We start from the raw sequence: 144,179 nt of genomic DNA, 5'->3' as shown, positions 1-144,179 counted from the left end.
TAGGGGGTTCCTGAAAGGGACAGCTGGAATGGGTTTGATCAGGAGAAACCCAGTCTGAAGAGGAGGCAGGGTGAGAGGTTTGAGGAGGAGAAGTAGAGAGAAGAGATGGAGGGGGTGTTAAAGAGTCAGGTGAAGGTGTAGAAGGGGTACATGGAGGAAGAGGAGAAGGTACAGAGTGTAGATCATCCAAATTCTGGGAATATGGAGGAGGAAGGGAAGTAGGTGTAAGCAAGAGCATGCAACAGGTGACATAGAGATGAGGATGACAAGAGTTTAAAAAAGGCTTGAATGTAACAAACCTCAGACCATTTCTCAAGATACTCTCAGACCTTGACAGTACAGGTCAAGTTGGAGGGTAGTACCAGAGTAAGAGATCCATTCATGGGCCAGACTTCCTGGCCACCCATTTTGTACTAGGGCCAGGCCATATTTCAACAGAAAATCAAGTGCTTGGACTTGAGGTCAGTAAGTCTCAGAGCCTTCAAGCTCTTAAGCAAATATCCCAATGGGGAGTCTTTGGGTGGGGTAGATTGATTGTTGCCCATGGTAAGAACTACCAAAAAAAAAAAAAAGAAGAAAGGATATCTCAGGGATGAGAATAACTGGCAGGGGGAAGGTTTGAGGAGGGCATTCCCAGCTCAAACGACCTAGAGAACTGCCTTCGGAGTTGAGTGTCCTTAAGCCCAAGGGAAGACTGAGGCCATGAAGATCTGTCCCGTAGTCAGGCATCCCTGAGTATGAAAGCAGACTGAACACAGCAAAGAAATGTTTAGGAGGCATTCCTTATGGCTGAAACCCTGGGCAATAGAGCAGGTGCCAAGGTTTATGACAATGACATGGGGGAGGGGGACAGTTAAGCTATCACTTTTGACAAAGTGAATGTTTTTGTCCTGGGATTCAGAGAGACTTACCCATTGCCAGCCAGGTAAAAGGGTGAGGAGGAGGCTGTCTGCAGAGTGCAGAGAGACAGAAAAGGATTAGAATCCTCTCTCCAAACCTCACAGAGACATGGTTAGAAGGTAGGCCTGGGATGAACTTCTGCTGCCTACTGCTCTCTTAGTCACAAGTCTCAGGAGGTGGAAGAGAGGGAGAAAGAGAGAATGTACCCATACAAGCCACCAAAATGTTAAGGTGGCTGGTGATGCAAGCTGTGAAATAATTCACAATGAGAAGAAAATGCAGAAAGCAAAGTTTTATTCACTTTCCAAGGGAGGAAAGGGACTTAAGTGTAGAGAGATACACCAGCACCAAAAGGTTGGGACTGTGGGCTCGTATTGGATTATGGGGTGGGGTGGGGTGCTGTTGTGTGGCCGCTGGCCATTTAGGGATGTTGCAACACAGGAAATTTCAGCTGGTTTTGCATAAGCTGCAGTTTGCTCCAGTGGTATCTTTCATCTGCAGCTGTGGGGAGTGGTTAGTCATGTTCTGATCTTGCTTTTCCAGTAGTTTCAGTCCTGGGGATATAAGCTCAGAGGAATAAAATGCCAGTCATCTTTAACAAAGTCATAACGTGCTCAGTAAATGGCACAATGATAGCAAATAGTACCGGCTTTTTTCGTCATTCCTCAAAGCAGCCCTTTTAATAATAATTGCTTACCAAAATTACTTAGACATTTATTTGTACTTCAGGCTTCTATTTGGGTGTCTTATTTCTTAATATGATCTTGTCCTTACTACCTAAGATTGGCGTATGATTTTTCTGAGCAGCTGGGCCATGGGTGGAATGTCTAAAATTTCTCCAGATATCAGTTTTCACAGCTAGAAAGACAGCTTGGTAATTGTAACCAGAGAAGCTGAGTTGGAGATTTGGAGTAAATTCCTAATAGATGTAAGACTATGAACAAGTCACTTACCATCTTGGCATCCCTGTTTCTTCATACATAATTTGGGAATAATAAAAATATTAGCTTAAACACATTTATAACTTTGTTGTGAAAGCAATGAGGACAATGGATATAAAATGCTTTTAAAAAGAGAAGTCTATATAAACCTTTTTGTTAAATTTATTAAGTAGTTTAGTCTTTTTGCTAGTATTTTTAATGAAATTCTTTTGTTTTTTTCTAAACGTAAACTTTAATAAGCCAGGCAGTCAAAGACAAATGCCATATGATCTCACCTATAAGCGGAATCTAATCAACAAAACAAACAAATGAGCAAAATAGAACCAGAGACATGGAAATAGGGAACAAACTGATATTGACCAGAGGGGAGGGGGTGGAGGGTAACAGGAGAAAAAGGGGAAGGGGGAAGCAAAGGCACATGAATAGAGGACTTATGGGAACAGACAATGAGGGAGGATTGACTGTAGGGGTGGGGGAGGACAAGGTAAGGGTGAACAATGGGGGAAAATGCAGCACAACTGTAACTGAACAATAATGAAAAAACCTACAGGTTAAAAAAAAAACAATAGTATAGCAGACCCTTCCTTTGCCCAGCTTTGTATACACAGTCAACATGAGTATTAAATAATACTGTAATAAATGGAAAGAATTTTAGGGTTGAAAATCCAAGCATTTGCCAGAGTTTTTTTTTAATGATTGCTTATACCACAGATAAATCTTATGAAAAAATATTAATTAAAAAATCTTTTGGTTAATATTAATGTAATTTAAAAGGATTACAGATTTCAAATAATAATTTTATGTAATACTGTTTCATTCTAATGAACATAGTTAAATGATTACTTAAGAAGAATGGGTATTTTACTCAAGGGGCACCAAAATTTTTTTTGCTTTATTTTTATAGAATTCCCATGCTAAATTTTTTAAGGAATTTTCCCAGGGTACCTTAACCAAATTACAAAGCCAGCACTGCAACATACAGGGCAGTAAAACCAAAAAGGCCAAGGAGAGGCCCAGATGTGCAGAGGCAGTATAGTTTTACCTCACAAAGTAAAACAGGAAGTCACAGAGTCTATTGTTTGACTGAAGTAGAAAACTTGAGTCACTAGAATGTTAGACTATGCAATAATAATTTTGTGTGCCATATTTAATGAATTTATTGTTTCATTACTACTCCTGCAAAGTGGCTGTAAGATAGTAAATAAACTTTAATTTTAATATACATAAAAAATGCAGACTTTTAACAACTGATTTCACTGCCAGATTAAGTTGTGCAGTTACAAGGTAGTTAGAAATCTGTAAAAGCGTATTATTTTTTTAAAAAAAGAGAACAGCTCATTCTTACATATATACTATCTAGCACTTCATTGGGACACTATATTCAAAAGGCCCTAGCAAAATGTAACACTCAGCTCTGGGTTGTTTTCCAAACACTGTTAGTGAAACTGTGTGTAGAATGTGAGGTGCCTGAAAGAGGACACAAAGTGGAAGTGAGTTGGGCCATTCCTGGCCATGCTCAGAGCCATCAGCCAGACTGCAAAGAGGGAGCCCAAGTGGTTTTTCCTGGGACACTCTATTTGAATTATTGCTCAATCAGCCAACACGATAGATTATCAAAGGAAAAGAACAATTGATTAACATGATGATGAGGTTACTGCATTCTCTGGACTATCTATCATAATTGTGGCTAGTAAATTTTGTTTGTCTTCACAAAAATAGTCTCCATCATTTGCTATTCAATGATATGTATGAAGATAACAATTTTCCATTGGGCTTTTGCTTTGTTAGACAATTACTATCAAAATGCTACAAATGATACTGTTGAAATTATTAATCGTATATCCTGTAACCTAACTGAAGTCATCTATTAGCTGCAATTTTTAATGGATTACTTAGAATTTTCTAGAGCCTGGCAAATATTGTTTATAAGAGCAATAGAAGCCTGGTCTTATATAGGATAGGTCTCAGTTTCCTCTTCTAGTGCTAATTGCTAGACAAGTTTTAAGTTTTTGCAGTCAATTCTTTTCTGAAAGTTGAACCAATGTTCTGTACCCTCTAGGTCATTTTGAGTGTGGTATAAATGTCTGATAAAACATCAAAGACTTAAAAGGAAAGAACACAAATTTACATCAGGATCTAAGTGATATAGGTGGCCAAAGAAATAAGTCACAACAACACTGATTGTATTTAAAATCTAAGGAAAAGATAGAGCATTCCCTCAAGGAGGAGGAGGTGGAGAAGGGTGGAGAAGAGAAAAAGAGAAGAGGAGGAAGTAATGAGAGAAAACATAAACCAAGTGTTTCGCATTAGGGCACCCCAATGCCTGAACATAACTCTAGGACTTTAGATGACAGAGTGCTCTAGTGACCCCTAAAAACCAAGAAACAAATATAAAACCTAACTGTCCAAATAGACAAAGTCAGAGAAAGTCCCCAAAACAAGTTCAGAAAATTCAATAAATCTTGCCTAGTCTCAAAATAAAATTGTCTATTTACCCCAGGAGAGGCTGGAGCAAACTTCCCTTCCTGGCCATTCAGCCTGGTCCTGAGAAGAGATACCACTTCTGATTCAGGTTCCTGAAGTACATTCATAGTAGCAGCAAAATTACTGTCCAATCAGGGTTGCCAAATGCTACCAATATGTTTGGTTCCTTGTCTCCTAATATAAAAGAATTTATATCAGGGACACTGATAGAAAGCAAAGGCAGATTTTTCAAGGCTCTACAGAGGATGACAACACTGAGATAGGGCCTCAACTTCTGTACCCCAAACATGGGGCTTAGGGGCTTTTATGGGTTGGGAACATGGAATTTGCTGGGGTTAACCATTCAAGGAGTAGGTTAGCAGGCCTTTACTTTTGGGGGAATGCTGATGTCTGGGTTTATGTCAGCAAAGCAAAGCATTCTGGGATTGTGTAGCATTTATTTACAGGATGCAGAAAGGGACTTTCCTAACCAGGTATTGAATTTGTCTCTGTGATTTGTGGCTTGGATTTATATCTGAAAACAAACTTAAAAGAAATCAGGCTGGTTTCTGGACCATTGTTTTATAGCCACTTACTGATAACTTCCATAGTTCTGATAGGGCTTCACTAAGTGGAGCAATATTTGGGAACATTTTATTCTATCTGTTTCACTCCTACAAGATCCTTCTGCTATAGAATCAACCTGTAAAAAGTTTTACTGAAGCTCCAGGGATCCTCTGAGTAAAGTATGCTGTGTTCAAGGTCAAATGTTTAATCAGCAAGTCACTTATTCTTTCTGTAGGCCAGGGTAGCAGCCAACCACACTCATTTTGGTTCACCTTTACAATTTCTGCCATTTCCAAACAGTGCATGAACTTACTTTTTTATATCAATGTTTTTTTCAAATTAACTCACTTTTTTCCTTGATCATATTAATTTTGAAAGTGTTTCTTCTGGAGAGGCAGCATAGCACAGAGGTTAAGAACAGTCTAGAGCCAAATTGCCAGGGTTTCAACACTAATTCCACTTCCTTCTAACTTAATTTAACCCCTCATGCCTCAGTTTTCTCATCTATGAAAGCAAATAATTAAAGTTTTGTCATAGAGGTTTATAATTTGGTTACGAGAATAATAGAAATTTCTCTTTGTAAAGTATTTCAAACAGGCCTTCCACAGAGTGTTTGCTAAGGAAACACCTCTAATGTAAATGGAAAACCAGAATTACTTGCCATAAAAATCTTAAAACAGCCCTGACTGGTGTGGCTCAGTGGATTGAGTGCTGGCCTATGAACCAAAGGGCTGCCAGTTTGATTCCCAGTCAGGGCATGTGCCTGGGTTGCAGGCCAGGTCCCCAGTAGGGGGTGTGGGAGAGACAACCACACATTGATGTTTCTCTCTCTTTCTCCCTCCCTTCCCTTCTGTAAAAATAAATGAATAAAATTTTTTTTAGATCTTAAAACAAATAAAGTGTTAGGTAAAAACAAAATGGTGTTGTGGACAAAAACAGAGCCACATAGGAAACCTGACAAGCTCAGGGGAGGCTTACATGGTGGACTTACAAATTCAGAGACTGAAAAACCATGTAGGATGGTCTGAAATTAAACGTTCTAACTAAAAGCAGCTCTTGGCAGGTAATCATGTCCTAAGGCAGCATTTTTCCCTAACAAAGGTCAATCTTCACTCTATCTGAGCCTTAAAAGACCTTTGTCTTTTTTTTTTTTTTGCATCTATGGTAATATACCCGATAACATACCTCTGGAATATCAAAGTAATTTCCTTTCTTCCAGACTCCTCAAGGCACAACCACTGCACCAGAGCAAAGACCACCAATCCCTTCATTGTTATTATTATCATGCTGTTCACTATCCTATATCCACAGAAGAAGTATATGTCTATTTGTTTTACTTTTTATCCAATCTTAAAAATTTCCCCAATTTTCTTTCTCCCACTTTCCTAATTTAGCACCAATGAATTTCATGTAACCACCCTATGCTTTGATTGGAATGTATAAAATAAGTGGTAAAACTGTTGTTCTCTGGAGCATTTTCTTAATCAGTTTAGATTTTGCGTCCTGGAAATTATCAGCAGTTTGTCTCAAATAGTCTTATAAAAATTCTTACAGGTTTGGATGTTCCTTACATTGACAGTTATTAATACTAACTACATATTTACCTGCTAAAATGCTTAGTGTGGTAGCCCTGGTCTCTCTTTAAAAATGTAAAACAGAGAGGAGTGAATGAGGCTAAGGAAATCCTAAGGACAGGGCAATGCCTAGCTGAGGCCATCTCTTCCAATCAGCCTGAAGACCTGGAAGAGAACTGACACAAACTGCTCACTGTGCTCCCACCTAGAAACACCCCCAGGCCCAGTGAGAGTATAGGCTTCGGAAAGCTCCACAAAGTCTATTAAGATGTAAAAAGGTAGAAAAGTGAGAGGTGTTCTGAGCAGCACATATAAATGAAAAATGAAACCAGACCTTTCTGTGCCAATCTGTCATAGGCATCCCTGAGTTGAGAGTGAAATATCTCACACTCATAGGTTGCTGCCGATGCAGAGAATCTGTTTGCATTTTGAACTGAAGTTTCATTGTACAAGGTGCTGCTGGTAAGACTGTCACTCACCAAACTTCCCCTCTGTTGTTCATCTCAGGGTGACTCCGCACTTCCCAATAGGTGATTCCAGGTAACAGCCTACAGCCCACTTGGATTCTGCTCTCTTTCACAGGCAGAGCTGGCTTAATTTTCACATATTTATTCATTTTTAACCAGTATTTTAACCTGAGACAGATAGCCAAAGAGGTTTGCAGTAGACTTGGGATCTTGGTGCTGTGAACCTCCTGTTCTGTGTGGCCAGGTTGCAAGTGTCCCTGTAAAGTGTCTTTCTCCGCAGAACTTGAGGGACGGGGTAAGCACTCTGGTCCAGTGTCCCTCTATGAGAGGACTAAGGGTAAATGTTGAGAAGACAGAGTTCCAGCCCTCCGGGGTACAGATACCACAGACACATTAGTGCACAGCTCTTCATTATCAGCTCAACAGCAGAACAACAAAAATGGGAAATATTTTTAAAATATTTCAAAGTTCATAGTAAGGAAAGATGTATGATGAAATGAAGCATAGGGTGAAAGCATGAATCTCAGAATGACAAAATACTCATTTCACTCTTAAAAGCTCAAGGCTGAGGTAGGAAACAATATTCTTGCCCTTGGGAGAATTCCCCTAAGTTGCTCAGAAAGAGTTAATAATTTCTGCTTCTGAGGTTCCCTTTGTGGATGAGCACTCATAGATTGGCACCCATGCAGACACAGGCAATGTGAGAGCAGGCCACCTTAGGTGAGAGTCAGGAATAATTAAGTATGACATATGCATTGACCATGGCCCTCATAGACCCCCTCCAAACCAAGGAAATCTTTCCCCAGGGTCCTTTTTGGAAGGTCCTGGGTCCCTGAGAGATGCTAGTGACCATCTCCCTCAAGGCTTCAGGCTGGATGCCAGTGGTGGAACAAGAGTGACATTGTACCATATTAGTTATCCTTTGTTGTATAACAAGTTATCTCCAAAGTTAGCTTCAAACAATAAACACTTATTATCTCACAGTTTCTGCAAGGTAGGAACCCAGGAGCAGCTTAAGTAAGGGTCTTGTTTAGGGTCTCTCATGAGGTTGTTTTCAGACATCAGCTAGAGCTACAGCCTTCCCTGAGGCTCCTCTGGGGCTGAAAGGTCCATGTGCCATTGGCAGCCTCAGTTCCTCACAGACCGTGGACTGAGGATCTCAGTTGCTCATAGCGCAGGCCTTTCCACAGGGCTGGCTACATGTCTTTGAGAACTGGCAGCTTACTCCCACCAGAGCCAGTGATAAGAGAGAGAAAACCTAAGATGGAAGCCACAGTCTTGTAACCTAATCTTGGCATGATAGTCCTCCTAGTGCAGCCAGAAGGACCCCAAATAGGGATTTGTAATGGGGTCCAGGACTCAGGGTGTCCAGAAAATATAAAAAATATATATAGGATGTCCTCACACCCACAGGTCTGAATTGGGGAATGGGACACATGAAACAGGGCCATTGAAAGTTGTTTTGCATAGTAGCAGTTTTGCAAATAACCTCAGTCATGGTTCTTTAACATATCTATAACCTTTACCTGGTTTCATAGATATGTTAAATAGCTGTGGCCCTGCTTTGAGCCAGAGGGATGGGAGTGACTTCCACCCAGGATGTAACTGGGAGGCAACTCCCCCTGCTTACAGCACCTGCATGAGAGCTTGGAGATGATTGGCTCCAAGCCATGGGACCATGCCTGCCTAGACTTACTATGGCAGTCAAGAAAGACCGGAAAAATGTGGGAATGCTGGCAAGTGTAACTGATTGTGGGAGTGTAACAGGGTGCAGTCAAGTGGGGGGGGGGGCAAAAAAAGATTTGGAATGGTGTCCAGAATTCAAAGTGTATAGGAACATCCAGGAAATATTATTAAGATGTATCACCCCCCCCCCACCCCCAGGTGTCAGTTGGGGAAAGGGACAAATGGAGCAGGGCCATTGAGAGTTGTTTTGCATAGCAACAGTTTCGCAGCTAACTTCTGGAATGGTCATTTAACATATCTATAACCTTTAACTGGTTTCATAGATATGTTAAATAGCTGTGGCCATGCTCTGAGCCAGGGAGAAGTGAGTGGCTTCTACCCAGGATGTAAGGGGTGGGGGGCTGATCCTCTGAGAGAGTGCCTGCAAGAGAGCCATGTGGCTTTAGCAGAGTGAGGACCCCCTCTTGGCCAGGTGAAAGGGAAAGCCACGCGGCTTTGCCAGAATGGAGATCCCTGCCGCCAGGTGAAGAAGAAAGACACGCGCTTTTGGTGGAGTGCAGACCCCCACAGCTTTGGTAGAAGAAGCCCACACAGGTTTGGGGTGCTCCCTTTGGCCGAGTGTCCTGGAAAGCAGGAGAGACTTTGACTGGAACTTGGTACAAAGAACTCTTGCCAGTGGAAGGTGCTGCATGACTTTGGATTAATTGGAGATCCTGCCTGGACAGGCGACACAGCTGACGATACCAGCGGACTGAAAACATGGACGTGTGCTCTTTTCCTGATTTACGGTATCTGGAGTTGGGACAGTGGGAGAAGGGAGCTCTGTGGGTGTCTGTGGTTATCCTAAAGTACTTTGATATTTTTATGGAGACATTGGGTCACTACTTTAAGGCTGTACAGCTTTAAATAAACATTTCATTTCCTTTTCACAAATTTCTGGCATTGAGAGATATCTTTCCAATTGGCCACAGACAGAAGAGCCCAGTAGGTATTAGTATACTGTCCTTGGGAGGGGCCCCTGTTGTTCTGTAGCAGTTTTTTGGCATCCCTCAGTGGGCCAGATATTGACCCCTGACCTTGGACCTCTGTTTGGTTATAGGAAGAGTCAGAAATGGGGCTGCAGAGGAAGACTGGTGCTGGGATTTAAACCCAGGCACAGCAGCCATGCTGGATGGTTGGGACCATGGGGCTTTGGTGAGAGACAGGACCATGTGGCTTTGGGGTGCTCCCTTTTGTCACATGGCTTAGGATGCAGGAGAGACCTTGCTGGGACGGAAAGGGGTGAAAGGACTTTTCTGGTGGGCCACGAGAAGGTGCTACATGGTTTTGGATTAACAGCGGCAACACAGCTGATGATGCTGGAACCGAGGGCTGCCTGAACCATGGACTTCTACTTCTTTTCCTCAGCTATGGCACCCCAGACTGGGCAGAGGGAGAAGGAAGGACTGTGTGCTTTTTGGGTATTCTAAAGGACTTTAGTATTTTAATAAAGACATTAAGTCATTGCTCTAAGTCTGTATAACTTTTTAAATAAATAATTCCTTTTCATTAATCTCTGGCATTGAGAGACGTCTTTCCCTAGCACTGGGCAAGGCAAACCCAGTATGGTGGGAGGCGGGATCCCTGGAGCACAAAGGGGGTCCATTTGGTAATAGTGTATTGTTCACCCCCCACCCCCAGGTCTGTTCTGTAACAACAGTGCTGTCACTTCTGCTGATACTATTAGTCGTAGGCCAACCATCTAACAGTGTGAAAAGGGACTACATAAGCATGAGAATACTAGGAGGTGGAGGTTGGGGGCAGTCTTAGAGGTGGGTGACCATGGGCATTGACCTTGCCTGGACAGTGTCTGGAGGAATGTCACCACTAGAGTTTGGGAGTATGGGGGAGCCTGTAAGAGGATCAAAGAGGATTATAAAAAGTCCTGGGCTGCCCTGGCTGGTGTGGCTCAGTGGAGTGAGTGCCTACCTGCAAACCAAAGGGTCACTGGTTGATTCCCAGTCAAGATATATGCCTGGGTTGTGGGCCAGGTCCCTGGTAGGGGCATGTGAGAGGCAACCACACATTGATGTTTCTCTCCCTCTTCTCCCTCCCTTCCCCTCTCTCTAAAACTAAATGAATAAAATCTTTTTGAAAAAAGTCTTGGACTGCAGATGGAAATCCTGGTCCTGAAGGGAAAATACTCTGCCTGTGGGATTTGACCCACTCTCTTCACACTGGGTACCAGTCACATGCATTGCACCCACAGCACACATTCCCACAGAGAAAGGTAATGAAGAGTTGAGGAAGCAGGGATGCAGGAAAGGTGAAACATTAAAGGGAGAAAACACAAAGTGAATGTACACTTTTGATTGTGTCACCATTTGCACTCTATTTCAAACAAACCCAGTGTTAGAAAATTTGAATTCCCCAGTTAGAGCTGTAAAGGGCTCTAGAACTTCTGTAATTCATCTCCTTTGTCTTACAAATAAGGAATATAAGGCCTGAGTAATACCTTAGTTTTACAAAAAGATTTCTTGAACTCTTTATATAAAATAATATTTTATAGAAAAGTTCTCAAAATTGAGTAAGACCCTTTCAAAATAAAAACATTCTTAAGGATTCCAGTGATGGTTAGATTTTTTTTATTATGGGTAAATCTAAGGATCAACTTGTTTTATAACTATAAAATTAAAACATGATTATAAGTTAAATAAAATTACAAATAAAGACAAAAACAAAGAGCAGCATTGTTACTGAACAGTAATATGGGGTCCTACTGCCCACTGCCTAAGGGCAAATTTCCAGAAGCAGAGATCTGGTGAAAAAGGAAATAAGTCATTTATTCAAAAGCTACACAGTTTTGGAAGAATGGCAGGCTTCTGCATCAGAGCCCGTCCCCTCTAAAACCTCTGAAGAAAAATAATCCTGCCACCCTCTGCCATGCCAGACCAGTCAAAGGCTACACCAGATCCTTCTCTCATTTAAAAATGCCCTTCTTTGGGATACGCAGTATGATCATCCAGGTGGATCCCAGAGGAAGGGAAGAGAGCGAGTCTCTGCCCTTCCTCCATTTAAATCTTCCAGCCCATAATTCCATACACTCTGGAAATATCCAGCTTCCCAGTCAATCAGGTCCTAGCCTGGCAAATCTTCACCTCCCCTTGCCATCATGTTTCAGAAGGGAGTAGGAAGGTTTTTTCCTCTGTCAATCACACTCACCCACCTTTGTGGTAGGGAGATCTGTCATGGTCCACAACAGCTTGTTTTCTGTTGCCTCAGGCAAGCTCCTCTTATGGCCCCTCCTCTCATGGCCTCTGGCATCATGCTGATATCAGCATGGGCACGGGGAGGACAAGGAGGTAAGGGGTTAGCATTCAGGAGCTTCGGTTGGCCTACTCTGTCCTCCCATTCCCTGATTTATGTAAAGTGTTCTTGCCTGACCCCGGTGCTGCAATCCCTTCTCCCTGGGAATGGAGCCAGGCTTATATTAGTTTCACTTTCTCCTCCCTCTGTCCTTGCACTCCTTCCTTACTTTCTATTCTCCTCTTTCACTTCTCCTTGACCTGTTTCTATTTTACAATCTAGAAGAATGAGATTTGAGAATTTTCCCAACTCTCAATGCCCTAGTGTTAAATCCAAAAATCAGAAATTAGGCTTTGACAAAAGGACTGAATCTTGGAAACTGAGACTTCCTGAAGAGTCCAGAAGACATGCCCAGAATGACTGGATAAGGAAATGGCCACAGACACCCAGGAGCACAACTCAAACATTCAGAGTGGGCTTTCTGGTAAAATCAGCTTTTCTCCTGCTTACTCCTGATATAAAAAATGGTTTCAGATGTCTTGCACACTCTTCCTTTAAGCCACAACTGATAGAAGAGATCAAGTTAAAGATTTTAGCCTCAGTTGGTAGGCTTAAGTGATTAATGTGTTTGGAAGCTGTTAATTCAGGAACTGGAATGCAGGACTCCAGGAGGTCAACAAGCAATTCAATCTTTGTACCCAGTGGTCTGTAAGCCCTGGAAACAGTATCTGAGCCACTGTGCACCAGGGAGGGAATGCCCAGTGATGTAGATAACAAAGTATAGGTGAACAGATAAAGAAGTACTAGGAAAATCACTGCTGCACTAAAACTCCTATTCAATTAATTTTTCTTCCAAACCCCTTACATACCGTTTCTTCTCCATGAAAGTGCCAGCTTGTAATGAGATGTTAAGACAGTTTTTGAGGGTATGTAACCCTCTGTCTTCTCAGATCACTGGCCATATGAATAAAGTGCCCATAAAGATTCAATCTTGTCTCTACTTATTGGTTCTGGTAGTGACAGGACGCATGAAAACTTACTTTTCCAGTTTCCTATTCTAGTGACTCTGGTGGGATACCTTCAGGACCCTCTATTAAGTCTGGGAACTTGGCAGGGAGTCTCATTGCTGCCTGGACTGGGAGGCCTTGGAGTGCAGATTTGGAGACTCCCTAGCAGCTGCCAAGTGATTTCACTTGGGGACTTTCCTTCTCCAATTGTCAGCACTCCCTAATGCTTTCACTTTCAATTGAATCACTGACCTTTCTGGTTCAGGATTGCAGTCCTGGATTTAAAAATGTGCCTTCAACAGGTTTCCAGGGCACTGTCTACTATATTATAGATCTCTGTCTGGTAAAAGGGTATCTTCTGTTTTAATTAAGGTGTCTTCTGGTTTACAGAGCTCTGTCAGGGGAGTTGGGGAAGACTTTGTTCTGAGAAATAGCCCTTTTGGGTGAATTCCTTCCAGTTTGTGTGTTATTACAGAGCTCTGTCTGGTAGAATGGCGGGGGAGCCTCTATTCTGGGAAATAACCCTTTGGGGTGAATTCTGGCTGATTTGTCAACCTATGCTCGTGATGTTAAAAAATGTTTCCTTTTTTTGTTTTTTTTGTAATACTGTTTGGCTTATGTATAATCTTGACTCAGGAAAATGTTGGCTACTGAATGTGTCTTTATTTTTTTTAAATATATTTTATTGATTATACCATTACAGTTGTTCTATTCCCCCCCTTCATTCCCCTCCACCCTGCACACCCCCCACCATTCTCCCCCCTTAGTTTATAACCATGTGTCTCAAGTTCTTTAGATTCTATATTTCCCCCACTATTCTTGCCCTCCCCCCTATCTATTTTCTACCTACTGTCTATGCTATTTTCTGTACCTTCTCCCCCCTTCTCCTCCTCCCACTCCCCTGTTGCTAACCCTCCATGTGTTCTTCATTTCTATGGTTCCACTCCTGATCTAGCTGTCCTCTTGGTTTGCTTTTGTTTTAGGTGTGGTTGTTAATAACTGTGTGTTTGCTGTCCTTTCACTGTTCATATTTTTCATCTTCTTTTTCTTATATAAGTCCCTTTAGCATTTCATATAATAAGGGCTTGGTGATGATGAACTCCTTGAACTTGACCTTATCTGAGAAGCACTTTATCTGTCCTTCCATTCTAAATGAAAGTTTTGCTGGATAAAGCAATCTTGGCTGTAGGTCTTTGGATTTCATGACTTGGAATACTTCTTTCCAGCCCCTTCTTGCCTGTAAGGTCTCTTTTGAGAAATCCGCTGACAGTCTGATGGGTACTCCTTTGTAGGTGACTGTCCCCTTATCCCTTGCTGCTTCTAGGATTCTCTCCTTCATTTTGGTCTTGGCTAATGTAATTATGATGTGCCTTGGTGTGTTCCTTCTTGGGTCCAACTTCTTTGGCACTCTCTGAGCTTCCTGGATTTCCTGGAAGTCTATTTCCTTTGCCAGACTGGGGAAGTTCTCTTTTATTATTTGTTCAAATAAGTTTTCCACTCGTGGCTGTTTCTTTCCCCCTTCTGGTACCCCTATAATCCAGATGTTGGAACATTTAAAGATGTCTTGGAGGTTCCTAAGCCTCTCCTCATTTTTTTGAATTCTCATTTCTTCATTCCTTTCTGGTGGGATGTTTTGTTCTTCTTTCTGGTCCATTCCATTGATTTGAGTCCCAGTTTCCTTTCCATCGCTATTGGTTTCCTATGCATCTCCCTTCATTTCAATTAGTTTAGCCTGCATGTGTTCCTCTAATTTGTGACTATAATCTACCAGTTCTGTTAGCATCCTGATAAACAGTGTCTTGAATTGTGCTTCTGAGAGGCTGGCAATTTCTCGGTCCTCAGAGTTATTGGCTCTGGGACTTTGAGTTCTTCTTGCACCATCTTTTGGGCTGTTTGTGCCTGTTACGTAGCAGGATCAGAGCCCTAAGGTGTTCACTAGCGCAGGGCAACTAAGTCGCTGGGTTGTGACACTGTATGTGGGGGCAGGGTCAAAGAGGAACGATGGTGTCCCGTCTGCCGCCTGCCGCCGCGGCCCCCACCAGTGCTGCAGCCTCTGCCGTCACTGGGCCCACGCGTTTCGTCCCACTGCACACAAGTGTGCCACCGCCGTCAGCCCTCACCCCCTGGGGCCTGCGTGATCCATCTCACTGTGCGCGAATGTGCGACCGCGGTCAGTCTGCCCCACACCCCGACTGGGTCTGGGCCACTTGCACGCCTAGGTCGGGGGACCTGTCCTGCCCAACCCTGCTTGCTGCTGGCTCCGCCCCTCTTACCGTCCCCGTTGAATGGTTAGATGTAGTCGGACTTCCATATAATTCATTTTTCTGTCCTTTGGCTGTGTCTTTGTTTCTCCAAACCTTTGTTGTATTCAAACTTGGTTGTGGGAGAAGGCACAGTGTTTCCACCTATGCCTCCATCTTGGCAGAAGTCTCTGAATGTGTCTTTAAACTACTGTACTATACTGCAATTAGAGTTGCTTTGTCAAAGATCAGGGAAGTGAGAAGATGGTCTGGAAAAAAAAGGGGAATTTGCCTGTGGCATAAAGCAAAAGCTCAGAAGAGAGAAAACAGGAAAATCAGTATGGTTGCTGACCATACAGCCAGGTTTGCCAAGGCCTCTCAAGCCCTGGGAATGCTCCTTATTTGGCTGAGGGAGCCCAAGGAGGTGAGCCTGAACTGATCTCTCTATCCCAAACCCATCAGGGAACCAAATTTGGTGGCAGAAAAGCTCCTGTTCGAGACAGGGCAATCATATTGCAAGGCAAAGGGACACTGGAAAAATGAGTGCTCCAAGTGAGGGAAAAGGAGGTCAGAGTCTAATAAGTAAGAAAAACTAACAGTGGGAGGTAAATTGTAGGCCTTTTTGATTGATACCAGAGTGCCACATTCTGTGGTCAATAGACCACTAAGTGAATTGTAACTGGAATTTCTGGAAGCCCTGAAAGTCATTTTTTCTGGAAGCCATTAGAATGTCCTGTGGGAGATAGGGTTTTCCTCTTCTGAGAAGGCATTTGTTGACAGGACCATCCTGTAAAAGAGGCAGACTGGACTCTGTATGTGGGTGGAAGCAGTTATACAGACAAAGGAAACAGAAAGGCTGCATATGCAATTATGACTCTTGAAGGATTAGTACAGACCAAGTCCTTACCACCAGGAACCTCTGCTCAGAAAGCTAAACTGACTGCATTGACGAGGGCACTGTAATTGTCACATGAAAAGACAGTGAGTGTATATACTGACTTGAGGTATGCTTCTCTAATTTTGCATGCACATATTTTGATCTGGAAGGAAAGAGGACTGGTAATCATTAAAAAAAGAAATTAGGCATTCAACAGAGATTTATTTTTTTAGTATATTTTATTGATTATACTATTACAGTTGTCCCATTTGTTTCTCCCTTTTCCCCCTGTGCCCTCCACCTCCCCTCCCACCAGCATTCCCTGCCACGCACCTTAGCTCATGTCTGTGGGTCATACATGTAAGTTCTTTGGCTTCTCTATTTTCTATACTATTCTTCCCCTCTCCCTGTCTATTTTGTATCTACTAATTATGCTTCTTATTCCCTGTATCTTTTCCCCCATTCTCCCCTCTCCCCCTTCCAACTGATAATCCTCCATATGATCTCCATTTCTGTGATTCTATTCCTGTTCTACTTTTTTGCTCTTTTTTTTTTTAGGTTCAGATGCTGAGAGTTGTGATTTTACTGTTGTCATTTTTAGTTGTCATTTTACTGTTCATAGTTTTGATCTTCTTCTTTGTCTTAGATAAATCCCTTTAACATTTCATGTAATAAGAGTTTGGTGATGATGAACTGCTTTAACTCGATCTTATCTGAGAAGCATTTTATTTGCCCTTCCATTCTAAATGAAAGCTTTGCTGGATAGAGTAATCTTGCATGTAGGTCCTTGCCTTTCATGACTTCAAATACTTCTTTCCAACCCCTTCTTGCCTGCAAGATTTCCTTTGAGAAATCAGCTAATAGGCTTATGGGAACTCCTTATCAGGTAACTGCCTCCTTTTCCCTTTCTTTTTTTAAAATTCTCTCCTTATCTTTCATCTTGGGTAATGTAAGCCCCATCTTGGGATGATGTGCTTTAGTGTGTTCCTCCTTAGGTCCAATTTCTTTGGGACTCTCTGAGCTTCCTGGACTTCCTGGAAGTCTATTTTCTTTGCCAGATTGGGGAAGTTCACCTTCATTATTTTTTCAAATAAGTTTTCAATTTGTTGCTCTTCCTTTTCTCCTTCTGGCACCCCTATAATTCAGAAGTTGGAATGTTTGAAGTTTTCCCAGAGGTGCCTAAGCTTCTCCTCATTTTTTTGAATTCTTGTTTCTTCATTCTGTTCTGGTTGAATGTTTTTTTTCTGCCTTCTGTTTAAAATCATTGATTTGAGTCCTGATTTCCTTCCCTTCACTGTTGGTCCCCTGTATATTTTTCTATATTTCACTTTTCATAGCCTTCACTTTTTCATCTATTTTGTGATCATACTCAACCAATCCTGTGAGCATTCTGACTACCAGTGTTTTGAACTCTGCACCTGATAGGTTGGCTATCTCTTCATCACTTAGTTCTATTTTTGGAGTTTTGCTTTGTTCTTTCATTTTGGCAATATTTCTTTATCTTGGTGCACCTATCACATTGTAAGGGGCAGAGCCTTAGGTATTCACCAGGGTGGTTGGGTTATGACACTGTATGTGGGGGAGGGTGTGAGAGGGAACAATGCCACTTGCTCAGCTCTCCACCACTTTCAGACACTTCCCCCACTACCTACAAGCAAATTGGGTCTTTCTGGTGCTCATTCCTGGGTGGATGTGTTTGTATATGTTCTAGGACCCTGTGGGTCTCTCCAATGAACTCTTCTGTGAGGGTGGGGATTTCTCCCGCTGCTACAACCCTCACAGGTTTTTACAGCCAGAGGTTTTATTTTCCCTGGTGGGATCCCTGGGTTGTGTGGTCTATCTTGCTCCCCAGTTGCTCCTCCCACTTTATCCACAGGCAAATGTGGGACTGCCTGATCTGCCAGCCACCATCTTGCCTGCCCCAGTCCTCCAGGCACCACCTTGGTGTGAGTCCTCTCCACCCTGGCTTCTCTCTCTGCTCCTCCTACCAGTCTGGATGAATGTTTTTTCTTTTACTCCTTGGTTGTCAGACTTCTATAGAGTTGGGTTTTCTAGCAGTTCTGGTTGTTTTTTGCTATCACTCAAGCTGAGTACTCAAGGGGTACCCTTCATGTGGGCTGATTACACCCTCCTCATAGTTGAGCCTTGTTTGCTGTTGGCAGATCAATGAGAGAGATTTACCCAATCCAGTCAGCTGCAAGGACTGGCTGTGACCAATGGCCACCAACCTCTGCCCTCCATGGAGGAATAGCTGTCCAAGGGCAGGGTAGTGAGGCTCCAACGTGGTCTGTAGCTGTCCACCGAGTACACAGGCTTTGGGGTTTCCTGGGTGGTGCAGGCCATGCGGCCACCCTCTATGAGCAATAAAGCAATCTGAGATGGCTGCTACTTGTTCTGAAGATTCCCCTGTGAAATCAAGTTGTGAATCCAGGCTGGCTGCTGCTAGTGCCAGGCCTGGGGCCAATTCGCAAGAAGTGCATGGGCTGAGGGTTATTGAGAGAGTGCACCAGGCTGGGGCTTATTCTTTGAGAGGATTAAGGAAGTTGTGAAACAGGAGCCAAGACCAGCTATTCATATGAAAAAGCCACTGTTAACAGCTAAAAGTAGGGTGGGGCAGAGACTCAGGGGATCTCCGGGGAAGGGTAAACTGTTGGCCAAGTTGATAGAGTCTCAGATGTGGCACATACCTTCCAGCTCTGTGGCTCTGTGTGGGGAGGGTTCAGAACAGGGAAAGTGGTCTCTGGCCACCTTTCTGTCTGGTAGAAAGCTGTTCCCCAGCTCCCACCTTAATGCCAGACACTTCAATTTCTCCCTATATGTCTCTGGTGCCTTTTAAACTGCTGTCCTGGTGCTGGAGCTCAGAGGGAGTGAGTCTGAGTAAGTACATTTGTGGGTTCGTTAAGTAGAACTGCTTGGGATCCAGCCATTTCTTCCACTGACTCAATCCCCACTGGTTTTTGCAGCCAGAAGTTGTGGGGACTTATCTTCCTGGCACTGGAACTCTGGGCTGGGGTGTCTGGTATGGGGCTGGGTCTCCTCACTCCTGAGATATCCCTCTTAAAGTTTTATCCACCACATGTAGATATGGGACCATGGCTAGGCAGGTGTCCCCTTCTTCCTTCATCAATCCATGTGTGTCCCTCCTGAAGCGTGGTGCTCAATCAAAGAGGATGACCTTCCCAACTAGAGGAGAGGACCAGTCTTCAGTTGAGGGCATATGAGTAGCTTCACTCCCCTGCTAGAACCTCCAAATGAGCTCTCAAGGTCCATTCAAAGTGCAGGTCTTGAGTAGAGTGGGCATGCTGGCCAGCTCAGGGCTAGCAATTGCTCTCTGAAGTCAGCCCACCTCCCTGGAACACAGACACCTGCTGGTGGTAGAACCTATAGGCCTCCATCCCCTCCAGCCTCAGGGAATCACTTCAGTCCCCTAGTCTTTCCTATTTTCCCCTCCACCTCAAGCCATCTAGCAAAATCTGTGTGACCAATTAAGACTTTCAGGAAAGACTGAAATAATTCTCCTCCAAGCTGCTTCTGCTTTGAACTCTTCAAGCAACCCTGGACTAGAGCCCAACTACCTTGGAATGAGAGGAGAAAACAATGCAGAGAACCACACACTAATTCCTGTCCCAGTAAACTACTCTGTCCCCTTGGCCTGGAGACCCTAAGGCAGGCCAGTTACCAGGATCTTTGCACAACAGGTCCCAACACATTTCTATCAAATATGGGAGACCTAAGACCATAGAATGCTCACTAGGTCATGGAAATCCCATTCAGCCTGGGGCTGCGGGAATTTGGAACAGGGAAAGCTGGAAGGGCTCGAAATAGATCATACCTCAACAAGGTCTTCCTAGGGGTCTCCTCTGTCTTCCAGTTTCCATGTTTCATCTTACACATGACCAAGTCTCTCCTCCACATCTTAGTCTGAAAGTGTCTACCAGCTATGCTGCATGCATCAAAAAGCTGAGTGGCATTGACAGTGGGGTTGAAGTTAGACACTAACAGAGTCTCCAAAGCTATAAAGAGACCCTGCCACCTCAGACCTACTCTTAGGTATTGCTCTTAGCACCAACTCAACCCTCAGCCAGACAGAGCCGAACCACAAACAGAGCCCACAAAAGCAGCTCTGCACCATGGCGAACTGGCGTTTCATTCTGTTCACTACCTTAAAGTGGTATTTTGTAATATTTAAAGTAATCTAGAAACAAACACAGGAATTTTTAAAAAGTACTCCAAGGGTTAAGGGTATCGCCTAATCACATGTGAGAACATCCAGCCTTTGAAAGGGAGGTGAGACACTACCTTGCGTCAGTAATCCCTGCATCCCTGAGGTGGGGGTCACTCTGCTGCCACAGTTCCGGGTACTGCATTCAGGTTCCCCTTTCCACATGCAAAAGATAGTCTCCAAGCCCTTCCACTCAGCAAAGAGCATTCACTAATACCATTGGTTGGGAAGGAATTTGTTTAAGCATTTCACCTCTGCTTGGAAGCCTTTAACAATTAAAACTTGCCTGCCACCTTTCGATCCTTAACTTTAAGAAAATAATTCTCAACAAATAAGCAGGAGCATTTTCCAAAGCATTAACATATTTTTGGCATTCATTTCAAAAGTAAGTTAATATTATAGAGGTCTAAGTATCCAAAGTTTTAGATACTGGCTTTGAAATTATTAGGCTTTTGAAATAATTAGGCTTTTGAAACAAATACAAATTTTAGGCAGCAGCAATCACATGATCACTTTTGAACGTAAGTATAACATTCCATACCATATACAGGCAGGAGGCTTTTACTTTGAGCTAAAGGATTGTAAGGCCCATTTGACAGGTGGATGAACCTACTACCCACTAAAATACTAACAGGTCTGCTCTCTCAGCCCTCACATCTTAAGGCCCAGGCAGCCTCTGCTGACACCTGGTGGCAGACAGCATGCAGCAGAACCACGTTCAGAGCAGATTAACCTCGACTTGACCTGCTACCTGGACTTCTAGTCTGTGTAATGAATATTGATTAGAACAGCAGGAAAGGTGTTATTCTGGAGGAAGAGCTGCTTGACAAGATCTACAGACTAATGGCCAGGCATTAATCAGCAAAACAACAACAACAACAACAAAAAAAACCAGAAAAATGAAAACAAAACCCGGGTAGGTATCTGGAAAATTAAAATTGCAAAACCTGCCTTTGCAAGATTTTTCTTCCCCCAAACTGGATTTGTTTAAACAGCCACCTCTGTATCCATTTACTTTACCATCCCCACCCTACTCCTGTTTTAAGCAAGTTACACCCAGAGAATAGTAAAAAGGATGCCATTATTCTTACAAAAAGGAATTTTAATTGTTCTGTTGTTAATTAACTCAGTCCTAATTAGGAACAATTCCAACCAGAAGAAAGGCAATATGTATAAGGAACATCTGACAGGTAATATCCTGAGGATTGGTTGCATCCAAGGGCAAGCCCCTCAGGAAAGTGAAAGGAGAGGAAGAATTCTTAAAGAATAAAAAATGAGTCTGGCCCTGACAGGGGTGGTGGCTCGGTTGGTTGGGTGTTGTCTCACAAAGCGAAGAGTCACCAGTTTGATTCCCAGTCAGTCCATGTATCTGTTTTTTTGACTTGGTCCCCAGTTGATGTTTCTCTTTTGCATCAATGTTTCTTTTCCTCTTTTTCTCCCTCCCTTCCCTTCTCTAAACATAAGTACATAAATTCTCTTTAGGAAAATGAGTCTGTCCCTGGGTTGTGCTATTGAAGCTTATGGATTGGGAAGAAAGAATCACCAAGCAGCAGGAAGTACCTACTTTGTAGGAAAAGATCTGGCTCCTCTGTCCAAAGTCTGATGGGGGAAAACACTTGTTCTGTGACTAAACCCTCTGTGAAATAGCAATGTGACAGTTGTCCCCAAAAAAGAATATGTGTGTGCCAGGCACCAAACTCCGTCATCTTACTGAAGCCTCAAAGTAGTTCTATGAGGTCAGTATGATTATCCCCATGTAACAGGAGAAGAAACTGAGGCCTAGCGAGATTAGTTGCTAGCCCAAGGTCACACTTCTAAGCTAGTCACGTGCCTGCGTCTTTCCAACCCAGAGACATCGGACTGCAAAGCCAATTTTCTTTATTCCTCATCACATTTGCCTAAAGTAAACACTGAAGAACAAATAATTCCAGTACATGCAAAAATGCACCATTTGCCTTTTTCAGTTTGTGTGATTTTAAATGTCACCACAAGTTTACTTCTAGGTCACTTTTAAAACAAGCAACTTTGCTTTAAGGCGAGTGGGGAAAATACCCTGCTGTAATTTGTGCAGTTGCAGAATCCATTGTTCAGTTTTCTACTCAGCTTTCCAGGGACAGTTCAAACAGAACAAATGACGATTCTAGGACACTACCCTCCCTACTGTGAATAACACCACAGGGTTTTTCCCCACTGGTAAGAAAGCAGAGCAGGAAGTTCAGGGTCGCCCCAGGCACACGGGGAACTGCAGGGCAGAAAAGAACTGTCAGCTACATGAATATGCAGGTACCGTGGCAACCAGATTCAGACCAATGAAAGCAAACTACTAACAAGATTCTTGATCTCATTTACTCAATTCCATTTGAAATGCTAACCAATTACTCCAGAGCCCAGTCTACATCAGTGCATAAATCTGGATGAATGTTTCAAGTGAAAAGACTTCTAAAATTTATACAATCTACACGGATCTACTTTGCTATGAGATTCAAGAATCTGTAAAGTTTTGCTTCAAAATTCAAATGCAATCTTAAAGCCATTCACTCATTCAAGAAATATTTATGCTGGCCTATTTTTTAATCAATTAAGAAATATTTATTTTTAGAGAGAGGGGAAGAAAGGGAGAAAGGAGAGAAACATCGATGTGTGAAAGAAACATTGATCAGTTGCCTCTCCCACACCCCTAATTGGGGACCTGGCCTGCAACCCAGGCAATGTGCCCTGACCAGAAATTGAACTGCCAGTTTTTCACATTGAAGGGACAACGCCCAAGCAACTGAGCCACACTGATCTGGGCTACACTGGCCTACTAAGTGCCAGGCACAGTTCTATATACTGAGGACATTCTAATAGCAGAAGACAGGCCAAAAAAAGATTTTTAAAAAAATTAGAGTCAGGGGAACAGGGAGTGCTTCACGGGGCAGCCATCTTCTATTTTATATGGGATGAGTATGGAAGTCTTCTTTAATGGCATTTGGGCAGAACCTGATAGAAATGATGGGACAACCTATGGAAATAACTGGGAGAAAAGGAATCCAAGCAGAGGGAAGAGCAAGTGCAAAGGCCCTGAACTGTTGAGTATACTTGGTGTGCACCAGGAAGAGAACAAAGGCCCGGGTGGCTATTGCAGAGTGAGGGGAGTTGCTAGATGATGTCACAGAGGTGGTAGGGCTGATCACATAGAACCTGATAACTAAGCCTCATCAGGAAACTGGCTTTTTCTCTGAGGTAAGATTTCAAGCATGGCAAGATCTGACTTGTATTCTGGAAGCATCATGGTTACTGCTGGTAGAGAAATGAAGTGGGATATGAGTGAAAGCAGGGAGCCCCTTAAAAAGTGAGGGATGGTGGTGACTTGGACCAGATGGCAGTAATGAATAAAATTAGAAGAGGCTGGATAAAGGATATGCTTTGAAGGTAGATCAAACAATTGATCCAAACAATTGATGGACTGGATGTTGGGGATAGCAGGAAAGAGAGAAATGAGTCCAAGGTTTTTTGGCCTGAACAAATGAATAACTAGAATTCTTTCCTTTAGTGGAGGAGACTAAGGAAGGTCCAGGTTTGGGAAGAAACCCCAGAAGCTCAGTTTCTGACCTGAGATATCTATTAGTTGATACCTATTAGCCACTTTAATGAAGATGTGGTGTAGCCAGGTGGACAAACAAGTGTGTGACTCATGGAAGAGATCTGGGCTGGGTATAAAATTGGGAGTGTGCAGCATCTAGTTATTTAAAATAGTGAAATACATGAGACAAAGCAGTGATGTAATTAGAGAAGGCAGAGGACCGAGTCCTGGGTGCTCTAACGTTTAAATGTTAAGGAGATGAGGAAGGACTAGCAAAAGACAAGCAGAGCACAGGAAGCCAAATGAAAATGTTTGCAGGAAGGAGTGTGTCAATTTGTTCTCTGCATCAAATGCTTGCAATGGGTTAAATAACTTGAAGACAGAGAATTATACTCCTTTGGCAACAGGGGAACCACTAGTGACCCTGACCAGAGAGCTATTTCAGTAGCACAATGAAAACAGATACCCAAATGAAAAGTTCAGAGAAAAATGAGGGGAGAGAAAATGGAAATAAGAGGGCACAGATGACTCTGTTAATTTGATGACTCTGTTAACTTTCTCTATAAAAGGAAAATAGAACAACTGTTGTTGGGGGGGGTGTCAAGAAGGGAGACATTACAGCATGTTTGTGTGCTGGTGAGAACAGTTTGCTGGGGAGAGAAGATGGGCTGAGGCAGGAGAGGTGCTCATGGTACTCAAGGGGCAGTGGGATGGATGCTCAAGCAGGTTTAGAAAGGGACACTACTAGTCACCACAGTCACAAGGAGGGGACATGGTGGCGAAGCATGAGCAAGCTGTCTTCTGATGATCCCTATTTTCTCAGTGAAACAGGAAGCAAGGATGGCAGCTCAGAGTGAGGAGAGGAGGTGTTAGGACTGAGGGCCAAGAAGAACCTGGGAGACTGTAAGGGATATGTGGAGTCGCAGGGTGGTGTTAGGAACTTACATGAGTATAGTAGTCATGAACTAAAGCTTTCTTGGCATGATTGTATCCAGGTGTGGAGAAGGCAGAGCGTGGAGAAGGCAGAGTGGAGTTAAACCCAGGGACATGGGGATGGTAAGGGAAGTGAGGGTCTGTACAGAAGAACGATGGAGGACCAGAGAACCTCAATTAGGTTAAAAGATGGGTGTGGGCGGACTCCGCCCACAGAACTCCCCTGGCCCCTGAAAATGAGAATAAGTCTACCAAGGCATGATCTGCTTGGGGAGGAAAGGCTGACCAGTCTCTTCAGAGGAGAAAGGTGTTTAGGCTCTCTCTCAGGGGGCTTTTATTGAGTTTAGCTTGTATAGGGATGCACATCAAAGAAAGAAGGCGTGGTTTACATTTCTGGGATCGCGGGGGGGGGGGTCCTTTTGAATCAGGGTCTGGTAGACAGGGTGACACCAATCGGATGCAAAACCTTGGGGAACAAACTGATTTTGTTCTTGGACCCTTAACATTTAAATTGAGGACATTCTTAGCAAAGCAGGTTTCACAGGACTTTGTGCATTCTTTCTCAGGCCTGATCATCTCCCACTGGGAACCACCCTTTCCGGCACAGGGCTGCACTACCGGTCGGCGTTGTTCAGGCCTCAGTCCGGTAGGGGGTGCAGGCAGCCAAGAGATTAGGAGACTTTTTACCGATGAAATGAGGATTCAGGCTACGATAAAGCCAAGCAGTGAGGGTCTTTTGTCTCTTCTCCACAATCCTTTAAGTCCTTCCCTGATGGCCCCCTCACAACTGTGCCTGTCTGGGTTGTTCCTTCCTTGAGGCATCTTATCCATCACTGACTATCCAGCCATCCTCCAGGGGCCTAGCAGGGTGACATAAAGGGGGCAGAGGCTGTGCCCCTGCTGGGAGGGTAAGTTTTGTTTCTTTAGTGGCTTATGGTCCCAAGGTCCCCTAGCCATGGGGCTTTTCACATGTGGGGTTACAGCTCCTGAAATCAGGCAAGACAGTTCCCAATAAAGGAGCAGTGAAAAGATGGTAGGACCAATGACCTGTAGTTGTGGTGAGGTTGAAGGACTGCCGCTGGGGGCAGCAGAGGGAGAGAAATGGAAAGACAGGAGCAGTGCTGAGAAAATGCCGGGGCATGACATTGAGATTATGCTATGGACTAGGGTGTGATTACTGATCACGACTAAGGGTAAAGTGTGACTGTGGGAGCAGGTGGCTGAGACAGAGTTGATGATAAGAATGTCTCAGTCAAGATGATAAGAATGTCTCAGTCAAGCTGGACAATAACCTGAGAGGCCCCATGGTACTGGAAGGTCTGTCTATACTGAACTAGGACAAGAAGTCGTATTGGAGAGAGCAGCAATGAGCCAAATGCAAGGTTGGAGGCACAGGGACCAGCAGGCATCTGTAAGAAGTCGATGTGGAGGCAAGCAACGTTAGCATGATGGCAGAAAGCACAAAGCTGGGCATTATGGGAGGAGGAAGGGGCAATGACCAGGAAATTAAATGAGATTTGGGGGATTTGCTTAACAGAATTTAACACTGAAAGAAGTGAAAATGGCAGCTCTTGATCTTTTTGGCTCTCATGTCCCAACAAATAAGAAGTGAAGGAAAGAAGCTACAAAGATTCTCAACCTTACACTTGCCTTACTCCTGTTAAAGACTCAGAGCACTCTGGTCACTGCTTTGATTGACCCCAAGAATATCATTATTGGTGGAGGCATTTTCCTGTGTCTTAGACTTTCTAGAGATGAGGCTGAAACCAAACACTAGAGTCTCTAGTCAGCATTCCCAAAAAGATCTTCCTTCACTTATTTCAATTGTTGTATGACATCATCTGGGACCTGAAACAGATTTTCTCCACCTTAAGACTCCCTGCTTTAGAATGACATTACTTACTGAATACTCAGGTAAGTGTCAGAAGCACAAAATAGAGTCACTGATGTCTAAAAAGAAAAGCACATTGTAGGGTAGCATGACACATATCCTGTATGTTTCTTTTAAATCATTACACATTATATGATCATCTCACTGACTAACAATCGAAAAATGAGCCTCCACAGGCCATTATCCAAAGTCGAACACTAGTATTATAAACCAAAATGCACACTGGGGATAGGGGAAGTAGTCTCAGTCTCATTCACTGAATAAATCTCTCTTTTGATGGAAAGAAATGACAAAAGCTGCACTCTCCCCTGCCCCATCCTCACCTCCCATTAAGCACTGGATGTGCTGAGTGAAAGGTCAAGAGTGGCAATGAGTTTTATGCTGTGGGTTCAACATGAGATAGTACTTTCCCAGCCCACAGAGACCCAAGACCCAATGTTTTGATGGTACAGATCAAAACATTAATCTAAAACCAATTAAGTGATTATTCCCCTTACTCCAATTACCCTTGCTCATCTAATTAATCATGAGATTTTTAAGGGTAAAATGAAGGGAAACTGCCAATCACCAATAATCAGAGCCCTTATCCCAACACATATACATGCACACACAATGAAAAAAAGATAACAAGAGTCTGGGTTCTCAGACACTGACATATTTAGACTTCTCTGCCCATGAGACATATGTGTCATTGAGCAAGCACAGACAGCCCCCTCCCTCCAAGTAGGAAATGGGTAAGCTTCACTCTTCCCTCCCCTCCTCTCCTTAGCAATCAGCAGCAGGTTTCTAGGGAGACCCAGGCCAGACCACCTCTCTGCATGTCCCAAATGGGCACAAGCATCATGTCCTCTCCAGCATGTGTCTGAAAGAAGAAAAGAGAAGGGAAATAAAACACTTTTGCTGTGGCAAAAAAAGTTCCTCAAACTCATATCAAACTAGGCTTGGAAACTAGACCAGAAGAAGCCAGCTCATTATCAGATTTTAGACCTGGGCAAAAGGCTTAATATCTGACAGCATTAGGGTTCTTCACTCCAAAAGGAAGTTGATATTGCACTGCTCATGTAGTCATCAAAAGACATTTCATGTGCAGTTACTTCATGCTAGGCACTGTTTATTGAGTGCCCTGTAGTCTTGTCTCACTTGGTCCCCCAAATTCTGTGAGGTGGGCATTGTCCTTTCCATGTCACAGATGGGGTTACTCATAGTGCCCCCCAAATGCAAGACGTAAATGAGAGGATATAGAAAATACAGGCACTGTCTGGCACGGAGTGATGATTGAAAATCAGAATGAGACTTCTCCACCATGTTTAAGAGAATGATGTTTTAAAGTACGTAACATGAAAATTTTAAATGTATGTTAAAATAATGATACATGTGCAGAAAAACCCTGAAAGGATAAACACCAAGCCATACAAAAGAGAGAACTTTGAAGGGAATTTTTACTTTTTTACCTTAGAGTTCATTGTTTTTAACACACAAATATTACTTGTATAACTTAAAACTCACCAAAAAGATCAGAGACACTGAAAAATATACACAGAAAAAGCATTCTAGATGGAATATGCCAAAATGCTCATGGCAATGCCTCCTGGGTTTCCTCTTGTTTCTTTTAATTTCCACATGTGTATTAGTTTTTACAAATACATTTTCATTGTAAAGCTAAACATTACACATAAGGCTTTTTACCACCTACACCTACCAATTCCAGTCGTCTCCCCAGAGGTAACCAATGTTATCAACTTGGTGTATATTCTTTGGTTTATATATGTGTTTACAATGTTTATATTCATGTACATATATATCAATTATATATTATCACTTTGTGCTTTTTTAAAACAAATGACATCAGTTTCTGAGTCCCTCTGCAATTTCATCCATCAAGATGTCTCAAAGATCGTCCATCAGTAAATAACACGGATGCCCCTCATTGCTTTAAAATAAATAGTGGTCCAGAATGTAGATATACCATGGACGATTTAGCTACTCTCCTATTGACATCATTTAGGTTGTTTATAGTGCTTTTCTATTAGAACACTGCAGTGAATTCACTTACAAATGCTTCCTTCTGCAGCCAAGAGTTTCTTTGGGACAGGTTCTAAGAAGTGGAACCACAATGTCAATAGAATATGACCATTTGTTATTTTAATAGATGTCACACCAAATTGCTTGCTTAAATGACTGTACATAAATTTATATTCCAACTGGCAGTGTAGGCACACATCACTACCAATGCTTATTACCAATCCTTCACTTTTTACCAACTTTATATAGTACCTGGTTTTTTAAAGTATATTTTATTATGCTATTACAGTTGTCCCAATTTTTCCCTTTGCTTCCCTCCACCCAGAACTCCTCTTCCCTCTAGCAACCCCTGCCCTCTTAGTTCAAGTCCATGGGTCATACATATAAGTTCTTTGGCGTCTCCATTTCCTATACTATTCTTAACCTCCCCTGTTTTGTACCTACCATTTATGCTTCTTATTCCCTGTACCTTTTCCCCCATTCACCCCTCTTCCTGTCCCTGCTAGTAACCCTCCATGCGGTCTCCATTTCTGTGTTTCTGTTCCTATTCTAGTTGTTTGCTCAGTTTGTTTTCATTTTTTAGATTCAGTTGTTGGTATTTGTGAGTGTGTTGTCATTTTAATGTTCATAGTTTTGATCTTCTCTTTTTCTTAGATAAGTCCCTTTGACATTTCATATAATGAGGGCTTGCTGATGATGAACTCCTTTAGCTTTACCTTGTCTGGGAAGCACTTTATCTGCCCTTCCATTCTAAATGATAGCTTTGCAGGATAGAGTAATCTTGGTTGTAAGTCCTTGCCTTTCATCACTTTGAAAACATCTCTTCAGCCCCTTCTTGCCTGCAAAGTTTCTTTTGGGAAATACGCTGACAGTCTTATGGGAACTCCTTTGTAGGTAACTGCCTCCTTTTCTCTTCCTGCTTTTAAGATTCTCTTTTTAAACTTGGCATTTTAATTATGATGTGTCTTGGTGTGGTTTTCTTTGGGTCCAACTTGTTTGGGACTCTGTGCTCCTGGACTTGCATGTCTATTTTCTTTGCCAAATCAAGGGAGTTTTCTTTCATTACCTTTTCAAATAAGTTTTCAATTCCTTGCTCTTCCTCCTGGCATCCCTATGATTCGGATGTTGGTATTATTGGAGATGTCCCACAGTCTTATACACTCATTTTTAAAAGTTCTTGTTTCTTCACTCTATTCTGGTTCAATGTTTTTTTCTTCCTTATGTTTCAAATCATCAATTCGAACCCTGGTTTCCTTACTCTCTCTGTTGGTTCCTTGTGGATTTTTCTTTATTGCACTTAGTGTAGCCTTCATTTCTTACTTTATGCTTTTGTTGTATTCAATGAGTTCTCTAGGCATCCGGATCACCAGTGTTTTGAACTTTGTATCTGATAGGTTAACTATCTCTGTTTTGTTTAGTTCTTTTTCTTGGGTTTTGTTCTGTTCTTTCATTTGGGCTATATTTCTTTGTTTCCTCAATTTGGTAGCCCACCTGTGTTTGTTTCTGTGTATTAGGTAAAGCTGCTTCAACTCCTTATCTTAGCACACCTGTAAGTTGTAAGGGGCACTATCTTAGTTATTCGCTAGGGTGGGGCAACCCACTTCACTGCTTTGTGGCTGTGTGTGTGTGTGTGTGTGTGAGAGAGAGAGAGAGAGAGAGAGAGAGAGAGAGGTCAGAGAGGGAACAATGCTCCTCCCTGGCTGCTGGAGGCTTGCCTAGCACTCACTCCACTTGTAGTTACTTCACCCACTTTGCATACGCTACTGGTACCCTCCCAGCTATTGTCCTGGTGGTGGTTCCCAGAGTGCGTGGGTTTCCATACAGTCAAGAACTGTTTGGACCTTTCAAATGGACTGCCTTGAGGGACTGGTAGTTTATTCCACTGCCCCAAGACCCACTGATTTTTACAGCCAGACGTTATGAGGCTTTATTTTCCCAGCGCTGGAACACTGGGCTGCATGGTCTGGCCTGGGCCTGGGATTGTTTGCTCCCGAAGTATCCATCCAGAGTTTTATATACCACATGAGTGTGAGGACTATCCATTCTGCCAGCTGCTGCTGCTGCTTCTGCCACCTCTCCAGTGCTACACTGAATCCTCTCCACCCCAGCTGCTTGGCTCCACCCCTCATACCTGTCTGGATGAATGTGGCTTCTTTAAACCCTTAGTTGTCATACTGCCACACAGTTCGATTTTCTGGCAGTTCTGAGTGCTTTTTGTTTTGAGGTTAGTTGTGAACCTTGTGGTTGTTCAAGGAGGCGAACTGTACTTATGTCTCCATTTCACCAGAAGTTAGTACCTGGATATTTTAATCTGAATTTCCATGAATAACAAGATACACATCTTTTCACATTTATAAGACATATTTTTAAATGATTTTTTAAATAAAATGTGTCCATTTTTCTGTTGTATGTTTCTCCTTTTCTCATGGACTTACAATAGTTCTTCATATATTCTGGAAATGAATCCTTTGCCTTTACCACACCAAAGCTTCCATCTACAAACATGTGATATCTTCATTTAGGTCTTTTATATTCTTTAGTAACATTTTTTGTGTCTTTTATGCACTTTATTTTAGGTTCATTACCAAGCACTCCTGAAGTCTCTTAACAGTTCTCATAACTTGTCAGTTGATTCTCTTGCAATCATGTTTTCAGCAAATAAATGTTTGTCTCCTCCTGTTCTATATGTGTGGTTTTTCTGACTTTCTTTTCTTATTGTATCTACTACAATCAGACCTGCAGAAAAATTCTGAATAGTCCTGGTGATAGTGGTCATTTTTGTCTTAGTCTTATCTAATAGGTTTGCTTAAACATTTCTTCATTAAGTATTTTTTTTGCAGGGAACATTTATCAAAATGAGGGCATTCTGTTCTAAGTGTTTACTCATTTATGGGGTTGCATATCACCAAATCCATCTATTGAGATAAGCATTATTTCTTCTTTAATCTATATATTTTGTGAATTATACCAACAGGTTTTCTATAGTTTTAAAACGATCTTTCAATCCTGGTAAAAGCCCTTTATAGTCATAATATATTTCAATTACTGATTTTTACATCTGTGTTTATAAGTAAAAAAAGCCTATATGTAACTTTCTAATAAGAAAAATACACACCAAAATAAAAGAGTATATGTACATAATTTTTCATTGTTCATTACAAAGAAAATGTAGTGGTAAAGATATGCTTAATTTTTCTTTAAAAACTTGTGTGTAAATTGAATGTTTATAAAATGAACAAATGGGAAAAATAAAAACACAAAATGAGCAAATGAAATATGCTTTAACTTGTTCTGCTACCTTGACTTCCAAATTGCTAATTTGATCCTCTGCTTCATCTAACCTACTGTTTATTCCTTCCAGTGTATTATTTTTTAAAAATCCTCACTCAAGCCCTGGCTGGCGTAGCTCAGTGGATTGAGCGCGGGCCTGCGAACCAGACGATCGCGGTTCGATTCCCAGTCAGGGCACATTCCTGGGTTGCAAACTGGTTCCTTGCAGGCTAACTACCAGCAGGGGATGCACAAAAGGCAACCATACATTGATGTTTCTCTCCCTCTCTCCTTCCCCTCTAAAAATAAATAAATAAAATCTTTAAAAAAAAAAAAAAAAAAAAAAAAAAAAAAAAAAAATCCTCACTCAAGGACATGCTTATTGATTTTACAGAGACGGAGAGAAGGAGAGGAGAGAAACATTGATGTGAGAAACATTAATCAACTGCATTTTGTATGCACCCTAACTGGGGACTGAACCCACAACCCAGGCATAAGCCCTGACCAGGAATTGAACCCATGACCTTTCATTTTGCAGGATGACGCCCAACCAAGTGAGCCACACCCACCAGGGCTGGAGCATGTTTGTTCCCCCCACTTTGGCTGCCTCTCTGTTTGTTTCTATGTATTACATCTGCTATGACTCCCAGTCTTTGTGGGGTGGCCTGATGTAGCAGGTGTCCTATGGAACTTCATGGCACTGTATCCTTGATGACCTGTGCTGGGTGCTCCAGGGATGTCCCTGGTGTGGGTTATACAGTACCTCCCATTGTAATGGAGACTTGATTGCTATTGGCCCATTTGTGTGTAGGGCCTACCCTCAGGCTGGCTAACTGTGAAGATCAACCCTGACCACAGTGTAAGAGCTGTTGTGTAGGTGCTGACCACTCAGAATGGAATTTACCTCAGCAGGGTGGTACCTGCCAAGATCTCTCTTCAGATATACTGCATGTGAAGCTAACTGGATCCTGCTCTGATGTTGTCTGAAGCTGGCCATTGGGTGTGCTGGTTCTGGGGCCTCTAGAATGGGTATCTGGTGCAGTTCCATATCAGACACTGCCTGTTACTAGCCCTGGGCAATATGTTCAGAGCTACATCATGAAACACAGTTTGAGGGTGCCTCTGCTGGGCCTGGGTATGCATGAGAATGTCCAAGCAGAGCACCAAAGTCCACTTTTACCAGCACTAGACCCAGGGGCAGGTCAGCAAAAGTCCTTAGGAACCCTGCAGTCCACCTCCACCTGTCTGCTGTCTCTTAAGACGCAGTCACTGGAAGAACCTCTCAAGATATTCTAAGTGGCATAAGGTAGGTTGTCAGAGAGAGAGGTGTTCTCCAGATCTACACAGGTTCATCACGGTGCCAGTGCTGGGTCTGAGGACATTTAGCAAATGTCCCAAGGTATACTAAGTTAAGCTGCCACCTGCTGCATGCTTGCATACCTTTGGGGTGGGAATCTCAGGGATTTGTCAAGATGAGACCAGCAGAGTTTATTGGGCCTAAACATACCAAGATTTTGTAGCATGAAGGGAAGGCTCTGCATTGGTTGAGTAAGGGAAAATTTTCCCATTCTAGAGCCACACAACTTACTCTGTCTCAGATTCTGCCAGAAACCCAATCTCAGCAGGAAAGGGCCAATGGGAGTCAGAAGAGATGCCAGTCAGGTCTAGTGAAAGTTGGAGGATGGGGCTCCTGCCCCAGAGCCACATAACTAAGACTGTCCCAGATTCTGCCCAAACCACAACAGGGTGGAGCCACCAAGAGTCAAGGGGGTGGGGCTACTGGGAGCTTAGAGAGTGGAGCTAGTGGATCTACTGTGAGGGCGAGGTGTCAGTCAGGATCACAATAAAGGAAGAATGGCCCCAGCTCCTATGCCACTAATTCAGTCACTAACAACCTGTGAGTCTGCCCAAAATGCTACACCCTGGCCCAGAACATTGACTCCTTAGCAGGGCAGAAGCTCTGCAAGATGGGTTGACAGGAAAACCAGAGGGACAGGCAATTGTTTTCCCCCAGGCTGAGGTTGCACAAAGGGGCATGGTCCACCCATGAAAGATGGCATCTGTGGTTCAGTAAAGTGACTCAGCACAGGATCTCAGGGGTTTTCCCCTCAAATCTCAACCCAGAGCCACAAACCCAGTCTCTCCTCACATGACTCTAGTCTGCCCCATCCTCCCTCCACCAGAGACCAGGGTGAATGGATGCAAAAGAAATTGTGTGCTGGCCCTTTAAGAAGGCACCTGTATTTCTAGGAGACTCCTGTCTCTCCCTGGTGTACAGAAACCCCACTACTTTCACAGCCAGATGTTATGTGGATGCTTCTTCCAGGTTCTGGTGCATTGTATTGGGGAGGTCGGCTTGGGCTTGAAACTCCACATTTCTCAGGGGCAACCCTCCTCAGCTGAGATATCCCTCTGGAACCTCAGCTGCTGCCTGTGGGAGTAAGGCCAGACCTTTTCACATCTCACTTCCTATCAGTCTTGATATAGCTTCCTCTGTAAGTCCTTGGTTATAACAGCTAGTCTTCAGTTGGTTATTCAGGTTGATTGTTCTACATTTTAGTTGTGACTCCAATTGGTTCTGGGAGGAGGTGAGTGAAGCTTCTACCTACTCTGCTGCCATCTTGTAATCTCTTACTTTATTCTTTGTTAGTTCTCCAGAAGCCTAGAACGTTTGTGCATTCAGTAGTTTAATGAATGAAACACAAAATAAAATTTCCTTTTAAAATAGGCTCTATTAAATCTTTCAACAAAGTTTTCTGATTATGTTAACCAGACTTTCAAAGTTGAGTTTTTTTTTTAATGAGTTTTCTCGAGGTAGCCTCTACCATCATGAAACCAATTTGCCCTGATGACAATTTGATGGGTTCATGAGTAATTCTAGAGCCAACCAACCTCTCTAGGACTTCTGATTAGATATGTGCTGCGTAGAGGTCCCTTTTAGATCACTACTCCTCAGGTGCTGGCAGGCAATCATTCTTAGGAACTGAAAGTATTGTTGCAGAACAGGGCCAAAAAGGGGTATGATATACTATTACCGAAAGGACCCCCTACTAGGTTTGTTTGTCTGCCACAAGAGGAAAAACACCTCTCAATGCCAGAGATTTGTGAAAAGGAAAGGAAGTATTCATTTAAAGCTATACAGACTTAAAGTAGTGACTTAATGTTTTCATCAAAATATCAAAGTCCTTTAGGATACCACAGATGCACATAGTGCTTCCTTCTCCCTCTGCCCTATGGGGTACCATATCTCAGGAAAAGTAGATGTCCGTGATTCAGGTTGCCAGCACCATCAGCTGTGTTGCTGTTCAGGATCTTCAGCTAATCCAAAGCTATCTGGCACCTTCTCATGGCCTACTGGCAAGGGCCTTCTCATGGCCTACTGGCAAGGGCCTTCTAGGCTCTCATGGCCTTCTTTCACCTTTCTTCTAGGCAAAGTCTCTCCTGCTTCCTAGAACACATGGCCAAAGGGAGCACCCCAAAGTTGCATGGTCCTCTTCTATCAAAGCTGCGGGGGTCCCCACTCTGGCAAAGCCACGTGGTTCTCCTCCCAGTGGCTGCTGTGTCTGGGTTTAAATCCCTGTGCCAATTTTCCTCTGTACCCCCATTTCCAACTCCTCCTACAATCAGTCACACCTGCCAGCATTCCTGTATTATTCCAAGTTTACTGGGCTGCCATTGTGAGTCTGGGCAGGTGTGGCCCCATGTGATGGAGCCAATCTTGTCCAACTTCTCACGCAGGTGCTGTAACCTGGGGTACCTGCCCCCAGTTACATCTTGGGTGGAAGTCCCTTCTATCCCCTGGCTCAGAGCATGACCAGAGCTATTTAACATATCTATGCAACCAGTTAAAAGTTACAGATACGTTAAATAACCATGCCAGAGGTTAGCTGCAAAACTGTGGCTGTACAAAACAGCCCTGTATGATCCTGCTCCATGTGTCCCTTCCCCCAACTCACACCTGTGGGGGGAGGGGTGAAGACATCCTTTATATCTTTCTAATATTCCCTGGACACCCTGAGTTCTGGACCCCACTCCAAATCCCTATTTGGGGTTCCCCTCTTGGCTGCACACTGTTTCAGTATCATTTTGGAAGAAAGTGTCTTCCACGACTTAGACCTGTTCTCAATAAAGTCCAAATATCCTGTTGCTTTCTCTCTCTCCAAACAAATTAGTTTGAGTCCATTATAGTTTGCTTCATAAGTCAGAAAACAGCTTCGATTAAAAAAATTTCAGCAATGTTATTTGTGTAGGCTAAAATACTAAAAGAAAAGAAGAAATCCTCTTACATCAGAAAACCTTCCTAAAATATACACAATTCAATTTCATGTATGGTGGTGTGTATCACCATCAGCGAAAAGATGGCACTGATAAGCATAAGAGACTTATGCTTATCAGTCTCTTTGGCAATCTCTCCTAGCCAAAGATAGTAACAGTGGTTCTAATTAGAAACTATGAAAAAAATACAAAATAAACAGAATCACTTTAGTCTTATACTCTTTTTTAAAAGAACCTAACATGCAGGTCACCAAAATAACCCCTAATTTCAGAAAAACACATTATGACTAAAGACCAATATTTCATGATGATTTTTTGAAAAACTATTTCACTATAAAAAACCCAAAATCTCTCTGACAAATAAATATATTATTTTACAACAACCAAACAAAGAAAAATGAGACCTGCAGAGAGAAAACAGCACAGATTTTTAACTCAAATAGCAGAGCCTGGATTAATTTTTAAAGTTTAATTCTCAATTTCAAAACTCACTAGTGGAATAAAGAGCTTAATATAGGTATGCAAAAAGGAAGCCCTCAGGAGGTTTCACCAGGATGAAAGGGGATTAGCTTTGTAGTTCTTATAATCTTCTTCACAGAAGAATGCAACTTCAGTTTCATTGGCTGAAAAAAAGAAAAACAGAAAATGGAAAATAATTTTACTATGAAATTGGATTTTAAACAAGTATAAGAAACACACATTATTTTGATTCAGTGCTATAGATACCTAAAGTGAGAAAGATGAGTTATTTCTTCGGTTCCACATTTCACCAAATCAACAAGAAGTATAAATTGAAGTTATAAGAATCTAGAATTCACATAATTTAATGTAAAAAGAAAAAATACACAAAAAAATCAAAAACAAGAATTAAGAATCTGGCTTTCAGGAAACCATAAATTTGCTCATTTATAGTCCTCTTAAGAGTCCTAGAAAATAACAAACCTTTGTGTTTTTTTTTAATTTGCTACTCAATTACTGAAGAAGGAGGAACTCTTTTTTCTTCTGAAATTAGCCTGTAGGTATAATAATTTAATACTCAGAGGATCAGTGGAATATTTTACAGATCACTTTACATTCTCCCTCATGACCCATCAAAATATGTGTCTGAAGAAGTTAATTTTTTGCCTGCTTATGATTAATTCATAAGGCTTCAACAATATGCAAAGTGAAAGACACAAATTGGCTTCTACCGTAATACCTTCAAATACCTCTAATTATTCACAGGGGATATGGCACAGCTAAAGGACCCACAAGGGTTCAGAGCAGTCACAATTCTTTCAACCTAGCAGGTCAAGGACTCTGTCTTCTAAAACAATAAGTCAGCAACATTATTAATTCAGACTGGAGACAAAGCTGATGGAAAGCCTTCCAATTATTAAACATGCAATTCTTTAAGGTGTTGTGCCAACAAGTTTCACATTCGTTTTTTAAATTAAATCAGAAGTTAATTCAGTCTGCTTAGCTTTTACAAAAAGAGCAAAAGGGCCTTCAGAATGTATAAAACAGACAAGATTATTTGTAATGAATACTGATCACTCAATTAACATATCCTCTAAAATCAGAGAAGTAAAACTCTTCAAGCCAGATAAATAGGATAATAAGAAGGGACGCCAAGGATTAATATCAGGTTTACAACTCTCATCTCATTATTAGAATTTGCCACAAGAGAAGAAAATAAAAAACTTAGCATGATATTTCATTAAAATGTTTTCACTGGTTTTAAGAATATCAAATTTATGCATCTCAATTGTAAGTTACCCATTCTCATGACAGAAATGTTGAAAGAAGGAAATAAAGTCACCCAGAGTCCAGTCCACCACACGCTACATGAAGATCAATCTTGATGAAAATCAGATTGCAAACTCTCATCACAGCATGCCTTGGAGAGCAAGGGGGAGGGTATAGCAGAGAAAAACTGGAAACCAGTGGGGAGGGGTACATTTAGTTAAACTTTACCAAAAAAAAAAGCGCATTTAAAAGAATGAGTAAGAGGCTCCACACTTGGAATTAGTAAAATGTTGAAAAGACGCTTCAAAAAAATCCAATATTCAAAGATAAGATATTGAGACCTATCCTTCATATAACAAAGCTCTTCTGAAGTTTACTTTTTGAAGGGAAGCAAACCCAAAAGTAGACTTATATAACTTGCAAGTGATTCTAACCGTCCTTCTAATGGAGAATGAGCAAAAGCACCCTGTTCTTAACCATCACAATACAAGGTTTTATCTATGACATGCTATTTACGCACAGAACTTTACACAGTGCTTTGCTCACACGGCACTTCACTCAACACACGTTAACTGTAATCACAACATTCCCCCACTGTAGTTCACATTTGTCTGTACCCCTTTCGAGAAACTGATATATCATACAGCTGTTCAGTACAGTTCTAACAGGTTCAGAGTAAGCTACATAAAAAAGGGACAAAGCATTTTTGTTCTGACAGTAGGTTCTTGTGGGTATAATTACCTTATAGATCAATCCATTATTCATATAAAGTATTTATGACATCTCTCATAATACAGGCTCAAAATAAGATCATCTAAGATAAACATTTTACTTTCAGATGAATGCTTTTATTTTTTCAGGGAAACTAGATTGATAAGTGAATTAAACTAAAATACTTCAGGTTGATAAAAAAAAATTTATCCCCAATAAATTGAAAAACAACATAAATTAAAAGTTACTATGAATTTTCAAAAGTAGAAAAAGGATTTTAAATTTTAGAAATGTCCTCAAACAGAAATAGAATATAATGTTTTTAAAAACCTGTAAAACTGTTGAAAATGAGAGAATAATTTCATGTACTTATACTGCAAATTTAGTTGTCCATTAAAGTAAAAATGAACTACAAAAGACTTTCAAAATTCTACATAATCACCCTTTCCACCATCTTCCCTTAAATTCTTGCTTCCCAAATTCTATCTAAAATGGCTGGGAAAGCACCCTCAGGAAGCCTGCTGTACGCTGGTCCCCCAGGGCACCTGCCTTCAAATTAAAAGTGCTGCAGGCAGCAGTGCATTCAGTGCCTTAGCGTGTGAATCTGAAATGAACATACAATCTAAAAATCCAATAAACAGACTGCCAGTTCATCCCTTTGTCTTACTATTAAATGAAATGAAGTAAGAGCCCTCCAAATACACTTGTGGATTATTTTAACTCTGACTTTCAAGTTTAATGGCATGAACACAAGGCAAAACATTCAAACTCTGGCTATGAAATCATTTTATGTTTCCAAACAGGTCAGACACACACACATACATATTTAACAGTAAATAATAATGGTTTTAAATAAAATAATATATGAAAAACCAATTTTAAATGTAAAACCTCCAGGAAAATTAAATGCAATATACTTAAAACTCAAACAGCACCTCAAAAAACTGGTCAACTGACTAGGGTTCACTGCCTGGTTTCTAAGACTGAACCTCGTACTAGTCAGCACCAGAGTAGCATGAGGCACAGTCACTGCTGTCTGAGAAGAAACAGACATATCTACACTGACTTTGTGGTACAGATCATTAACGATCAGGGCAGACTGTAATGTGAAAATAACTGCAGATTACTTACTGGCAAAAAAAAAAAAAAATGCAGGAAGAGGTGGGTGTGGTTTCTGCAACATTTGAGACCCAAAAGACAAAGTTCACCCTCTCTCCTGTTCCAGGAATATATCCCATCCTTCCAAGTTTCATAAAAGCCTAATCTAAAAATCATTCAAAACTGCTGGCTGCGGAGTTACATTTATAAATTGTCACTGAAGGTCAACAATCTAGCAACAAGGTTCCCAAATACCGTGGTTTTTTGTTCCATATTTGCTCAAGTGTCCATTTTAGATCAGCTGATAGAGATTTCAAACTCCAGTCTGCAGTAAACAAATAGTGAAACAAATCTGACCTTTGACAGACAGAACCCATGCCCGCGGTTTCCACAATGGCAAGGGGAGGGTTAAAAACAAAGAATAATCTATTGGAGGCTCACAGTGGCCCCTGCTCTGCAACCCCCAATACCCTGACCCCACTGCCTCCTTTACTGAGTCCCAGACTACAGCTGTTACCATGTGGAACAGCCACCTTAATGCGCTGGAAATACAAATCGAACACGATCCTGATAAAGATATGGGAGGCAAGGCACCCTACATTGTTTGCTGTACACAGGAGACAACCAAAGGCACCAGGCACAAAGGGCTCTGGCTGTGGGCAGACAACAGCAGTGACACACAAAATGAAACCAAAGCACAAGGGATTTTTGGAATTATTACAGGATCTGGCTTGACATGAACTCTTCCCCCAGATCAGCACTTATAGTATGGCCCACTATGTCTTATTTCAAAATTTTCCAATAAAATACAACCTGCTTTAAAAGAGTTTCCCTGACACAATTTCTTTTCTAAACCAGAGAGGATTCAAAAGATGTAATAGTTGTAGAATATAACAAAACAAAAGATGAAATATCACCGGAAAAACCTTACAGGCAAATTTATTACTTAGGGGAATTAATCCATAAAATTACAACTGTGAAAAAACAGGTTAAAATTCTTTAAATTCTAAGTAACAATTCTAGGTAAAGCCTTCTTCCTCCTTCCACAAAGCAAATCTTTTTACTTATGCATTTTAGCACTAAGTCCACAAACAAAAACTTCCTCAGTAGTCAGCCAGAATATACAACTGGGATCTGCAATGCAGATTAAAGGCGAGAGTAGGAACTGGAGAATTTATCTGCGATAAAAGAAACCTTCAAACAAGTTTGTCCCCTTAACTTTCCCCCTCACAGTCTTTCTTTTTCCTTTCATGAATTCTGCAGAGAAGTCATAGTGATAAATTTGTTACACTGGCATTATTCCCATGGCAACTGGCAGTGACAGCAGAGTGCAGCTCCACAGCAAGGTCAAGTGGTAGTAGGGAAGAGGGTGACAAATTGGAATTTTTCTCTCAAGCCTCTTAGAAACCCAACCAGACACGGCACCAAGGGAGGGCAAATTCCCTGGGAAAAATCACACAATTCAAGGATCATCTTTACAACTCTACTCCCACTTAGAATTTCCTGCAGCTCCTTCCCCTGCATAAGTGTGGCTGGGTCTCTGGGGGACACCAACCCTGCTCTAAGTGACAGAGAGGACTGTGCAGAAGAGAGAATCGTCCGGGCACTGACTGAAGCTGCCCCCACCAGGGCTGCGGGCTTGCCAGGCAGGAGGGCAGTGGGAGCTCTTGTGCTGCCCTGAAACTAGTGGAGAACTCATGAAAGGGGTCTGATTCTGACCAAAGGCCTATCGCCTGGAAACAAGAAAGACAAAAAAGATGGATTTGTTCTCACCTTTACGAGTGGTCAAGTACATAAATATGAAATTAATAACAAAGCAACAACTCAATATTTAAATTTATTCAAAACATTTGTCAACTGCCTTCTCCAAAAAGGTTTTTAAATAAAGGATGTTGGAGGGCCTTTACATGCATTCCTCCAGATGCTTTTATTCTTCTACTCATCCCTCAAACAACCCTCTCAAGTCAGATTAATTATTTCTGTTTTGTTTCACAGAAGTCTAAGTTTAGAGAGGTTGAATGGCTTACCGGGAGGTCACAAAGCAAGTAAAATGCAGAGCCTTCATTCAAATAAATTTTCTCCTATTTTAGGACTTTATTCTTTACAAGTAAAATATTTAATGTATATGTAAACTATACAAAAATTTAATTTATAAGAACAATTAAGTAATATGGAGAAGAAAGAAAAAATCAATGTTTAGCAATGCCACCTCCCAGAGAAACTATTTCTATAATGTTGGCAAATGATCTTTCTTCCATTTACACATACAGACCTGTCAATATACACATTTTTAAACAATAAAGGTATCACACAATGTATTCTACTTCCCCTCAATAACTAAAGTTGTACATCAGTGATTCATACACACAGGGAAGGTGAGAGAAGACACTGTCACCTCTCTGAAGACACATCACCACCTCGCAGGAGTTACAGAGCTTGAGGAAGCAGCTTCTGTTGGCTCGGTAATAGACACGACAGCACTTTAAGTTTGAGGCCGTCTTATTGGTCAAACTGACCAACAGAAAGTTACAGGTAATGCACACTCCCAACAACAGTTTGGAAGAGTATCCATTTCCCAACATTACCACATTCTTCATGTCTGCAAGTCATAATTATTGCTGGTCAAGGTCACTCAGACAGTAAGTGGCAGATCAGGTGGTGAACACAAGCACTCTGGCTCCAGGCTCTAATTCCTAACCACTAGACTGGTATACTACAGCATACTACATACAGAATCATTATGGTACAAATACTTTGTCATAGTTTATTGCTTCTCCTTTGACTCTGTTCATATTGTTTTTAAATATCGTCAAATCTTTCATTTCTCCCCACTTCATGGGAGCCCTTCATGGGGCTCTGACTTCACAGTTATACTTAGAGAACTCTTCTGCTCCTCAAGATTATAAAATTATTGGGCTACATTTTTAACTTTACATTAAAACACTTAATTCATCTAGAATTTATTTTGGAATAAAGACTGAGATAAAAAATTTTAATTTTATTTTCTCAAATGCTTTGACGATGAGCCTGACACCATATTCTGGCTAATTTATTCTTTCCCCACTTATGTGAGTTGCCAAAAATTGATCAAACTGTAAAATCTTACTTGTTTTAGTTTGTTTTTGAATTTTCCAGTCTTTTCCATAGATCTGTCAGTTCCTACATCAACACTAGTCTGCTATATTCTTTATAGCTTTATGCTCTTAGAGGCCATCTGCCTCTATAACACAGGTGCCATCTGCTATAATAACATAATAGCATTTGAAGAAATAAATGCTAAGGTAAAAATTGTTTCTTCAAATAATAGCAATCAATCTTATATATATGGTCATTCTTGTGTATTCATAACATGGAAAGACACTAATCTAGGAAATACTGTAGACATAGAAAACAAGTCTAAGATTTCATAACATGCTATTTAAAAATCCTATTTACGATCGCGATTTGATACCCAGTCAGGGCACATGCTTGGGTTGCAGGCCAGTTTCCGGCAGGGGCCAGTTCCCTGCAGGGGATGCACGAGAAGCAACCATACATTGATGTTCCCTTCCCCTCTCCTTCCCTTCCCCTCTCAAGATAAATAAATAAAATGTTTAAAAATAAATAAAAAAATAAATAAATGAAATAAAATAAAAATCCTATTTAAATTGTAAGATGCATTGGGAACTCACTTTAGCCACATATACCACTCAAAAGTGAGTAACTGACATTAATGACTAAAATAACCCAACATCTGTCAAAAAATGTAAGTCTTCCTCACATGGACCTCACTGAGAGTGGTCCTTAACCAGAGCATGTAAATAATCATGAAGTGTGACTCATGATGTTTCTTTAGAGTCACTGACCACAAAGCTCTGTCAGAGGCACAATGCCTTCACTGGCTCACACCTCTTAAAATCTTCACTTGTATGGCCAAATAATCTTTAAGTATACATATCAGTAGAATTAGAGTGACCTCTAATGGTCACGAAATATGTAACATAGTATTCTTTAAACTAGAACTACATGCCTTTGTCAGGGTGAAATGCTAAATCAGTCCATTTTTCAACTTCCCACACTGGGCTCCTATATGAAATCCCATGGCTTGGTTGGCCCTGAGTGACTCCAACTATCAGAAACCATGCTGCATCTTCTACAAACAACACCTCACTTCATCATTCCACATCAGTTCTACTGGGTCTCTCAAACCATCAGTTCAATGATGCTGATAAGAGTAAATAAGCAGGTTATTGAGTAATAACCTCCCAACTGCCCTCAGTCAAATGGTCTGAATGTACATCATCCTCGTCCTCCTCCTCTGAATAATTATCAAGGAGTATAAAGGGCACCAAGGGTAGCATTTACTTTGTGGTGAGTTATCCAAATCTAATCAGACAGGCGATCCCACACGGCCCGGCACCTTGTGGGCATTGCACAGCACTTGTTCTCACCGACTCCAGCTGCTTTCAGAGTACTGTCTTCTTTCAATAAGAGTCTGTCATCATCTTCCAAACTCATCACAATTTCATTTGTCTAGAAAGAAAGAAAATCTGCACTTTATCAGTACTTCTATGTGCTCCATATTTGGTACGATTTCTCAAAGGCACAGATTTGTTACTTCAGGTCATAGCAATGATCAAGCCTTATTCTACTCACATCATTTTAAGGAGAGAAGTGAACAGATAGTAAGTATCTATAAAGCGCACACACTGTGGAAAGCACTAGGGGGACAGTGCTGTAGCACAGAGCTTTGGAGCTCAAGCTGGGTTAAGATTCAGGCCCCACCAATGTCCAGATGTATGCTCTCAACAAACTACATAGCCTCTCTTAGACTCAGTTTCCTTATCTGTAAAACAGGGGGAGAAGAAAACATCTTCTCTATTACTTTGTGGTGAGGATGAAATGAGATGGAGTATCAGTCACGTAGCAAGAACTCTGGGAATGTCTGGCCAAGATGGAGGTGGAGGTAGATATATTCTGCCTCCTCGCACAACCAAAAGCAGGAAAACAAAAAATTAAAAAACAAAAAACAGCCACAACTGCCAGAAAACCAACTGTATGGAAGTCTGACAACCAAAGAATTAAAGCAGAAACATTCATTAAGACTGGTAGGAGGGGCAAAGATGGGCAGCTGGGGCAGAGAGGTTGAGTGCTGAGGCAGCAACGGGTGGACGGGGAAGTCCCACATTTGCGTGTGGATAAACTAGTGTGGAACAACTGGAGAGCAAGACAGACCGCAAAACCCAGGGTTCCAGCATGGGGAAATAGAGCCTCCAAACCTCTGGTTATAAAAATCTGTGGGGATTGCAGTGGCTGAATAAACTCCCAGCCTCACAGGAGAGTTTGTTGGAGAGGCCCACAGGATCCTAGAATATACACAAGCCCACATACCCAGGAATCAGCACCAGAGAAGCCAAATTTGCTTATGGGAAGTGGGGGAAGTGACTGAAAGCCAGGCAAGAGCTGAGCAAGTGGCACTGTTCCCTTTCAGAACCCTCCCCAATATACAGTACCACAATGGTGGAAGTGGGCTGCACCACTCTGGTGAATACCTAAGGCTCCACCCCTTACAACATGACAGGAGCACCAAGACAAAGAAATATCGCCTAAATGAAAAAACAAGTCAAAGCTCCAGAAAAAATACAACTAAACAATGAAGAGACAGCCAACCTATCAGATGCACACTTCGAAACACTGGTAATCAGGATGCTCACAGAAATGACTGAGTACAAACACAAAATAGAGGAAAAAGTGAAGGCAATGAAAAGTGAAATAAAGGAAAATGTATAGGGAACCAACAGTGATGGGAAGGAAAATGGGACTCAAATCAACATTTGGAGAGGGCAGAAATAAACATTCAACCAGAACAGAATGAAAAAAACAAGAATTTAAAAAAAAATGAGGAGAGGTTTAGGAATCCCCAGGACAACTTTAAACATTTCAACATCCAAATCATAGGGATTACAGAAAGAGAAGAGGAAGAGCAAGAAACTGAAAACTTTTTTGAAAAAACAATGAAGGAGAACTTCCCCAATCTGGCAAAGGAAATAAATTTCCAGGAAATCCAGGAAACTCAGAGAGTCCCAAAGAAGGTGGACCCAAGGAGAAACATACCAAGGAACATCATAATTACATTAGCCAAGATGAAAGAGAAGGAGAGAATCTTAAAAGCAGCAAGAGAAAAGGAGACAGTTACCTACAAAGGAGTTCCCATAACTCTCAGCTGATTTCTCAAAAGAAACCTTGCAGCCAAGAACGGGCTGGAAAGAAGTATTCCAAGTAATGAAAAGCAAGGACCTACATCCAAGATTGTTCTATCCAGCAAAGCTATCCTTTAGAATGAAAGGGCAGACAAAGTGCTTTTCAGATGAGGTCAAGTTCAAGGAGTTCATCATCACCAAGCCCCTATTATATGAAATGTTAAAGGGACTTATCTAAGAAAAAGAAGAGGATCAAAACTATGAACAGTAAAATGACAACAAACACAAAACTATCAACAACTGAACCAAAAAAATAAATAAAAACAAATTAAGCAAACAAGTACAACAGGAACAGAATCACAGAAATGGAGATCACATGGAGGGTTATCAGTGGGGAGGTGGAGGAGAATGGGGGAAAAGGTGCAGGGAATAAGAAGCATAAATGGTAGGTACAAAATAGGGGGAGGTTAAGAATAGTATAGGAAATGGAGACGCCAAAGAACTTATATATATGACCCATGGACATGAACTAAGGGAAGGGGGGTAATGTTGGGGGGCACAGTGCAGGGTGGAGGGGAATAAAGGGGAGAAAAAAATGGGACAACTATAATAGCATAATCAATAAACTATATTTAAAAAAGGAACTCTGTTAGCTCTTACGTGTTTTCTTGCTGCCACTCCTGCTGCCATCATCATCATCATCTCATTCTCACTCTCACAATATTCCAGGACAAATCAGATAGGCTGAGAAACAGGCTGAGAGTACATGGCTGGTCAGCCATGGAACCAAGGTCTGAGCTCTGATGAGTCTGACTTTTGAGAGAAACAACTTTACCCCAATGGCCAAAGCTATCAAGGTAATTAAACCTTAGCTAATAAAACACTTGATCCCCTCCAAGGAGGACATACTGAGGATCCAGAGACACATGAAAAGATGCTCAATATCACTAGCTATCAGAGAGATGCAAAGTAAAACCACAATGAGATACCACTTTACACCAGTCAGAATGGCCATCATAAACAAAGCAACAAACAACAAATATTGGAGAGGTTGTAGGGAAAAGGGGACCCTATTTCACTGTTGCTGGGATTGCAGACTGGTACAACCACTATGGAAAACAGTATGGAATTTTCTAAGAAAACTAAAAATGAATATGCCTTTTGACCCAGCAATTCCACTGCTAGGATTATATCCCAAGAATCCTGAAACACCAATCCAAAAGAACCTAAGCATCCCAATGTTCATAGCAGCATAATTTACAGTAGCCAAGAGTTGGAAGCAACCTAGGTGCCCATCACTAAATGAATGGATAAAAAAAACTATGGTACATTTACACAATGGAATTCTATGCTGCAGAAAGAAAAAAAGAGCTCCTACCCTTTGCAATAGCATGGATGGAACTGGAAAGCATTATGCTGAGTGAAATAAGCCAGGTGGTGAAAGACAAATACCATATGATCTCACCCTTAACAGGAAGCTAAACAACAAAACAAACAAGCAAGCAAAATATGACCAAAGACACTGAAATGGAGAAAAGGCTGAAAGGGACCAGAGGGGAGAGGGGAGGGAATTTCAGGGGAAAAGGGGAAGAATTCACAGGAACAAGTATAAAGGACACATGGACAAAAACTATCAGGGATGGAAATGGGAGGGAGGTGGGGAGCACTGGGGAGGGTGGGCTGGGATGGGAGTAAAAGACAGAAAACTGTACTCGAACAATAATTAAATTTAAAAAATAGAAAATAAATAAAATAAAATAAACACTTGATCCCAAGTCATATTAACTGTCACATTTCTCTATGTGATTTGGGGTGGTGGGGGATGAGTCTGGTCTCCAATAATATTTACAAATCCAATTTTAAGTTGTAAATATAGGAGAAAATTTTGAGTCGACATGTGCCCCTAAAAAGCACACAGAGGTCACCACTAGTTGTGCACACAGTATCCCTTGTCAGCCAGAATGCAGCTGTGCTGCAACATATTCTATTTCTAGAAGGTGGCTGAGAGGCAGCATCGACAGAAGGCCTCTCAGCAGACAAAGAAAAGCTAGAAGCCATGCTCCACAGGTCACAACCTCCCTCACGAGAGAGCACAGAGGCTTGACCTCCAGAACACACAGATCAAAAGAAAGAAAAAAACTTTATTAAAAATGATTTTAGAATAGGTAATACATACCCATGATACAATTCTCTAAGTACATATGGACAGAGAGTGAAAGTAAGTCTCCTCTCAACCCCTATCCACCAGCTCTGTAGCACTTCTCCATAGAGCTAGTACTAATTCCTGTGTGCCACACAGAGACTGTCTAGCATGTAGGCACAGATGTATGTGCATGTAAATGTCCTCAAACATATACTAGCATATCACATGCTGTGTTCTCACACTTTACTTTTTTCTCCTAAAATATAGCTTAAAACCTTCCAAAATCCGTGTAAGAGCTACCTCATAATTTATCAAGACTGCAGCACATTCCACTGAAGGGACACACAGACACACACACAGAGTCCCCATTGATGGCATTTAGGTTACCAATCTCGTTACCACAAACAAACCTGCAACAAATATCCTTGTGCATATATGTACACATTTTATCTGTAAGATCAATCCTGGAAGTAGAACTGTTGAGTCAAAGAGTACTGGCAACTTTTATTTTGAAAATTTTTATTTTGACAAACTTTAATTTGTTAAGTTACTCTCCAGAGAACTGGTACCAATTTACATTAACACTACCACATCCTTGCTGACACATTGTATTATCAAAACCTTCTGATCTTTGCCAACTTAATAGATATAAATTAAATGTAGTCTTAATTTGTATTTATTTTATTATGGGTAAAGTTTGAATATTTTCTGTTTTTTAATGAACTTGTAGGATATTTTTTAAATAGGATTGTAGAAAATCATTATATACTATATTATATTTAGTACCATTATATATTAAAAAAATTAGGCCTTTTCTGTAAGTCAGAAAATTTCCCCTCAGTTTTCCTTTGTTCTTTTATTTTTTTCTGTAGCATTTTTAAATAGAAGTGCTGAATCTTTTTTGAGTAAATAATTAATAAAATAAAATTACTCTTATGGTTTTTGAGTTTTCTATCATACTTAGAAAGACCTTCACTCAAAGATTACTTTTAAAATTTCATGTTTGCTTCAAGTATTTTAGTTAATTTAATTCTTTAAATTTTTAATTATGAGAAATTTCAAACATACAATGTAGAGAACAGTACGATGAACCCTCCATGCACCCATCATCGGGCCGGAACAAATTACCCACTCATGTTCCATCTGTTTCATCTCTGTCCACATGTATGGGTTTCATTTTCCATTTAAGCCATTAATCCAATGGGTATTTATTTTAGTATAAAGAAAAGTATTTGGATTAAACTTAACCATTTTCTAGATGTCTTACACAGTTGTCCCAATAACATTTATTAAATCCTCCATAGATTTGAAATGCCATATTTACTCTAAACTAATTTCCCATATATATTTGGGTCCATCTTTGGACTTTCAATTTTATGCTATGGAACTAACAGTTTGTGTGACAGTATCACACTGTTTTAATTATTATAGTTTTATAATATGTCTAATTTATGCTATAGCCACTCATTTCTCTCATTTTCCTAACTAGTCTTCATTATTTATATTTTACATATTAGTTTTATAATCAGTTTAATGTATATTCATATATTTAATATATGTGAATATTCATATATATGAAACTATTGTTAGGATTTTATTGGGGTGGCATTAAATTTGTTAATGAATAAAGACCTAATAGCTTCACACTGCATCTTCACCCCCAAAATATCCTAAGCATTTCTATTTAAGTCTTATTTTGGACCCCTCTTCACATGTCGTACTTTAAAAAAAATTAAATTGGGGTAAAATTTCACATAAATAAAATGTAGATATCTTCAGGTGTTCAGTTCAATGAGTCTAGACAACTAAATACCATTACTGACATCTCAAGGTTTTCTTCTTAAAGATCTCGTGCATTTCATATAAAGTTTATTTCAGGGTTCTTCCCTTCATAAACTTTTAACAAGTATAACTATCCGGTTTTTAAACTCACAAAATATAAGATAGAAATTAGAGTTTTTATTTTAAATCTTTTTTAACAGGAATTATTCTGACTTTACAAATAGCCTACTGATTATAATCCATAATATACATACAAATATATTTTCTTGATGACTATAAATGATATTATGATAATTATTTGTACTGTATTGATTTATTCATTCAAGGAATATTGAGCTCACAATCCAAATGGAAGGTTCTGGTAGGACAGTATCCAGACAGCCTTTTTATTGTGGTGATGGGAAGAAATTTCTGTACATACCTGGTAATTGTAATTAAGAAAGTTATTCTAAACTTAGAAAGTTAGGGGAATGGGGAAAATTACCTTTGTGAACAAATTCATTAAGATATAGGAGCTATTTAGAAGCCCTTTCCTTTGGGTGAAGAAGGAGACTAAAATTATAGCTGGGTTGGAAAGCTGATAGGCTGGACTCAGAGATGCTCAAGGTCCTGCAAGTGGGGAATAAACACTGGGTGACGCAACACAGGGCTGGCAGCTGATTAAGGCACACATGGGGACATGTAGGAGAAGTTACTCTAAAGTTGTAAAACTGTTTCTGTAAAAATATATTGATCCCTTACTTAATGGAACTTGAAGAGGAAACTTGAAGAATCGTCCCCAGGTATCTACTTAACTAAATTTGTTATAATTTGGATAAAAGTTTATTAATTCTGATTCCAGAAACAGTCTAAGTAACTTAATTTGTTTTGAGAATCCCTCTTTAAATAAATACATTGTTCAACTGGAAAAAGAAGCCCTAATTATACAACTCTAACCTGCCAGGAATAAACACATTTAAATATATGAAACAACTCTAATATATTTCCAACTACAAGAAGAAAATTTCCTGGTTTTTAAGCAAATGTCACAATATTGATTATTTGAATATATTGAACTAGGTCTTCATTAGGATAAAAAATTTATTTATTTATTAATTATCATTTTTAAGAAACATAAGCAAATGAACAAGCTTAATGAAGTAAAAATGGGGAATAATGGTATGACATACTCTACAACCATTGCTTCCTTTCTTTTTCTTTTCTATTTCTTTCTTTCCCTCCCTCTTTCTCTCTCTCTCTCTTTGCTTTGCTTTGTGATACTTAGCTCATTGTTGTTAACTTACGTTGGTAAGTTTGTTATGTATAGTTAACTTTTTTTATTTTTAAAAATTCTAGATTACTTGCAGGGCACGATTTAAATGAGATCATGGTCATGAGGTACTCTGCTTGAACCCAGATATCCTGGAGGGCCTTTTCAAAGAGCATATTGTTTAGTTTTAACTACACATACACACACACACACCCCCTCTACAATAAAACCAAGCTTCCTATTCTCCACAGTTTAGAGATGATGTTGTAAACATTTCTGGCCTGAAGAAGAGAAAATGGCTGGAGTTTGTGGCCAGGTACAGTGGAGAGAAGTTCTAGCATCCATACAAAGTACAGATTCCAAACCACAGCCCCAGACATACGTGAGCATAAAATTTTAAAACATCTGACAATGGATTCTGTTAAAATATGCAATTCTTGGTGTATATATATAAAAAACATAAAGTTATTATAAAGGACCATCCCTGCTAATACCTTGATTTTTAGCTCACTAAAACTGATTTCAGACTTCTGGCCTCCAGAACTATGACTTCTGGCCTCCAGAACTATAAGAGACTAAATGTGTTGTTTCAAATTACAGGGGAAAAAATTACAGGGAAAAGTCTTTTTTAAGTTACAAGTTCATAGTCAAGACACATACCCTCATGCTATTTTCTTTATAATCTCTGGTATATATTCATTTGAAAGCTGATTAATTTACGGAGGACCAGAGAAGGGAATGACGTAAGTGAATTCATTAATAAATACTTCATTCAAAAGTTGTTATGGAAACATTCCTATGAATGAGACACTGTACTAAGTGTTGGTGCTATGAAGAATAATAAGACCTGCTTCCCTGTCCTTGAGTAGTTTGTGTAAGAGTAAGATTACCACTACAATTAGGAGTGAATGTAAGGGTCATTGACATTCAAGAAAAAGGATCACTCTGGTCTGCCTGTGTAAGAAGCAAACCTTTGATTGTGACTTCATAAAAAAATTACTCTGCAAAAGTAATGAAACATAAATGTAAACACACAGTACACACATAAATAAACAGCTCTCTCTGGGGCAGGTAAGACAACGTTCATTAGGGTTGCAGGCCACATCTTCTGTGGCGCTAGAAGGTTGTGCTCCCCAGAGCCACAGTCCTGGGCCTTCTCTTATGCAACATGAGAGTCAAGTCAGAAAAAGCAGATTATTTTTATTCGCTTTTGGCTCCTTTCTCTCCGTATAGGATTAAGAAAATGAAAGAGACTGGTTTGCCAGGTAAGTGGCTCCTTTTATATGTCACCAGAATTTACAAAGTTTGAAGCTTATTTTATGTTACACATTTGCTTGATATATTACATGTATCCTTTTAAAAAAATTAACACTTTTTAAAGGATCTACTAAACAGGGTTATGACTTAGAATTTTCTTTAATGAAAAAGTAAAGCTGCAGAAAGGACATTTCCAAAATAAAAAAATGTTATGATGATGAAAATATTTTAGAAGTAAATGTATTCATTTATTCACTAAGTCAACCAACATTATGTGCTATGTGCCAGACACTCACTGTACATATGAAACATACCTTTGATTTATGTGCTTGATGAATAATCTTTAATTTATCTGAAAGAAAAAAACAATTTGCCTTTTTACAAAGATTATTCTAAAACTTCATTTCAGATTTTTAAAGTGATATGAGAGAAAGGTGGCTATGAAATTGACGAATTAAATCCTTAACTTATGACCAGGTTCTTTTAAAAATCAAGTATATAGTAAAAAAAAATTAATTTGCATACTATTAAAATTTAAAATCACAATATAAAGATATTTTAAAACTGTGTTCTTTGACACACACAACTGTGTGCGTGCTATAACCTTAAGTCAACTAAGCACATTTCCCTTAGAAGAGTGAACCACATTACTCTATCCTGATTTTTGAAGTCACTAAATGCTAATAATAGCAAACAATATAAAAGTATTGTATTAAATTAAAATAGATATTAACAAAAACAGTTTCAAAATATCTACTAATCTCTCAGAATAGATATAGTGAAGGAAGGCGCGGGGGGGAGGTATGTGGGTCAAATGATTACTCTGACAAGTCATTACCATTCCAAGAACTGAAACACTATCAAACATCATTGGTAATCTGAAAAAGCTGCTAATGCACAAAGAATAACAATATCAGCCTCCTGGTTTTCTACCATTTCACAGGCTTACACCATTAACCTGCTACAATCCCTCCTTCACTCCTTAGTTTTTTAATCTTTTTTAAATATTGAATTTATTGGGGTGACACCGGTACACTAAATCTTATAGGATTCCAGTGTACAACTCAACCAAACATCATCTGTAAACTTCCTCATGTGTCCACCACCCTAAACTATGTCTCTTTCCATCTCCATTTCCCCCCACCCAAGTTTGCCTACCTCCACCTATCCCACCAGCCCTTTCCTTCTGGATATCACCACATTGTTGTGTGTGTCTATTTTATATCTCTGTGTATAAATGTACTACTGCTTTTTTTATCCACTCCTGTACTGATGGGCACTTGGGCTCTTTCCAGATCTTGGCTATTTTAAATAACACCACTATCAACATAGGGGTGCACACATTCTTTTGAATTAGTGTTTTAGGTCTCTTCAGGTATATTCCCAGAAGTGTGATTGCTGTGTCAAAAGGCAGTTCCATTTTTAATTTTTTTGAGAAAACTCCATACTGTTTTCCACAGCGGATGCAACAGTCTGCATTCTCACCAGTAATAGTTCAAAGGGAACCAGTAGAATAGGATTCCCTTTTCTCTACATTTTGCCTGAACTTTGTTTGTTAATGATGGCCATTCTGACAGGTGTGAGGCGGTATCTCATTGTGGCTTTAATTTGTATTTCTCTGATGATTAGTGACACTGAGCATCCTTTCTTATGTCTATTGGCTATGTGTATGTCCTCTTTGGAGAAGTGTCTATTCAGATCCTTTGCCCATTTTTAAAATATATATTTTATTGATTATACCATTACAGTTGTTCTATTCCCCCCTTCCTTCCCCTCCACCCTGCACACCCCTTCCCCGACCCTTCCCCCCTTTAGTTTATGACGTGTTTCAAGTTCTTTAGATTCTGTATTTCCCCTACTATTCTTGCCCTCCCCCCATCTATTTTTTACCTATCATCTATGCTACTTATTCTCTGTATCTTCTCCCCCCTTCTCCTCCTCCCACTCCTAACCCTCCATGTGTTCTTCATTTCTATGGTTCCGCTCCTGATCTAGCTGTCCTCTTGGTTTGCTTTTGTTTTAGGTGTGGTTGTTGATAACTGTGAGTTTGCTGTCCTTTCACTGTTCATATTTTTTTCTTCTTTTTCTTAGATAAGTTTCTTTAACATTTCATATAATAAGGGCTTGTTGATGATGAACTCCTTGAATTTGACCTTATCTCAGAGGTATTTTATCTGCCCTTCTATTCTAAATGAAAGCTTTGCTGGATAGAGCAGTCTTGGATGTAAGTCTTTGGGTTTCAAAAGAAAAAAAAAGGTTGCCTATTGCTTAATTGGCTTTTTGTCTTGTTGGTGTTGAGTAGGGTAAGTTCTTTATATATTTTGGAAATTAACCCCTTATCAGATATATCATTAGCAAATATGTTCTCCCATACAGTGGGATCCCTTTTCATTTCATTGATGGTGTCTCTTGCTGTGCAAAAACTTTTTAGCTTGACGTAGTCCTTTTTGTTTAATTTTTCCTTTGCTTCTCTTGCCAGAGGAGATATATCTGCAAAAATATTGCTACAAGAAACGTCTGAAATTTTAGTCTATGTTTTCATCTAGGATTTTATGGTTTTGCAACTTACAGTTAAGTATTCTATCCATTTTGAGTTTATTCTTGTGTATGGCATAAATTGGTGTTCTAGTTTGTTTTTGCATCTATCTGTCCAATTTTCCCAACATAATTTATTGAAAAGGTTGTCTTTATCCCACTGTATGTTCTTGTCTCCTTTGTCCAATATTAATTGACTATGAAGACATGGGTTTATTTCTGTGCTCTCTAATCTGGTCCATTGATCTTTATGCCTGTTCTAGTGCCAGTACAAGGCTGTTTTGATTATTATGGCCTTGTAGTATAGTTTGGTATCAGGTAGTGTGATACCCCCAACTCTGTTCTTCTTTCTTAAGATTTCTGAAATTATTCAGGATCTTTTGTGGCTCCATATAAATTTTTGGAATATTTGTTCTAGATCTGTGGGACATGCCACTGGTATTTTAATAGGAATTCTGTTGAATCTATAGACTGTTTAGGACAATATGGGTATTTTAATGATGTTAATTTTTCCTCTCCAAAAACACAGTATATGCTTCCATTTATTTGTATCTTCTTCAACATTTTTTTCTTCAGTGTATTATAATTTTCTTAGTATAGATCTCTTAACTCCTTGGTTAAACGTATTCCTGGGTACCTTATGTTTTTTGTTGCAATAATAAATGGGATTGTTTTCTTAACTCACTTTCTGATAATTCATTATTGGTCTATAGAAATGGCACTGATTTCTGAATGTTAATTTTGTATCCTGAAATATTAGGGTTTTCTGTATATGATATTATGTTGTCTGCAAATAATGACAGTTTTACTTCCTCCTTTCCAATTTGGATGCTTCTTATTTAGTCTTGTTTCATTGTCGTGGCTAGAACTTCCTGTACTATGTTAAATAAGAGTGGTAAAAGCAGATATCCCTGTCTTGTTCCTATTCTTAAGGAAAATGTTTTTAGTTATTGCCCATTGAATATGATGTTGGCTGTGGGTTAGTCATATATGGCTTTTATTATGTTGAGGTATGACCCTTCTAGTCCCATGTTGATGAGGTTTTTATCATAAATGAGTGCTGGATTTTATCAAGTGCTTTTTGTGAATTGATTGATATGCTCATGTGACTTTTATCCTTCTTTGTGTTTATATGATGTATCACATTTAATGATTTGCTAATATTGTACTAACTTTTCATCCCAGGAATAAATCCCAATTTGATCATGGTGTATGTACTACTGGATCCAGTTTGCTAATATTTTGTTGAAGATTTTAGCATTTGAAAAAGCTTAGCATTCTAAAAATTTTATCATCTATGTTTACCGGGGATATTGGCCTACAATTTTCTTTCTTTGTAGTGTCTGTACCTGATTATGAAATTAGGATAATGCTGGCCTTATGAAATGAGCTTAGAGTCTTCTCTTGAATTTCTTGAAATAGTTTGAGAAGAATAGGCATTATTTTTTCTTTGAATGTTTAATAAAATTAACCTGTGAAGCCATTCAGTCAAGGACTTCTGTTGGCTAGGAGTTTTTCGATTACTGCTTCAATTTCATTAGTTGTAATTGGTCTATTCAGGTTTTCTGATTCTTCCTGATTCAGTTTTGGAAGATTGTGTGTTTCTAGGAATTTATCCATTTCAGCCAAATTGTTCAATTTGTTGGCATATAATTGTTCACAGTATTTTCTTACAATCCTTTGCTTCATATTTCTGTAATGTCAGTTTTTAGTTCTCTTTCTTTTGTAAAAAATTATTTTATTAATGTTGCTATTACAGTTAATCCAATTTTCCTCCTCCACTCAGCACCCCTGGATCTCTTATAAACAGTGTGTGTGTGTGTGTGTGTGTGTGTGTGTGTATGTATATATATATATATATATATATATATATATATATATATATATGGGTCATGTGTTCTTATCCATTCAGCTATCCTATGTCTTTTGATTGGAGAATTTAGTCCATTTACAATTAAATTTATCATTGATAGGTATTTATTTGTTCCTCTCTATTTTTGTTCTTTCTTCTTCAAGTAGGCCTTTTAACATTTGTTGCATTACCGGTTTGGTGGTAGTAAACTCCTTTAATGTTTTTTGTCTGGGGAGTTCTTTATTTTTCCTTCAAATTTAAATGTTAGCCTTGCTGCGTAAAGTAGTCTTGGCTCTAGGTCCTTGCTTTTTATTACTTTGAATATTCCATGCCCACTCCTTCTGGCTTGAAGTGTATCTGTTGAGAAATCAGCTGACAGCCTTATGGGAGCTCCATTATATGTAGATCCATAAAAGATCTGAGGTTCCCTGAGGTCCACCTCCACCTGTCAGCTACACTGCCTCCCCTAGAAGTTGTCTGGTCTAGAAAGACATTCCACATGTCATGAGCTCAGCAGAACAGAATAAACAGGATCAGGAGGATGGGGCTACTGAGTCCTCTACTTGGGCTGTGTGGTCAGGCACTCAATGAGGGGAAAGTGGCCCCCACTCCAGAGCTCTAGAGCCAAACCATTCAGTCTCTGTCAGAGTCCTCCAACTCTAGCTCCCCTAGGAGTAGTATGCTCCAGGTTCATGTTGGGTGCAGCCAGCTGTCCCCTCTGCAGGAGCAAGCTGAACAAGGTAGAGCCACTGAAGCTCAGGAGGATAGATCAAGAATCTCCCATTGTGAGTGGTGCCAGCTGAGCCTGCAGGAGGGGGCCAAGCACTTCGCCCTGGACCCAGACAGTAGCCTCTGAGAAAGGCATATTCCAAATGTTCCAGCTCAGAGCACCACAGCCTTCCCCCTGAAGAACTCAACTCAGCTGGGCAGGGCCACCAGGACTTGAGAGGGCATATCCAAACAATCTTCCACTGGAGATGGTTCCACCAAGCCTGGAGGAGGGGGCAGGTACTTCTTTCCTTTTCTGAGATAGCACAAGCTCAGCTTGCAGGGGAAATAACAGTATCCCTCCTCCACGATGTAGCCAGGAAACAAAACCCAGCACCTGCCTCTCTGATTCCCAGACAAAATCCTCCCTAGGAGATGCTCTGAAAGTACCAGCTTTGTGCAACACTCTGATCCCCCTGCACAACTGAACTCAGCAGGGCAGGGCCCTGGAGGGGCAACAAGAATTCAAAAAGAATTCCAACACAGAAATGAAATGAAAAAGGATCTATTTGAAAAACAGACCTTGATTCAATTATGTTCTAATAATACAGAAGAATAGGAGTATATAACCAGTTAAGAACTAGCACTCTGAAGTACCCATTACCTAAAATAGTGAAATTTCAATAATCTATTGCAATTCTTAATGAAAGGTCAGCCTAATCCTATGTATTGTTAAGAAATAAAGAAAAGTCTAATCTAAGTAAAATATGTACATTAGTAAGGTAAATATGCCATAGCTGCTAAAAATTAGCTTACAATGTATACAAGAAAAGAAACAAATGTGGCTTTTGGATTACCTATTATTCTGAGTTACCTATTATACTCTTTTTCTTACTATAGATAGATAGCAGTTTACTACTAGAGACAAGTTAGAGAACCCAATAGTAGTTTGCTGTTGTTGTTGTTTAATAAGAGGACCTAGCTTAAAGCCTGGTACAATCAACCTGCAAAACTGGAGTTTAACCTTACTAAATATTCATCATGTTCTATATATTTTGTTAATGAGCCTTTAAATTAGAAATATTTACAACAGGCAAGTGTTGCAAGCAACCCAGGTGCCCATGAGTAAATAAGTGGATCAAAAAAACCTGTGATATATTTACACAATGGAATACCACACAGCAGAAAGAAGGAGCTTCTACCTTTCATGACAACATGGATGGAACTGGAGAACATTATGCTAAGTGAAGTAAGCCAGGCAGTGAAAGACAAATATTATATGATCTGACCTATAAGTGGAACCTAATCAACAAAACAAACAAGCAAGCAAAATAGAACCAGAGACACTGGAATAAAGGACAAACTGACAGTAGCCATAGGAGAGGGGGGAGGGAAATAATGGGGAAAAGAAGGGGAAGGGTCATCAAGGAACATGTATAAGGACCCACAGACAAACCAAAGGGGAGTAGGATTGAGGGTGGGGCAAAGGAAAGTGGCGGTGGGAAAATGAAGACAACTGCATTCTAACAACAATAAATAAAGATATAAAATAACAATAATAAATCATTGTTTTATTCTAACAATAACAAAAAAACTTTTTTTGCTCTACTAAGTTCTGCAACTACAATAAGACCATTTTCAGCAGAAAATAAATTCTTTTAACAAAAATTTTCACCAGATTTTTCTCTCCAACAGAAACTGGTAATACTTGGGATGAGGGTAAGAAAGGAGAAACAACAAGCTAGCAAAACATGTTGCATTAGTGTCCCTTTCTTTCTTAAAAACTCTCACTTGTTTTTACTTCTTCAAAATCTTCATTATTAACAGAAACAATATCTGTGAGTATTATTTCCTTAATGTAAACCCCTTAAGGAAAGTAACTTCATGAAAACAAAAATAGTGTTTTATATTTGTGGAGTATTTAACATGTTTGCATGTATACTGTTTAATCTCATACAGCCTTATAAAACAAACAGGATTAGCAGCCCCACACTGTACAACTGACATGCTTAGTCAATAAGAGTTTAAAAATAAAACAATATCCCTTGTCTGTGGGAACACACGGTCTGGTCAAGGTAAATCAGTAACAGATGTAGATGCCAGTTAAATGGGAGGAAAACATTTATAAATAAACAAAGGACTTTGAGAAATCTCAGACTCTCTATGGCCAGCCCTTCAACCAAAGGCAGGGAGAGAGCAACTTACAAACTGAAATTCACCTCTGTGCCCTTTCCACTCTCCACCACCCAAAATGTTCTATTCCCACTGGGCAAGTAGCAGTACTGAAGGACAATGACAGATGAGAAAACAACACTTCGGCCTTTCTTATTGAACACGAAGTAGCAGACTGCTGAAGAGGCAAACTTGCACAGAATCACTTGAAGTCTGTCTAAACCCTAATACTTCTGTAATTTCTTCAGGATAAATATATTTATTTTTCTGCCAATTTCTCTTAATAGTATAGGAATACCAGGACAAAAGGATGTTAATAAGGTAAAAGGTACATCATCTAGCATAATGATTAGTAGTCAGATGTTCTGATACTTTCATTTTTTCATCCTTTTATTTTTCAAAAGAATTTACATGAAACACAAGTTTGAATATACATATAGACCATACAAAAAAGGAAGCCATATATAATTATTCTAATGAAATAGCATCTGTAGACTGATTAAAGCTTAAGGAATTATCTTCCGGCCAAGGTGAAGGCGTAGATAGACAGACACACACTGCCTCCTCACACAACCAAAATAAGGACAACAAACATTTAGAAACAAAAAACAAATAACCAGTACTGACATAAAATTGAACTGTATGGAAGTCCAACAACCAAAGAGTTAAAGAAGAGACATTCATCCAGACTGGTAGGAGGGGTAGAGTTGGGTGGCAGGACAGAGTGCTCGAGGCAAAGCAGACCCAGCAAGGCAGTGGCTTGTGAAGGGGCACAGCACACAAGGCAGCTGGCGGACCAGGCGGTCCCGCATTCATGTGCAGATAAACCAGGTGAAACTGGGGAGCAAGAGAGACCATGCAACCCAGGGTCCCAGGACAGAGAAACAAAGCCTCCAAACACCAACTGAAAACACCTGTGGGGGTTGAGGCCACAGGAAAAACTCACAGCTTCACAGGAGAGTTCATTGGAGAGACCCAAAGGGCCCTAGAACATACACAAGCCCAACCACCTAGAAATTAGCACCAGAAGGGCCCAATTTGCTTGGGGGAAACGGTGGAAGTGACTGATATCAGGCAGAGAGTAGAGCAAATGCCATTATTTCCTCTCAGACCCCTACCCCACATATTGTGTCACCACCCAGCAAATGGATTATCCCGCTTGGGGAGAACACCTAAGGCTCCGCCCCTCACTACATAACAGGTGCATCAAGACAGAAAAAAAAAAAGGCCCAAATGGAAGATCAGATCAAAGCTCCAGAAAAAATACAACTAAGTGATGAAGAGATAGCCAACCTATCAGATGCACAGTTCAAAGCACTGATGATCAGGATGCTCACAGAACTGGTTGATTTTGGTCGCAAATTAGATGAATAAATGAAGGCTATGCTAAGTGAAATGAAGGAAAATGTACAAGGAACCAATAGTGACAGGAAGGAAACTAGGACTCAAATCAATGGAGTGGACCCAAGGAATAAAGAAACAACCAAACAGAAAAGAAGGGAGAAACAAGAATTCAAAAAATGAGAGGCTTAGGAACTTCCAGGACATCTTTAAACGTTCCAACATCCGGATTATAGGGGTACCAGAAGGGGAAGAGGAATAGCAACAAGTAGAAAACTTATTTGAACAAATAATAAAGGAGAACTCCCCCAATCTGGCAAAGAAAATAGAGTTCCAGGAAGTCCAGGAGGCTCAGAGAGTCCCAAAGAAGGTGGAACCAAAACAGAACACACCAAGACACATCATAATTGCATTAGCCAAGATTAATATGAAGGAGAGAATTCTAGAAACAGCAAGAGATAAGGGGACAGTCACCTAAAAAGGAGTTCCCAAAGACTGTCAACTGATTTCTCAAGAGACCCTGCAGCCAAAAAGGGGCTGGAAAGAAGTATTCCAAGTCATGAAAGGCAAAGACCTACATCCAAGATTGCTTTATCCAGCAAAGCTTTCATTTAGAATGAAAGGGCAGATAAAGTGCTTCTCAGATAAGGTCAAGTTCAAGGAGTTCATCATCACCAAGCCCTTACTATTTGAAATGTTAAAGAGACTTAACTAAGAAAAAGAAGATAAAAAACATACACAGTAAAATGGTAGCAAACTCACAATTATTAACAACCACACCTAAAACGAAAACAAACTAAGCAAACAACTAGAACAGGAACAAAACCACAGAAATGGAGATCACATGGAGGGTTAGCAATGGGGAGTGCAAGGAGAGAGAGGGAAAAGATACAGAGAATAAGTAGCATATTTGGTAGGTAGAAAATAGACAGGGAGAGGATAAGAATAGTATGGGAAATAGTATAGAAGCTAAAGAACTTCTGACACATGGATATGAACTAAAGAGGGGAATGTGGGTGGGAGAGGGTGTGCAGGGTGGAGGGGAGTGAAGGGGGAAAACAGGACAACTGTAATAGCATAATCAGTAAACTATATTTTTAAAAAACCTTAAGGCATTATGCTTTGAAAGCCACGAAAGCCAGAATTGAGAAATTTATATGTATTTAATCATGCTTTTTATTCCTTTCTCTTATTCAATATTTAGTATGTAAATTCTTTAAGTCCAATAAATCAAAGCACTTTCCACTCAATGCCTTCAGCCTCTTCTTGACTATCATTTATGACCTCACAATTAGTCTCTGCTTATTAAAATGAATACACACAGGGAAGACTGTGATTTCAAAGAATTCTAGGTCATAAGTTGTTCTACCAAAAGGGAACAGAATTAAAAGCTACTCCAAAAAAATGATCTAAGGCAATAAAATATTTATACTTTAAAATGTCTGCACCAATTAACAGAAATATTTATTGGGTATATCATAATTCTCAAGAGAAGTCTCAAAATTTGGTGAGTATTACTGTGCTGAAGGGTAATAACTGTGTACCATATTTATAACAAATAGTGAAACCCAGCTAACTGCCTTATTACTAGATTTTAAAATCAACAATTGCATCTTAAAAATTACTATATAACATGCTCAAAATTACTGGCATTTAAAATCTGAAGTCTCTCTCTTTTTTTAAATCTCTTTTAATTCCTAGTCTTTAGTCAGTTCTCTTTTTTTGACTACCTGTCAAAGAAATTCATTTTTGACATAGTTTGCCAAACATGCTATTCCTCACAAATAGCTGACTTCCCGACATGATTACAATGTACTTGAACAACACGCTACTAGATTCTCTGTATTTCTAAATAAACTTCCTATTGGTTTTTATTTACAGATAATAAATTCATTTTTGAAAACCAAATTTAAATTCAAATCAACACAAAACTAATGTGACTTTACATTAATATATATTTTAAAGAATAAGAAAAATTTGTTACCATATTTATAATTTCTGAATGGTGGTGGCAGGCTGGTCCTGAAAGGAACATCTATAAGAAAAAGGTTACTCTTATTACAAAATACTCAAATAGGCACTCAGAGTAAATGCAGTCTTTTGGTTCTGTTCTCCTATGCCTCCAGTCTAAGCTTCTTTGAAAACCCTGATGGGCCCCAAAATGAACCTGACATGCCAGCAAAGTCTTAGGTAATCTAAAACAATGGAACCACTGATTAGATTCTGAGCTGTTACTAGCTGAACTTCTTAGTTCAGTAACACTATTAAATGAATTGGCATTTTATTAAATACAATTTAATTTATTTGTAAATTAAGTGTAATTTACAAGTAAATTACATACATAATTTAAATATGTAAACACAATATTTATAGGTATTTACTTTAAATATTTACAAGTAAATTAAATATGTAATTTAAGTGTACTTAAATTCAATTAAGTACATTTGAAATATATAGTACACATGGGTGAAATATAATTTCCTATCTAGCTGTTGTTCATTTAGCATACAAATCTGGGAACCCCTTGAGAGTGTTTGGCTAGTAGTGAAAACCAGTGATCTAGAGCACAGGTGGCAAACAAAAGGCCTGTGAGCCAAATCCGGCCCTCCACCTCCTTTAATCTGGCCCTCTACCTCCTTTAATCTGGCCCTCCACCTTGTTTCTACCCAGCGGCAACACGGAGCTCTCACTTGACTGTTAGGGAGAAATTACACAGCCCTAAAATTACATTTGGCCCTTTGAAGAAAACCTCGAGGCTGATGTGGCCCCCCCAGTGAAAATGAGTTTGACACTCCTAATCTAGAACAATCCATTACTCTTACTGAAATTCAGATAACCTAACTTGACAAAGAAAACAAAACCAGAGTAAATATATTTTTAAAGTGTTCCAAATATCAAGATTAGTTTTAACAACATCTCATGCTATAATCCCTACAATTTGGAGGGCAATTTGGTAATATACATTAAAATAACATGTGCATCAATTCCACTTGGAGAATTTATCATCAAGACTGCACATTCTTCTCTGTGTATGTGCATGCGTGTGTGTGAAATGACATACACAGAAATGCACTAACTTTATCATTGTTTAAAATAATAAGCACTTAGGAAAATCCAAATGTCCTTCAATGGGGATACTTGTTAAATAAACTGTAATATGCCCAAACAATGAAACATTTTTCAACTGTAAAACAACCAAAGAAAAGGAGGAAAAATTAAAATATAAGTTTGTCCTTCTTACACTTTTATGGGAGGGCACATGCTGTACTGGTCAGATAGAGAACAGAAGTGAGAACGAGACTTTTCACTGTATTCCCTTTCATATTTGGATCTTAAAACCACATGAATGTGTTGTCTATTAAAGAAAACTTTAAAAACCCACACATCTGAATTTAGAAATATGCTTTTTAAGTACATTTGCTTTTCAGAGGTCAAACACGTACTGAAATTAAAATACAATATATTCATTTATACTACAAGCATTTAAAGTACCTACTACCAGATATTTCAGTGACAAAGTCAATAAGAAGTCACCAAAATAAGTCCCCACTCTTGAGAGCCCATACTCCTGTGTAACTCCTGTAACAAAGGTATGTTCACAGCCAGGGTCATGTCTTAAGAGTGAGATTCTCACCTGGTGCACATCAGAATAACCCAGCCCAGCACCGGGATATTAGAATTCCAGCAGGCTGGTTCCAAGAATAAATGTTTAAATATAAAATAAAAACTTCCGGAGATGATTCTCAGACAAACTAATTTACACGAGGCCAAGCCAGATGACATCAGTGAGTGAAGCAGGTCAAACAGAAGGTGGCTGTGAGAGCTGACAGCACGATCCTCTGGAGCCCACAAAAAGAAAATACCTACCAAGAAGGGCTCCTGGTAGCTAACTGGTCTCAAATTTAAAAGCAGAGCCTAGCAGGCATTTCTATACAGGGGCCTCTCACACAAACTACACTTCTGGGAGAAGCCTGCATTGAACTGCCTGCTTCCCACAACTACCTGTCTATACTGTGTTCCTTCTATCTGAGCCAGCCCTTACAAAGAAACTTCTTGGAATTGTATTTTAACCAACAGAACTGAGGCTTTCCCCATCCAATCAGAGCTGCACAGCACCTGCACCAATCAGAGCAGTTCCATTTTGACCAGTCAGGACAGTGTCTTTTGAACCAAACTGTGAGAATTTGGACTCCTATTTGCACAAAGATGAACCAAAGAGGGACGAGGGATGGGAAACCAGCTCCCCTCTGGCTGAGTACATTTTCCCTTTCTACTGAAGACTAAATATTGCATTTCCTTGGCCAGAGCTAAAACATGGGAGACGAAACACCAAAGATGTCTCGCTAGATCACAACAGAGCACAGTGGAGCAGGCAGACTGCTGGTGTGGTTGTTCCTAATTTTGAGTTTGCTATCATTTTACTGTATGTTTTTTTACCTTCTTTTTCTTAGGTAAGTCCCTTTAACATTTCAAATAGTAAGGGCTTGGTGATGATGAACTCCTTGAACTTGATCTTATCTGAGAAGCACTTTATCTGCCCTTTCATTCTAAATGAAATGGGCAGGGTTGCTGGATAAAGCAACCCTGGATGTAGGTCCTTGCCTTTCATGACTTGGAATACTTCTTTCCAGCCCCTTCTTGCCTGTAAGCTCTCTTTTGAGAAATCGGCTGACAGTCTTTGGGAACTCCTTTTTAGGTGACTGTCCCCTTATCTCTTGCTGTTTCTAGGATTCTCTCCTTCATTTTGATTTTGGGTAATGTAATTATGATGTACCTATGGTTCCACCTTCTTTGGGACTCTCTGAGCCTCCTGGACTTCCTGGAACTCTATTTTCTTTGCCAGATTGGGGGAGTTCTCCTTTATTATTTGGTCAAATCAGTTTTCTAGTTGTTGCTATTCCTCTTCCCCTTCTGGTACCCCTATAATCCGGATGTTGGAACGTTTAAAGATGTCCTGGAAGTTCCTAAGCCTCTCCTCATTTTTTTGAACTCTTGTTTCTTCCTTCTTTTGTTTGGTTGTTTCTTTCTTCCTTGGGTCCACTCCATTGATTTGAGTCCCAGTTTCCTTCCTATCCCTAGTGGTTCCCTGTGCATTTTCCTTCATTTCACTTAGCATATCCTTAATTTTTTCATCTAATTTGTGACCAAAATCAACCAGTTCTGTGAGCATCCTGATCATCAGTGCTTTGAACTGTGCATCTGATAGGTTGGCTATCTCTTTATCACTTAGTTGTATTTTTTTCTGGAGCTTTGATCTGATCTTTCATTTGGGCCGTTTTTGTTTTTTTTTTTTTGTCTTGATGCACCTGTTATGTAGTGAGGGGTGGAGCCTTAGGTATTCACCAGGGCGGGGTCAGAGAGGGAACAATGGCACTTGTTCCATGCTCTCTCTGATTTCAGTTCCCTCTGCCACTTCCCACAAGCAAACTGGGCCCTTCTGATACTGGTTCCCAGGTGGGTGGGCTTGTGTGTGTTCTAGGACCCTGTGGGTCTCTCCAATGAATTCTCCTGTGAGGCTGGGAGTCTCTCTCCACATGTTTTCAGTTGGTGCTTTTAGGCTTTACTTCTCATTGCTGGGGCTTTGGGTTGCGTGGTCTATCTCACTGCCTGTTTTTGCCTGGTTTATCTGCATGTGCATGTGTGTCCTCAGTCAGCCCCGTGCCACCTGGGCTCCTGGGTGTGGCAGCCACCACCTTTTCCCGCCACAACCCCTCTCCTCAGGCCGCCAACTCCACCTCTCTTATTGGTCTGGTTGAATGCTTGTCAGACTTCTGTACAGTTCAATTTTCTGTCTGTTCTGGTTGTTTTCTTCTAAATCTTTGTTGTCCTTAATTTTGGTTGTGCAAGGAGGCACAGTGTTTCCACCTATGCCTCCATCTTGGCCAGATTTTTGCCCATTTTTTAATTGGGTTGTAAGTCTTATTTGAGTTGCAAAAATTCAGTTTAACTATTATTATTCTAGAAACAAGTCCTTTGTTGCATATATGTTCCACAAATATTTTCTCCAAGTTTATGGTTTGCCTTTTCATTTTCTTAATAGTATGCTTTGAAAAGCAAAAGTTTTTTATTTTAATAAAGCCTAAAATATTTTTTTCAGTTTGTGATCATCATTCTGTATTTAAGAAATTTTTACCCAAATCAAAGTCTCTAAGATTTTCTCCTGTTTTCCTTCTGAATTTTTATAGTCCCAGCTTCTACATTTAGGTCTTACCAATTCCAAGTTGTTTTGTATATGGTAGGAGGTAGGAGTAGGGGTTCATTTATTTGCATATAGATATCTAAATTTTCTAGAACATTGTTTGGAAAGATCACCTCTTCCTAGCGAATGTCTGATCATATATCAATTGAATATATGTGTGTAGGTCTATTTCTGGACTTTTTCAATGATATATATGTCATCTATGTATCAATGCTGCATACACTACTGTCTGACCTAATAGAGCTTTATATTAGTAAGTCATGAAATCAGATAGTGTATTTCCTCCAACTTTTTTCTTCTTGATTTGAGTTATTCTGAGTATAGGTCTTTTTTACTTTAGTTACAAATTTCTGAATAAGTTAGAATAACTCATTTCGAGAGTTTAGAATATGTTTGACCTTATTTGAAAGGGGAAAAAAAAAGCCTGCTCAGATTCTGACTGATTGGAATTAGACATCATTTTGAAGAGATGTGACATCTTAACCATATTGATTTTTCTGATCCATAAACATAGTATCTCTCTCCATTTACTTAGGTCTTTTTAAATTTCAGCAATGTTTTAGAGTTTTCAATGTAAAAGTTTTCAACCCCTGTCAAATATATCTGTTTTTCATACTTTGGGAGCTATAATTTTTTCAGTTTCCAACTGTATTTACTAGTAACACAATTGATTTTTGCATGTTGACTTTGTATGCTACAACATTGCTAAGCTTTTATTATTTCTAGTAGTGTTTTCATAGATTCCATAGGATTTTCTACATAGATTATCATGTCAACAGTGAATAATGACAATTTTACTTCTTCCTTTCTAATATGGATGCCTTTTATTTTCTTCTTGCCCAAAAGAACTGGTTAGAACCTCCAGTGCAATGTTGAATAAAATGATCACTAGCAGACACCCCAGATTGATTCCTAACATTACGAGGAAAGCACTTGGTCTTTCATCAGTAAGTACAATGTTGGGTGTACGTTTTTCACAAATATCCTTAATCTGGTAGAGAGAGTTGCTTTTTACTCCTATTTTCCTGAGAGATTCTACCAGGAATGGAGGCTAGATTTTTGTCTTCATCCATTGAAATAATCATATGGTTATTCTTTCTTAACCTATTAATATGATGAATTATATTGGTTTTTGAATCATAAACCACCTTTGAATTTCTAGGATAAGCCCCACATGATTATGATGTATTATTCCTTCTTAAGCATTGTTGTAGTCGATTTGCTTAGATTTGGTTAATAATATTTACATTTCTATACATGAAAGCTATTAGTCAGTAGCTTCCCACCACCACTCCCCTTCTAATTACTTTCTCTGGTTTTCATATCAGAGTAAGTATGGCCTCAGAGAATGAGTTGAGAAATATTCCCTCCTCTTTAATTTTCTAGAAGAGTGTCTATAGAACTTGAATTATTTCTTCTTTAAATGTATGATAGAATTTACCAGTGAAGCCATCTGGGAATGGAGTTTATTTCAACTACAGTTCATTTTAAAATACAACAGGATGCGCCCTAGCTGGTGTAGCTCAGTGGATTGAGCACGGGCCTGTGAAGCAAAGGGTTGCCGGTTTGATTCCCAGTCAGGACACATGCCTGGGTTGCAAGCCAGGTCCCCACCAGGGGACACGTGAGAGGCAACCAAACATTGATGTTTCTGTCCCACTTTCTCATTCCCTTCCCCTCGCTCTAAAAATAAATTAAAAAAAATATTTTTAAAAATAAAATAAAATACTACAGGATGATTGATGTTGTCTGTTTCTTCTTTAGTGAGCTTTGGTAGTCTGGGTCTTTCAATGAATGTGTCCACTTACCTAGGAAAACATATTTATGGCATAAAGGTATTCAAAATATTCCTTTATTACTCTTTTATTATCTGTAAAGAATTTGTAGTGATATCACAACTTTCATTCCTGATACTGATAACTTGTGTCTTCTCTCTCTCTCTCTCTCTCATTTAAAGCTGTAATTAGGTGCCTACATATTTGGAATCATTAAGTCTTCTTTTATTTTTTAAGATTTTATTTATTTACTTTTAGAGAGAGGGGAAGAGAAACATTGGTGTGTGGTTGACTCTCACCTGGCCTCTACTGGGAACCTGGCCTGCAACCCAGGCATGTGCCCTCACTGGGAATCGAACTGGCGACCCTTTGGTTCACAGGCTACACTCAATCCACTGAGCCACACCAGCCAGGGAAAGTCCTCTTTTCTAACTGACACTTTATCATTATAAAGTGATAATAATTATCCCTACTAATATTCTTTATTCTGAAATCTACTTTATCTGATATTAACATAGTTACTCCAGCTTTCCTTAGATAAGTAAATAACACAGTATAACTTTTTCATACTTTTACCTTCAACAGATTTTTATACTTAAAGTGCAGACTTCCAGTCAAGATGGAGGCAGAGGTAGATACGCTTTGCTTCCTTGCACAACAAAAACAAGGACAACAACAAATTTAAAAACAAAAAAACAACCACAACTACCAGAAAATTGAACTATATGGAAGTCCAACAACCAAGGACTTAAAGCAGAAACATTTATCCAGACCAGTAGGAGAGGTGGAGATGGGAAACAGGAGGAGAGGAAGTGCAATAAAGAGATAGAACAGGTAGGTAAGGCAGCAGCTGGAGGCCTGGGCATTCTCATATTCGCATGGGAGGAACAACTGGGGAGCAAGGCAAATTGTGCAACCCAGAATTTCAGCACAGGAAACTAAAGCCTCAAAACTTTTGGGTATAAAAATCTGTGGGGGTTGCAGAGTTCGGAGAAACTCTCAGCCCCTCAGGAAAGTTCTTTCGAGTGACCCATGGGGTCCTAAAATGTACATAAAGCCACTCACCTGGGGAATGAGCACCAGAAGACCCAATTCTCTTGTGGGTAGCAAGGAAAGTGACTGAGAGTGGGGTGAGAGCCAAGCAAGTGGCATTGTTCCCTCTCTGACCCCTCCCCTACATGCAGCACTACAATGAAACAAAGTGGGTTGCCTCGACTTGACAAATACCCAAGGTTCCGCCCCTTACAACATACCAGGTACCTGTTGTACCATAACAGGTACAACATAACAAAAACAAATAAATATGGCCCACGTGAACAAGCAGATCAAAACACCAGAAAAAGTAAGCAATGAGGAAAAACCCAATCTAGCAGATGCAGAGTTAAAAACACTGGGAATCAAAATTCTCACAGAAACGATTGAGTACAGATGCAAAACAGAGTGAAGGCTGTGCAGAGTGAAATATAGAAAAATATACAGAGAACCAATAGTGAAGAGAATGAAGCCAGGACTCAAAAATTTGGAACAGAAGGAAGAAATAAACATTCAACCAGAAGAGAATGAAGAAACAAGAGTTCAAAAAAAATGAGGAGAGACTTAGGAACCTCCAGGACAACTTTCATTGTTTCAATCCAAATCATAGGGGTGCCAGAAGGAGAAGAAGTGCAAGAAATCAAAAACTTATTTGAAAACATAATGGAGAACTTTCCTAATCTGGAAAAGGTAACAGACTTCCAGGAAGTCCAGTAAGCCCAGAGAGTCCCCAAGAAGTTGGACCCAAGGAAGCACACACCAAGGCACATCATAATTACATTAGCCAAGATGAAAGAGAAGGAGACAATCTTAAAGGCAGCTAGAGAAAAGGAGACAGTGACCTAGAAAGGAGTTCCCATAAGACTATCAGCTGATTTCTCAAAAAAACCTTTATGGGCAAGAAGGGTCTGCAAAGAAGTATTCCAAGTCATGAAGGGCATGGACCTACATCTAAGATTATTCTACCCAGCAAAGCTATCATTTAGAATGGAAGGGCAGATAAAGTGCTTCTCACATAAGGTCAAGTTCAAGGAGTTCATCATCACCAAGCCCTTATTATATGAAATCTAAGTCCCCCTTAGATAAGGGACTTATCTAAGAAAAAGAAGATCAAAACTATGAACAGTAAAATGACAATAATAAAATGACAACAAACTCATAACTATCAACAGCTGAACCTAAAAAAAAAAAAGGTTCCCCTTTCTCCAGATCCTCACAAGTACTTCTTGTTTGTTGATTTATTGATGGCATCCATTCTGGCAAGTGTGAGGTGATATCTCATTGTGGTTTAAATTTGCATCTCTCTGATGATTAGTAACATTAAGCATTTTTTCATGTCTATTGGCTATCTGGAGGGAAAAACTCCCAAGCTTATTTTCTGAGGCCAATATTACCCTAATTCCAAAACCAGATAAAGACACTATGAAGAAAAAAATTATATACCAATATGACTGATAAAAATAGATGCTAAAATCCTCAACAAAATATTAGCGAACCAGATCCAACAATACATTAAAAATATCATATACCATGATCAAGTGGGATTTATTCTGGGGATACAAGGTTGGTAAAAATATCCACAAATCAATAAACATGATACACCACATAGGCAAAATGTAGAATAATTATTATTATTATTATTATTATTACCATATGATCATATTACCATATGATCATATCAATAGATGTAGAAAATGCATTTGTCATTTTTCACAGAAGACATGATATTGTACGTAGAAAACCCTAAAGACTCCACCAAAAAGCTACTGGAGCTAAAAAATAAATTCAGCAAAGTAGCGGCATACAAAATTAATATTCAGAAATCAGTGGCATTTTATACATTAATAATGAACTATCAGAAAGAGAAACTAAGAAAACAATCCCATTTACTATTGCAACAAAAAACAAATAAAGTACCTAGGAACAAATTTAACCAAAGAGATAAAAGACCTTTATTTGGAAAAGTACAGGACATTGAAGAAAGGAATTGAGGAAGATACAAATAAGTAGAAGCATATTCCTTGTTCATGGATTGGACAAATTAATATCATTAAAATGTCTATACTATCTAAACCAATCTATAGATTCAACACAATTCTGATGAAAATGCCAATGGCATATATTTCAAAGATCTAAAATAAATATTTCAAAAATTTATATGGAACCAAAAATGACTCCAAATATCCTCAGCAATATTCAGAAAGAAAAACAAAGTTGGAGATATCACAATACCTGATATCAAACTATACTACAAGGCCATTGTAATCAAAACAGCTTGGTATTAGCATAAGAGGCACATAGATCAATGGAACAGAACAGAGAGCCCAGAAATCAGCCCACAGCTACATGGCCATTTAATATTTGACAAAGGTGGCAAGAGCATAAAATGGAGTAAAGACAGTCTCTTTGATAAATGGTGTTGGGAAAATTGGAGCAGTACATGCAAAAAAAAAAAATACTAGGCCATCAACTTATACCATACACAAGAATAAACTCAAAATGAATAAAAGAGTCAAATGAAAGTTGTGAAACCATAAAAATTCTAGAAGAAAACATAGTCAGTAAAATCTCAGACATCTCTCAAAGCAATATTTTCCCTGATATGACTCATAAGGCAAGGGAAATAAAGAAAAAAAATAAACAAAGGGGACTATATCGAACTAAAAAGCTTCTGCCCAGCAAAAGAAACCATCAACAAAATGAAAAGGGAACCCATTGAATAGGAGAACATATCTGCCAATGATATAGCTGATAAAGGGTTAATATTAGAAATAAGCATATATTAAGGACTTAATACAACTCAAAACCAGAAAGACAAACAATCCAATTAAAAAATGGGCAAAGGACCTGAATAGACACTTCTCCAAAGACATAAAAACTGTTTTAATTGTCCTTGTCTACTAATTCTGTCACCTGCAGCATTTCTGGGTTGGTTTCAATTGATTGATTTTTCTCCTAATTATAGTTTATCTTTTCTTATTTCTTTACATGAGAAGTAAGTTCTGACTTGATGCAGGACATTGCAAATTTTATCTTGTTCAGAGCTGGATATTTTTGTATTCCTATAAACACCCTGAGCTTTGTTTTGGAACATAGTTAAATTATTTGGCAACAGATCCCTTTGAGTCTTGCTTTTCAGCTTTGTTAGGTCAGAGAAGAGCGGAATTCAATCTAGTATTAATTTTGCCCTACTATTGCATAAATACCCATCTAGATACTCTATCCAGTACTTGGTTTTCCACTCTGGCTGGTATGAATAAAAACTATTCCCAGCCCTTTATCAGCTCTGAGAATTTTGCCTTTTCCTATTGTCATGCAGTTCTCTCCCTGGTTTCTGGTAGTTTCCTTACACACTTGTGTTGATCATATTCAACTGATGACTCATGCTCTCCAAATCGTCCAAGATGCTATGCAAATTTCAGAGCTCATTCTTTGTGGATGAGCCCCACAGATCATCTCTTTCACAAGACCATTCCCTCAGGACTGTGAAAAGTAGCTGACTAGACTAATATATATAGATGAAAGAGCCAGGCAAAATGAGACAAAAGAGTATGTTCCAAACCAAACAACAAAACGAATCCCAAGGAAAAGACCTTTATGAAGTGAAGATAAGCAACCTACCTGATAAAGAGTTCAAAGCAATGGTCATAAAGATGCACACTGAACTTGGGAGAAAAATGAATGAATGCAGTAAGAACTTCAACAAAAACATAAAAATATTTAAAAATAACAAACAAAAGTTATAAATAAACTGAAAAAAGTATGCTACAGGGGCTCAACAGCAGACTGGAAGAAGTAGAAGTACAAACCAGGTGTGGAAGACAAAAAACTGGCACACAAAGACAGAATAGCAAAAAAGAAAAAGTTTTAAAAGTGAAGATATCTGAAGGAACCTGTAGGATGACATCAAGTGACCAAGGGCATTATATAATGAAAGAAGGGACATTCCAAGACATGGATATAACATTTGTAAATATTGGGTGGGCCCAAAAATTTGTTCAGTTTTTTCCATAAGATGGCTCTACTAGTGCTTAGTTGTCTTTAACTTTGCTTGAAATAATCTTGTTAGATTATATTGTGACAGCTGTCATATCAGTGTGAATTTTTAAAAAACTTATCAAAATTGGTGAATTTTTGTGTAACTGTTTTAATATCAAAGACGTAAGAAAATACATAACATTCTGGCATATTATGCTTTATCATTTCAAGAAAAGTAAAAACACAGTAGAAAGGCAAAAAAAGATTTGTGCAGTGTATGGAGAAGGTGCTGTGACTGATCAAACATGTCAAAGTGGTTTGCTAAATTCTGTGCTGGAGATTTCTGGCTGGATGATGCGCTAAGGTTGAGTAGAACAGATGAAGTTGATAGCATCAAATCAAGACACTGCGAACAATAAACATTAATAACATGTGGGAAATGGCCAACACACTCAAAATATCCAAATCAATAAACTTACTGCTGAAAATGAAAAATTTCTCTTTTATTTTATGGAAAAAGCTATATGAACTTTTTGGCCAATTATTTACACAACCAACATAAGGACACATAAATACAGAGAGTAAATATTAAGAAACCTAAAGGGAGAAACTAAAAGCAACACAATAATAGTAGGAAACTTTAACATTCCATTCAGAGCAATGGATTGATGACCCAGAGAGAAAATCTACATGGAAACATCTGCCTTAAACAACATTTTAGTCCAGATTGACTTAATAGATATATAAACAACATTCCATCTAAAAGCAGTAGAATAGACATTTTCCTCAAAGGCACATGGAACATTCTCCAGGATAGAAAAATGTTAGGCCACAAAACAAGTCTCAATAAATTCAAGATGACTATAATCAAATAAAATATCTTCCAACCACAATGATATGAAACTAGAAATCACTTACAAGAAGAAAACTTTAAAAACCACAAAACATGGATATTAAACAGCATGCTGCTGAACAACCAATGAGCCATTGAAGAAATCAAGGTGGAAATCATAAAATACCTAGAGACAAATGAAAATAGTGATATAGCACAATCTATGGGGTAGAGCATAAGAGGGAAGCTCACAGTAATATGGCCTACTTCAAGAAATAAGAAAAGTCCCAGATAAATAATCTACCCTGAAGAACAAGCAAAGCCCAAAGTTAGAAGAAAATAATAAAGATCAGAGTGAAAATAAATAAAGTAGAGACTAAAAAGGCAACAGAAAAGATCAATAAGACTAAGAGCTGGTTCTATGAAAAATAAACAAAGCTGACAAACTTTTACCTAGATAAACCAAGAAAAAAAGGGGAGAGGTCTCAAATAAAATCAGAAATGAATAAGAAGTTATAATTGATAGCACAGAAGTACAAGGGATTATAAGATACTACTATGAACAATTATATGCCAATAAACTGGACAACCAAGAAGAAATGGATAAATTCCTAAAAACACACAATCTTCAAGGCTTGAATCATGAAGAAACAGAAACTGAATAGACTCATTACCAGTAAGATGATTGAATCAGTAACCAAAAACCTCACAATAAACAAAAGTCCAGGACCAGACAGCTTCACTGGTGAATTCTAAACAGGCAAAGACTAATTAATCCTCATCTACTTCCAACTCTTCCTAAAAAAAATGAAGAGGAAAGTGTTAGTACACAGTCTCTGAGGGCAGGGAGAGGGGCTGCAGAAAACAACCTTTACTCTTTCCCGGGTCCAGTTCATGGGACAGATAGAAGTCATGTCATGGAATAGTCTCTCCTCCATAGAAGGAATACTACCAAATAATTTTAAGGGACCAGCATTACTGTGATAGAAGAACCAAATAATAACAACACATATACACACAAATTATAGGCCAATATTCTTGGTGAACACAGATGCAAAAATCATCAACAAAATATTAGCAAATGAACTCACCAAAAGAATGGACCATAAGACCACGATCAAGTGGGATTTATCTCAAGAATGCAAGGATGGTTTGATATCTGCAAATCAACCAATGTGATACAAGACATTAACAAAATGAAGGATAAAAACCATGATTATCTCAATAGAAGCAGAAAAAGCATTTGATACCATTCAACACCCATTTAAAATAAAAACTCTCAGTGACCAGATAAGAGAGGGGAGGGAATTTCAGGGGAAATAGGAGAGGGATTTAGAGGAACATATATAAAAGATACATGGACAACAACTGAAAAGGGTGGAAATGGGAGGGAGGGGGGAGCATGGGGGGGTGGGATGGGATGGGAGTAATAGAGAGAAAAATGTACTTGAAAAATAATTAAATAATTTTTTTTTAAAAAGAAAAGAAAAATAAATAAATAAAATAAAAACTCTCAAGAAAGTACTGAGGAAACATACCTCAACATAATGAAGGCCACATATGACAAAAACCACAGCTAATATTATACTCAGTGGTGAAAAGGTGAGTTTTATTTTCTATGATTAAAAACAAAACAAGGATGCCCATTCTCATCACATTTTTTCAACACAAATTGGAAGTGCTAGCTATAGCACTTAGGCAAGAAAAAGAAATAAAAGGTACCCAAATCAGTAAGAAATGTAAAATTTTCTCTAAAAAACTCTAAAGACTCCACCCAAAAAAACTGTTAGAACTACTAAACAAATTCAGTACAGTCTCGGAATACATACATTTGTGATGTTTCTGTATACTAATAACTATCAGAAAGAAAAATTAAGAAAACAAACCCAATTATAATTACATCAAAAAGAATAAAATACCTAGGAATAAATTTACCAAAACAGATGAAAGATCTGTACAATGAGAACTAAAAGATAATGATGAAAGAAACTGAAGATACAAATAAATGGAATGCTCATGAATTAAAAGACTACATACTATTAAAATGTTCATCCTACCCAAAGTAATCTATAGATTCAATGCAATCCCTATCAAAATTCCAAAAACTTATTTCACAGAACTAGAACAAAAAGTTCTAGAATTTGTATAGAACCACAAAAGATCCCAAATAGCCAAAGAAATCTTAAGAAAGAACAAAACTGGAGGTATCACACTCCTAACTTCAAACAGTATGGTATTAAAACAAAAACAGACATGCAGACCAATGAAACAGAATTGACAGCCTAGAAATGAACCCAAATATATATGGACAATTAACAAATGACAAATGAACTGAGAATATACAACAGAAAAAGGACAGTCTTTGCAATAAATGGTGTTGGGAAAAGAGGACAGGCACTTACATAAATAAATAAATAAACAAAACTAGGCTACTATCTTAAACTATAAACAAAAATGGATTAAAGACTTGAACATAAGACCTTAAACCATAAAATTCCTTGAAGAAAACATAGGTAGAAAGCTCCTTGAAATTGGTCTTAGTGATGTTTTGTGGATGTGGCTCCAAAAGCAAGGACAACAAAGGAAAAATAAAACAAATGTAACTACATGAAACTAAAAAGTTTATGCGGAGCAATGGAACCCATTACCAAAACAAAAAGGCAACATACTTGACAAAAGAAGATACTGCAAATCATATATCCAATAAAGGGTTAAAATCTAAAGTACAGGCCTGGCTGGTGTGGTTCAGTGGATTGAGTGCCAGCCTATGAACCAAAGGGTCACTGGTTTGATTCCCAGTCAGGGCACATGCCTGGGTTGCAGTACAGGTTCCTAGTAGGGTGTGTGTGAGGAGCAACCACACATTGATGTTTTTCTCTTTCTCCTTCTCCCTCCCTTCCCCTTTTTAAATAAATAAAATCTTTAAAATATTAGAAAATTAAAAATCCAAAGTATATAAAGAACTCATACAACTCAACATCAAAAGAAAACAACCCCATGTAAAAAATGAGCAGAGGATCTAAGTAGATATTTTTCCAATAAAGACCTACAGATGGCCAATGGGCATATAAAAAGATGTTCAATACCACTAATTATTAGGGAAATGCAAATCAAAAATATGACCTCACATCTATTATTGTAAAACAGCTATTATCAAAAAGACAAGAAATAAAAAGTGTTAGAGAAGATGTGAAGAAAGGGAAACCCTTGCGTACTGTTGATGGCCACCATGGAAAACAGTACGGAAATTCCTCAAAAAATTAAGAACATAAAATTACCATATGATTCAGCTATTCTACTTCTGGGTATTTATCCAAAGAATATAAAAACACTAATTAATGGCCTGGCTGGTGTAGCTCAATGGATTGAGTGCGGGCCTGCGAACCACACGATCGCGGTTCGATTCCCAGTCAGGGCACATGCCTGGGTTGCAGGCCAGTTCCTAGCAGGGGACTCACAAGAAGCAACCATACATTGATATTTGCCTCCCTCTCTCCTTCCCTTCCTCTATAAAAGACAAATAAATAAAATCTTTAAAAAAACACTAATTAAAAAAGGCATATGCATGCCTCTGTCTACTGCAGCATTATTTACAATATAATAGCCAAGATACGGAAAAAACCTAAGTGTCCATTGATGTATAAATGGATAAAGAAGACATGATATGTGTATGTAATGGAATATTACTTAACCATAAAAAGAATAAAACATTTACATTTACAAAAATGTGGATGAATCTTGAAGTGAAATAAGCCAAAAAGAGAAAGACAGAGACTATGATTTCACTCATATGTAGATTTTTTTTTAAAAAGAGTACAGTATGAAAAGGGAGGCAAAAAGAATAACTTTACAGCATAGAAACCTAACACTACTTTGGTCATGTGATCAAGGTCAACATCAACAATCATAAACCATGTAGAAAGTGTGTTACCTTGATATGATATAATAAAAGTGATATTTTATCTTTGTTACCTTCCTCTCAAAAGTCCATAACCCAGTCAAATCAGCAGGCAAATTCCAGTAATGGGTATCCTATGATAGGCCAGGCTAGTACTCCTCAAAACTGTCAAAGTTGTCAGAGAAAGTCTAAGAAATTATCACAGCCCACAGCAGCATAGGGAGACTTGACAACTAAATGTAATGTGGTGTCTAGAAGTGATCCTAGGACAAAAAAAGGACACTACATAAAAACTAAGGAAACTTGAATGAACTATGGACTTCAGTTAATAATGCATGAATGTTGATTTATTATTTGCAACAAATGCAGCATAAAATGTTAATAATAGAAAAACCTGGGGACAAGCATCAGATATGAAGAAATATATAAAATAATAAAAAGATGTAAAGAAAAATGTTCTGACTATTCCAGTATTCACCCAATGGAACGTGCCATTTTACCAAGTAACTTATCATCAAATCAGTATATACAGAAAGAAGTCAGGAGTAATACATAAAGAAGGAGTTATGAACCAGAAAGTTGGACAAAATCTCCAGTTTGCTCCTTTTTTATAGGTGAAATGATTTAACATTCAGAAGCAAGATCTGAGGTATGACGAAGTATTAAAATGCTTCCAAATGAAAGAAGTGAAGTGTTTTATATTATCCACATAATTAGTTTGTATACTATTCCAAATCTAGAAAATTAATCAACTGTATAAGGTAATATCTATGTTTCCTCTTTGATCAGAATATTTGTTTAACACCCTTCCCTGTGTTTTAATGGCATGATGTTGTAGTACATATAGTCCTTCTCAATGGAGAGTGAGTCAACTTTAAGCAAAGTTTCTCGGTTGAAGGAGAAATACAATATGGCAAGTAACAAGTTTAGGCTACGAATGGTAAAGAGTGACTATAAGAAAATACAAAGGAAAGAAGGATTTGTGTCTGTGGGAAAAATTCGCTATGCCACAATGTCAAACCATCCTTCTAGCTTTCAGCATTCAAAATATTAGAGCAAGACGAACTAAATCAAAGACCCCTTTGACACTGAGTGAACCCATTTATTCCAAGAATCCTACTTAAGTGAGGCAGTAGAGAAGAATGAAGAGTATAGTGTTTAAGAGTACATGTGCAGTTAAACTGCCTGGCTGAACTACATGCAGCTTTGCCTTTATTAGCCATGTATCCAGGCAAGTTTCTTAACCTCTCCATTCCTAAGTTCCTTCACCTGTAAAATGGTGAAGGAAATGGTGATAGCATTCCTAATTTAGAGGGATGCTGTGAGGTAAATGTGAGATAATCTAGTTAGAGTTCTCAGCACACTGCCTGATACATAGTAATTTCACAGTTATTATTACTTTGAAATTTCCTCAGTACAAAACTACTTGGTCTTTGTATGCACGCAATTCATAAAAGATATACAGGGTCCGGCAGAAGTAATGCCTGCTTTAATCAAGATCTTGGTTTCCCAATACCATTCCCTAGTAATGGGATCAGAGCCCCTCAGAGAAATGGCCAATCCCAGGTCTGGGGACAGAAAGAACAGGACAAGTTTGGAACATGTTATTGTACTGAAAAGTAAGGAAGTGCTCAAAGAACAATGGGCAATGTTAAAAGGACATGGAGCCAGATTTAAGAGGCTACCATACACCAAAATGGGAATAACTAGAGCATCAAAATAAATAATGATAATGAAGAATCATAATCCTTTCAATATAGTAAGAATCCATGAGTCCACAGTGATATAAACAATTGATTAAGTAAATGGAATGGGATGGAGTGCGGTAGAAAGCTCTTCCTTACTGTACAAAAATGACTAACACAGGTAAGAGGAATGATGGAATAAGAAAAATCACCATTTTCCAATCATCATAATAATTGATTCAGGCAAAAATCATCAAAGAACACTAGTGTATGAAATTTTGAGAAGTATCAGGATATTCACATGTATAGTCTCAGAAGACACCCCTACTTTTCAATTACAATTAAAAGCTACAGAGGAGAAACCTGGCAGACACTGCCTTCACCAACCCTGCTGTCCACCCATAATGAGACCAGTGGACAGCAGGGCCCCCTGGTGAAGTCAGCATCACTTCTACGATTTCTTTGCCAAGAGGCATAACCTAACTCTATCAAATAATTGGTTTGTACTATTCAAAATTGCCAATATGATGAAATACAATATAAGACTCCAGATTAAAAAAATTAATTTTAGGCTAAAGGGATTGAATGTAACATGACCTCAGAAAGACTTTACTGGGACAATTAAAATCTCAGTAAGATCTGTAAATCATATAACAGTATTTTTTGAATGTTAGGTTCCTGGTTTTCATCACTGTTTTGTTGTTATGCAAGAGAATTCCTTGTTTGCAGGTAACACACACTGATCTATTTAGAAGCACAGGAGAATGTGTCAGCAGCATACTTTTAGGTGGTTTAGGATGAACAAATGGCTGGGGGATAAGGAGAGTAAGAGTTGAAAAAAGGGGGGAAAAACAAATGTAACAAAATGTTGACATTTAGAAATCTGTGTAAAGGGCATCCAGGAATTCTTTGTCCTCTTTTGATATTTCTGTGTCTGAAATTATGCCAAAGTAAAAAATAACAAATAAGCTAGATATAAAGAAATACATTTCTCAAAACTCAGGAAACAATACACTAAGATCTGAACATGTATAAATAACACCTGAATTAAAATAATAAAAGCAGAGGACTTCCACCAAGATGGAGGCATAGGTGGAAACACTGTGCCTTCTCCCACAACCAAGTTTGAATACAACTAAGGTTTGGAGAATAAAGACACAGCCAAAGGAAAGAAAATTGAATTATATGGAAGTCTGACTACATCTAACCATTCAACGGGACGGTAAGAGGGGCGGAGCCAGCAGCGAGCAGGGTCAAACAGGACAGGTCCCCCGACCTAGGCGCACAAGTGGCCCAGACCCAGTCAGGGTGTGGGGCAGACTGACCGCGGTCTCACATTCACGCACAGTGAGACGGACCACACAGGTCCCAGGGGGCGAGGGCTGATGGTGGTGGCACACTCACGTGCAGTGGGATGAAACGCGTGGGCCTGGTGATGGTGGCAGCTGCGGGACCGGTGGGGGCCTCGGTGGCAGGCGGGACGCCATTGTTCCTCTTTGACCCCGCCCCCACAAACAACGTCACAACCCAGCGACTTAGTTGCCCTGCTCTAGTGAACACCTTAGGGCTCCAATCCTGCTATGGAACAGGCACAAACAGCCCAAAAGATGGCGCAAGAACTCAAAGTCCCAGAGCCAATAACTCTAAGTGACCAAGAAATTGCCAGCCTCTCAGAAGCACAATTCAAGACACTGTTTATCAGGATGCTAACAGAACTGGTTGATTATAGTCACAAATTAGAGGAACATATGAAGGCTAAACTAATTGAAATGAAGGGAGATGTCCAGGAAACCAATAGTGATGGAAAGGAAACTGGGACTCAAATCAATGGAATGGACCAGAAGGAAGAAGAAAACATCCAACCAGAAAGGAATGAAGAAATGAGAATTCAAAAAAATGAGGAGAGACTTAGGAACCTCCAGGACATCTTTAAACGTTCCAACATCCGGATTATAGGGGTACCAGAAGGGGGAAAGAAACAGCCACGAGTGGAAAACTTATTTGAACAAATAATAAAGGAGAACTTCCCCAGTCTGGCAAAGGAAATAGACTTCCAGGAAATCCAGGAAGCTCAGAGAGTCCCAAAGAAGTTGGACCCAAGAAGGAACACACCAAGGCACATCATAATTACATTAGCCAAGACTAAAATGAAGGAGAGAATCCTAGAAGCAGCAAGGGATAAGGGGACAGTCACCTACAAAGGAGTACCCATCAGACTGTCAGCGGATTTCTCAAAAGAGACCTTACAGGCAAGAAGGGGCTGGAAAGAAGTATTCCAAGTCATGAAATCCAAAGACCTACAGCCAAGATTGCTTTATCCAGCAAAGCTTTCATTTAGAATGGAAGGACAGATAAAGTGCTTCTCAAATAAGGTCAAGTTCAAGGAGTTCATCATCACCAAGCCCTTATTATATGAAATGCTAAAGGGACTTATATAAGAAAAAGAAGATGAAAAATATGAACAGTGAAAGGACAGCAAACTCACACCTGAGTGTGAGTTATTAACAACCACACCTAAAACCAAAGCAAACCAAGAGGACAGCTAGATCAGGAGTGGAACCACAGAAATGAAGAACACTTGGAGGGTTAGCAACAGGGGAGTGGGAGGAGGAGAAGGGGGGAGAAGGTAGCACAGAAAATAGCATAGATGGTAGGTAGAAAATAGATAGGGGGGAGGGCAAGAATAGTGGAGGAAATACAGAATCTAAAGAACTTGAGACATGTGGTTATAAACTAAGGGGGGGGAGAACAGTGGGGAGAGAGTGTGCGGGTGGAGGGGAATGAAGGGGGGAATAGAACAACTGTAATGGTATAATCAATAAAATATATTTAAATAAATAAATAAGCAAGTTCTAACTTCAAAAAAAATAATAAAAGCATATTCTAGATGTTTTATCAAATGTTGATGATTGGAACACTTCAACAATTAAAAATGTTAGTTAGAAACCCATCAAGAACCCAACCAAACAAAGACTAACTTCATGTTTACTGTTTTGGAGCTGTGCAGTGGTGAACCAGCACCGGTCAGCCTGGCCATCGCTCCTGTGAGCACAGTGACCAAGAGCTCTCACAACCTCCTGGCTGTGGAAATACTTGCCTGTCTCGCCCCCCAGGAGGCCCTCTGTGTGCTCAGCCCAGTAACGCCATTAGCTACACTACACTCCCTTATTAATTAATCTCCAAGTGTATAAGCCTGTTACAAGCAAACCTAGGCCTTAATTTTTTTTTTTAATTTAAAAAAAAAGCAAGAGAAAAGCCAACTTTGGTGGTAATAATCTCTGACGAGGGCGTACAGTGCTAAATGAGCCCTGGGGTGATGTCTCTGCTCCTGTTCAAAAGGCCAGACCGGGAGCCAGCCAGGGCAGCACCTGGCTTACAACCTCGATTACTGCCTTTCGAAATATTTTTTAAAAGATTACTATCAGTGTAATACTAACAAAACACTAACAGAACAAAATGACCAAGATGTCTCATACCTTGCTTTAGAAATACTATAAATTCCTTTACAGTTTGGTCCAAATTAACTCCATGATATACCACAGGTTTGAAATTTCGATGCTCAAATGAACGAATGAGGCGAACTGTGATGGTCACTTCTTTGGAAGCCATGTGAAGAAATTCCTGTGGCAAGGGACACAGAATAGTCTAAATAACACCAGCTCACAGTTATGGGCTGCATTTCAGCTCTCTGACACGCACCCCATCTCTCCCATAATGTCTGACTGAGTCCCCAAACCCAAATCAGATTCCGGGATACCCACAAGAGTCCCCCAGGTCACTCCCTCCTATCCACTGTGACCTGGAGAACTCTGTCACAGTCACTGATGTTCTGATTGGCAGAAAGCTGACAGGGCACAGAAGATGAACACAAGTGACCTGTGTGAGGGGCAGTTCATGCATGGGGACCAGCGGGGGTCGCCACAGAAAGAGACGTGGCATACACACAGCTGCTTTGGCATCGCTACACCAGTGGTCTCCTCGCCCAGCCCTGAGATGATGTAGGTTTCAGAGTCACCTATCAACAGTCACATTTAATCTCACAAATGTGCCAGATTTCAGTGTTGATTTAATTATATGACACAGTATTAACAGCCTTTTATAGTGTTGTTTAATGTAAGAATGTTTATTTCATCCTAAAACTCAGTAGCAGAGCTGTGTACCAGGTGTTAATGTTATCTCACGATTCTATCACCAAACCATAAATTATTGAACTCACTTTTAGGATGAGGAAATAGACTCAGAGTGATTGTACAAATTGCCCACAGTCATAAAGCTGATAAACAGAAAAAAGTCAGGACTCGGGCATCAATTCAATTCCAAAGTCCATGTTCTCTCTAATATACTGCCAGAAAATCACCTTGAATTATTTCCTCCAAAAATATCTGCAAAGTTGCCAATGCTTTAAAGATACTAATGTAGTATATTTCTATCTGGTGGCTACTTTCAACTTCACATACAATTTTCAGCCATAATATACACATGATAAGAAAAAATACTTTTACTACTAAAAAAAATAAGATATCCAGTCTTACTAGTAATTAGAGGAATTCAAAATAACAGTGAGATACGTCACTCATCAAACTGACAAAAAGTCTGACAACAGCCAGTGTTGGCAAGGGCATAGAACAATGAGAATTTAATCAGTGAAGGTGGGCATCCAAATGGGTGCTACTTTAGGAAGCAATACTGAGTAAAGCTGAAGATACACATACCTTTTGATCTGGCAATTTCATTCATAGGCAGGCCCCACAGAATCTTTCACCTACGTGCACCCGGAGAACTGTAAGAGAACATTCACAGTAACCATATTTGTTAATTGCAAAAACTGGAAACAAATGTCCATCAAGAGGAGAACGGGTATGTAAATTATGGATAGTAAAAGCAATAAAAATGAATGAACAGCAGCTACCTACATTAACATATGTGAATCTCAAAAATATTATGGTGAATGAAAAAATACGTCAAAGAATCAGAGTATACCACCATTTACACAAGGTTCAAAAACACAGCTTTTATTATGTTTAAAAGGAGATAATTAGTTGTTATCCCTAAGGCAGGGGAAGGAGTATACAACTACAGAGAGATCACAAGCACTTTATGTTGCTAGCATTTTATGTCTTGAGTAGTTTGTCTTGTTGGTAGCATTTTATTAGTTACATGGATAGTAGACTATGTTTTATACTTTTTAGCGTATTTGGAATATTTTATAATAGATAGCATCAAGCCACACTAATTTGGCCTAGAAAGTCTCTCCGAACCATAAAATGCTTATACAAATATTTTACTAGGTTTGAGAGAATATACAGCATAATGGAAATCAAAACTCAAACTGTTTTAATACATAAAATAATTTGTAATTATAATTAGCATATTGTTTATAATTAAATGAATGGTTCCTAGAACTATAAATATAAGGTAAAATAAGGTAAAGAGTTACCTTATAATCCTGTTAGTTGTAAAGTTTAAATTAACAAATCTTTTAAAAATCCCAATATTAGCTGCTATGCTATTTGTTATTAAATCTGGTTTGAAATGTTCCCCAAAATTCTAATCCTAGAATCCACCACATAATAGCAGCTCAGCAATCACCTACAAAATTACAATTTAAAACAGACTAAAGTACTTAATAAAAAATACCTCTTGAGAAAGGGATATTATAAAAAACTTCTGCATTTCAGAAGGAGTGTTAAGAGGTTTGTTAAAATTATGACCACTACCCCTCTTACTTAAGCCCCCCAAATAATAAAGATGCCTCCAAAACACACCCACACAGGTTGAGAAAGCCCAGAACACAGCCCCAGCTCCCAGAGGTTAGAGCTATATAGATGCAGTTTAAATGTCAACTCTACCTCTTGGCCACGACACACAGTAGGATCTGTGTGGATCACAGTAGGATCTTGGCATCTCGCACAGTAGGATCTCAACAAAAAGTAGCTGCTATTATTGTTACTCTAGTTGTAATAAAATAGGTTTGGGCATAAAGACAGCTCATAAAGGCAGTGGATAGAGATACTAGATTCCCAGGTACAATGAAACAAATCATGTACATGGTCTAACCAAGGAAGCCAGGCATTATGCATCTACACTATAATTGTAGGTTTGGTTTTTTTTTTCACTTATATATATATTGCCTTTTATAAAGGCAATCCAAATGTTATACTTAAATAGTTGAGACTTTCAATTTAAAACTCTAAATTTGCATTAATGTCTAATTTTGGTGAACACTATACTGTCATCTTCATCAGAAATTTGTTGTAATATGGGATCCAAAGATGGCATCTGAGTAGGTGGAAGCTGAGTCCACTTGCTCCTGCCCCCAACCCAGATTTTCAACTGATCTTCCAACTACCAACCTGATCAACAGAATCTTAGCAGATAGGAAGTTTTGAAGCCAAGAAGTACAGAAGATGCTTCATACCTGGTAATGGAATTTGATAAGTGGAAAAGGAAATACTCTGTGTGTGGCTCCTACTGTAGCTGAGAGACCAGACAGAAATCGCAGCTCTGAAGCTCCCTCCCCTCTTGGAGCAAGGGCATACCAACCCCAATCGGAGGTAACCTGGGGAGATCTGCTGAGTCTGTGAGACCCAGGCTACACATACACACACAGCACACAGTACTCCCATAGCTGAGGTGCCAACCTGGAGAGCTCCAGATAGAGGCACAGACTACTAAAGCACCCAGGTTGCCACAACCGGGTATGTCAGTGGCACCTGCAGGCTACAGCCACCTGCAACTTTGAGAGACATCTCACTCCTTGGGGAGGCTGTATGTGCAGAGATTCAGACATTGACTCAGTATTGCAGTGCAGGTACAGCACAGAAACTTTTTAAAAGAAACTGAGAAGTGGCCGGGCAAAGACCTGGGCACAGCTGCCCTGACAGCAAAGACCAGATTGAAACTGCAGCAGTGGAGCTCCCTCCCCTTGGAACTGCAGGGCCCTGAGGGTACCTGCAGCAATAGAGAGGGAAGGGGAGGCTGTGGGCTCTGGCAGCAGGAGGCAATGAGGTTCCACCACACCAGTAAAAATCAGAGATCACAATTCAGTGTGAACTGCTCCTACGGTTTGGGCACCAAGCTGAAGAGTTCACTATACACATGCAGACTAAAAGAGAAAACTAGTGGAATGGGAAAAATATTTTGTGACCCATTCTGAACTTTACTCAGCTGCTCCAAGCCACACTGGATCCCAAATCCTTTCCCAGTGAATCCAGCTAGGCAGGGAGATCAGAAATTTGCACAAGAGGTTTACTGACCCCACCCAGCTTGGCTTGCAAGCAAACTGGAATATGTTGCCTGCGAAGGCTGGGAGTTACCAGCAGTTGAGCACACTGGATACTTGACAGTGAAGCGAACCTCCCTGCAGAATACAATCCTCTGGGAAAGGAAAACTGTGCCCACCTGCCCCAGCAGGGTTACAAGCACCACTTCCAACAGGGAAACTCTGAAGAACAGTCCTGACAGGTCCAAAATGCCCCCACTGGGCACATTTCCCCAGGGGGGAGAAAGAAAAACTCCAAACAGGACCATTCTGAACTTCTCTCAGCCATGCCAAGCCACACTGGTTCTTTGGGTTCTATCCCACTGAAACCAGCTGGGCAAAGAGATCAGAATTGTACAACAAGAGGTTTTGGGACCCTGCCCAGCTCTGCTGGCAAGCAAACTGGAGTCTGAGGGCATGAAGAGTTCTGGTCTATGTCTCTTGCAGAGGCTATGGGCTAGGAACTAGCCAAAAGAGAGTTGACACCCGACATACTTGGCAGCAAGGCAAACCTCCCTGCAGAATACAATCCTCTGGGAAGGGAAAGTTGTACCCATCCTCCTCCTGCAGGGTTGTAGGCACCACCTCCAAGAGGGAAATAGTCTTTAAAATAGTCCTGCCAAGTCCAAGATTCCCCTGCTGGGTGCATTTCTGTAGGAGGAAGAAAGAGAAACTCAAAGGGGGACTCTCAAAGTGAGAATTTTGGAGGGTATTGCCTGAGAGCAGGACAGAGAGTTTAGCCCCCTACTGAGGACTTAGGTTGAGAAAGAAAGTTTAGTCCCCAGTGTGGTCTTGTCTTGCTCCAAACTCAATGGGAGACTTTTCTGATTTATCCCCCGAAGTCCATCCAGAGCAGCTACCCACTCTTGCAAAGAGGAAAGTTGAATGTGCCCAGCTTGAGCCAACAGTAAGGCCCGCTGAGGAAGCAAGAGCCCAAATCTCTGATAAAGATTAAAGGAGTCAGCTCTGAGTAGGAGCTACTCTCCCCTCACTGAGTGCCCTACAGACTACAATTCCAAAAAAGGGAAACCTGCTATCCCTATTTCAAGAGATCTGGTCTCAGCTTACAGATCCTTGTTAAAAGGCTCTGGAGACAAACCAGGCAACCACAGAAGGGCAGAGAGACTTAAAGATGGAGGTCAACCCCAAAGAGCTACAGCTCTTATACAGAACTGCCAACAACTCCAAGCAGGAAAGAGTTGACCCTTGTATACAGATCGGCCCCTCACATAAAATGGACAGCTAACTCTTTAGCAACTATTTACCACTACTGGAAATAATCTGGGACAGACCAAGACATGTGGTGCAAGGATGGGGAACATACCCACCATCTTTCCTACAATCTAAACAGCTCTTCCCAAGGGAGATCCAGAGGGCCCATCTTCCCAATCATACCAGAAGCCCTCTCAGATACAGACAGGCCACTGACTAGACTAAGACTAATGGCAGGGCTGCAGATAAGGACAAGTGGAAGCAGTACCTGTGGGCCTTATGCTGAAAAAAAGCCAGCAGTGAAAAGCAGCAAGGACCATCCTAGTGGAGCCAAGCCTGAAGGAGACAGCCACAGACTATGGATTGCTTGTGGCTTTGAACAGGCTACCTACAGCTAAACAGGGACAGCATCTGACATTGGCTTACACCAGCTTTAGACAACACTAGAGTGATATCCAGAAGGAGAACCCAGCAGGCAAGCACTAAATTCTGCTGAGACAAATTCCACTTCATTCTTTTCCATTATTTACATTATTTTTTCTTTTGCACACCTTTTAAACATTTTTCTTTTCCTTCAAATTTGTCCTTTTTTCACTATTTTTATTTCAAGTCATTTTACTCTCCCCTTTTTTTACTCAATTTCTTTCTTCTTCTGTCCCTTCCTTTTCATTTTATTTTATTTTTTCCCTTTCTTCAACCCTTTGTGGCAATTTCTTGCTTGTTTCTAACCTTACTCTTACTATTTCTCCTATCTCATCTTCTCACGATCATTTTTCTTTACTCATCTCATATTCTTTTTTTATTTCTTATAATATTCTTATTCTCTTTCCACCTTTATTAATCTTTGCTTTCATTAATACTGCTGTTGTTGTTGGGGGTATTTTTGCAAGTGTGGGTTTTATTTACTGTGTTGTTTTGTTTTGTTGTATCAGCACATGTACAACAGCAAACAAGATGTGGTAATGGCTGAGACTCTCAGTGAGCCAGCCGGAGGTGAGAACCCACCAACTAATGGGCCAACAACAATCAAAACCCAAATACAATAAGAGAGCCCACATAAACTTCATGAAGGAAAGGACTGAATCAGCAAGTTGGAAGACAAGGTAGAAAAAAACACCCAGTCAGAGCAACAAAACAAACAAAAAAAGGCTTAAACAAAGATAGTTTAAGAGAGCTGTGGAACAACAAGAACCAAGGCAATATTAGCATCATGGGGATACCAGAAAGAAAAGAAAGGAAGGGACAGAATATCTGTTTAAAGAAATGATGACAGAAAACATCCCTAACTGGGTGAAGGAAAAAGTAATGCAAGTTCAGGAAGCACAAACAGATCCAATCAAGATAAATCCAAAGAGGCCCAATCTAAGACACATCACAATTAAAATGATAACATTAGAATATAAAGAGAGACTCTTAAAGGCAGCAAGGGGGAAACAGCTAGTAACATATAAGGGAGCTCCAATAAGGCTATCAGCTGATTTCTAAACAGACAAAAGCAAGAAAGGATTGGCACGAAATATTCTAAATAATGAAAAGCAAGGACCTGCAACCGAGACTACTGTATCCAGCAAGGATTTCTTCTAAAATGGAAGGTGTGAAGAAGGCGGCGAGATAGGTGGGAACAGAGTCCACTTCTCCTTGTGGGTGGAACAACTAGCTGATCTTCTAAGGAACAGAGAACAGCCAATGGTATCACAGCATATATGAAGACTGCAGGCCAAAACTGTAGAGGACATTGAAAACTGAGACAGTAAGGAGAGTGCTTTGGGACAGTAAGGTCCCGGTGACCAGCATGGGGACCAGGGCTGCTGCAGCCCCAGGCCCAGCACCTGTCAGGTCTACCACAGGATTCTCAGGAGAGAGCCAGATCAACAGCTCCCTCCCCTGCCAAACAAGTAGATTTCAGCAACATCAGGATGGACCTGGATGCTTGAAGTTGCTGCGGGGGGGTGGGGGGGTGGCGGATAAGGATGAAGTGGCAAACACACAGGGGCAGTGTGCACTCGCTGAGACTGTGGATGCCAACTGAAAAGAGTCGGACCATCACAGACCCTGACCTAGATCGTCCCCAGGCTGGCTGGAGAGTTGGGCTGTGTGAGGGGCAAGGCACTTGTTTGGAACGGCAGGCTTGAATAGGAGGACATTTTGAAAAAGAAAAAATGAGGCACTTGGTGGCTGTTTAGGGAATTCTTCCACAGCAGCCACCCCCTCCATCCCTGGCACGAGCAGACTCCACAGCCTCAGCTGTGGGCCCACCTCTGCTTCCAGGACCGCCGCTGCGCCCCTATCCCCAGCCACAGCGATGGAGGGCACCCAACCACACCTGTGAACCCAGTGGTGCACGACGGACCCAGCTGGCCCCCCCGCCAACTCCTTCGCGGCTGTTGTTGCAGCAGCAGAAGCCAGTGCACACCCGACACCACTGCCCTGCCACTGTGCTCCAGGCCCAGCAGCGGAGGCCTAGGGCTCACAACAGCAGACCAGGGAATGGAACATGCCAGTACACCCCAGACCCCACCACCCCAACCGCTGCTGCAGCAGCAGCAGAGTTTGCACGCTCACACCAGAAGCCCCAAGGACAAAGTGTGCCCAACCCTGCAGCTCAGCAGCAGAGGTCCAGTGATCACACCCACAGCCCCCGGGGCAGAGCACGCACCTGACCCCACCACCAGAGGCTCTGCGTGCTCAACTCCATCACCCGGTCGCAGCAGCAGAAGCTCACCTGCGTCATCCAGGGCAGCGCCCCCGACAGGGGCCCACTGGCTTGCTAAGAGGAAAGCAGAGATGCTCCCACAGAGGAGAGCAGCAGGGCTCAGAGAGTCAGCAATCTCCAGAAAGACTTACCTCAGTGGGGAGCCAAACTACTCTGAAAAGACTTTGAGAGTCCCTAGAACCTAGGACAGTAAAGAGTGAGAAGGTGGTGTGTGAGCTGCCCCTAATTGGTGCACCTCAAGGACAGCACAACTGGTGGACTGAAGGCGAAGGCCAGGCAAAGAAGGGTACTGGGGGCCAAGCAGCGAACTGAAGAACTGGGCTGGAGGCTGGGCAACTACAAAGAGTGCGGTTCAGAACTGAATCCCATCCCTCACAAAACCACAGGAAGGGAGAAAAACAAAACCAATCCCCACTCAGCCTTGCTGTTCTCAGGAAGACCATCAGAACTGGCTTGGCTTGTATTAAGCCAGCAAGAGGAGCTTTTTTTTTTTAATTCCTCCTTCCTTTCTTTTCTTCTTTCCTTTTTTTTTTAACTCCTTCGTCCTTCCCCCCCTTTTTTTTTTATTCCCACAAGTGGGACAATAAAACCTGGAGCTGTGAAAGGACCAGAATTAGATCCAAAGAGGGGTCATCCCAACAACTGAGACAGTGAGACAAATTTCACTTTGCTATTCCAGAGAATTTGCAAGTTTTTGTATACATGGTATTATTTTTTTCATTATGTTTACATCTTTTATTTTATTAGTATTTATTTTTCTTCTTTTTGTTTAGTCTTCTTCGCTTGGCTTGTTAAATTACATTATTTGACTGGTTTTCCTTGTTCTCTCTTTCATAGTGTATTTTTAATTTTCCTTCTTTCACTTCACTTGTGTTCCAATAGCACACTACTCTAGGTTGTGTACTTCCCACTCTTGTTACTCACTCACATCATATAGATAATGTCATGTGATTGTTGCTCCATTACTATTGAAAATAATTGCTGTTCCATACAATTGTAAATATTACACAGCACCCCTCCCAGATCTTAGCTCCCTTCATTGTTTCTGGAACTTTATCACTATTGTGGTTAGCTCTATTCTCTCACACACTACACCTATTTTCTATCCTTTACTCTCACCATATCTCATAATCTGACCTCCCTCAAGTTCACTGCTTTCCAGATCCAACTCACAGTCCTTCCCCCCAGCAACAAGAGTCTTATCTGTTTTTCACCCTTTCTAAAAAGTGGCTAGTTGGGTGAAATACCACTGTTAACACTATACATATCCAAAGGATCTCCTGTTTCTTCTCTACATACGAGTTGGTATTTTAAATACTATAGAACACACTCTCGCTGTCTTAATCCATTTTGCCTTCCCCCTCCAACTGATCACATAAAAGAGTAAGGTGGGAGCTGTGAACACCAGAATACCTGCTGGAAATGAGATTCCACCAACAAAGGAACCACCGACATAATAATGGAAGAAGGTGAAGGAGTAAGAGGGAAAGAGAGCTGTGTGGTTTATTTTTGTATACGCAGCAACACATGTGGCATGAGGCCCAGCCAAGCCCCTGTCAAGGCCTGGAGAATTAAACAGTAGCTGAAGGGCAAAGCAAATGTTGGCAGGGTGGTGGTGGTGGGGGGGGGACTTATTGCTCTAGAATATAAAAATTTAAAAAATTAACATTTAACTAAATACCTTCACATATGACATTTTAGTAACAACTCAACTCGTCATAATTACATATATTAGATTTACTTTAGGATATGGGTACATTTTATATGATTTAGGGTAGGGATTTGAAAAGTAACAGTGCCTAGGGCTTAAGAAGGTCTTTAAACCTCTCTACCTAAAAAATGTGTTCTGGCTGATACCTTACCCAGTTGGTCTGGGGTGATGAAGGACAAGTCATATCCAAAGCAAAGCAAAACTTAAAAACAAAAACACAAACAACACTGTGAATGAACCCCCTTACATGGAGTTCCTTAACAAGTAACTACTGAATCGTCAGAGGCAAGAAGGGCTACGGCCAAGCACCGTCTCCTCCTCTCCTGGACTAGAATCCCCCGGTCATTATAGGCCAGCAGGAGCTGGTGTTTATGTCCTAGGCTCCAACAGCATGAAAAGGGAAGGTAGAAATTCAGCATGGGGTGGTCAGGGAAAGCCAAGACAAGCAGCGTGCCAGATTGCCCAGCAGCCGGCTGCTCCCATTCCCAAGCTGGCTCTTCTCCCCACAGCAAAGTTCAAGCTGAGGAGCTGGCTGTAAAACAGCTGAGACAGACTCCAGAGGTAAAAAACAAAAAACAGGCATACTCACAAAATACTTGACTGCTGACTTTACATTGATCTCTATCAGAGAAAAAAAAGAAAAACAAAAGGCCCACCAATTCAGCTTAGTCAGAGGATATACTTTATATAAAGTAGTCCCCAACACTAAATTAATGAATACTGACTATGGCTTCTGGGGAAATACAGGCCTAGGTTTTCACCACGTTGTCAACATAACCTTGTTTTATGTGTATTTCTGATTAAAGGCATTTTATTTAACATGTGTTGTTGGTTCATTAACACTGAACTAACAACCAAGAGTATTATAAGTCAAGCCTTAACAAAGCTTACCTAATACACATTTTCTTCATTAAGGTACACACATCCTTCTTGGACTTAGAAATACTAAGACAGCATGCAGCACTTCAGCACAGTGCTTGGGGCCATTTTAAAACAGCCACAGCACCTCCTCAGAAAAGCATCAAAACACGAAAAGCATGACACTAACTAAACAGAGCACAATCCAGACACTTGTTCAGCGTGAGAGCTGGAAGAAGGCAGCAAACCTTGTTGACCTCAGCTGGAAAAGTGAACTTCATTGATTCATGTTTTTCACCCCTCTGCAAATGTCCAGGAATCACTGAGAAAGTGCCCTAAGTAGTACTTTTGGGACTACAAATAAATGTTAGTGAGTAGGCAAATTCACACAGAATCTGCAAATAATGAGGACTGACTGTATTACCAAAAAGAAACAAAAAAGTATGTGTGCCTTCCAGTACTTTTTAAGAAAGTATGCTCTTGACCTTTTTGTAAGAGAATGGAATCTAAAGTGAGCCAAGTATTAGCAGCTTTAAGCATAGAAAAGCACTCAACAGTTGGGCAGTTACCATGGGGAAGATTTTATACCCACCCCCCACCTCAGCAAAAAGGCAGGGCTGCCCTTCCTTCCTGCAAGAGGCAGGTTTCCAAGAAGTGGTATACATGACTTGATTTTTAAGGTTCCTAGAGTGAATCAGGTTAACTAAAATATTTTATAAAGTTGTATATCTACTCCCTAAATGGATAATTGATATTCTTAATATCAAGTTTGCTTTACAGTTTGTCTTACCCATATAAATAAAGTACAACTTTACAAAAAGTAATGTTCTAACCACATATAAAAATATATATGTATATTACTCACATTAAGTGCTTAATTTTCCTCTAGGTTTAGAAACTAATTACAGGGCAGATTCCATTCACCTTTCTTTTGATACAATTCAATAAAAAAAGCTAAAAAATATAGTGTATTGTTCTTTTACGTAAGGAAACAAAACACGCACAGACGATCAGATATAAAAATGGGAACAAGGTGAGTTCTGCTACAGGAGAATCAGTGGGTGTGCAAGTGATTCTGAAACTGTGCCTTAATGATTTCTAGTAAGTTATCCCCATGTACTACAAATTAACAGCCCCTATGTACGACAAAATAACTCCCCTATGTATTACTTTCTATTTTACCAGAAATAAAAAGTAATCAAAAGATGTTCAAGCCAGAAGAAGAGAGGAAAAAATCTACATGCCGTTTATTACTCTTCTTAAACATAACAAGCACCTAGTGGACTGCTAAGTAAGTGAATTATGAATGTCCCCCATTTAAAGAGAACTTACCTTTGTCAAAGAAATAATTTTTTATACAAAATTTCAATTTAACTGCAGCTCCTAAGAATGACAAATTATAACCAAGTCACCTTTAAGACTACAAATAACTAAAAGTGCCATGTTTCTTTTATTTTAATCTATTCTGGCCTGCTTCAAAGGCACAATTCTTTTAAAACATATACATAGAATTAAAAAATATTTTAAAAATCTATCTCAGTAACAATAAAATATCAAAAGCTGGTCATTACCAAAAAATGAAAAGTTAACAGGATATTGCTTTTTTTTCAAAAGCACAATTTTAAAAATATGAAACAAAGTATATATTTGTAGCCTAGGACCATGTGAGGATAAAATAAACATTTGAAAATTTCTTGGCCTTTTCTTCCTCAAAGTGTTTAGTTGTATAATTCAATTCAAAGCATTATTATATTAGAAAATTCCATTTATTCATCTTTCACTAACACAAACTTCCTGAAAAAGACATTTTCAATGTATTAACTTATTAATGATTTTATAGTCTTTAACCTCAACCATTTCTCAGATGGGTTAAAAAATAAAGCCTTCCATGTCAGCTGATTTCTCAAAAGAAATGTTGCAATCTAGAAGAGACTGGCAAGAAATATTCAAAGTCACGAAAAGCAGGGACCTACAGCCAAGATTGCTCTTGCCAGCAAAGCTATCATTTAGAATTCAAGGGCAGATAAAGAAAGCACTTCCCAGACAAGAAAACTAAAGGAGTTCATGATCACCAAACCATCATTATATAAAATGTTAAAGGATCTTATTAATAAAAAGAGCAAGATCAAAACTATGAACAATAAAATGGCAATAAATACGTACCTATCAACAATTGAATCTAAAAAACAAATTAAGCAAACAATTTGAGTGTGTGAAGAGAGACAGAATCATGGATATGGAGAGCGTTTTGATGGTTGCCAGATGGATATGGGAATAGGTGAAGAGGTGAGGGGATTAAGGAGAACAAATAGGTAGTTACAAAATAGCCATGGGGATGTAAAGTACAGTATAGGAAACGAAGTAGCCAAAGAACTTACACATACAACCCACCTACACGAACAATGGTGTGAGGGTTGCCTGAGGGAATGAAGGTGCTGGGTGGAAGAGGACAAATGAAGAAAAAATGGGACAAATGTAGTAACAAAATCAATGAAATATAACTTAAAAAATAGAACAAAGCCTTCCACTTTAGGTGTTCAGATAACACAGATGCAAAAATAAGTATTAGCTAAATTTGATAACTCACAAATGCTTCTCTATGCTGTAACTACTGATAATGACATTAGCAGCAGCATTTCCTGAAGGGTCATAAACAATTGTACTAAACCATTGATTGCTGTTCACCTTGAGTATACCACCCAATGACAAATCAATACCTGCCGCTCCACAGATCTGCCTTTTTGACCTTCTATTTGGGGCAAACACACAAAATTGTAATTTGTTTTCTCTGCTCAGGGGAGGTAAGATCTCAGAGTACTGTTTTGGACAGTTGAGTATTCCAAAGGCATAGAGATTTAACCATTTGGAAAGAATATTTGACACACTGTTCTTCTTAAACAAGGTATACTGGATAGAAATTCTTTTTTCTTGATTCACAATCACCAGTGGGAATATTAATCCTTGTCCGGTGTGTTGGAAGACAATTCATGCGTCTCTCACACTTCTGCATGTCTCATAAGCAGAGGTGCTGGCTCCTTTAGTTATGAACTAACTTTTCAAGGATGTGTGTACAGTAAATGGCATAGGAAGGTGGAGATACTATCTCCCTCCAGAGTAGAGGGCAAACTTGTTTACTGTGCAGTGTAATAAAAATAATGTCTCTCTGGGCTAAGGTTGAGCAGGTTTGCTTAGATTATCTAAACTCAGGGTTCTGTAGCTGTGGCCGTACAGGGCAGGATGAGATGACTCAAAAATGGAGTTCATGCTGTTGGCTGGGCTGTAACACGGTCCTTTGTTTCTGACCCAGGAGTCCCATGTTTTCTGCCAAAATCAACACTGGGATTACCTAAGTGTGGTTTTTTTTGCTGTGACAAAACCCATCTGGGCCACTCTGTTTGCCCCTGTGGAACTTACAGGGCAAGGGGAACAAGGAGAGTGGACTGGAATGTGCATGTGTGACAATGACAACTTCACTGTACTAGTCAGTGGGGGCGGTAGATGCCACTGAGTGAGCATGGGTACTGTGTGCCCATCACACTCAAAATGAATGAGCAAGTAAAGCAACAAATCTGTATCAAATTTTGTGTTAAGTTTAAACATTCCTCTGTGGAAACTATTCAGATGGTTCAGAAGGCTTTCAGGAAAGATGCAACGAGAGATTGGCAGCTGCATCACAACAACACGCCTGTTCATGTGCCGTGCCTCATGCAGCACTTTTGGTAAAACATCAAATCATCCAGGTGACTCAGCCCCACTACAGCCCAGATTTGGTGCCCTGTGACTTCTGGCTTTTCCCAAAACTAAAATCACCTTTGAGAGGGAAGAGATTTCAGACCACCAATGAGGCTCAGGAAAATACGACAGGGCAGCTGATGGCGGTTCCAACAAAGGATTTTGCAGAGTGTTTTGAACAGTAGGAGATGCTGGGAGAACTGTGTGAGGCCCCAAGATGCCTACTTTGAAGGGGACTGAGGTGTCATTATCCTATGTACAATTCTTGTATTTTATACCTTCTTCAATAAATGTGTCTATTTTTATTATGTGGCTGGATACTTTCTGTACAGACCTTGTATATGACATTCTGTTCATTGGCAAGTCAGAAACCTGTGTCTCAACAGTCCCTGGCTGTGCTATTATCACACCTCCACCAGCAGAATCCAGAGATCTACTAGCCAAGTAAAGTTTCTTGGGATTGTGTGTGTAGATTCATAATGCCCAATCTCTTTAGCTATTGAGGAACAATGAACTGGCTCCTCAACATCCCATCACCAAAAAGGCAGCCTAGCACATTTCTGGACTCTGGGTATTGGAGGCAGTATGGCTCTGTGACATGTCAGGGTGGACAGGCTGATTGCAGCATACACTTTGCTGATATAATTAAAGTCCATAATTAACGGACCTTAAATTACTCAAAAGGGAGATTTTCCTGGGTGGACTTGACTCCATCAGTGAGAAGCCCTTTGGGAGGACTTAGGCCTTCCCTAAGTGCAGAGATTCCAAACTGCAGTCGGGGCTACATGTAGTTGCTTTCTCTTCCCCCAGATCCCCTCTCCTAACCGCTGCCTGGGACCACAGTCTTCAGCTGGCATCTGTGGGATCCAGTTACTTCTCAGCAGCCCTTCCTGTCTGCCTGCCTCCGGACTTCTGGGTTACTTAGCTAGTCCCCATGATGGGGTAAGCCAACAACATGTATGGTATGTGTGTTATATTTTCTGTTTTGTCCCTATTGCTTCTCCAGTTGAACCCTTGTTGATACAGTCCCCCTTAGACATTCTACTTGGACCTTTATACTGGCTACTCCACAAGGCAGTACCCTGAGTTGTGCCAAAATCAATCGCCTGCATGGAGAAATATCCAGCAAGCTGTGGCACGTTCTCTACCTTTGGGCCCCACAACCTTAAAGACCACGTTAAGGAGTCCCCATGGGTTAAGTTGTACCCATGGAGGTACAACTCTCCATGGCTGATTATTTTGCCAACTGGAGCCTCTAGCAAAGGGAGGCAGCCTCTACCTGGAGATCTCAGAGTCCTTGCCTCCCTAGATACTCCTGCTGGATTGACAAGGTCCTGGAATCACAAGGATAATGATTACTCAAGTACACTTCAGGCTGAAGAGGGGTACATAATGGGTCTCTGTACGATATAAAAATTCTCCTCAGGGAATAGGAATTTATTTGAAAAAAAAAAGTAAAATCATTGCTACTGAAATAGGTCACACAGATCTTTCTGGAGGTGGAGGGATAGAAATAACCTCGGCATCTAGGGAGAGAACAACCTATACCCAGGTGACAGAGGTAGGGAAGATCACTCACTCATGATTTTTGTCTTTCAGAACTGCGCCTGGAGCAACCTCATGAAGCAAAACACTATGGAGAGTTTCCCTCAAACTGTTGTAAGTACCTTCAATTTAACTGACTCCTGAATCTGCCAACCTCTGACAGACAGCTTTGACTATAGTATGATCATCATTACCTACGAGTCTATCAGAAATATGTGCCCCAGCTCCTGTATCTCCCATGCAAAACTCCTGTCAATACCCCTAGCTATCTCCTCTACCCCATTTCTACACTGTAAAGGCATTCTACGGGACAAATGTCACTCAGCTGGTAGCACAAACAAGACAGATTGGACTGACTTCCCTCAGGCAATCCCTCCAAAACCAACTTCTAAATATAATGTGAATTTAAGTGAAAACATTAATGCCTACCAGCTGACCAAAGGTCACACTGGAGACCCATAACAACCTTTGCCCTCTGAACCACGTTGGGCCCAAATGTAAACTGTAAAGAAATACCTTTCCAAGGGACCACATGTATAACCCCAAGCCTGTAATTTTTTCCCTGGAAGCCAGTATTAACTTTCCTTCCCCCAAAACACTGTTATTTGTATCTTAGACCTGCAGGTATTTCATAAACACCATAAGCAAGCTGTCAGGTAACCAATTACTAAACTAATGGTGGCAATCTTTCCAAAGCTGCCCTTGGTTACCCAGGGAAGCTTCCTGGAGAGTTAATTGACTCATTATCTTAAGTGCACCCCAGGGGCAGTTTTACCTCTGAGTTATCCAATTACAAAAAGTGGTATAAAAATCTGCCCCCAACTTTAACTAAATGAGCAGTAACCCCAGATTGCCCTGCAAGGCATTCAGGTTTGTGGTTAGCTAACTGGCCATAGTTGTTAGGGAAGACAGAATTGCTCCAGACTTCCTCCTTGTGCCCACAGCAGACCTTGTGCGATGGCTAGTACATGTTCCTGTCCTTGGATTGATGCTCCAAACCAGGTGGGAAGGTCTTAGAGAAGCTAAGAGAAAGGCACCTCGTTTTCTAAGGCCCATGATGGTTTCTGGGATTTGTTCAGGGGGTTGGGATCAAAACCAAGGGACATGTTTCAGGTCAAGAGTGCAGCTCAGCCTGGTCCTGTTGCTTGCAGTCTTCTTGAGAGCCTGGACTAACAAAACCAATTTAGCCCCAGCCCTTTCAGTCATATTAACTAGGGTCTGACAGAGATGCACACTCATAGGCATATGCACTAGAATATGGTGTAGACAGGAGGCCTGGCTCTTAAAGGGAGAGACTTTTCCTTGAGTCTCTGAGTTTCTGCACATCTTATGAACAGAGGCCCTGTTGGCCTTTGTTCTGGACTGTCTTTTCTAGTATGTCTGTCTAGCCTATAGCCGTGGAGGACAGTGCCTCTGCCAGCAGAGGGCCAGTGTGCTGACCTTCCGGAACAATAAAGACAGAGCTGTCTACACATGCCTGATGCAGTTCTTACCTCCCACTGTTCTCTTTTCAGTCCATTTTAAATGAAACTTTGCACCCAGACCTAAGCTGAAACAACATGAGGTCAAATCCACTGAACAAGTCTCTGTCCTCATCTCCATATACTTTGATGTCAATGAAAGATGATCTCACTCAACTTTCCAGAAGCGCCAGCCCATAGTTGAAGAACTTGCTCATGCTTCTGTGGCTCTGTGACACCACACTCTCCTACTATCTCTTACTGCCTTGCTCCTTTTCTAGGCTTCGAAATATTAGTGCTCCTCCAGTTCAGTACTAAACCTACCCTCTTCTCTCCCTACACAGTCCCCTCACAGGAACACTTCCATCTCCTCTCCACCCATGGTTTTCATTGCCATCTGTATGCTGACTGCTGACCATTCTCTAAAATATATTTCTAGCCCTCGGTTCAAAACTTTTACATTAAGTTGGCTACTTGCATCTCTACTTAACTTTCACCAGGTATTTAACATGTACCAAATTGAACTTGGCAGTATAAATCTGATCTGTCCCCAACCCAGATTTCCCAAACTCAGTAATTATACAACCATCTACTGAGTTACTCAAGCAATGAGCTAAAGACTCACCTTTCCCTTACTCCAGGGGTGTCTAACTCATTTTCACCGGGGGCCACATCAGCCTCACAGTTGCCTTCAAAGGGCCGAATATAATCTTAGGGCTGTGTAAATGTAACTACTCCATAACTAGGGGCAAGGAGATGGGTGCTGCCTTCAGGAAAAAACAAGGTGCCAGGCCAGATAAAACAAGGTGGAGGGCTGGATTCATCCCGTGGGCCTTGTGTCTGCCACCTGTACCTTACTCTCTAGCTAATCCACCAGCAAATCTTAGCAGCTTTTTCCAAACTGTATCTTGTATTTTCCATTTTACCCCATCTTTATTACTGCCACTCTATTCTGTCTTGTTCTTGGACTAATGGAAAAGGTTTCCAATTAATTGGTCTTACCATTACCAGTCTGGCTCATTCAATCCATGTGGCATATAACAGTAAGATGATCTTCTAAAAATGTAAGTCCAAAAATCTCTCCCCTGCTTAAAATTCTTCAAAGGTTCCCCATGGTCACTAGAGTAAAATGCAACCTCCTTATCATGGCCAGTAAGTCTCTGCATGATTTGGCCCAGTCTCTGCCTCCCCCTAAGTCACCACTCCACAGTTACACTGGCCCTCTTCCAGTTCTTTCAATGCTGGAAATATCCTCAATTTTTCTAAAGCTGGATCCTCCCATTCTCAATGTAAATGTCACCTCCTCGGGAGGACCTTTCCTGACGGACTCAGTCCCATTTACTACTCCCTTGCAGTAATGCATGAGGGGAAGGACTGTGTTTTAATAACAAGTTGCTTGCTTCTGGCTTTTAAAAGAATGCTGCTATAGGTTGAAGGTGCCCCCCCACCCCACCACCAATGTTGACATCCTCATTTCCAACCAGTATCTCAGAATGGAACCTCATTTAGAAATATGGTTGTTGAAGGTGTAATCAGTTTAGCTGAGATCATGCTGGGTTAGCATGGGCCCCAAATCCAGTATGACTGCTGCTCTTATAAGATGACCATGTGAAGACAGACATCCAGGGAGAACATCATGTGAAGATGGAAGACGGAAGTGATGCATCTACAAGCCAAGGAATCCCTCCGGCCACCAGAAGCTGGGGGAGAGGCTGGAAACAGAGGCCCCCCTCACAGCCCTCAGAAAGAATCAACTCCGCCGACACCCTGATTTTGGACACCTAGCTTCTGGAACTGTAAGACAATGAATTTCTCGTTTTAAACTACTCGGTTTGTGCTGCTTTATTACAGCAACCCTAGGAAACTAACACAAATGCCAAATTGGAAAGACATATAGAGAAGTGACAGGCATTCTTAAAGGAGAAGGGAAAAACATGGGGACATAAATGGTAGTTTTAATACATTTCCTGATAAGGGAACTAAAAACCCTAGACTTCTATATACAACAAATATAAGAAGATCTGAAAGGTAGAGAGAAGGTGTCAGACTGGCTAGGGACCACAAAACCTGAGAAAAGACACAATGATGAGGTCCCTGGATTTTCATATATCTCAGACACAGAGCTGAAGAAGTTGGCAACTAGTAAACATCAAGATGTACAAAAAAAAAAAAAAAAAACCTGAGCAAAAGCCTGCTCTACCTAGCCACAAAACCAGGAAAGGGGCAGCCTAGTAAGACAGAAAACTTGTGGACAATAGCATTCTATTCCAGCAGGAAATCACAGAAAAAATTACAGCCCCATCCACAGTAGCAAAAGCAAAGCTACAGCTTAGATTCCTTCCCTGACTTTAATACGGAGATTCATCAACTCACCCACCCTCAAGATGATGGCAGAGTAGGGATCTGGGAAATAATGAGCCTGACTCTGGAATACCAGTGTCAGTGGAGACCACCAGGAACTTACACTTCTACCTCCACAGAAAGTAAAAACAAGACCCCTCCCCTTCCACAGTGGTGCCAAGAGTTTAGCTAACTCTATTGTGCTGCTACCTGGACATCCATTTTGCTTGGCCAAGTGACCTACAGTGACTTTAAACTGACACTTGCCCCCCTCATGCAAGTACATACCCTAGATAGCAGCCAGCAGAATCACCAGCAGATACAAGTTCCTATATGATTTCCCTAACAGCCTTTGTGATCAACGGTTTCCCCTCCCACAGCCTTCCCTTGTGCACACCTTAGATAAGACCCCACAGAACCTACCACAACCCCGAACTTTTGGTTTGAATTGACCAATCGAGCCTTAGCCTGAGAACCCCGAAGCAGACCACAGACCCTAATAAAGGCATGTACCCCAGGTCCTGCCATTCTCTCTGCCTGCATCCTGCCTTGACCACCCCACGTGGCCCCACAAGGAGTGCCAGGTATCTCCTCCTGCAGGACCTGTGAATAATAAACTTCTCTACTTCAATTTCTCTTGCAAGTTTTGGTTGAGCTACAGTAGTATCAGAGGAGGACTGGCAGTGAGTCAGAACTTTCACAACCACCCATCCGTAATTAGGACATGCCCATCTCCACCCCAATGTATGTAAAAGACAGGTGGGGAGCAGTAATGAGACACCCTTATCCCTCCCAAATAGAAGCTTATCCTGTGGAGGCCTACTGGGAAGTGAAAACCCCACCCCACCTCAGACGCCAACAAGATGAAATCAAGAACCTGAACTTCTGGTCTCACTTGTAGTAACAAGTCAGCAACACCCTCTCTCTTCAGAGAGGTGTCAGAAAAAAACTCACTAAAACAGAGGTGTTAGATAAAATCCACAGTCTCAGAACGTAACACCCAAAATGTCTAGATTAACTGAAAATCACTCAGCATATCAAGAACCAGAAAGAACTCAACATGAATCAAAAAAGGCAATCAAGTGATGCTGACACCAAGACGACAGAATATTAGAACAATATGACAAAGATTTTTACTCCAACACCATATGCTTCAATGAGCAATTACAAATGTGCCTGAAACAAATGAAAAATTAAAAGGTCTCACAAAAGAACTGGAAGCTACAGGTCTCCAGTTCAATTCCCAGTCAGGGCACACGCCACTGGGTCCCTGTGGTGGCGCACAGGAGGCAACCACACATTGACGTTTCTCTCCCTCTCTTTCTCTCTCTCGCTTTCCTTTTCTCTAAACACAAGTAAATAAACTTTAAAAAAGAAAAGAAATGGAAGTTATAAAGAAGAACCAAATGGAAATTTTAGAACTAAGAAATACAGTATCTGAAATGTAAAAACTCAATGAATGGAGGGAACACATGGAAGAATTGGTAAACTGGAAGATAAAACAACAGAAATTACCCAACCTCAACAACAGAAAAAAATAGACTTTAAAAAACAAACAAAAAAACAGAGCCTTAGAGCCTGTGATACTGTAGCAGTCCAAAAAGGGAAGAGTTAAAAAAGTAATTGTTAAGATTTTTCCAAATCTGGCAAAGGATATAATTCTACAGATTCAAGAAGTTAAGTGAACCCCAAACAGAACAAACCTAAAGAAATCCACTCCAAAACATACCACAATCAAACTTTTGAACATTAAAAGAAAAAATGTTGAAAGCAGAGAGAAGATAAACATTACCTAGAGGGAAAAAACAAATTCAAATGACAGTGGGTTTTTCATCATAAATCATGGAAGCCATAGGAAATGGCAGAACATTTTTCAAGTGTTGAAAGAAAAGAACTATCAACCCATATATTATACCCAGTGAAAATGTTCTTCAGAAATGAAGAGGAAATCAAAGCATTTTCAGATAAAGAAAAACTATGAGAATCTTTTAGCAGCACACCTACCCTAAAAGAACGGATAAAGGGTGTCTAAACAGCAAAAAAATAAAAGAAGAAATCTTGGACCAGCAGAGTCATTCCACTAACAAAATACGGCAATCCTAATGTGTATAAAAACAACAAAGCTGTTAAATGTGTGAAGAAAAAAACTCATGGAACAGAAAGATGAAATAAATAAATCCATAATTATGGTTAGAGATTTTAACATCCCTTTCTCAGCAATTGGTAGAAAACTAGAGAGAAAAGCAACAGGGATATAGAACCAAACCATCAATCAACAGGATAACTGACCTACGTTTATAGAACATTCCATTAACAATAGCACAATGCACATTCTTTTCAAATGCCCACAAAATATACACCAATAAGACCATATCCTGGACCACACAAAAACACATAACAAATTTAAAGAAGTGAAATCATACAGAGTTTATCCTTTGACCTCAATGGAATCAAAATAGAAATCAAAAACAAAGATATTAGGAAAATCGGCAAGAAAATGTCTTCTAATCCTGAATGAAAATAAAAAATACACTATGAAATTTGGGGAACACAAAGGACTAAAAGAGAAGCATATAACATTAATGTACATTAAATAAGAAAAAGTCTCAAATCAATAACCTAAGCTCCCACCTCAAGAACCCATAAAAAAATGAACAGCAACATAAACCCATAGCAAGCAAAGGAAAAAAAATAATAAACAGAAATCAATAAAATTAAACAGAAAGACAACAGAGAGAAAAATAATGAAAAAATAGGTGGCTCTCTAAAGAGATTATTAAAAATTAACTATCTGCACAAGCCTGGCAAAGTAAAAAAGAGAGAAAACACAAATGACCAATATCAGAAATAAAACAGAGGATATCATCACAGACTCTGCACATATAATGAGGATAACAGGGAATGCTATGAACAAGTTAATGTATGCAATTTCACAACTTAGATAAAATGGACCACTTTCTTGAAAAACCCAAACTACCACTAATTACCCAATATGAGATAAAAATTTAAATGGCCCTATAACTATTAAGAATATTGAATTCATAATTTTAAAACTCCCAGAAAAATAAATCTCCAGGCCTAGAAGGCTTCAATGGAGAATTCTACAAAGCATTTAAAGAATTAGCATCAGTTCTAAACAATCTATTCCAGAAAACAGAAAAGGAGCAGACATTTTCTATTTCATTTTATGAAGCTAGTATTTCCATAACAAACCAGACATTATAAAAAAAAATAACTACAGTACTGACTGGCATGGCTCAGTTGGTTGGGTTTTATCACACAAAGCAAAAGGTCCACAGTTCTATTCCTGGTCAGGGCACATGCCTGGGTTGAGGACGTGGTCCCTAGTTGAGATGCATGTGAGAGGCAACCAATTGATGTTTCTCACTCACATCAATGTTTCTCTCCCCTCTCTCTCCCTCCTATCTCCTCTTTCTACAATCAATAAATTTAAAAAATTAAAATTAAAAAAGAAAGCTATAAACATCCCTTATGAATGTAGACATAAGCATCCTTAAATTATTAGCACATACAATTCAGCAATATATATAAAGAATTATATACCATGATCAAGTGGGTTTCTTCCAGGGAAGCAAGGCTAGTTCAATACACATATTCAAAAAGACATCCATGTAATCTACCATTTTAATAGGCTAAAAAAGAAAAATCACATAATCATATCAACCAATGCAAAAAAGCATCTGATAAATTTCAACATTCGTCAACAATAAAAACTCTTAGAAAAATAGGAATAGAAGAGAATGTCCTCAACTTCATAAAGGACATCTACAAAAAACCCCATATGGTTGGGTTGTTCAGTGGGTTGGAGTGCCCTCCCACACACCAAAAGGTTGTGGGTTTGACTCCCAGTCAGGGCATGCACTTAGGCTACAGGTTCAGTCCCAAATCAGGACATGTACAGAAGGCAACTGATTGTTTTTTTAACCTATTTTATTGATTATACCATTACAGTTGTCCCATTTCCCCCCTTCATTCCCTTCCACCCTGTGCACCCCCTCCCACCCACATTCCCCCACTTTAGTTCATGTCCATGTGTCATAAGTTCTTTAGCTTCTACATTTCCCACACTACTCTTGTCCTCCCTGTCTATGCTACTTATTCTCTGTACCTTCTTCCCCCTCTCCTCCTCCCACTCCCCTGTTGCTAACCTTCCATGTGATCTCCATTTCTGTGGCTCTACTCCTGTTTTAGGTGTTTGCTTAGTTTGCTTTTGTTTTAGATATGGTTGTTAATAACTGTGAGTCTGCTGTCCATTCGCTGTTCATATTTTTATCTTCTTTTTCTTAGGTAAGTCCCTTTAACATTTCATATAATAAGAGCTTGGTGATGACAAACTCCTTGAACTTGACCTTATCTGTGAAGCATTTTATATGCCCTTCCATTCTAAATGAAAGCTTTGCTGGATAGAGCAATCTTGGATGTAGGTCCTTGCATTTCATGACTTGGAATACTTCTTCAGAGACCTTTTTTGGCTGCAGGGTCTCTTTTGAGAAATCAGCTCACAGTATGATGGGAACTCCTTTGCAGGTGAATGTCCCCTTATCTCTTGCTGCTTCTAGAATTCTCTCCTTCATTTTAATCTTGGGTTATGTAATTATGATGTGCCTTGGTGTGTTCCTCTCTGGGTCTACCTTCTTTGGGACTCTCTGAGCTTCCTGGAGTTCCTGGAAGTCTATTTTCTTTTCCAGATTGGGGAAGTTCTCCCTTTTATTTGTTCAAATAAGCTTTCCACTTGTTGCTCTTCCTCTTCCCCTTCTGGTACTCCTATAATTCAGATGTTGGAACGTTTAAAGACGTACTGGAGGTTCCTAAGCCTCTCTTCATTTTTCTGAACTCTTGTTTCTTCATTCTTTTCTGTTTGGTTGTTTCTTCCTTCCTTCTGGTCCACTCCATTGACTCCCAGTCTCCTTCCCATCACTATTGGTTCCCTGTGCATTTTCCTTCATTTCACTTAGTGTAGCCTTCATTTTTTCATCTAATTTGTGACCAAAATCAACCAATTCTGTGAGCATCCTGATCACTAGTGTTTTGAACTGTGCATTTCATAGGTTGGCTATCTCTTGGTCACTTAAAAGTATTGGCTTTGGGGCTTTGATTTGTTCTATTTGAGTCATTTTTGGTCAGGTCGCATCTGTTATGTATGAGTGGTGGAGCCTTAGGTGTACCTGCTGTTATCTATCTCACATCAGTGTTTGTCTCTCTCTGTCTCAAATCAATACAAACATATCCTCAGGTGAACTATAGCTAGCCCTGGCTGGTGTAGCTCAGTGGATTGAGTGCGAGCCTGCAAACCACACGATCACAATTTGATCCCCAGTCAGGGCACATTCCTGGGTTGCAGGCCAGTACCCAACAGGGGACTCACAAGAGACAACCATACATTGATATTTCTCTCCTTCTCTCCTTCCCTTCCCCTCTAAAGATAAATAAATAGATAGACAGATAGATAGATAGATAGATAAAAAACTTTAGCTAACCTTTTACTTAATGGTGAAAGACTGAATGCCTTCTTTCTAGGATCAGAACAAGGCAAGTATAGCCACTCTCACCACTTCTATTCAACATAGTGCTGGAAGGTCTAGCCAGTACAACAAGGCAAGAAAAGGAAATAAAAGGCACACAAAATCAGAAAGAAAACTATACCTATTTGCAGATGATATGATTATCTACATAGAAAATCCCAAGGAATCTACCAAAAAAAGATCTGGAATAGGTGAGTTCAGCAAAATTACAAAACATACAAATATATATAAAAACCAGTTTATTTCTATACCCTAGCAAGGAACACATAGACACAATTAAAAATATAATACCATTTGCAATCACTTAAATATTTATTTAGGTGTAAATGTAACAAAATATGCACAGGACGTCTATGCTGAAAACCACAAAACAAAAGAAAAAATCAAAGATCAAAATAAATGGAGAAATATACTGTGCACATAAATTGGAAGACTCAATATAGTAAAAAATATCAATTTTCCCCAAATCAATATACAAACTTACCACAATCCCTATCAAAATCACAGCAAGATCTTTTGTAGGCATAGACAAGATTATTCTAAAAATTTATATGGAAATGTGAAGAAACTAGAATAGCTAAAATAATTGTGAAAAAGAAAAATAGAGTAGGAGAAATCAATTTACACAATTTCAAGACATTATATAACTACAATAATCAGGACTGTGTGGTATCAGTGGAAAAATAGACCAATAAAAAAGAGAATCCAGAGAAAGCCCACATAAATATGCTCAACAGATAACTTTGCAACAAATGGGTGCTGAGTAATTTGACATCCAGCACAATAAAAAGAACCTCAACCTAAATCTTACAACTTATACAAAAATTAACTCAAAACAGATTATGTTAATTATAGCCACAAAACCATAAAACATTTACCAAAAAAAAGAGAGAGAGAGAAGACCATCTTCATGATCTTCATGATCAAAGCCAGGCAAAGAGTTATTCATTTGACACCAAAAGTACAATCCACAAAGGAAAAGCTGATAAGTAGAATTTCATGAAAACTAAAAACTTATGCTCTGTGAAAAACTGTTAAGTGAATGAAAAGCTAAAAACTGGGAGAAAATATCTGCAAACCATATATCCAACAAAGGACTAGTATGTAGAATATATAAAGAAACCTTAAAACTCAACATAAAAAAAAAACAAATCATCTGCAAAAGACACAGAGAGACATTATACAGAATACATACACAGATGGCAAAAAAGCACCTGAAAGGATATTCAACATCATTAGCCATTAGGAAATAGAAATTAAACCACATCACAGTACATCACATCTATCAAAATGCTTAAAATAAAAAACAGTGATAACACCAAATGCTGGTGAGGATGTGGAGAAACTGGATCTCTCATTCACTGCTAGAAAGAATGTAAAATGGTACAGCTATAATGACAGTTTCTTACAAAACCAAACATTGGACAGCCATATGGCCCAGAACTGTATTCTTGGTTATTTATCCCAGAAAAATGAAAATGTATATTCATGAGAGATCCAAGAAGATGGAGGGGTAAGTGGAAGTTACACTAACCTCCTCCCACAACCAATCTGGAATTACAATTGTAGAGAAAGCATCTTGAATAACTAACTTAACACTAGCTGCTCCAGAGAAGCCTTATAACCAAGGACAGACAGAAGAAACCATTCTCTATGAGACTGGTAGGGAGTGTGATGGAGGTGCATGAGGGTTGGCTGGGCTCCCACAGTCAACAGCTCAAGTTCTGGAGGGATATTTCAGCAGCATGGGTTTCCCCCTGAGTAGTGTGGGGTCTAAACCCCAATTTGGGACCCCTAGCCTACAACACCAGAACCAGAAAGGAACCCAGTTAACACCTAGCTGTGAAAAGCAGCAGGGTTTCCATCTCCCAGGGAGAGTGTGCCGGAGATGCTGAGAGCCTCTTAAAGAGTCAACGAACAAAATTTAATTTGCAGCCACTTACCCTGGGCTCCAGCAAAAGGAGGGCAGAGTGGACTACATATGCTTAAGGAGAGTCCAGGGTTGATGGCGCTGGAGAGAGAACTAATGGAACAGCCAAAAGGATCCCTGTGCTGATTCATTACCCATACTGCACAATCCATCTTTCTTAAGCAGAGGGCTCCTCTCCAAGTGGCATCAGCCTGAGCAAAAGCAATAGCCCCACCCTAAGGAATTACTCTGTCCCACCCTGTGGTGCTTAAGCTGGGCTGCTGATTACAGCATAAGGATATATTTATTACTGATTAGTTTAACAAACAAAGTCAGAAAATACAGAAGCCGCCAAAAGGAGAAGACAAAGAAACAGATACCTCACAAAAGAACAAGATAATTCTCCAGAAAAAGAACTAGATGAAATGGAAGCAAGCAATTTACCAGATAGAGCATTTACAGTAATAATTATAAGGATACTTAACATCATGAAAAAAAGACACAGAAACCATAAAAAAGGACCAGTCAAAAGTAAAGCAATATCTAAAATAAACAATACACTGGAAAGAATAAAGAGTAGGTTATATGAAGCAGATAGCTGAATCAGTGATTTGGAAGACAAGATAGAAAAAAACACCCAGGCAGAGTGGCAAAAAGAAAAAACAATTTTAAAAAATGAGGAGAGCTCAAGAACTATTTTGGAAAACATGAAGTATAACATCTACATCATGTGAATAGCAGGAGATAACAGGGAACAAGGGATCAGAATCTATTTCAGCCATGGCTGGTATGGCTCAGTGGATTAAGTGCAGACCTGTGAACCAAAGGGTAATGGGTTCAATTCCCAGTCAGGGCATATGCCTGGGTTGTGGTCCGGGTCAACAGAAGGGGACATGTGAGAGGCAACCACACATTGATGTTCCTCTCCCTCTCTTTCCCTCTCTCTATAAATAAACAAATAAAAAAGAAGAACCTACTTGAACAATGACCAAAAACTTTCCTAAGTTTTGGTCATCTGGTGAAAGAAAACGACACACAAGTCCAGGAAGCTCAGAGAATCACATACAAGTTGGACCCAAAGAGGCTTACACAGAGACACACCATAATTAAAATGACAAAGCTTAACAAGGAGAAAATCCTAAAAGCCACAAAAGAAAAGCAAGTAGTTATCTATAAGGCAGCACCCATTAGACTGTCATCTAATTTCACAACAGAAACATTTCAGGCCTGAAGGGAGAGGCATGAAATATTCAAGGAGATGAAAAGCAAGGATCTACAACCAAGGCTACCTTGCCCAGCAAGGTTATCATTGAAAATTGAAGGAGAAATGAAGAAACAAAGGGCTTCCCAGACAAGAAAAAGCTAATGGAGTATTTTAATACCAAACCAGTACTGCAACAAATGTTAAAGGGCTTGCTTGTAGAAGAAGAAAAAGGGAGAAGGCAGAGGAGGAGGAGGGGGAGGAAGAGAAAGAAAGCGAAAGAAAAAAGGAGAGGAAAAGAGAAAGAAAAAAAAACAGAGGGGAATAGTCTAACAGTAAAATGGCACTAAATACATATCTATCAGTAATCATTTTAAATGTTAATGGCCTAAATGTTGCAACCAAAATACATAAGGTAGCTAAACAGATAAGAAAACAAGACCCATATATATACTGCCTCCAAGAGAACCAACTCAGATCAAAAGATACACACAGACTAAAAGTAAAGGGATGGAAAAAGATATTTCATGCAAATGGAATGGAAAAATAAACTGGAGTGGCAATACTTATATGCAACAAACTAGACTTAAAAACCAAGGCTATATATAGTAAGAGACAAAGAAGGACACTACATAACAATAAAGGGAACAATCGAACAAGAGGATATAACCCTAGTAAACATTTATGCACCCAAAATAGGTTCATAAATTAGGTGTTTGCAACACCTAAATGTGTGATGCAAATCATGATGGACATACAGGGAGGGATCAACAGAAATATAGCCGTAGCCAGGGATTTTAACACCCCACTGACTTCAATGGATAGATCTTCCAGACAGAAATCAAGGAGATAGCAGCCTTAAAAAAACACTAGATCAAATGGATTTAACTGATATTATCAGGACACTTCATCCCGAAGCAGAATACACATACTTTTTAAGTGCACATGGAACATTTTACAGACAGACTACATGTTAGGACACAAAACAAGTCTCAATAAATTTAAGAAGACTGAAATCATATCAAGCATCTTCTCTGACAAACAGACTATGAAACTAGAAATCAATCCCAAGAAGAACACTGAAAAACATATAAAGACATGCAAGCTAAGTAACATGTTATTGAACAATGAATAGACCAATGGCATCAAAGAAGAAATCAAGATACCTTGAAACAAATGAACATGAGGACACAACAATCCAAACTGTGGTACTCTGGGAAAGCAATCCTAAGAGAGAAATTCATAGCATTACAGGCCTATCTCAAAAAAAAAAAAAAGAAAGAAAAGAAAAAGCTCAACAGGAAGCAACCTAGGTGCCCATCAGTAGATGAATGGATCAAAAAATTGTGGTACATATACACAATGGAATTCCATGCAGCAGAAAGAAGGAGCTACTACCCTTTGCAACAACATGGATGGAACTGGAAAGCATTATGCTGAGTGAAATAAGCCAGGTGGTGAAAGACAAATACCATATGATCTCACCTTCAACAGGACGCTAGCAACAAAACAAACAAGCAAGCAAAATAAAAACAAAGACACTGAAATAAACAGCATGGGGACAGTGACTAGAGGGGAGGGGGAGGGAATTTCAGGGGGGAAAGGGGAAGGATTCACGCAAACAAGTATAAAGGACACATGGACAACAACTAAGAGGGGTGGAAATGGGAGGGAGGTGGGGAGGATGGGAGGGGTTGGGATGAGAGTAAAAGACAGAAAATTGTACTTGAACAATAATTAAATGAAAAAATAAAAATAAAGAAAAACCTCAAATAAGCAACCTAACTTCACACTTAAAGGAACTTGAAAAAGAATAACAAACAAAGCCCAAAGTGTGTAGAAGGAAGTAAATAATAATGATCAGAGCAGAAATAAATGAAATAGTCTGAAAAATGATACAGAAGATCAAGGAATCCAAGAGCTGGTTCTTTGAAAAGATTAACAAGATTGACAAACCTTTAATCAGATTCATCAAGAAAAAAGAGAGCAAGGACCCCAAAAAATAAAATCAGAAATGGAGGAGGAGAAGTACCAACCAACACCAAAGAAATACAAAGCATTGTAAGAAAATATTATGAGCAACTATGAAAACAAACTAGACAACCTGGATGAAATGGATAAATTCCTAGAAACATACAATCTTCCCAAACTAAAGCAGGAAGAATCAGAGAATCTGAATAGAAAGATTACACCTAGTGAATTTGAAGCAGTACTCAAAAAACTCCCAACAAACCAAAACCCTGCACAGGTCAATTTTACCATATATTAAAAAAAAACCCTAATATCTGTCCTTCTCACACTATTTCATAAAATTCAAAAGGAGATAAGCCTCCCACACTCATTTTACAAGGCCAGAATTATCCTAATTCCAAAACCAGATAAAGAAACTACAAAGAGTGAAAACATAGGCCAATATCTCTAATGACCATAGACACTAAAATCCCCAACAAAATATTACCAAATCAAATACAGCAATGCATCAAAAAGATCATACACCACAATCAAGTGGGATTTACTCCAGGAATGCAAGCAAGGTTGGTACAATATGCACAAACAACAAATATGATTCACCACATAAACAAAATGAAGGATAAAAACCACCTGACTGTATCAACAGAGGCATAAAAAGCATTTGATAAAATCCAGCACCCATTTATGATAAAAATTCTCAGCAAAGTAGGATTAGAGGGAACATACCTAAACATAATAAAGGCCATATATGACAAACCCACTGCTGGCATCCTACTCAACCAACAAAAACTACTAGCATTCCCCTCAAGATTATAAGGTCCTAGCCACAGCAATCAGACAAGAATAAGAAGTAAAAAGCATCAAAATTGGAAAGGAAGAAGTAAAACTGTCATTACTTGCAGATGACAATACTGTACACAGAAAACCCCAAAGATTTCACTAAGAACCTACTAAAACTGATAAATGAATTCACCAAAGTAGCAGGAAACAAAATTAACATCCACAAATCAGTTGCATTTTTATATGCCAATGATGAATTAACAGAAAGGGAAATTAAGAAAACAACCCTATTCACAATTGCTTCAAAAACAATAAAATACCTAGAATAAAAACTAAACAAGGATGTAAAAGACCTGTACTCAAAAAATTATAAGATATTGAAGAAAGAAATAAAAGATAGAAATAAGTAGAAGGACATACCATGCTCATGGATAGGAACAGTTAACATCACTAAAATTTCCATGCTAACCACAGTAATCTATAGACTCAATGTAATTCCTATCAAGATTCCAATGATTATTTCAAAGAACTAGAACAAATATTTCAAAAATTTATATGGAACCACAAAACGCCCCTCACAGCAACAGCAATCCTAAGAAAGAACAAAGTTGGAGGAATCATGCTACCTAATATAGTAATCAAAACAGCATGTTACTAGCATAGAAACAGACACATAGATCAATGGAACAGAACAGAGAGCCCAGAAATAAACTCAAACCTTTAGAATCAATTAATATTTGACAGAGGAAGCAAGCACATACAATGGACTAAAGATAGGTTATCAGTAAATGGTGTTGGGAAAATTGGACATATATGTGCACAAAAATGAAACTAGACCACCTCCTGACACCACACAAGAATAAATTCAAAATGGATCAAAAACTTAAATGTTATACCCAAAACCATAAAAATCATGGAAGAAAACATGATTTTCTTAGGAAAAGCAAAACATGTTTGCTCTTTCTTAGAAGAAGCAAAATCTCAGACATTGCTCTTAGCATAATTTTATCAGCTATTTTTCTCGAGGCAAGGAAAACAAAAGAAAAATTTAACATAGAACTACATCGAACTAAAAAGTTTTTGCATAGCAAAGGAAATAATCAAGAAAATAAAAAGACAACCCACAGAATGAGAGAACACATTCACCGATACATCTGGTAAGGGGTTAATATCCAAAATTTATAAAGAACTTATAAAACTCAGCACCAAAAAAACAAACAACCCAATTAAAAAACAGGCAAAAGACCTGAATAGACATTTCTCCAAAGAGGACATATGGATGGCCAATAGACATAGGAAAAAATGCTCAACATCACTAATCATCAAAGAAATGCTAATTAAAACCACAATGAGATATCACATCACACCTGTCAGACTGGCCATTACCAATAAATCCACCAACAACACAAGTGCTGGTGAGGATGTGGAGAAAGAGGAACCCTTTCGCACTGTTTGTGGGAATGCAAACTATTGCAGCCTCTGTGGAAAACAGTAGGTAGAAACCTCAAAAAATTAAAAATGGATCGGCCTTTTGACTCAGCAATCACACTTTGGGAATATATCTGAAGAAACACAAAATACTAATTCCAATGAACATAGTACCCCTATGTTCACTGCAGTGTTACTTACAATCACCAAGATATGGAAGCATCCCAAGTGTCCATCAGTTGATGAGTGGATAAAACAACTATGGAACATTTACACAATGGAATACTACTGGGCCATTAAAAAGAAAATTTCACCCTTTTTTGACAATATGGGTAGAGCTGGAGAACACTATGCTAAGTGAAATAAGCCAGTCAGAGAGACAAATACCGTATGATGTCATTCATATGTAGAATCTAATGAACAAACTAAACTAACAAGGAAAATGAGGACAGACTCATAGATGGAGAACAGGATGACAGCTAAGGGCAGGGGTGGATTAGGAGGTGGAGAATAGAGCACAAAGGAACAAGGACTCATGGACATGAACAATAGTGTGGTGATTATTGGGGATAGTGGGGTATAAGGGGACTAAATGGATATGGAAAAAATATAATGCACATTCAATTTTTAAAAATGTATGTTCACTTTAAAATCTTTACATAAATGACTAGCAGCAGCTTTAGCCAAAAAGTGATAGCCAAAAAGTGAAAACAATACAGATGTCCTTCAACAGGTATATGATTAAACAAACTAATTCATAATATAATGGTATAATACTACTCAGCGTTAAAAATGAACAAACTATAGATATACACCACAACCTGGTCAAATCATCAGAGAAATTTGCTGAGTGAAAAAGTGAATCCCCAAGGTTGCAAACAACAATTTCACTTAGATAACATTGTTAAAAGACAAAATTATAGAAATAGAAGTTGGTCTGAAGGTTGTGGGTTATTGTTAAGCTAATTAACATTGTCTTCCCCCCACCACCACACTTGACTGACTGCATGTTTTGGCCCTGGCTGGTGTAGCTCAGTGGATGGAGTGCAGGCCTGTGAACCAAAGGATCACAGTTCGATTCCCAATCAGGGCACATGCCTGGGCTGCAGGCCAGTTCCCAGCAGGGGACACAGAAGAGGCAACCATACATTGATATTTCTCTCCCTTTCTCCTTCCCTTCCCCTCTAAAGATAAATAAATTAAATTTAAAAAAAAAAGAAAGAGAGAGAACTAATTCCAAGAGCTAAGGAGAGCAATGGTGGCTGAGTTGGTTGGAGCATCACCCTGTACAACAAAAGGCTGTGGGTTCAATCCCTTGTCAGGGCACATACCGAGGTTGTGGGTTTGATCTTCTGTTGGGGTGCATATGGAGGGCAATTGATGGATCTTTCTCTCTCTCCCTACGTCACTCTTGAAAATCAATAAATCAATGAACATACCCTCAAGTAAGGATTAAGAAAAAGAGCTAAGGAGGGGTAAAAGGCAGGAGGGAAGTGGTTGTGGCAATCACAGGGTAATATGAGGGATCCTTGATGAAAATGTTCTGTATCTTAAATATACCAAACTCACTGTACTGATGCTGCTACGCATTATAGTTTTGTAAAATGTTACCACTGAGAGAAAATGGGTAAAGGGTACAAGGAATCTCTGTTATTTAACAACTGCATGTGAGTCTGTAATTATCTCAAAATAAAACTTAGGGTTTTATGGCATTATCTCAAAATAAAAATTTTTTAAATAGCATTTGTCTCCATGGGGAATATCAGCCAAAGCATTTTTCAAACAATTTTAATATTTATAATTTTCTTGTTGACGAGCACTAGGAAATTCACCTTTAGAAACTAATTCCAAAGCATTTACCAAGTGCTTGTCATGTATAACTAGGAACAAAGGAAAAAGGCAAAGACAATGTAGATTCAGAGAGTTTGACACTTTCTGATGAAGATAAACAAGAACTGCAATACAAAACTCAAAATAACATAAAGTACTTCACTATTCCTGCCCCAAATTATAAGTATTTCTATATAAAACAGGCAGCACCTGACCAGTATATGACAACTTTATGTTTAAGTAATTCTAAAGTCTTTTCTTCTGTACTCCCAGCCAGTATAAAAGTCTTCCCCAGCCCTGGCTGGTATAGCTCAGTGGATTGAGCATGGGACTGTGAAGCAAAGGGTCGCCAGTTCGATTCCCAGTCAGGGCATATGCGTGGGTTGCAGGCCAGTTCCCAGCAGGGGACACATGAGAGGCAACCACACATTGTTGTTTCTCTCCAACTTTCTCCTTTCCATCCCCTCTCTCTAAAAATAAATAAAATTAAAAAAACAAAAACTCTTCTCCAACAGAACCTCCTGCCTCCAAGCCCTGGTCTCTGCCTCACCTCAGCTAAACCACCACCCTACCATGTTGTCTGGGCAGGTGAGGGGAACGGAGATCATACACATGCATGTCATACATACACACACTCACTCTTCTCTTACACCCATCTTGCTGCAATTCCTCTGAATATGAACACCTAGAGGGGAATGGCAATGCAGAAGGACTAGTTATGACTTCCTCTCACTAGTTATGCTATCAGAAAAGAAAAAGATACAAAAAAGAAGAAAGAGGAGGGAGGGACAGACAAAGGAGAGAAAAGTTATGCTGCAGTCTTATCCTACCCCCTCAGCTCTTTACCTCCCTCAGGTTTCATGAAACCAAGACTTCCAAATCTGCCCACCTCTCCCCACTCCTTTCCCAGAAGCATTTCCCAAGTGCCTCCCTCCCTTTAGACACACTAGTCCACTCCTAGCTAGGGAACTCCTGGGAGTTTCATTCCAAGAAACTGGAAAATAAATACTAAATGAATAGAATTCATCATTTGTTAATACTGTAACCCTTGCCTTCTAGTAAAGCTTTGCTGTAACTGTAGTCCATTTTTTAATGATAGGTTACTTTTAGAAATTAGAGGTTTAGTTTATAACGAGAAACCTAGTATTAAATTATTATTCACAGCCACTGGGCAAGAGCTGTTTTCACTACTGTTAATGTATCTTGCCTGACTGCTTTCACATTGAGACCCAGCAAGTAAAGCCACTGAGTAGTCAAAACTGGTATCCCAAGAATTTGAGGGCAAGTTGTTATTATGACAATAGCCTCTCTACTAATTGGGACGTGTTGATTAGGCTGACTGGCTCATGGAGTTCCTTGTCTTCCCTTAACATTTCATTCAGGTGTTCTGTTTCCAAGGCTGGGAAATCTTCACAGACAGATTACACAGTCCTTGCACCAGAATTCATTTGGCCAAAAAGTCCATTTAGTTTTTCCCATAAAATAAAGACACATTTTTTCATTTTCACCAATAACTTTATTGATCTGAATATTTTGAGTACATTGGCTGTCTCTTGCTATTGGCTTTTAGTGGGTAGAAGCCAGGGGTGCAGCTAAACATTTTCCAATGTAGCCAATGTACAAGACAGCCCCACAGCAAAGAATTATGTAGCCAAAATGTGAATAGTGCCATGAAACTTTGCAAACCACTTTTGACAAGTTCAATCAGTCACAGTACCTTCTCCATACACTGTACAATCTTTTTTTGCATTTCAGTTGCGTTTTTACCTTTCTTGAACTAATAAAGCATAATACACTGAAAATGTTGCATATCTTCTTCCATCTTCAATATTAAAACGGTCCCACACAAATTCACCAATTCTGATAAGTTTTTTTAGTGCATGTTGATATGACAGCTGTCACATTACAATCTAACAAAATTGTTTCAAATGAAGTTAAAGACAACTGAGCACTACTAGGGCCATGGTAGGGGGAAAATGTAATGAACTTTTTGGCCAACTTAATACTTCAGCCCATAGTTTCATATTCAGTTCTAATCAACTTAGTTGGTTTTTAAGTTCGTGTCTAATCAGAAGGAATACATTTCACAGAGAGAAAAGCACTTCTTTCATTCAATTACCATTAGTTGAATGCCTACGAAGTGCCAGGCACTTAGAGACTGGTATTGACCAATACACAGTGATTCCTATCACTGTGGCTCACAGAAGAATAAATTAAAACAAAAATAATAGTAAATAAATAATTACAAAGTGTGACCGTTGCTAACACAGCTATAAACAGAGCTGAAGAACTTGCACTTTCTCCACATAGGAGAGCAATTTCCTTTCTAATACAATCAAAATACAGAATTAAAAATTCATATAATTAATTGGCCCCAAAAATAGTCTAAAATTTATTTTTAAAAATTAAATCCCATCCCTGGCCAGGTGGCTCAGTTGGTTGGAGTATCTCCCATACAACAAAAGGTTGTGGGTTCAATTCCCAGTTACAGCACATACCTGGGTTAAGGGTTTGATTCCCATTCAGGATTCATACAGGAGGCAACCAATCTACATTTCTCTCTCCCTTTCTCTCCCCTTCTTTCTCTCTCCTTTCCTCTCTTCTCTAAAATTAATAAAGGTATCCTCAGGTGAGAATTTAAAAAACAATTAAATCCCAGATGCTGACTTGTTAACCATTTTATGTTAAACAATGAATGCCACGCCAACCCCTAGAATGGAGTGGTAAATGAAGGGCTTAAGGCAGCATTTCCATAGGTAGAGTCAATTCTCAGCGACCCATTTCCAAAAATGAGTCACTGAGAAGTGAGGGAAAGAAGCAGAAAGTAGGCCAAGGAGCATACCTTCAGGTATTTCAAAACTTGGCCTAGAGTAGGCCCTATAAATAGGAAAAGACACTCCTCCTCCTTGTCAAGATCACTTAGTACCTTGGTCCCCCATGATCCATACCTTATGTAGTTCCATACCTCAGTTGCTTTAAACAACTTTTGCAGACTCACCTGGGCACAAAACCACCTTGTGGAAATTTTTTTTAGAAAGTGAGATAGATTCCAAACATGCAAGTGACAAATCAACCCGACTTAAATTGGCAGCTGCCAAGATAAAACAATCTTGCTTTCTACAATGTTTAACTCCAATCAAGACTCAATCATACCACCCAATCTTTAAGGAACACTTTATTTTTTAGAATTTTATTTATTTATTTTCAGAGAGTGGAGAAGGAAGGGAGAAAGAAAGGTAGAGAAACACTGATGCTTGAGAGAAACATCAGTTGGTTGCCTCTCCCAAGGACCCAACCAGAGGACTGGCCCGCAACCCAGGCATGTGCCCTGACCAGGAATAGAACCGGAGAGCTCTCTGGTTTGTGGGAGGATGCCCAACCCACTGAGCAACACTGGCCAGGGCTTTAAGGAACATTTAAAAAATTACATTATTATAAGTACCTAATCTTTTCAAATATGCCAAACACAATAACCTAATATTAAAACCTACTGACTGGCAGATACAATTAACTACAAATCTGATCCACACGGGCAATAATCTGAATTTCCATCAAGGAAGCTACAAGCACTAACGATGGAGCAAAAATGAATCCAGGCTTTATCTGGGCCTCACAGGGAAAAAAACAGCTCCAAGTTGTCATTTTGAAAGAAAACTACATTTCTTACAATTCAAATGTAATTTCTGCAAATTTAACTCCAAGACTTTCCTTAATTTACTTGACTTCGCTTCCTCAAACAAAATTATTCATAGAATGAAGACTAGATTTGTTCCATGCTACTGTACCTCCACTTCTTCCCATTTTATAAAGTCTGACCTACATTAAGCTAATAAGTTACTTCTGAAAGCCTCCACCTGGCCTTTCTTTCTAAACACTTACAGTTGTAAAACAGAGAGATTTGTAGTCCAGTCCTCTTATCACAAATTAGGAATTAAAAAGGAATGACTTTTTTAAATGATCTACACAGAATTTTATGCTAATTCCCTCTCTTCACCCACTCCTTTGTAACCACCAGGAAATTCTCCCCTCGGTCTGTTAGCCATCACTCCCAAACTCTCCCATCCACCTGTGCTGCTCCATGCTGTTCCCATGGAGAACACCCACCCCCCTCAGTCTCATCATTTGCTGCTCAAAAGCCTGTGACTTCTGCATTGGCTGGTGTAGCTCATTGGATTGAGCCCGGGCCTGAGAACCAAAGACTTGAGGTTCCATTCCCACTCAGGGCCACGCCTGGGTTGCAGGCCAATTCCCAGCAGGGGACCCATGAGAGGCAACCATACATTAATTTCTCTCCTTCCCTTCTCCTCTAAAAAAAGAGCCTATGACTTACCATCTCACTAAAAATAAAAATTTTAGTTACTGTTAGGGTCAAGCTCTGCATCATCTAATCAGCCTGCCATCTCCTTAACTTTCCAGCCTCATCTCTTTTCATTCCTTCCTTCACTCCCTGCTAGCACCCTTACATTCACTTTCTGCCTGGAATGCTCCCTAGTCTCCTTGAAAATCTTTCTCAAACGGTGCCTTCCCTTAACCCTCCACCCATCCCTCCCATGTAAAACTGGAAACGTCCAACTTCCTATCACCTAACAAACTTTTCATTTCATTTATTTCATTAACTATTATTCCCAATATAGGTTCTAGAATGCAGGAATTTACCTGTTTTGTTCACTGCTGTATCCCCAACGCCAAGGACACTGCGAGTTACCTGACAAGAGTGGAGTAAATATTTGTGAATGAATCAGTGTTATTCACAATGGGATGTTTGCTGAGCACCAGGCCCCGGCCAAGTTTGTTAAAGTCAGGGTACGGAAGGCACTGCCCCTGACTTTAAGGCACCAGACGGAGAACAGGGCTGCAAACTGAGGCCACGGGCAAATGTGCCACATGCTCAGAGGACGAGGCCCCGGCTTCGCCTTTCTGGGAACCATTTCAGCTTCCCATCATCGCGCAATTCTCCAGGCAGCTCCTCTAGACTCCTGAGAGAACCGGGGACCCTCTTGTATTCCCCAAGCCTGAGCGGTTACACATCCAGAGGCGCAACTTCCGGCCTCTTCGCGCCCACCGGGCACAGGACTTAATGAAACAAATTTAAAAGTCTCTGCTCTTCAGCCTCCCCACCCTCTCCTTTGTCCTGGGGGCCACTCCCCAGAGCGGGCTAGGACAGAACCCCGTGCAGACCACAGCACTTTCTCCGCCACATGCACCCTACTTCCGCGGTCCACACCTGCTCCCGGAGGTCCCTTGTCCTCTAGTCTGCGCCTGCGCGAGCCCACCCACGTGGTTTCGGGAGAGGCTGGCCTCCCCGCAGAGGGTGGCCACGCCCTATCATAGAACTGGCTTCTGATTGGCTGTCCGTCTCTCGCTGAGCGAGGTTGGGGAGGCCTGCGTCTGCGCTTGCGAAAGCGCTGCCAGTCGAGCCTTCAGCTACTTCTTTCAGCTCTTCGCCTCCGCCTGCTCCTTGGAATCCCGCCGGCATGTCTCAGGTATAACGCGTGCCCAGCCCGGCTACGAAAGTGCAGTGGGGCGGGAAGCCGGTGTCGGGACTATCCCGCACCAGAACCCTGAAAGGTCTTTTCTTCCCGGCTCCGCTTTTCCTCCTGGACTCATGCCCAGCTCTTTGGACTGAGCCTTCTGAGCGGAACTTTCCGGTTTGAGAATCTCAAAACCGCTATCCAAACTGTAACTGCTGGGAAGTTGCCCGTCGAGTAGGCTTCGCGGTGAAGCAGTGAGGGTCTGAGGGTCTGAGACCCTCTAAACGTGGGGGTCGCATGGATTGAAGGAGCAAGAGGACCGAGGTCCACCACCAGGAAGGACTGGACGGGAGCAGGGACGCTATGCAGACTGGGGGAAGCAAGAGGCGGTGGCTGAGCTTGGAGGTCAGGAGAAATAGGGGCCCAGTGTCCAACGTGCGTGAAGGGGAGGGTGCCGAGAGAGAAGTAACCCCAGAGGCTTTTCCGTTCCTTGAATGTAGATGCTTTTCCGAGACCGAGTTGTGTGGAGCGACCTTTGTCTCCTCTCCCTCACCTCGCTCCAGCCCGGCACTGGGACAGGAGTTGGCGCTGGATTTCCGGACGCCAGGGGAAGGGGCCCAACAGACTCGGGCCGCTGACCCTGCTGTACTCATAACTTGCCGCCTTCTCAGCTGTTTCAAGCACCCGTGCCATCCCTATCCACAGAGAGGGCTTCACTGGGACCCCAGCCATTCCCCAGTGTGACCTAGTAGCGGCCAGGCAGTAGATCACGCTTCTTTTCCTGCCCAGTACGCTCTCACTTCAGGCAGTCTTAGCCCGTCTCCTTCACCACTGTATTTCCAGTACCTGACACCTGGTATAGTGAGAGCTCCCTTTACATATTTGTTGATGAAATAAGTGAACCTATGTGCCTCCCATCTTTGTTTCACTGAATCTTTCTAGCTGACCTGTTGTGTAGATAATGGGGAGACAGTTGAGGGAGCGCTGCTTTTCCTCACCCGCGTTACAGGAGTAAGGCCTTTGAAACTCCTGCATCCCCATTACTGAGCTCTATTCTGGCCATACCCCTCTCTGGCATTTAGGCTGAGTTTGACAAAGCTGCTGAGGAGGTTAAGCACCTCAAGACCAAGCCAGCAGATGATGAGATGCTGTTCATCTACAGCCGCTACAAACAAGCAACTGTGGGTGACGTAAATACAGGTATGCGGAGATGAGTTTGGGAGGGCCACTGTTCATCAAACCTAACTCAGCAGCCTTGATTGGTGCTGGAACTCTTAAGCTGTGGGAACCTCATTCAGAACCACCAAGGCCCTATTCTTTGGGTGGGGCATGGTAATTTTTCATGATGTTCCAGGGATTTAAGCTGGGAGAGGGTCCCCAGAGACATGTTCCTGGTTTACAGACCCTGTACTATTCTTGTTTCTTGATAGCTCTGGTAGCAGAATTCCAATCATAGTTTTGAAAGGACTTTACTGATTATCAAGAGCTTTCCCCATCTACTTGGGAGGAAGCAAAAGACCCCAGCTTGGAAGACCCTCAGACTCTCAGCTCAGTAATAGTTTTGTTGAAACATACTGCTTCCACCATAGATAGGCAAGATCAAAGTCTCAGAGCACTTGGCAGTGGGGCCTAGCCTAAATCAGGAGCAGAGGAGCAGCTGGCTTCCTGGGGCAGGTCAGAGGATTTGGGCTGAAACCGTTCCTGATGACCGTTCCCTGTTGAAAAATCCTGGTACAGATTTTGAAGCCATGGTTTGAATATACCACATTGTAGAATACTGCCCTTTCTGCCTTGGCCAATTTTCACTCTGCCCCCAAAGTCCTTGAAACTCAAGTGTATACTGAGGCAACAGCACAATTCAGTCCATGCAAGGACTCAGAGGTGGTGGCCATGGCACCACAAAAGGTCACCCCTTCGCCTTTCTGTTCAGGAGGATGAGCATGGTTCCCAATTCCACTGCAGTTGGGATGGAGCAAGTGGGCTGGCTACCAGCTAGCTATATATATGAGAGGGTACCCAGAGATTAGGTAAGGGTCTGGGCAAAATCAAATCAAACTTCGGTTCACAGGAAGGGCTGAGTTGAGAAAGTTCTTATGGCGAGGGTGAGTCTTTCAGTGGGTTTATAAGTTTTGTATCCTCCTGGGAAGGGGAGGGAGAGATGAAGAAAGAGTGGCCAGGGTAGCTGAGATACTCTTCAACCAGGCAGTATTTTTCACAGAGACTGGCCCTGCCTTGCTTTTATAGGAAGATAGGTAGACTGGCTTGGGAATCTATCACTTCTTTATCAGGGAGGTATCGGCACACTCTAGGACTTCGTGGGCCAATACAGTAGCCACTAGCCACATATCATTACCTAAACTGAAACTAAAATAGTTTAAATCAAAGTCAAAAGTTCTGTCTTTATTCACACAAACTACCATTCCAGGAGCTCAGTTGCGCAAGAGATAAATAGCCCCTGAGTTGGATAATGCAAATGTAGCATGTTTCCATCATTGCAGAAGGGCTGGTGGGATGTGCTACTCTAGGATTTGGTTGATGACTGCAGGTGCGGTTTCTCCCAGGTAGCCTGGGAATGCGTCCCTGAAATCACTTAGGAAGATGTGATGTTCCACTGACACAGTGGTGCAGGCTGTGAGCACTGTGATTGTCCCCCTTGTCTCCATTCTCAGCATGTCTGGAAATGAGGTCAACAGGGAAGAAGTGCATGTGTTTCCCAAGTGCAACTGGTAACAAGTGTGTAAGCCTAAAGTCATGGTATAACTTAAAGAAAACTTGCTCTCGGGGAAAAAAACTCTCACAAATCAACAAGAAATGAACTAATAGTTTGGTAAAAAAATGGGCGAGGATGTGAACATATGGTTCACAGAAAAGGACACCCAGATAACTGAAAATAACAATGCATGAGACAGAGAAATGAGGTGGGAGGGAAACTTTATACTATTCCCCTTTGTAGTATTTGGGTTTTAAGCCATGTGCATGGATGTAGTGCTTATGTTTTGTTTGTTTGGGGGGGTTGCTTTGTTTAATTAAAGTATAATACAGTTTTTTAAAGGAGAAGTATTGGAATTACTTAACTTAGAAAATAAGGACTCTCTAGTAATGAGAACAGTTTTCCTCTTACTTTCTCTGGATGTTAAATTTGGATTTCTGTACACTGTCCTAGGCCTGTTTAACTTCATAACAGAGTATAAAAGGGGTAGGTGTAATAAAAGATGTCTTTCATGGCAAGAGAGTTGAAAAAGTTTTCCACTAGAACTTGAAGGAGATCTAATGTCTTTCCTTTTCTTCTTGAAGAACGGCCTGGGATGTTGGACCTCAAAGGCAAGGCCAAGTGGGATGCCTGGAATGAGCTGAAAGGTAATTGTTCTAATCAGTTTCCCTCATTTGTGAAGCCTAGTAATGAAATACTCTTGGTTATGGAGTGCAAGGGTGAGGAGAGAAAACAGAGAGGATGAGGCACATGCTAGAAACCAGCTTGACCTGTGTCAGAATGGAAAGAAACTGGGCCACCTACTTTTTCTCCTAATATCATTAATGCCTTTTCCAAAAGCACCATCTCCAAGCAGTTGTACTATCTAGAGAGGAAGGACAGGGGCCAGGCCACTGAGAAGCAGATTGGAAGACTATATAGTTTGTGAGGACTTTATATACATTCAGAATAAGAAGTGGATTTCTGCTCACACCTTCCTCTCTCCCACAAGGCCAGGCGGTGACCCCATAGCCCAAGCAGCCCTCCTTAGTTCCCTTTCAGCCAGAAAGGCACACAAAAAAGAAAGGAATGAGCTAATGCATGGCAAGCTTCTGGCACTCATAGGCTCAGTGAATGGAGCTATTATATGCTAAGCAACAGCAGCCAAGAAGTGTCTCAGCTCCGACTTAATCACGTGCCACCTGCGGCAGCAAGCCCTAAAAGTTGGCGCTGAAGTGCCTGCAAGCTTTTGTGTTCTTGCTAGCTAGTTTCTGAATAAGCTCTCTGTCTTCCTGCAAATGAGAAACACTTGAATTCAAAAAGGACCAGAATACAATAAAAAACACTCCTAGGATTTGTAAGTAACTGGAACAGGAATGCCTATCTGTTCCATACCATCTGACCTATCTGACTCTCCGTTTTCATTGGGCATTTCCATACCATCTTCAAGCCCCATGCATTCTCTAGCACTTCAGATGCGCTCTATTTCCCAGCAAGTATATCTCCTTCACTGTGGAATCCAGGAAATTAGGTGTTACTGTGTCTGAAGAATGTATTCAGTGTCTCTTATGCAGCAGCAGGAAAGCAAAAATTTGCTCATTCTTCTCTAAGAGCCAGCTGCTTTTGCTCAGAGTTCTCAAAACTTTTCTTGTAGCTTCTCTCTGGAAAGAAGAGAGTGCCTCGCTCTGCTGTTTCACTGCCAGCTTAGGAACCCAACAGAGAAATACTTGGTAGGGCAAAGCCAACCGTGAGAGTCGGCAAGACTGGCAAAGCTACCTTGGCTCCTCACTTTAGGCCTTCTTGCCTGTCTGGAGAGCCCAGCCTTTCTCCTGATGCTGAGGCTAACCACTCAACAGGGAATGCTTGGCCAGCAGCCATTGGCAGGCCTCAGAACAGCCACACACGTTGATTCAGTGCTTTATGGAGCATTCACTGTGAGCCAGGCTTCTCAAATACTTTACATCAAATCCTGGCCAAGTCTCTGAGGTGTAGGTAGTAGGATTCCCTGCTCTACCAGTGAGAAACCAAGCCTCCAAGCATTAAAGTAGGGCTGTCTGGGGCTCTAAGGCTCCTGCTTTTCTGCCATGCTGCCCCTCTGACAAACAGTCTGTTGGTTCCTTACAGGGACTTCCAAGGAAGATGCCAAGAAAGCTTACATCGACAAAGTAGAGGAGCTGAAGAAGAAGTATGGGATCTAGGTGTGGCTGCCAGCCATGCATTTTGTCTAAACTGGTGGTCATCCCTTGTTTTTCCAATGCTGCCAATGGAGTGGAATAACGGATCAGTCCTCTTCCTGAACACTGTTCAGGCCATGGCTCTAACAGATTAAGGAGCTGAAACGGTTACCTTCCTGAGTAGTTTTTGTCTCTAGGTCAATTAAAACTGCATTTATTATTTTAAATCTTCCGTCATCTGGTTTCTTGAAATAATTTACGCTGTCCCAGTGTCACTTGCTCACTCCCTTTTTCTAGATTTTGTCTGGAAGTGTTTGAGCCCTTGTCCTGTGCTAGGAGTGGGAGGCCAGCGATTTCACCTGATCCAGGCCTAGAGTACACTCATCTCCTGTGGGGAGGAAAAGGGTTATAGGAGTGGCCTTTTCTACTTCCTTCTGCCTCCTGGTTCTAGCTCCACCCATCAGGCGGGCTGGTAGAGCCTTCAGTCTGCAGGTACTTAATCCCTCCATCAGAAACATTGCTGGCCTCGAGATCTGAGGAAGGCAGGGCTGACAAGTGTTTGAGGTTTGTCTCTGGTCCAACCAGTCCACAGATCCAGAGCAAGGAGTGAGATCTACATCTGCCATGGGGCATTCTTGGAGGCTCAGGGGAAGCCTGGCCACAGATAGCTGGGCAGGCAAAGTTGTGCAGGGGAAGGGAGATCAAGACCCAGGAAGGACAAAGGGTTAGGCTGCAGAGAAGAAAAACTGGAACTTGACTCTGGATTATGTAGGTTGTTGAAAAGAGAAAAAGATAGCTGTCAGAACCTCTTTGCCAGATGTTCCCCTTCAGTCTCTTCCACAGTGCTGCAAAGCAGATAATACTGTTCCCATTTTGCAAATGGGAGGGTAAGGGTACATTTGCAGGTGAGGTCATTGAGGCTGAAAGGAATTAGGGAGAAGCTCTCTGAAGCCAGGCAGTTTTCAGTTCCCTCTAAAGTCTGTGCCCTGTCCTATACAGTTCAACCTCACTCCAGAAGAACAGTGAGGTCGGAGAGTTAGTGTCTTGCCCAAGATCACTCAGCTGGTGAATACTCAAAAACTAAGAACTAGCATTCACGTGCAGATCTCCCCAGTTCAGGAGCCTGTTCCCTTCCAACACCTCTCCGGCATGACCAATGCTGTAGTGGGAGAAACAGCAAGGAGGGCAACTGGTATGGCCCTAGTATGGCACACCTGTGTTAAATGGGTCTAGGTAGTGCAAAGTCTTGATAACAAAATTGCAAAGTACAGAATTTGACCATAGGTGACAGCCAGTAGGAAGTGCATGGTTGACAGCTGTTGAGAACAGTGATCCTTCCAGCTCAGCCTGTCCATGAAAAACTAGGTTAGGCAGCCCAGGTGTAGAGAGGATGGTTGCTCCAATGAAACAAAGGGGTCAAGGTCCAAAGCCCTAACATGTGTCCCAAGTAAGGTGACTTTGAGTAGCAGTGTCATTTATGTGGGAGATAGTCTTTCCTGAGCACAGATGTGACAAGGGCTTACGAGGCAGGAAGTCTGCAGTCCTCTCCTCTCAACTCTGCCATCTCCGAGCAACATCGGAGGCAGAAGGAAGCCACAGCTACTCACTTGTACCCATATCTGGATCATCTTTGCTTGGTCACTGACTGTTTCAGGAGTGAACCAAAGATAAACAACCTTAAATGAAGTTCAAACAGACCTGGCTCTAGGTGCCTAAGCACACCTCCCAGGAGGATGAAGATGAGCATTAAATGAGATTGTGAGGACCTTCTGGCATAGAGTGGATACCCTGTATGCGACACTTCATCAGGAGTTTTTCTCCCACCAACTTTCAAACCAACTCTTGTCCCTGACAATATCCTTTGCAGTATCTATAGGAGTAAAGGACAGAGTTCAGGAACAAATTGCCACCCCTTTGGTAACAAGAGGGTGTGGCTAGGACAAGCACCTGCCCATCATTCTGCCCTATAGGCAGCCAGGGTTTGGCAGACGTGCTCAGGCACTGTTTCACTGCCTTGCTGCAGGACAGACTCAGAGAAGGAAGACCTGATAAAGACAGTGTGCTCTGGTGCTCAGCAGTGACTGTGCTAAGATCATATTATGATGACCCAATAGTCCTCTTGTGGATGCAGATGGGGGAGAACCACTGTGGGAGAGAAAAAGCTTAGTTCCAAGGCCCATCTGCCCACCTCTGGTGTGGCCTCTAATTAATGGCCATTATTTGCTGAGAACCTGAAGGGCCAGGCATCCCCCTCTGGTTCTTTGCTTTGCTTCTCAAATTTGACCGCGCAGTGCCTTGAGGTGGCACTACCCCTCATTGTTGTATAATGGGGATTACTGTGCTTGTTAATCAACTGAGGAAATTAAGGTTCCTGCGATGTGAGTGGATCCAAACTCAGGGCTCTCTGGTCAGAAGGCCCTGCTCACCCTCTCTAGTCACGTTCCCTCTAGTGATCACTGGCTGCCACTCAGCTCTGTGCCTCCCCTGTCAGTCAGATGATAAGGGTTACCCCCATTTCACTGGGCTAGCATAAGTGCTATGAAATCCCTCACCTGCTACGCAGCTACTTCCTGAAGAGTGGCTTGGAAAAGCAGGTCACATCTCCAAGGCTGGAGGGGGACTTTTTTAAATCCCTGAGGTGATTCTGAGGCTCTGCCAGGTTTGGGCAGTACCCCCACCCCCCACCCGCCAATCACTTTAAAGCAGTAGTACCAGTTTCTCAGGAAGTAATGCTCCTGTGGTGTTCTGAGATTAGCCCCCAGCAGCCTCCGGGGCTGGGCCTACTCCTATGGTTTTTGCAGATGTCCAGGTAGCTCAGGAGTGTTTCACAGGGTGTTATTTAGGAACAAATGAGGCAGTGGGGAGCAGGGTAGAGCACACTTCATCCTCTCCTCTTTGAGATGCCCAGAGCATCCCTGTGGTACTTTTTATGGCCAATCTGGCTACGGTGACAGACTTACCTTTGAATCCCACTTCAGCCTTTCAGGTGCTAAATCACATATCTTTTTGGAGCCACACTTCATGTGGAAAATGGGCTGATAAGATAGGTAAAGTGCTTAGCACATTACCTAGCAAACAGTTGGCAACCTGGAGATCTTTCTTAGTATGCATCAGGACTTCCCTCCCCACTGTCTGCACAGGTCCTGCCCTGGGAGCACAAAGTGCTGCTCCCCACCTTAGCAGTGCTCCAATAATTTGGGGGTCATCATGCAGGAAAATGTGGTTTTCCCTGGGATGTTTCCACACCAACCAAGGCTATAGATCAGAAACCAGACAGCCTGTGGGACATGGAAAAGCCACTGCCGAAGTTACAGAAACATGGGGCAAGTTATGTCACCTCTGTGAGCCTTAGCTTCTTCACCAATAAAATGAGATTGAGCAGAAGGTCACATGCCCAGTGCAGACAGGAAGGAAAGCCACAGGAGGGGGAAGAGAAGGTCCTAGGGGTGGGTGCCTTGATGAAGTCAGGCTGGGAAGTTGTATGGGGGTGGTTTAAGCAGCCATATGATTAATTATATTTAAAATTAAATTACAGGTGTTGGAGATGAGAACACCCAGCAGAAGCAGGCTGTAGTGAAGCTGTGTCTTTGTGACCTAGATCAGGGAAAGACAAGACCTCTGCCCTTGGCAGCTCCCAGGGAAGAGAAGTGAGAACTTTCTTCCCTTACTTATTTGCATGGTTGCACACAGCCTGTCTTTTGAAAGGACTTGGGGTAATTAAGAATAGTCCAGAAAGCAAGAAAAGAGACTTCAGTATAGATAACTTGGGTGCCATCCTTGCCCTGAAAGGGCTATAAACCACAAACCACAGTGCAGCAGGAGTGCCCTGGAGTGTCCCCTCCACACTAGCCCCTGCTTTGCAATAGCCCTCCTGCCTTAGATGCAGCTTAATCCTTGGAAGACCAGGAATTAATAGACCTACAGCTTTTTCTTATGTTTTACAATGTTTGATAAGTATCTTTGCTAAGCAATGAATGAACATGAGTCTCCACTGCAAAGATAGCCCCCCATAAAGTCTTTCTAGGGCACAGGTGGCAAACACAAGGCCTGTGGGATGAATCCAAACTTCCACCTTGTTTCTACCTGATGGCAGCCCCAAGCTCTCTCTTACCTGTTAAGGCACAGTTACATTTATACAGGCCTAAAATTACATTCGGCCCTTTGAAGGCAACCACTAGGCTGATGTGACCCCTGTTGAAAATTAGTTTGACACCCCAGTTCTAAGGAAATTGGTGACACGTCAAACATAGCACAGGACTTTGCACTCAGTGGGGAGGAAGTAATCTCAGTTAGCCTTAAGGGGGCAACTTATAGGGCCCCCAAATACCCTGCTGTAGTGGGTTGAATTGTGTCCCCACAAAAGGTATGCTCAAGCCATAGGCCCCGCATACACCATATCTGTGGATGTGACCTTATTTGGAAATAGGATCTTTGCAGATGTAATTAACGCAAATGTCTCAAAATAAGATCATTCTGAATTTAGGATGTACCCCCATCCAATAACTGGTGTCCTTATAAGAGAAAGAAGGGGTAGGTATGAGACACAGAGACACACAGAGGAAAAGGCCAGGTGAAGATGAGAGCAGGCACTGGACTAGCAGCTGCAGGCCAAGAACAGCTAAGGTCTACCAGCAGCAGCAGCAGAAACTAAACAGAGGCACGGAGTGGATTCTCCCTCAGAGTCCCCAGAAGGAACCAACCCTGCTGATACCTTGAATCAGATTTCTGGCACCCACAATTGTGGGAGAGTAAACTTTGTGGTTTGAAGTTACCCAGTTGATGTGATTCACTGTGGCATTACTAGGAAATGAATATGCCTGGTGACCCCTATGTGGCTGCCGGTGGGCTAGTCTCTTCCCGGAAGAGAAGACCCCGGAAGTCTCTGTCAAGTACATGGGACACCATTGCCTGGAGGGCTCTGTTGACAATACTTGATTAGGTTCATCTCTATTAGAGACCAGGGTCCTTAAAGTTATAGGAGTCGGCACAGTTCAGGTTGAAAGCATAAACAAACTAGAGCTTGGTTTGCTGCCAATGCATCCAAATTGAGAAATCAACTACCAGCTCTAGGGCATCAGCATAAAATAAAAGATAAAGAGAAGGGAAGGGAAGGGAAGGGAAGGGAAGGAAAAGGGAAAAGGAAAAATGAAGAAAGGAAGGAAAGAAAGAAAGAAAGGACAAAGAAAGAAAGGAAAGAGAAAGAGAGAGAGAAAGAAAGAAAGAAGAAAGAAAGAAAGAAAGAAAGAAAGAAAGAAAGAAAGAAAGAAAGAAAGAAAGAAAAAGAAAGAAAGAAAGAAAGAAAGAGGAGAGAAAGAAAGAAGGAGGGAGGAAGGGAAGAAGGAAGGGACTGTAAATCAGAAGGGGGATGGAGGGGCAGATTACCTGGGCCCTTAACATAATTTTGCCTAAGCATGACCATGAGGGATGCTGTCAGTTCATCAAGCAATATGCTGAGCTGGAAAAAACATGGGCGTTGCAGAGAGATTTGAATTTGAATCACAGTGTGGCCACTTTTATTCTCTGTGACCTTGAGCAAGTTTCTTATTTTCTCTGAGCCTCAGATATTTTGTGTATAAAATAGGGATAATTTCTGTGTTGTGCAATTGAGTGAGGATTTAATAAATGTCTAATACACAAAAGAAAAATGAATACATAATAGCTGCTACTATAATAGCTACTATTAATCAACAAAAGAGTTTGAATGAATAAAGAATGGATTAATCTTTTTAGAGCTTTAAGATTTAAAAGGTTTTAGTGAGGTATCACAGACTTCCCTGACCTTAAGTTATATATCTCTTGTTCCTCTTGCCTGGAATAGAATCCCTTCTTTTAAAGAATGATTTCTCCTCTCCTATTCTCGGGGAATCAGCCCATCAGAACTGAAGTGTATAGGAGAGACTATTTTTCCTAAGGATCCCAGCATGAAAATCTTAGGGAAGGCTTCCAGTCAAGATGGTGGTATAGGTAAATACAGCACTCAAATCTTCCCACAATCACATCTAAATTACACTTAAACTACTGAACAACCATCATTCATAATTGCCTGAAATCAAACTGAACAAAAGTCGTACAACTAAGGATTTAGAGAAAAAGCCACATCAAGACTGGTGGGAGATGTAGAATGGGCTGGTCTCACACACACACGCGACAGATAAAAATTGGGATGGATATCTCGGCTTTGGAGGTCCTCCCTTAGGAGAGAGGGGTCTCAGCCCCACCACAGGCTCCCCAGCTGAGGGTTCCAGTGGCAGGAAGAGAAGTCCCCATAATTTCTGGCTGTAAAAACCAGCAAAGATTTTGGTTCAGTGAGACCAAGGGCTTCTAGAGTGCTAGGCAGTTCCTCTTAAAGGGCCCATGCAGACTTACTCTGACTTACTGCCTCTGAGTTCCATCACTGGGGCAACAACTCAAAGGCACTAGAGACATAGAAGGAGAAATTGAAGTGTCTGACATTAGGGTGAGAGCTGGAAGGGGCAGTATTTCCCCAAACAGAAGTATGACAGAGACCACTGTTCTTTTCCTGAGTTCTTCCTGCACAGACCTAGCAGGTGGGTCATATCTAAGTCTCCATCAACCTGGCTCATACTGCTCTCCCTGCCCTGGTGATTCCCTGAGACTCTGCCCCACCAACTGTGGGCCCTCCCAAGCTGTTTCAAGTGGCTTTCCAAATGAATAGCCTGTCTTGGCTCATGCTTCAGAGTTTCCTAAAACCTCTCAAAAAGGCAGATTCTGGCTTCAGCCTGATGTGTACCTCTTGCTAAGTGGCCCCAGTCCCAGTGATGGGAGAACTTAGGAGATAGAAAATTTTAGTTTTAGGTAATAGTCGATAAACCTAGTAGTTAAAGCATGTAGAAAGCTATTGTTTCAGGAACTGAAGGTATAGTCAACCCCAACTCCAGGAGACCATATGCAATTCTACTTCTGTGCTCTAGAAGATACCATAAGCAATCAAGATGGTATCTGAGCCATTGCACTCCAGGGAGAGACAGACATCCTGCCGCCCAGGACACAGATAAAGAAAATCACCCAGGACACAGGTCACATGACCCAGATAGAAAATCACCGGTTAGTGGATGAAAGGATGTTAGAAGAATTGCCAGACTGCAGCTTTTATCTGATTAACCTCTTTCCTGAATTCCAAATCCCTTACCTACATGTTTTCCTCCTTATAAAAAATGCTGGCTTGAAAGGAAATGTAAGACAGTCTTGTAGGGTCCATAACCTCCCATCTTCTCAGATCACTGGCCATCTGAAAAAGCACCACAAAGATTCAATCTCTGTCTCTGCTTCATTCTGGTAGTGATGAGCAGCACAACCACCAGCCTTTCCAGTTTCACCAGTACTAGAGGCAGCATGACTTGGTTTACAGCTTGGCCTCTCCTAGGCACCAACAAGCCCAGGACAAGTAGCAGCCATCTGCATATTACTTTGTAGCTTAAGTGAGTGGCCCCAAGCAAAACATAGACAGTGGCTGATCTTGGCCTGTACTTCTTAGGAGGCCCCAGAACCAGGGCACCCAGTAGACAGCTTCAAACCATGTTGAAGCATCATCCAACCACATTCACAAGGGACACAACCAAGAGCAGATTCAGTGGGCACCAGAGCTCCACTGAAGTAAGTCCTGCTCTATGGGGTTGGCTCCTGCACAGTTAATCCTCCATGGTGGTTGCAGCCAGTTCTGGCAGCCCATCAGCCTGGGGGTAAATCCCTCCCATTGATGTGCCAAAGTAATCAAGTTTCAACTACAACAGGACAGTGTACTCAGGCCACATGGAGGGGGAGAGCACCTGCCATGCCCAGTTCAGGGTGAACAGGGAGGTTGTGCCACTGGACCCTACATGATGCCTACTACATTAGGCCATTATACCAAAACTGGGAGATGTAACAGGTCTACCTAATACATGAAAATAAACATAGGGAGACTGCCGAAGTGAGGAGACAAAAACAATCATGCTCTAAATGAAAGAACAGAACAAAACTTTAGAAAAAGAACTAAACAAAATTGAGACAAGAAAGCTGCTAGATGCAGAGCTCAAAAGACTGGTTATAAGGATGCTCAATTAATGTAGGGGAGGAGCAGACAAACTTAGAAAAAAACATAAACAGTATAAACATGGACATGAAAATCATAAAAAGAACCAGTCAGAAATGAAAGATATGCTAATTGAAATGAAGAATAATTTACAGTGAGTAAACAGTAGAGTAGATAAAGCTGAGAATCAAAACAGCAATTTGAAATACAATGAAGTAAAAAACACCCAATCAGAACAACAAAAAATCCAAAAAAATAAGAACAGTACAAGGATCCTCTGGGACAACTTCAAGCATAAAAATATTTGCAATATTTGCAGAAGGAGAAGAGAAAGAACAAAAAAATTGAAATCTATTTTAAAAAAACAATGATGGAAACCTTCCCTAACCTGGTGAAGAAAATAGACATACAAGACCAGGAAGCTCAGACAGTCCAAACAAGATGAACCCAAAGAAGCCCACACCAGGACACATCATAAGTAAAATGCAAAAAGTTAAAGACAAAGAAGGGATCTTAAAAGCAGCAATAGAAAAGCAGTTAAGTTACCTACAAGGGAGTTCCCATAAGACTGCCATTGATTTATTAGCAGAACATTTGCATGTCAGAAGGGCAAGAAATATTCAAAGTGATGAAAAGCAAGGACCTATAACCAAGATTACTCTACCCAGCAAAGCTATCATTTAGAATGAAAGGGCAGATAAAGAGCTTCCCAGATACTCTGACCAGTGTGATTCAGTTGGTTGGATGTAATCCCACAAAGCAAGAGGTGGCTGGTTCGATTCCCAGTCAGGGCACATGCCCGGGTTGTGGGATTTTTCCCCAGATGGGGCATGAATGAGAGGCAACTGAATGATGTTTCATCTCATTGATGTTTCATCAATGTTTCTCTCCCTCTCTTTCTCTTTCCCTTCCCTTCTGTACTAAAGACAAATAAATAAAATGTTATAAAAAAGAGAGAACTTCCTAGACAAGAAAAAGCTAAAGGAGTTCATTACTACCAAATCAGTATTAATGAAATGTTAAAGGATCTTCTTTAAGAAGAAGAAAAAGATAAAAGCATGAACAATAAATGCATATGTATCAGTAATTGAATCTAAAAATGAATAAATTAATTAACAAAAAGAACAGAAACAGACTCAGATACAGAGTGCATTTGATTGTTGCCAGATGGGAAGGGACTTGGGGTTTGGGTGAAAAAGGTGAAGGGATTAAGAAGTACAAATTGGTAGTAACAGAATAGTACAGCATAGGGACTATAGTCAATAATATTCTAATAACTATGTATGTTGTCAGATGGGTATAAGATTTATCAGGATGATCACTTAGTATGTTATTAAATGTCTAATCACTGGGGTTTTCACCTGAAACTAATATAATATTCTATGTCAACTGTAATTGAAAATAAAAAATGATTTTTAAAAAGTGAATAACAAGGAAGAATGATTTCTTGGGTTACCTGACCATCTCTCAAACAAACTCATTCCCAACACCTCTAGTTGTAAGGACATTATCAGCTAGAGTTGCTTGCTGCCATTTTCCCCAGTGGCATGAGAGAAGCTATGTGTCATAGTAAAAAAAATGATGTTAATATGCAAAAAAACAGAAGTAAGTGATAGGAAGAAACACAATTCCTCTGCAACATGATCTGGGTTCTAAATTCAACTATATAAAGTGCCAGATTTACCCTCAGCTTTTCATATTGATATAACTTGCTTTCTTGTCATTTTCAACAGAAAAAAAGTATAAAACACTATTCTTAACTCTCCTGAGTTGACCAACCTGGTGAGTATATTAGTTGTTTGCTATTATAATGCTCTGTAACAAATAATCCCCACAATTCTGCCTTATAAAAATAAGCATGTATTTCTTATTCATGAGTTTGCAGCAGTTCATCTATGACCCTGATAGACTTCCCTGAGATTAGCTGAACCTGAATCCAAGTTGAGTTTTTGGTCCAGGTCTGTCCCACATATCTCCCCATTCCTGAACTAGCAACTATCTGGTCATGTTCTCTGCGTGGAAGATTGCAGAAAATTCAAGAAGTCAAACCAAGATGTATACACACATTCAAAGATTCTGCTTTGGTCATATTTGCTCACATTTCTTTAATCAAAACAAATTTCAAAGTCAAGACTGAAGTCAACAGGTCATGGATATTCACTCTGCTTACCCCAATGGGAAACACTACAGAGTTTCATGGCAAAGGATTTGGACATAAAGTTCTGCTATAGGGAGGAAGAGAAAAATTGAGAACAATAATCTAGAAAAGAGAATAGGCTTGGGAGTTGAAAAGTTCTAGGTCACAAATGCAGCTCCACTACTCACGCCCTTGACCAAAGGACATTCTCTTTGGTTCATGAAGGTCATTTTTTCTAATAAAGTCACTAATTTTAGAAGAATATACATACAGTAATGAGGGAGAAAAAGGATATTCTAAGCAAACATAATGGAGGGAGCTCCAGCAGTTATATTGAATCATGGAGAGAACTTGAGTGTGGAAACATAAAAATAGAAGGATCCTGATTCCCGACAACTTTGAAGAAGTATTGACATCCCTGGGCTGCTTACCTTTAGACTTCTTTCTGTGAGAGTAAACCACCTTTTTTCAGGGTACTCTCACTTGCAGCCAAATGTAGTTCCTAAGCGATAAGTCAAGATTAGTACTGTGATAAGTCAAAACTGTGTCCATATAAAGTAAATACAGTAAAACTTTAATGTATGAGATCCAAATTCTGGAACAGAAACTACTGTATTTATAGTTTTCTGAGGGCCTCAGTAAGTTTATGTTCCTGGAGTAGAAAAAGAATAGGATACAAATCTAGGGGATTCTTTTGAGTAAGAAAAAAATTTTAAATTGATGTTCTGACTGGATTGGGGTCCTGATTAGATTTCAGAAAGTGTTATATTAGTCTCTGCATTTTTACGTATGTTGAAGTATCTTTTAAAAGACTGGAAAGAAAAGAAAATCCTTTAGTATCTATTCTGATCATGTGGACATAAAGAAAATCTGAGAAATCTTCCCCACTGGTGAGGGGAGTTGTTTGGTTTATGCCACTGTGGTCAATTGGATGATTTTGGTCTCAACCCTTTGCACTCTCTCTGTAAAGAAGTTTTATAGCCATGCCCTTTGCTGTGTCCCTTTGAAGACCCTCCAGTAGAATGGACAGAGTACTCATCTCCACATTATTGACCCTGCACTTGATCATGAAATGTCATGATTCAGACACGATATAAGCAAGAGCTGTAAATGTACTGACTTGCCTTGGTTTCCATCTTGTATTTCTGTCATTTGCCATGAAGAGAATATTCCCAAGAAGCAGCTGCTCCAGGTGAATGAGAACCAGATAGTGCACAACTGAACCTAATCTATAGCCTAAAATTAAAACCAGTCAATCCCAGGCAAACCTGGAAGAACCACCATCAACTGAAGTCCTGTGAGCTAGACATAGAGAAATAAATTAAGCTCCTGAGTCTGGTGGCTGTTGATCATGTAGCATTATTATAGAAGGCACTTGTATGGGGGTATTTGTTGTTGCTTTTGCCTGCCCAGTATTCCTTCCCCAATTCTCTGATAACAATTCCTCTGTCATTTGAGTAACTGCCAAAAGGTGGTTCTGGTAGGCTGTCAACACAGTACCCATCCAGAGGTGGACATACCATGAGTCTATTAAAGGGGGCAGAAAGGAGGAAGAAAGCACAAAAGGGCACTTCCTCCCCTCTAAGAATCTGTGGTACCTCATCCCCAGAACCTGTGAATATCTTAGGTTACATGGTAAAGGAGAATTAAAGTTGTTTATCATCTAACTCTAAAATAAGTACACAAGTCTGGATTCTCTAGGTGAGCCCAATGTAAACACAAGTATCCTTAAATGTGGAAGAAGCAAGGAGAACAGTCCATGTCAGAGTGATGCAATGTCAGAAACACTCAGCTGGTCGTTGCTGGCTTTGAAGATGGAAGAGGCCATGAACCAAGACGTGTGACAGGCTCTAGAAACTGGAAAAGTCAAGGAAACAGATTATTCCTGGAGCCTCTGGAAAAATGCAGTCTTCTGACACCTTGGCTTTAGCCCAGTGAGATCTCTGTGAGACTTCTGACCTCCAAAACTGCAAGACAATAAATTTGTGTTCTTTTTAACTACTTGGTGGTGGTGACTTGTTGCAGCAACAGAAGATGATGTGGATTTATAGGAAATAAACACATAATCTTTCCCTAGAGAACTACACACCCCTCTGCCATTGGTTGGAATTTAAGCACCTATCCATTCCTAGTTACAAGAGATACTGAGTACATTGTCAACCCAAATAAAATCGAGATGATGCTAACAGGGAAATGGAAGAGAGTATACTGGAACGGGCAGATGGCAAGCTAGGTCACTGAACTCCATTCCTTGAGGGACAGTGATTATCCAAGGGTGGGCATGTGACTCAACAGACTGGCTGTGACCTGCTATTGTATTTGGAAAGAAAAAAACATTATCTATTGTCCTATGACAAGTTACCCCCCAAATCTGTGACTTCCAATAAGAATAATTTCATTATCATTCTCGTGGTCTGGGCTTGACTAGGTGCAGTGGCTCTTGTTCAGGTTGGCTTGTGTGGTTGCAGCTACATGAGGAAGGGATGGAGTCATCTCAGAGTTCCCTTAGTCATGTGCCTGCTGCTTAGCGCTAGGCACCAGCCAGGATGCCGACACTTGGCTCTTTCTGTGGCTTTGGGTTTCCTCACAGCATAATGTCTGGGTTCCCAGAGCGTCTCGAGAGACCCTAGCCTCACAACTCATAGCACCACTTCTGCCATAGTCATAAACCCACCCAAATTCAGAGAGAGAGAGAGCACAGACCCCATTTCCTGATGAAACAAATGTCAAAGTCACATTGTAGGAAAGACCTGTGGGATGGCATACACTGTTGCAACCACTTTGGGGAAAAATAACTCACCTGAGATTCCTGTCTTATCAGTGAGGAATGTATCAAGCTGTCCTTTCTGGATAACTGAATTATTACATCCCTTTTTGCTTCATCTAGTTTGACATGGATTTCTGTCCTTTCCTCACTACCACGACATAATGCAAGAGGTTGTGAGGATTAGATGGCTGATAGGGCTCGCAAATTTCACCTAACAAGGCAAACTGTAGGACCTGCCTTCCAGTAACCTTTCCCTTCCCTTGTGGATGGTGGGGATTTACAGCTAATGCCACTGATGTGGCAAGATGGCAGGAGCAGCCACCTTTACCACTATAGACATTTCATGCCCTTGGCTTGCAATGATACTCTCGGGAATGTTCTAATACATTTGATCTGGCCCAATGTAGACAGAACTCTGCTCTTAAGCAGTAATTTTTGTTCCTTCTACCCATTGACTTAACATTTCCATCAGCAAGATCCTAAACTGGGGTCTCACTGTCTTCATAGTATAAGGAAAAGAGTTCTCAAACTGATTTTTAAGAATTTTTAAACAAATGTCAGGGAGGAAGAAACTTTTCTCTACCTTCAAGTTATTTGGGCAGGTCTAATAATCAAATAGACATGAAAAAGGTAAAGAAGAGAAAATAACCAAACTTAATATAAATACATATGAAACCAGAAAAGCTGGAATTTATGCTGTCTGTCACCTACCAGACCCAATAAGCAGAGACAGGGATTGAATCTTTATGGTCTGAGAAGATGGAGGGTTTGTGCCCTAATAGACCATATTAAATTCCATTTTAAACCAACCCTTTTTATAAGGAGAAAAAAAGATGTAGGAAAGGGGATTGGAATTCAGGAGAAAAGTTAATTAGATAAAAAGCTACAGCGTTATTTCATCTGAGTCCTGTGTAGTGGGCATCTCCCCCAAGCACAATGCCTCAGATACCACCTCGACTGTTTGTAGTCCTCCTGAGGCACAGAGGTGGAACTGCTTATGGTCTCTTGGAATCTAGGTGGTTACTACCTCCAGTTCCTAAAGCAATAGCTTTTTACAAATAGTGATTACTAAGCTTATTAGCTATTACCTGAAATTAATGTTTTCCAACATTTGAGTTCCCTATCACATATGCATGGGAACTCCATACACATGAGACAGTCAGAGATGCCACATAGAAATGAAGTTCAAAAACCAAAAGGGAAAGTGTGCTACATTTAACATTCTGAGATAGGGATCATGTAAGGTACCCAAGGGGCTTCAAAGGGTCAATGCAGGATGATAAGAAGTGCAGATATTTAGACTTCTGCCAAGATGGAGGCATAGATAGATACCCTGTGCCTCCTTGTACAACCAGAAGAAGAACAACAACAAATAAAAAACGACCAGACTTGACAAAAAAATTGAACTGTATGGAAGCCTGACAACCAAGCAGTTAAAGAAGAAACATCATCCAGACCCATAGGAGGGGCAGAGATAGACAGCCAGGTGGGGAGGACTTCCAGCAAAGCGGCGGCTGGTGGACATTTGCGTGCAGATAAGCAGGCAAACAAGGGAGGAACCCAGGGGAGGAACATCAGGGGAGTGAGACAGACCACACAACACAGGATTCTGGTGAGGGGAAATAAAGCCTCAAAACCTCTGACTGTAAAAACCTGTGGGTTGAGGTGGAGGGAGAAACTCCCAGCCTCACAGGAGGTTTGTTGGAGAGACCCACAGGGGTCTAGAACATATACAAACCCATCCATCTGGGAATCAGCATCAGAAGGGCCAAGTTTGCTCGTGGGTAGTGGCAGAAGTGATTGAAAGCTGGCAGAGAGCTGAACAAGCGGCACTGTTCCCTCTCAGACCTCTCCGCCACAGACAGTGCCAGAACAGAGTGACCTGGGTTGCCCTGCACTGGCAAATACCTAAGGCTCTGCCTCTTACTAGGTAACAGGTGCTCCAAGACCCCCCCCAAAAATGGCCCAAATGAAAAAACAGATCAAAGCTCCAGAAAAAATATAACTAAATGATGAAGAGATAGCCAACCTATCAGATGCACGGTTCAAAACACTGATAATCAGGATGCTCACAGAACTGATTGAGTATGGTCACAAAATAGAGGGAAAAGTGAAGGCTATAAAAAGTGAAATAAAGGAAAATATATAGGGAACCAACAGTGATGGGAAGGAGACCGGGACTCAAATAAATGGTTTGGGCCAAAAGGTAGAAATAAACATTCAACCAGAACAGAAGGAAGAAACAAAAATTCAAAACATGAGGAGAGGCTTGGCAACTTCCAGGACAACTTTAAACATCCCAACATCTGGATCATAGGGGTGCCAGAAGGAGAAGAGAAAGAGCAAGAAATCAAAAACTTATTTGAAAACATAATGAAAGAGAACTTTCCCATCCTGGCAAAGGAAGTAGACTTCCAGGAAGTCCAGGGAGCTCAGAGAGTCCCAAAGAAGTTGGACCTAAGGAGGAACACACCAAGGAACATCATAATTACATTAGCCAAGATGAAAGAGAAGGAGAGAATCTTGAAAGCAGCGAGAGAAAAGGAGACAGTTACCTACAAAGGAGTTCCCATAAGACTATCAGCTGATTTCTCAAAAGAAACCCTGCAGGCAAGAAGGGTCTGGGAAAAAGTATTCCAAGTCATCAAAGGCAAGGACCTACATCCAAGGTTACTCTATCCAGCAAAGCTTTCATTTAGAATGGAAGGGCAGACAAAGTACTTCCCAGATAAGGTCAAGTTAAAGAAGTTCATCATCACCAAGCCCTTATTACATGAAATGTTAAAGGGACTTAGCTGAGAAAGAGAAGATGATCAAAAATATGAACAGTAAAATGACAACAACCTCACAAATATCAACAACCAAACCTAAAAAAAAACCAAACCCTCAAAAATGAACTAAGCAAACAACTGGAACAGGAACAGGATCTCAGAAATGGTGGTCACGTGGAAGGTTGTCAGTGGAGAGGTGGAATGAGGAGAAGGGAGGACAAGGTACAGGGAATAAGAAGCATAAATGATAGGTACAAAACCTATCATTATGTAGCATTTCACCTAGAGTGAAATGCTACAGTAAAATC

General features: G+C 40.4%; 2 protein-coding genes across 2 annotated transcripts; one reads left to right on the top strand and one right to left on the bottom strand.

Moving 5' to 3' along the window:
* Window positions 1-36,636: 36,636 nt before the first annotated feature.
* On the bottom strand, window positions 36,637-123,084 carry CUNH2orf76 (chromosome unknown C2orf76 homolog). Its single transcript, XM_037049891.1, has 8 exons — window positions 123,055-123,084; window positions 122,487-122,535; window positions 85,049-85,116; window positions 83,813-83,957; window positions 62,922-62,972; window positions 52,644-52,681; window positions 44,150-44,231; window positions 36,637-36,805 (listed from the first exon to the last, which is right to left on the bottom strand). Exons 3-8 carry the CDS (start codon window positions 85,067-85,069, stop codon window positions 36,729-36,731), a joined length of 414 nt encoding a protein of 137 aa, XP_036905786.1. The 5' UTR covers window positions 85,070-85,116; window positions 122,487-122,535; window positions 123,055-123,084; the 3' UTR covers window positions 36,637-36,728.
* A 106-nt stretch (window positions 123,085-123,190) lies between these two features.
* On the top strand, window positions 123,191-128,391 carry DBI (diazepam binding inhibitor, acyl-CoA binding protein). The gene is made up of 4 exons (XM_037049892.1): window positions 123,191-123,313; window positions 124,384-124,501; window positions 126,596-126,658; window positions 128,115-128,391. Exons 1-4 carry the CDS (start codon window positions 123,305-123,307, stop codon window positions 128,186-128,188), a joined length of 264 nt encoding a protein of 87 aa, XP_036905787.1. The 5' UTR covers window positions 123,191-123,304; the 3' UTR covers window positions 128,189-128,391.
* The last annotated feature ends 15,788 nt before the right edge of the window (window positions 128,392-144,179 follow it).

This window comes from Sturnira hondurensis, unplaced genomic scaffold, assembly GCF_014824575.4.
Source record: "Sturnira hondurensis isolate 20B ecotype Veracruz unplaced genomic scaffold, ASM1482457v3 Scaffold0006496, whole genome shotgun sequence".
NCBI classification, from domain to species: domain Eukaryota; kingdom Metazoa; phylum Chordata; class Mammalia; order Chiroptera; family Phyllostomidae; genus Sturnira; species Sturnira hondurensis.
This window is presented reverse-complemented; position numbering and strand designations above follow the sequence as displayed.

Coding starts and splice junctions, on each gene's coding strand:
- CUNH2orf76 (XM_037049891.1), bottom strand. CDS start 85,069: ATGAAATTGCCAGATCAAAAG. Junction 83,958..85,048: donor TGAAATTGCCAGATCAAAAG/GTATGTGTATCT, acceptor CCCTTGCCACAG/GAATTTCTTCACATGGCTTC. Junction 62,973..83,812: donor TATAGTATTTCTAAAGCAAG/GTATGAGACATC, acceptor TTTTTCTTATAG/ATGTTCCTTTCAGGACCAGC.
- DBI (XM_037049892.1), top strand. Junction 124,502..126,595: donor TGTGGGTGACGTAAATACAG/GTATGCGGAGAT, acceptor TTCTTCTTGAAG/AACGGCCTGGGATGTTGGAC. Junction 126,659..128,114: donor TGCCTGGAATGAGCTGAAAG/GTAATTGTTCTA, acceptor GGTTCCTTACAG/GGACTTCCAAGGAAGATGCC.